General features: G+C 37.5%; 8 protein-coding genes and 2 pseudogenes across 10 annotated transcripts in view; 7 read left to right on the top strand and 3 right to left on the bottom strand.

Moving 5' to 3' along the window:
• LOC131989776 (SLAM family member 5-like) overlaps positions 1–5,064 on the top strand; it is a 9,560-nt gene extending 4,496 nt beyond the window's left edge. The window contains exons 4-7 of the mRNA XM_059355106.1: positions 152–253; positions 348–403; positions 521–595; positions 4,610–5,064. Of these exons, the coding sequence (XP_059211089.1) occupies positions 152–253; positions 348–403; positions 521–595; positions 4,610–4,687 (311 nt within the window). The 3' untranslated portion in view covers positions 4,688–5,064. The remainder of the gene's footprint in view (positions 1–151; positions 254–347; positions 404–520; positions 596–4,609) is intronic.
• Positions 5,065–8,359: 3,295 nt separating this feature from the next.
• On the bottom strand, positions 8,360–17,773 carry si:cabz01074946.1 (uncharacterized). Of its 2 annotated transcripts, XM_059355171.1 has the most exons (7): positions 17,686–17,773; positions 13,576–13,785; positions 13,380–13,490; positions 11,776–12,051; positions 11,547–11,669; positions 8,938–8,981; positions 8,360–8,846 (listed from the first exon to the last, which is right to left on the bottom strand). In XM_059355171.1, exons 1-6 carry the CDS (start codon positions 17,711–17,713, stop codon positions 8,956–8,958), a joined length of 774 nt encoding a protein of 257 aa, XP_059211154.1. In that variant the 5' UTR covers positions 17,714–17,773; the 3' UTR covers positions 8,360–8,846; positions 8,938–8,955. The 2 variants fall into 2 exon arrangements, with proteins under 2 accessions (XP_059211154.1, XP_059211153.1); XM_059355170.1 differs by lacking the exons at positions 8,360–8,846; positions 8,938–8,981 and having other exon boundaries at positions 11,156–11,669.
• A 3,796-nt stretch (positions 17,774–21,569) lies between these two features.
• LOC131990019 (vang-like protein 2) lies at positions 21,570–39,699 on the bottom strand. Its single transcript, XM_059355402.1, has 8 exons — positions 39,340–39,699; positions 33,494–33,738; positions 30,639–30,762; positions 28,986–29,593; positions 26,856–26,992; positions 26,570–26,705; positions 25,398–25,644; positions 21,570–24,448 (listed from the first exon to the last, which is right to left on the bottom strand). The coding sequence occupies exons 2-8, from the start codon at positions 33,562–33,564 to the stop codon at positions 24,191–24,193; spliced, it is 1,581 nt and encodes a 526-aa protein (XP_059211385.1). The 5' UTR covers positions 33,565–33,738; positions 39,340–39,699; the 3' UTR covers positions 21,570–24,190.
• Positions 39,700–42,904: 3,205 nt separating this feature from the next.
• On the bottom strand, positions 42,905–87,377 carry arhgef11 (Rho guanine nucleotide exchange factor (GEF) 11). Of its 2 annotated transcripts, XM_059354850.1 has the most exons (42): positions 85,844–87,377; positions 78,280–78,294; positions 77,907–77,998; positions 76,585–76,689; positions 74,605–74,654; positions 74,458–74,515; positions 74,166–74,365; positions 73,220–73,291; positions 72,967–73,077; positions 72,374–72,422; positions 71,393–71,430; positions 71,157–71,249; positions 69,859–69,927; positions 69,643–69,747; positions 68,652–68,750; positions 68,437–68,479; positions 68,216–68,312; positions 68,021–68,143; positions 66,605–66,628; positions 66,276–66,402; positions 64,931–65,024; positions 64,371–64,400; positions 64,095–64,224; positions 61,711–61,917; positions 61,518–61,565; positions 61,140–61,288; positions 60,221–60,361; positions 58,888–58,964; positions 58,481–58,606; positions 56,421–56,538; positions 56,179–56,327; positions 54,618–54,693; positions 54,337–54,510; positions 52,949–53,030; positions 52,776–52,856; positions 51,894–51,940; positions 51,608–51,760; positions 50,981–51,217; positions 49,962–50,075; positions 49,552–49,847; positions 45,981–46,113; positions 42,905–45,890 (listed from the first exon to the last, which is right to left on the bottom strand). In XM_059354850.1, exons 1-42 carry the CDS (start codon positions 85,876–85,878, stop codon positions 45,841–45,843), a joined length of 4,317 nt encoding a protein of 1,438 aa, XP_059210833.1. In that variant the 5' UTR covers positions 85,879–87,377; the 3' UTR covers positions 42,905–45,840. The 2 variants fall into 2 exon arrangements, with proteins under 2 accessions (XP_059210833.1, XP_059210834.1); XM_059354851.1 differs by lacking the exon at positions 78,280–78,294.
• Positions 87,378–89,478: 2,101 nt separating this feature from the next.
• Positions 89,479–96,170, top strand: myadma (myeloid associated differentiation marker a). The gene is made up of 2 exons (XM_059354935.1): positions 89,479–89,590; positions 94,644–96,170. The coding sequence occupies exon 2, from the start codon at positions 94,759–94,761 to the stop codon at positions 95,602–95,604; it is 846 nt and encodes a 281-aa protein (XP_059210918.1). The 5' UTR covers positions 89,479–89,590; positions 94,644–94,758; the 3' UTR covers positions 95,605–96,170.
• Positions 96,171–98,243: 2,073 nt separating this feature from the next.
• On the top strand, positions 98,244–102,635 carry LOC131990172 (GTPase IMAP family member 7-like). The gene is made up of 4 exons (XM_059355570.1): positions 98,244–98,250; positions 99,658–100,007; positions 101,348–101,842; positions 102,627–102,635. The coding sequence occupies exons 1-4, from the start codon at positions 98,244–98,246 to the stop codon at positions 102,633–102,635; spliced, it is 861 nt and encodes a 286-aa protein (XP_059211553.1).
• Positions 102,636–103,318: 683 nt separating this feature from the next.
• Positions 103,319–105,006, top strand: LOC131990015 (GTPase IMAP family member 4-like). The gene is made up of 2 exons (XM_059355397.1): positions 103,319–103,931; positions 104,465–105,006. Exons 1-2 carry the CDS (start codon positions 103,925–103,927, stop codon positions 104,764–104,766), a joined length of 309 nt encoding a protein of 102 aa, XP_059211380.1. The 5' UTR covers positions 103,319–103,924; the 3' UTR covers positions 104,767–105,006.
• A 13,977-nt stretch (positions 105,007–118,983) lies between these two features.
• Positions 118,984–119,185, top strand: LOC131990248 (U2 spliceosomal RNA; annotated as a pseudogene).
• Positions 119,186–120,617: 1,432 nt separating this feature from the next.
• Positions 120,618–123,754, top strand: LOC131990174 (GTPase IMAP family member 7-like; the record flags this gene model as incomplete). Its single annotated transcript, XM_059355573.1, has 3 exons — positions 120,618–121,437; positions 121,573–121,712; positions 123,635–123,754. Coding segments are annotated over 3 exons (1,080 nt in total), but the record flags the coding sequence as incomplete, so codon positions are not given.
• A 1,314-nt stretch (positions 123,755–125,068) lies between these two features.
• On the top strand, positions 125,069–129,945 carry LOC131990175 (GTPase IMAP family member 7-like; annotated as a pseudogene).
• The last annotated feature ends 14,234 nt before the right edge of the window (positions 129,946–144,179 follow it).

Genomic DNA, 144,179 nt, shown 5'->3' on the forward strand with positions numbered 1-144,179 from the left:
GTATATAATTTATGTGTGTATATGTCTTATTTGTATTCTTGATTCTGTTGTTATATCTTTGTTATCTCCCCTGCCTGTTTCTTGATCTGCTGTGACGACTAAATTCCCCCTGCAGTATAAATAAAGTCTTATCTTGTCAAATAATTTGCAGAACTTATCTTCATTCTGAGTGCGGCCGGAGGTGCTTCACTGTTGATCGTCGTGGTAGTTGGTGTATCGGTGTGGTTCTGCTGCCGCAAAGAAAGTCCAGACGGTAAGAAATGCCACTTTGAATAACAGAGTGTCTTTTTCACTTTAAAATAATCATATAATCTTCTTATGTTTATTTTGCTTTGTGTCTTCACCAGGTATCGACCCGAATGAACTCACCGTGTACGCTGATATCTCTGAGGTTGGACTTGATGTAAGATTTCTCGTGTATTTCCTGTGCACACATTGCTTCACAGTGCAGTTTTAAATATGAATTCAGTGCTGGGTTTTTTTGAGTAATTTGCTTCCTCTTGAACCATTTAAACCTCAGGGGACTTCAGCGACCATGAAGCCCTGCACGCTGTATGAAACCATCGATAACAGAGGCAACGCTATCCCACCCGGGGTAAGAAAAAATGTTGTATCTCTGATATTCTTGCAGATGAGAATCAAGGACTAAAGCACCTGGCTGCATAGTACTTTTCCTTCTTATGCTTTTTTTTTTTTTTTTTTAAAGCTGTGGTAGGCATTTTTTGGTCACTGGCCAAAATTCACATATCATTTCGGAGAGAAAGTGCATCCAATAGCTTTTCTGCAGAGCTGTTCACACATCCCTTTGGTAAAAGTGTGGTTCTCTGGAGAGCTGCTGGTCTGCTTGTGTTAGCCGTTGGCCTAGTATGCATGTATACAGAGGACTGGATACAGTGTTGGAAGCTATCAAAGTTGCTCAGTGGTATATGAAGCTCCCTCACGGCAGGTCTGCCTGCCAAAGCTATCCGACCTCTACAACTCATCCAGAATGCAGCTGCTCGATTGGTTTTCAATCTTCCCAAATTTTCACACACAACACCCCTCCTCCGCTCCCTCCACTGGCGACCGGTGGCTGCATGGATACGCTTCAAGACTCTAGCTCTGGCGTACTCTGCTGCTAACGGTTCAGGTCCTACTTACATCCAGGACCTTGTCAAACTCTACACCCCTGCCCGTCCTCTCCGCTCTGCATCAGCCAAACAGCTGGCGACTCCCACCCTGCGTGGGTCAACTCGCCTCAAAACCTCCTCCAGACTTTTCTCTGTCTTGGCTCCCAAATGTTGGAACGAGCTCCCCACCGACATCAGGATCTCAGACAGCCTAGACATCTTCCGCCACAGGCTGAAGAACTACCAACAATACCTCGGTTAACTCATGGTCACCTAAAAAACCAAAAGAAAAAAAAATGCTCTTCTTCTTTAACGTACAGCACTCCTGTAGCGATAACAGTTGGCTCTTAAAGTTATGTACTTACTTGACTCCTGTGGTCTAAGGCTAGTACCTTCAGGTTGAATGCACTTATTGTAAGTCGCTTTGGACAAAAGCGTCTGCTAAATGACATGTAATGTAATGAAGCCAAAAAGGATGAAATTCCATGCATAAAAATACCTGGATCTTCCGCTGTTCATCTGGGCCAATAGCACTTATTTAGCGGGGGTCGTGACGGTCAAAGAAAATTATCCCTTGTATTACAGACGCCTCTTTACCCATGTTGAGTCTATGGAAAAAGTATTTCTGGGCATCAACGCCAAACGCTCTTCCTGAGGTCTTGGTACTGGATTGTTTGCTGTGTTTTTGTTTCCTCTCATATCATCTTTAGCGTCTCCTCTCTAGGATAACAGGTGTAGCAGGCTAAGACTTTAAACGTAGCTTTAATGTCAGCATTAAATCAACGTATTGCACCGTGTTTATCTGACATGAGTATCTGTTGCATCCAGGCCCACCGCTGGCTTCAGTTCGCTGATATTGAAATGTTTTTTATGTTTGACGGAGTCCTTCAGACTCAGGCAATGAAGACAATAGAGCATTTGTGTTTCAGAGATTGGAGAAAAAAATAGGCTTATATATATTCTGCTAACCGTAGCCAATGGCTGATGGCTGTAGCTGTTTCAAGTTGATGCTTAAGCAGCTAGCGCTTAGCTTGAGCCTTTAGCTCTAGTTAGCTGGCCAGAGCCTCGATCTTCAGCTTCTTAGCACAAGTTTGCAAAGAAAACAAGATGGTCCTCATAGAATTGAGTTACTTAATGGCATGAGAATCACAATTACATTTAGGATGATTTGATAAACTGCCAACCTCAGCTTTAATGCAAAAATGTAGCACTGGAGGAGAACCACCAAGTTAGAAAACTGACTCAAGGCTCCTGACCTTTGCTAACATTAGCAGCCGTAGGCTGCTCATACTGGACCAAGTCAAGGTCTATCAGCAAAGCATTTATTGCTTTTGGGGATCTTTTAATTATTTGAAAGTGAAATATTGGTAACTCTTGATCAACTCTTTATAATAAGGGTGGAATTTATAAAGGATACTTAGGAATTCTTAATTAATGCATGATGATTTAATGCAGGATGTCTCTGGTTGATCGTTTCACCATGACATCACGTGAGTAGATCACACTTAATAGATCATCAGTGAAAGAATGTTAATTCACAGTTACTTCATTCATTTATTCATATGCAACCAAATTCGCTGGGACGCAGTAATGGAAAAGTTAACTTCAGACCATACTGTCATACAAAGCCTAACTGTAGTAACTAAATTTTTGGTTGAAATTGAGTTATAACTAAAAATGAACTCCTTGATGTCTGTTTTATCTTGTGACAGAGTTTAAGATTTCAATTTTGCTTTATTTCAGAGAAATAATGACTGCAGTAACTACAAAATCCAACACAAAACCAAAGCAGAACTTACTGCAGTCTGCTTTGACTGTGAGACAGTGTGGCCTTGTATTTCTTCATTGTGTTGAATAGTGAAGACAAGATTAATAGAAATTATAAATTTATTTGATAGGGACATTATTATCTAGATAGTGATTAAGTAAAAAAAAAAAAAAAGTGATATTCAATTATATTAAGACTAAAATATAGCATTACTCTATAATATTAAGTCTAAAATACACAAATCTTTGAACAGAGTTGTTAAACACTTTTAAATACACAAAATCAATTTGAAAATGTTTATTCACTGAGAAACAAAATATAAAAGCTGGAAGAAGACAACAACATTGTAGTTACTGCACTGTGTTCGTGCATTACTATTAGAACCTTTTACAGCAATGCAAAACCAGAGTGCAGTTACTATATTTTTGGGGTCAAAGGTCAAATAAATCATCATGATTTTTTAACATAAAAATGACATCATCAATACATGTAGAAATAAGTGTCATATCACCTACCTACCTATGATCCTTTTGGCTGGCCAGTTAAAAAACCTTTAAAACCTTTAAAGCAGTTTTCCTCAGTTTTACCCTTTGCATATTTACTGTAGTTAGACTCTGTAGGGCAGAATATACAGCATGTATTCAGCCTCTCTGAACGTACCTGCTCTGTAATATGAAGTCTAGTTTCCTCCAAGTTGTCAATTTGTCCTTTTTCTTTATCTGTCACCACAACAGATATAATAAACAAAAACAGAACACAGAATAACAGGAGCGCTGCTGGTGTCCCTAAATACACTCTCTTTGCTCTTGGGTAGACAGTGAACTCAAAAGAAGAAAATGCAGGCACTCTGGTGGATTGGCAAAAGTTAAAAACCCTTTATATTACATGGGTTGCATATAAAAAAACACCAACGCGTGTCTGCTTGCACCTTCCTCTATATCATTCCTATAATGATTTGATTTTTTTGTTGTACAGTGATTGGACTTTTTCCTTGGGTTTCTATATTTGCTTTGCTATATTTGCATTTATATATAAATATATATATACATACATATAGTTCTTCTGTTCTGTGTCATTACTTTTTAGGCCAGTTTTTTGGTTTATTGTTATGTTTTGTTATGGGGAGGGGAGATTTTTCCTCCATATATTGAGTTGGATTATTATTTGTAGGGTTTCCATTTTGTCACCCATTATTTATGTCATACTGCTACACTTTTTATCTTAATAATAGTCAAGTGGTATTGTCTGATTGTTCAGGAAGCAGAAAATCTTGGTTCTTCTGCCGGGGCCTCCTGTAGGCCTGGAGGAGCACTGCATCCCCCTATAATTGCATGTGTTTTTGTCTCTTGTCTCCATACACCCTGAGGAAGGCGCAAGCCGATACGCGTTGGTGTTTTTTATATACAACCCATGTAAAATAATGGGTTTTCAACTTTTGTCAATCCACCAGAGTGCCTGCATTTTCTTCTTTTGAGATATAATAAACAAGTCATGTTCTGCTGAAAGGGGCAATTTGCATATCAATCAATATATGAAGTAAATGTGAATTAACATTCCTTAATTGATGATGTATTGTTCACATAAAGTCATCGTGACTTAATTTATTAATGGTGAGCAACAGGATATCTTGATACATGCAATAGTTATGTATTATTTGTTGTTTTTTGCATTGAGTCTTGCCTCTTCTTGTGACACTTATGTTGTTTTTTACCTCCTCTTATCACACATGCAGCCCCAGACCGTGTACGACCAGATCCAGTTTAATCGTTTGAGGAAGGAGTCGGTGTCGCCCTACCAAGAAATTTCCTAGAGGGTCACAGCATGATGCATAGCTTGAAATTTCTCTAAGTAAAGCACAAAATTATACTGAAATACTTTACTCTATGTTTAAATATTTAAAGCTAATGTGGTAAAGGAAACATGCAACACTTGGCTTTAAAAACAGTACAAAGAAGGCAGCTTCATACTTTCTTTTTACATTTTCTATCTTACTATTGTACCTGTACTTTACTATTTTGAAAACAAACCATTATCTTTTAAGCTACAAGTGTTGTAAATTCTGTAAATAGAGAGATTATATTTTTATTTGTGCTGTATAATAAAAGTCTTTAGTGCATGTCCCTCCAAGGGCTGCATAGAAGGTTTTCTCCTGTGCAAAAGTGGTCTTAATAAATTTGATTTCATGTATTTACTTACATTGTGTATTTTTTTTAATATTTTTTTTGCAAGCAGTTATTTATAAATATTTATTTATTATTTTATTTTATTTATTTATATATATTATTAATGTGACATCTATGCATACATGGATATAGAAAAGAGTGCTATTGTGATAGAAACATTTATTTAAATATTCTTTTAATGAAAAATCCTTTTACAGCACCTTTATCTTTTCCAACCTTTCCACATAAAAACAACCCTGAATCCAAAAGTTGGGACGCTGTGTGAAATGTAAATTAAATCAGAATGAAGAATGCTGCCTATATTTACAAAAACAAAAGTTTTTTCCTTTAATTGAAAACTGTACAAAGGACAAATTATCACATTGTGTTTAATTTACTTTTTTGACAATGTCTCAACTTTTTTGGAATCAGGTTTGTATGAGCAATACAAAACACAGCAACATCAACAAATCTTTAAAAAAAATAACGATGTGCAAAGTTTGTACAAAGGTGTAAAAAAACAACTAATTACACATAAAAACAGACATGAGACAATTAAAATGAACGCTGAAAAATATATTAAGACCTTTAACACTTTCCAATTTGAAATTATTCTACAATTAAAAGAAATGAAAAGTTCACATGTGACAGGATAAAAAAAGACAGTGAGATATAAAGATATTAAAAAATGGAACAAAGAACCATAGGAAGGTGCATCATGCATTATATTCAATATCATTAACACCTGTACAATAAAATGTTATCACAAGCATGTATGTTATGTATCTTTAAAGCTGCAATTTGCATTATATCATTACAGAACCACTGATCTAATTTTAGGGCAAATAAACTCCTGGTTAGGTGTTATAAAGGAGTTTAAATAGTAAATAAATCTACGTAAATGCCAGAAGTGAAGTAGTTATGAGGGCAACGTGAGCCACGGAAGTTTCGTTAAAAAAAAACTAAGGTACGTAAAAAGTTGTTTACTTTTGTTTTCATATGGGACATGAACCCTGTTCTCCAGTGTGACATCCACCATTTAAACTTTAAAATTAGAATATCGTGAAAAAGTTCAATATTTTTTGTCAGTCATTTCAAAAGGTAAAACTCATACATTATATAGATTCATTACACAGAGTGAAATATTTCAAGCCTGTTTTTCTTCTAATTTTGATGATTCTGGCTTAGAGATAATGAAAACACAAAACTCAGTGTCTCAGAAAATTAGAATATTGTGAAAAAGTTCAATATGTGAGTCCACAGTCAGTGGTGGTTTGGGGCCATGTCCTCTGCTGGTGTTGGTCCACTGTGTTTTCTGAAGTCCACAGTCAACATAGCAGCCATCTAGCAGGACATTTAGAGTCTTCATGCTTCCACAAGCTCTTTGGAGATGCTGGTTTCATTTTCCAGCAGGACTTGGCACCTGCCCACATTGGAAAAGGTACCAAAAGCTGCTTCAATGACCATGGTGTTACTGGGCTGGGCTGACCTGAACCCCATAGGAGTCTATGGGCTGTTGTCAAGAGGAGGTGAGACACCAGATGACCTGAAGGCTGCTATCAGAGCAACATGGTGCCGTAGGCTGATCTCCTCCATGCCACCAAGTATTAATGCAGTAATTCATGATTCAAAAGGAGCCCAACCAAGTATTGATGTATAGAAATGAAGATACTTTTTTCAGAAGCCTGACATTTGTGTTTAAAATATTCTTTTTTTATGTTTCTTATGTAATATTCTTATTTTCTGAGAGACTGAGTTTGGTGTTTTCATTATCTCTAAGCCATAATCATCAAACATATATATATTATAGATATATATATATTCAAATTTTTTGAGATGTGCATGTACATCACAGAGTGAAGTTGTTAAACCAGGGAATCCATGAGCCCAGCACAGAAAAAGGATCCCCATTGACATTGTTTCAATGCATTGAATTCGGTGTTAAGAAGTCATTTTGTGACATCTGGCTGCATTAGATTGTACAGGTGTTCATTATATTGTATTAGATAATCTCTTAAAATACATTCATTCATTTCAGTCATGGGGTCCTGCTTTGACTTTCTATATAAATATACAGAATGCAATTTACTTAACACCGTTTCTTTTTTTCTTTTTTTGAGCTACTAAAGTGTGTTTATAGTCAAACTCCATCCAGGCAACCTGGTCAGCTCAGCACCCCGTCGCTTCCAAACGGCATCAAAACAAACTACTCGTGCGCCCCCCCTGCCTGTGAGCTCTGCCCGAAGAGCCCCAGTCCACCTACTTTATTCATTCATTCATTCATTCATCCATTATCCTTAACCGCTTATACAAACTCGGGTCAGGGGGGGCTGGAGCCGATCCCAGCTGACATTGGACGAGAGGCGGGGTACACCCTGGACAGGTCGTCAGACTATCACAGGGCTGACACATAGAGACAGACAACCACACCAGTTAAACCAGTGCATGTTTTTGGACTGTGGGAGGAAGCCGGAGAACCCAGTGAGAACCCACGCTGACACGGGGAGAACATGCAAACTCCACATAGAAGAGCTGCAGGACGGAGTCGAACCGGCGACCCTGTAGCTGTGAGGCGAGAGTGCTAACCACTACAGTACCTACTCCATACAGAACAGTATTAGACTCACACTATTTAACAGCTGGCCCCTCGACAACAATACCCACATCCTTAATGATCTCATTTTAGAAAATAGATTGGACTTTCTCTGTCTTACTAAAACGTGGCAACAGCCACTGGATTATTACTCACTCAATTTAACCACCTCAAATGGATATCCGTATCTTCTTATGTCTTTCAGTTGCCAGATCTTGTCGTTTCTCCCTGTACAACATCAGGAAAATAAAGACCCTGTATACCTGACCCAGCAATCGACACAACTCCTGGTTCAGGCCCTTGTGTTGTCGCGTTCAGACTACTGCAACTCGCTACTGGCGGGTCTTCCTGCTGCACCACCAAGCCTCTGCAGATGATCCAGACAAGTATTGCACTGACCGCTCTTGGGACCTAAAAGCACTTGTGTCCTACTGGACTCGAACTGAACCCACGGCACTGTTTCTTGACTTCATCCTTGCTTGTGTTGTATTTACTCTCATTTATAGGTCACATTGGATAAAAGTAGAATTGTATAATTTTTTTGGCCATTTTAAGGCTTTATTGACCAAGTCTAAAACCTGGGGAGACAGAGCCTTCTCTGTTGCCACCCCCACCCTCTGAAACCCCCTTCCCAAACACATCCCTGATTCTCCCACCCTCACATATATATATATATATATATATATATATATATATACAAACACATATCAAAAAAGCCTTAAAGGCCCACCTCCTCACTACTACAATTCTCTTGTCTGTCTGTTTTTCTATTTTGTTTTTATATGTTTTTGTAAAACATAAATGGACTGCACTTATATAGCGCTTTTATCCAACACTACGCTCATTCACCCGTTCACACACACATTCATACTGGTGGCCGAGGCTACCAGGGCAAACTGGTGCCACCTCCCATTGGGAATTCATTCACACACCGATGAACACAACATCAGGAGCCATTTGGGGTTCAGTATCTTGCTCAAGGACACTTCAACATGTAGCCATGGTCAGGGATCGAACCACGACCTTGCAATCAGTAGACAACCACTCTACCAATTATTATTATTATTATTATTATTATATCATTATTATTATTATATCATTATTATTATTATTATTATTATAAAGTCCTAAAAGGTCCCACATAATGTTGACATTTTCAGGTACCGTTGATGTTGACTCTGGCTTCTTGAAACGCTGCTTGTATAGTTGTCAAGCTAATTGTAGGAGAGACAAAATTGTTAATTTCTTCATATTGTAACATTGTGTTAACACTTTAACTTGTGGACAATCAAACTAGATGCTTACTTTTAGACCACAGCATTGCTATTTTGGTGATGGACACAGTTTTCCTGGAAGATAAAAAAAAGAAAATACAGATGAATTTATGGTATTATAATACATAATACACATGTTGCGTAGGCCCCCTCAAACTAATAGAGGCCCTATGAAAAAAAAACACAAAAAAAACATGACAACGTGACTGTCCGTCGCGCTGCTCGCACATGTCAGATTCCCAGTGCATGTGCATCAACCTAGCAAGGTGAAGGGGAGTTATCCCTCAGGGAATGAGAAAAGAAAAGAAACAGCATGAACATGAACTGTGGGAACAGCAGTCAGGTAACTGTCTCTCCAGGTGGGAGAGTGGGAGGGACGGGACGAGTCCGGTGAGCCCTGGGGGAAACCCGGTCTCCACATGCGTCTTGCTGGATTCTATCATTTTAGTTGTAGTGTAATTACAACTGCACTTATACAAAATGGAAAGTAATGGATAAAGATTGACTAAGATTGAATTTTGTTTGCTTGGATAGCCCACAGGCAAATAGATGCAGATATCTTAGTGAATAAATAGGTAAATGACGTGACGTGAACATTGCTTTATGAATTATATAGATTACTGTACCTATGGAGTGTTCCCATGCGTCTTTGATTCTGTCTGTTTAAAAAACAGAAAACCATGTCAGTATGTATTGTTTTCATATATATATATGCTTTTTATATACAGTAACAAATGTATAAGACCAACTGTTTGTGCCACAGCAGTCCTCAGTTATCAGCATTATTAATTACCAAAATCATTTTTTATGTTTCTGTAATGGTTAATACACCAGTATGTAGAAGCTCTTAACTGAAATAATATTTTAATGCTAAAATATAATAATAATAATAATAATAATAATTATTATTATTATTATTATTATCCATTAATTTTCAGATTTACTGATTGACAAAAAAACTCTTTAAAAAAACAAAACAAAAAACAACAACAACTAGTAAACAACATTATTATTACAAATTATACTTATTTACTTGCATTCCTGCACAGAAATATGAGTTTCAGTGGATGAATGTTCTGCTTGATTAATTTCGGCTCAAATCTTGCTATAAAAAGTTGAATTCAGTTTGTTATTTGCCAAATAACAATAACATTTTAATTTTAAACAAGCTTTTAAAAGATATCCAAAATAATTATGTTTTCTCATTTTTATGACAGGTGGTCTAATAAATCTGTTAAGCACTGTATATAGTTTGTAATCAGTCGGAACCTCGGGTTAAATGCTGCGTATCGAGTGAGCTGAAGTTAAGTGTGGAAAAAGGAGAGGTTATGAAAGTCACTATGACTGACAGAAGAAAGTGTTGCACGGAAAGATAGAGAAACCGCAATACAGAATTTGTTTTCTTCTTTTCCTTTTCACCTCAACAGTGTTAGAAATGTGTCATCTGAAACCCAGTACCCTACACACTAACACCTGGATCTTTTCTTTTCTATTTTTACCACAAAGAGCATGGCGGTCCCAAGTCTCTTTGGGAGGATCTATGCACTGTTGGCACTAATGTGCCACACAGCAACAGATCCATTTTGCTGTAATGGCCACAATTGTTTCTAATACCCTAATTTGTTACAGCACACACACACCGGAAACTTGGCAATGAGTGTGCACGACACACCCAGAAATGTAACTTTTGTAACATTAATTCCTAAATATTGTATATAGTTTTTTGAATCTTATCCGGAATTTTGTTATAGTGCTCCCAAGTGCCAAAGCTTTATCAAGCTTCGCCAATAATTGTTTTTATTAAATTCTGCAAATGTCTTAAAGTTCCTGTATTTCAAAAATATCTGTTATTATATCTTCTAATCCCATCATTTAAACCCCACAAACAGGCCAGTAGGTTTAAAACAGGCATGTTTTCTTTTTGGTAGCCAGTTGTCAACCAAAAAATGGTCAGTGTCATTTTGCCAAAAAAAATGCCATAGAATAGCAGAAATATATACATTTATAATTTAATTTTTTTATTTTTTGGGACATGCTATAATATCAAATATATATATATATATATATATATATATGTGTGTGTGTGTGTGTGTGTGTATGTATATATATATATATATATATATATATATATATATATATTATATATTTGAAAAATATAATATATATATATATTTTCTGCTATTCTATGGCATTTTTTTGGCATCTTTGAACAAACTACACTATGACCATTTTTTAAACTTTTTTCAACGTACTATTCATATTTTTGGACATGATTTACTATGGTGGAGTTTTATTTATTTATTTAGACATACTATAGTTTTGCCATGTTTAATGTGCTATTCTACAGCCAAATTTGTTCCTAATTTGTTTTTTTATCTCACACCTAGATCCCAGACAGCTCCTACAATATCTTTGTAGAAGGGACTCCACTCCAAAAATGTGGTTTAGCGCCCCACAACATTTTTGTTGTATTTTCTTATTCCTAACATTCTCTTCTGATTGGTAGCCAGTTGTCAGGATGATGCGTCCCATCCACGGTACTACGAGCTAATGTTAAAGAGAAATGGATGAAGAAGAAGACACAACATTTGGAAGCATGGAAACATAAGTGTTATCCTGCAAGGATGTTGTTAGTCTCACCTTTCTGAAAGTACAGTACAGTCATTACTAGTACACCGACCAGTAAGCCTACAAAGAAAGTAATAGCAATATAATTCTTCCTGTGGGTAGAATGATGCTGTGGTGTTGGCTCAGGCTCGTTATCTGTAACATTGGGAGAGACAACAACAATTAACAGAAAAGTTTCCCAGAACCACACTGGCATGAAGTTCATCATACGGCATCATGTTTGAGTCCACTGGGACCTTACCATCACAGGATGGAGTGACATCACTCGAGGCCGTCTCCGAATTCTTGCTGGAGGTGCAGGTGAATTTGACGTGGTTCTGTTTGGTGCTGAGAAACACTTTAACAGCTGTAGAGGCGACATCAGCGTTCAGTGAGTTGAAGACCGTAGCGTTGGTAGTCTTACTCCAAGACAGATCAACACTCTTATCTGTTGAAGAGCAAAGCAGAAACAACTGGAAGCCGCCGCCTTTTACGGATTCACAGGGAAAAGTCTCGATGGTTGGCTTCGGGAGGCGTTCTGCAGAGGGTTTAAATCAGAAATGTTGATGAGCCGTCAGGATATATTCAAGAACATTTGTAAGACCTGACTGGATATTTGTTAAATAAATGGACACAAATGGACAGCAATTCAACATTTTGACTTTTTTCAACATGCTATGGCGTTCTTTAAATACGTTTTTGGACACACTGGAATATATGACACGTTTCTGAAATATATTTTTTGACATACTATACTATTACAATACTGACGTATGGAGATTTGGAGACAAACTTCACTATGACCCTTAATAATATAATTTAATAATATGTTGTTTTCCCCCCTAAATTTTTACATTTTTAAGACATACTATTACCATGATTAACGTTCTATTCTTTTGCCATTTTGATATATTTAACAAAATTGCAAAACCTGATTGGCACCATGAGAGATTGAGTTGCAAAGTATTTGTTAAATAAATGGACATAATTTCTCATATATATATATATATATATATATATGTGTGCTATTTTGGGAAAATTACCATGATCATGCGATGCAATTTTTTTTCTCTCTTTTTTTTTTTTTTTTTTTGCCATTTTGACATATTCAACAAAATTGCAAAAGACTTACATTGAGTTTAAAAATATTTTTTAAATAAATGGAAAGAATTCAGTGGGATAGTAATGATTTTTTTTCCCCGGCATATTGCATTATGGCTTTCTTTCCTAAATTATTGGACTTACTATACTATTTCTATGATCAACATGCTTTTCTATACCGTTTCTTGGCATTTTTGACCGTTTTCTTATTGATTTTTTTTACATACTCAACCATGGCTGTGTTTTTTTCTCCAAATTTCTGACATACTATAATAAGGCACGGCTTTTTGGACATACTATAAAATAGCTCAATCAATAGAAATTTTGTTGGATAAAAACTAAAATCTGACTATTACTTTTTGAAGGAATAACTACAAATTGAGAACAATAAAACTTCTTGGTTAAGTTTGATCATGGTTTGAGTTAAATTAAATATGTTTGTTATGCAAATTAAGTTACGTACATAAGTAGTCAATGTAAAAAACTGTCATTGCTGACTTTTGGGTTCACACAAGACACAAACCGTAGTCTCCTGCGTCTCGTGTGACAGTCATACTGTCCTCCATACTACACGGACTTTGTCACTCTTTATGCTAAGTCATTTGACTTTTTGGGCTAATTTTGACCATTAAATATAGCTTTGGATGGGTTCGAACTGCAGCCCAGTGTGTCTCATACAGATGGTGAGAGGGTGTTTGTCAATATCAGACATTAAAGCATGTTTTGATGCAGTGATGATTTTTATAACAGTCTGGTCAGACTTACGTTTCACTATGAGCTTAGTCTTGCCTCCTTTGTTCTCTCTCTGAGTGTTGATCAGGTCTACAGTGTATTCCATGGCGTCTTCTGGGGTCAGATTACGGATTGTCAAGTCACCTAAAAAAAACATCCAAGAGACATAGTCAGGAGAGAAATAAAAGAACATTTCCTCTGCACTGACAGTTGCAGAGTCGTCTCTCACCTGAGATGATGTTGAGACTGAGCCTCCCTTTGTACCGATCCACCCGTTCAGTGTTTTTCCTCTTGCCACGATAGGTGGCTATCCAGGTGTTGTTTGAGAATATCGACCACTCGATTGAGGTTAGATTCCATGATGGTGGGGCTCCTGAGGCTAGGGTGATGTTATCCCCTAAGAACCCACTGGATACCGTCAGGGATCCAACTAGTGCCACTGGAAAAACAGTTTGAAAATACACACTCAGATTTCATATGGTAAAAATCAGCTGATCTTCTGGTATAACTGTGAGAAAGGCAAAACAACCAAGCAATGAAAAACAAAACTGCAAACACCATGGTGGCGTTATATAAGCCTTTAAAAGTCAAAAGGTCACCAAAGAATACATCAACTTAAATTCATTTTTCCTGTTTTATATCTTTATCTAAATATCTTTGGACATACTATGATCATGATCAACGTGCTATTCTGTTGCGTTTATTGGCATTTTTGGAGAAACTTTACTTTGACTGATTTTGGACTTTTTTTGACATGCTATATTGTGACGTTTTTTTTTTTTGGACCTAGGATGATATGGGGTTTTTATTATATTTTAGGAAAGACTATGACCATGATTGATAAGATTTTCTACAACATATTCAGGCATTTTTGGCCAAACTTCTGTGCTAAAATGTACTTGGACTTACTATATTATTACTATGATCAAAACTTCATGCTTGATACATTCAAGCATAACATTCACTCTGTATAGAAGGTTATTTGTTGTAGTCTGACATCCCTCCAGGACCCCGGGGCGCCTTTGATCCAATCCCCTCTGACAGAAGGCTGTGGCGTATCACAACCAAAACTTCATGCCACAAAAAATTTCTTTCCATCAGCAGCTCGTCAACAAGACCTGGGACCCCACTAACACTGACTGATTTACCGCCTAATAGACACTACATGTTACATTAACAAAGTTTAAATATCTCTATATATCTAAATATCCAAAATAATTACTGAACAAGAAGGCCCATGTTTGGATTATCGCAAATCGCAAATTATTATTATATTATTGCAGAGGTAAATGTTTTTATGTTCTGTTGGTCAAATAAAAAAATAATAAAATTTATGTTTATTTTATGTATTTCATTCATGACTGTTTGCAGTGCTTTCTGTTGTCTTTAATGTTCTCTGCTGTGTCTTTTGTCATGAACCAAACCCCAAAGAATATTCTTTGTGAAAACCCACTTGTCAATCAACTTTATTTCTGGTTGTGATTCTTTCACTTTTCATACGACATGTTTCGATTCATTTTATTGATTAATGTAGATTAATATTTCCTTCTTATTTTAATTTTGGAAATCCTTTTTGTCAGATTATACTTTAATATATATCAACAGACCAAAATATGGCCATTTCTAGCATTTTTAGGCCTTTTAAAATTTGACAATTTTTGACAAAAATCAACATAATATAGTATGATTTCATTTTGAGGGGGTCATTTTTGGACATCCCACAATATGGTATATTATTGTAATTTTTAAAAAAAAGATCATACCATAACATGTATCAACAAGCTGTAATAGGGTCATTTTAAGCATTTTGGGGCCTTTAAAAGAAATAAAACAACTTTTACACATTTTCAATTTTTTGGTTCTTTTTTTGGACATACAACACCATTACATTTTTCTACATGTTTTTTTTTCTGTCATTTGTCATTGTTATGAATTCTGACTTTTTTTATGCCATACAATATTAGCTCAACAGAGAATGTATATCGTGTGGCAGCTAAAGAAGTTTAATGATGATGTCAGTGATGATGGTGAACTATTCCACTGCTATCATCAAATCCATCCTAACCTCCATCACCCTCTGGTATGCTGCTTCAACTGAGACGGAGGAGGACAGACTGCAGCATAACATTCACTCTGTATCGAAGGTGATAGTTTCAGTCTGACATCCCACTCAGAACTGTAAGTCTTCAGGACCCCGAGGCGTGCCAGGACCACATTCACCCCGGAAACTAATTCTTTGAACCACTTCATACCACAAAACAGTTTCTTTCCATTTGCAGCTCATCAAGACCTGGGACCCCACTAACACTGACTGATTTACCGCCCCTAGACACTACATGTTACATTAACAAAGTCTAAATGTCTAAATCAGGCGGCAACCTCCTGGTCTGAGCAAGGAGGCAAACCAGGAGCAAACCCTTTAGCTACATTCTACCAAAAATTCCAGCAGGGGGCGCTAAGTTTGTCTGAAAAAATCTGTCCACTCATTTCAATGCAAAATTTGCTAATTTCTCACTTGATTTATTACCTCAGATTTGTTTTAGGACAACATTATGGTCTCAATCACTAGTAAAAAATCTTCTTCAAGACAATTTGATGTTAACAGTGTAAATAATGGCCCCATTTAGAAGAAAATAGAAGATAAAGAATCGTATGATTTGGGGGGTGGCTACCTTTGATTGACAGGTAACAAGGCGAGCCATCACAACCTGGTCTCACAGGAATCCGTGAAATAGCCACGGATTTCGCTTAACTCAAAATCCGTGGAATAGCCACAGAATCGCTCAAATTTCCGTGAAACTTTTTTTGCTACAATGCAAGTTAATGACAGTCATATCCCGTGGCTATTGGTTTGTTCCAAGTCACGTGACTTTCAAGGTCCCAGCGGTCAGAACAAAAAACTTGGCGGACAGTTCTCTCATTTTTAGTGAAAAATCAATATTTTGACTTAGTTTCTGCATAAAAATGGATTTTGATCACATTTGTAGCGAGAAATATATGTTTTATTTTCTAAATATTCACTCAGTGAATGTACATAATCACTTTGTATGTTGGAAAAGCCACGGGATATGACTGTCATTAACTTGCATTGTAGCGAAATCCGTGGGCCTATGTACAGGACAAATAGGCATAGGGGTTATTTTATTCCTTATTTCTATTCCCTCGGTCATTAATCTTCTAAATTATGGACGATAGGACTGGTAAATGTTGGATTTTAGGTTTTTATTTATTGTTTTTGAATCTTTTTATGTGTGTTATGTGTTTGTACTGCTGACTGTAAAACAAATTGCCCTTTTGGGTAATAATAAAGTTTTCTTTGACCTTTGTCTTTAATCTTCTTTGTCTTCTTTTATTTCTGCTCATTTGGCTTTTTATAGAACATGTTTAGATTAATTTCATTAAGACACAATGCAGATTTTTTTAAGGAAAAACTACTTCATACATACACATATATTCAGACAGTTCTGTCATATAATATAAAAGGATATTTTTGGATAATATTCATAACATGGCATGCATAGTTATGACCTATATTACGGCTTTTGATACTATGACACGGATTAAATTATTTTGGCATATCTGGACGTATTATAGTTTCACATTTAACAGCATACTGTACAGTGGCATTTTTCTTTAATTGACACAATCTTTCACCGACACTACCACAGGGCCACATATAGGACAGTGCACGTAACAAGATATGATGAAACTGCAGTTTTAAATATGTTTACAGTGCAGTAACTTAACATATTTCATGCTCAAATGCATGTAGTTGTACTGAGGGCCACTTCAAGTGAGGGTGCGGGCCATATGCGACCCCCGGGCCTCCAGTTGCCCACCCCTGGGTTAGTCACATTGGATTGCTATTTTTTTTTAACACGATTGTATACGTTTATATTTTTCACGTTTGTTGTATAACTATTGATAAGAATAGGACTCAATCCAGTAAATAATGGTAACTTGGTTGACTGCTTCATTTCCACTTTAAGGTATATTGCAGGCATTTTATATCACATGCACGGGCCGCACAAAATGTGTCTCACTATATTTCCTGCTTTTTTTATTTGCATGAATATTCAAAATAAAAAGTATGCTTTCCTTACCTTTCCTTTCGACATTCAACCACTTAACACCTCAGAAAGACATTTTAACTGAGAAGCCGTTAAAAAGTCTGAGTGAGCGTTAACATGTCAATCTATTCTTATCTGAGCATTTCCGCACAAGCTTCGCACCAGGAAATCAGGAAGTGACTTATTTAGTTCTGAATTGTCATTGTCATTGTTTTTTCAAAGTCACACACACCTCAATAATATATATCACTAATTAAAATTGGACATACCTTGAAGGACCAGAATGAGAAGTTTCATCGTTTCAGAGGTACGACACACAGAGCCAGCACTTGATGTCACTGAAACTAAAAAAACAGAAGTGAGCCACACACACATGAAAACCACGTGTTGCCTGAACAACCCATATTTCATGAGACAAGTTTTTTATGACATTTATCAGCCTCAAAAAAGAAGGAAAAACCCAAATGTACTTTTTGGGTAAATTCTCTGTATCTCTTCTCTTCTGGAGTTTTCCTTGCTAAGTATTTTTTTATTTTTAGTGGGTAGAACATGTTTAATGGATAATATTAAGCAATGGAATGATGTACTAGCTTTACATCCACACATCATTTCACCTTAGTCCTAAAAAAAAAAAAAAAGTGCAAGCAAAAAGTTTTTGGAAATTTCTCCGACATACTATAATATGGTGTCATTTAAAAAAAAAAAAAAAAAGATTCTACAAAAAGATCTCAACAGACTATAATAGGGAAATTCGAAAAAAAAAAAAGACCTTTTTGGCATTTTTCAACTATAGTATGGTATTTATTTTCAAAGAAAGAAAAAAACATTTAAATGTACTTTTTGGGTAAATTCCCATAATATCAGTATGTGTTCCTAAATGAAATAGTGTCTCTTCTATTCTGTAGTGTCCATATGTTGTATTATTTACATTATTTAAGTTATTTATTTAAGTTTAATGGGTCTCACTTCCTCTAGGTAGAACATGAAACTATGAAAATGTTTAATATGTCGTTCTAGCTTCACACACTCCCCCCACAGTCCCACACTTATGTGTCACTTCCTGAACAAAGGGGGATTTTTTACTTGACGTGTGACTCACATGTCACAAAAAAGTTTTGGGTGACATCATGACTTGAGATAACTTGTGTTGGATAAAACTAGAACTGTTATGTATGCAGATGACTGTGCAATATATTCAGCTGAAACGTCCGCAGTAGGATTAAATAATAAGTTACAGCATGATTTAAGGTTAGTGGTAGAATGGGTTACTGAAAACAAATTGATGTAGAATGTGGGAAAAACTAAATCTATTGTTATTGGGTCAAAATATATGCTGAGTGATGTACCTTCGCTGGTATTGGAAATGAATAACATTCCTGTTGAACAAGTTTACGATACTAAACTTTTAGGCATACTTGTTGATCAACATATTGAATCGAAACATATTGATTATATTGTTAACAAAATGGGAAGAAGGGTCATAATGGTAAAAAGAGTGTTAAAAATTATACCCCAAGATATCGTCAAGCAAGTTGCAAATGCATTAGTTTTGTCGCAGCTAGATTATTGTTTTCCGATTTGGTCTAGTGCTTCGATGAAAGATTTAAACAAATTGCAAGTTGCCCAAAATAAAGCAGCACAATGTGTAATACAGCATATATAAATGTGACACATATGATGAGCAACTTGGTTGGTTAACCATCACTGGAAGAAGCTCTTATGTTTTGTTGAACTTGCTCAGGAATATTATTGTAAATAAGTCTCCAAACTTTTTATATTGTCTTTTCTCACGACAGTAGAGTCGACATAATTATCTGACAAAACATGCTACTGAAGACAGGTTTACTTTTCCTAGAGCAACACTTACGTGTTAAAGAAATCTGTCCTGTTCGGACCCGTTCTGGAGTGGAACTCCTTGCCATTTTACATCGTATTAATAGATTCCAAAGAAAGGTATACATTTTTGCTTAAACAGTTTCTTTTAATGTTGCAGCTGCAGTAGTTAAACTGTACTGGTCCACAAGGGTCTTTGTATAAACAATCTTCCTATCCTTTGAGACCGCTTTTTCTGTTCCTTTATCTATTTTTTATTTATTTTTTGGTATCTGTTTGTATGTTATGCTATGGTGTTTGTATGTTGTCTATGGACTCTTTATTTTACTGTACAAGTGTTGCGTCGTGTCTTGTGATTCATGTTTGTCAGTGTCTATGATTGTATATGTGTTGTGACTGTATTGACGGTTGTTGTTGTTGTTGTTGTTTATGTTTTGTTGATGATCCCGGAGAATGGACAATTTGATTTAATGTTTGGACTCCGGGAAGAATAGCTATGCTAATGTGCTGGTGCTAATGGAGATCCAATGAATAAATTAATAAAATCATTTCAACTCTAAAAACACAGTTCAAGAGGTAACAACAGTCTTGTTTTTAAAGATAATGTTCTTCAGGGACAAGTGAGAGGAGTCAAATTCAATAAAGGGATCCGCTGAAAAACAGGAAAAAATACAAATAAACTGCTTTCCAGTGGCTCGCCAATTTCCATCTGTAGTTTAAAGGACATTTCGGAGTGACAAAACACACAATTGTGCTCACAAATAAACCACACTGAAACTCTGAAGAGACACTGTCAGGAGGGAACAATAATTATTTAATTGCACTGACAGGTGACAGATTTGCGTTTTACTTGAGATTTTGTTTTTCCTCCCGTTGTGTTTGGGAATATTGATCACTCTGTTGATTTCAAACCACTCTGTTGATTTCAAACAACTTTGAGTACCTTTAAAAGCGCTATATAAATCAAATGTATTATTATTTTAATGAGTCAGCTGTAAAAATGTATAAAAGACTAAAAATCAATCATCATAGGTTTTATAAAACAGAAGAATAATAATAGCACTTACCTAAATTAACTGCTTTTGAGTGGCTCGCCAATCTCTAGCTGTAGTTAAAAGGACATTTCAGGGTGACAAAACTCTCCATTGTGCTCTCTAATAAACCACACTGAAACTACGAAGAGACACTGTCAAGAGAAAACAATAATTTATTTGCACTGACAGGTGACGGATTTGTCTTTTACTTGAGATTTGAGGTTTTTCCTTCCATTGTGTTTTGTTTAGAAATATTGACCACTCTGTTGACGTCAGAGTCAATGATGAGTCAGCTGTCGGCAACTCTGTCAGTATGAATTAACAAAATAACCAAAACTGATTACCCGTCCTTTTGACAAGAAAACTTGAGAAAGACATTTAAACTTGACAAGTGGTTATAAATTGAGCATTAACATAATGATGCCCCCCAGTCAGAGCATTTCTGCCTCAGGAAGTCAAGACGTGACTTCCTCTGTTCTGAATTGTCATTGTTGCTGTCATGGTGAGCCATCATCAGGATAGAAGCAAAACAATGCGTATCCATGGCACTGTGTACATCTAAACAGCTGTAAACCGACATTGTCTGTTTTCGTCTCAGAACTTTGACCCTTTCACTGTGTGTTTTCAGTTCATGAGAGTTTGTTTAAACATTTTTTTCATTTAAAGAAGTCTTGTTCAGCGTTAAGACACTCCAAGGAGTCGGCTGTTCAATTTTTCCGGTAAGTAATGTACATTTTGTTTCAGAGTTTAGGAGTTTATGTTTTCCCCAGTCCAAATATGGTAACAGCCGTCAAGAGGAACTTGATGCTTCCACAAACCAATAGTTGATGTCACTGTGACTAGTTCCATTATTTATGTACAGTCTATGCTCCAGCTGCTCAATGTGTCAGAGGTTCCTTCTTTTAACCCCTAGTCCACATACAGTTGAGTATTGTGTTATCCCCAATTGGGTAACATTATCACAAACCCGGATTTGGGAAAGAAATACTGAACAAGAACCATTTTGCTTTTGTTTGTTTGTTTTGAAGATTATTAAAAGGCCAGGAATGACTAAAATAAATTGTATTTTGTTGATTAATCAACTATTAATATGGATTACTTGAAAAAGTTTTTCTTTAATGGGTTCGAATTGCTGTAGGTACAAGGTGTTGGATGAATACATATTTATACAGCAGTGAAAAACGTTGATAAGTGTGTGAGCTCAGACAGTGTCCGAGCTTCACACCCACACACTTAAATGTCACTTCCTGAAAAAGAAGAAAAAAAGATACAAGACATCTTGTGACTCTTGTGTGGGCGATTAACTTTGAGGAACATTGTTTATTAAAAACCTTTTACATCAACTCAGTCCTAAAAAAACAAACAAAAAAAAACAACAACAAAGAGTAAAGAGTGTAAAGAGTCAATAACAATCTTGCTTTTTAAGACAACGTTCTTCAGAAACAAGTGTTAGGAGCTTAGATCGAGTACAAGAAAGTGATCCATCGAAAAACAGGAACAATATAACTTTAGAAAAATGCATCAAAATGTACAAGTAAACTGTGCGAGTGGCACGACAATCTATCTGTTGTGTAAAAACTGACATCTCTCAAAAAATGTGCACATGTATCGAGCTATGGCTGGATTAACCTGCTGCGGGGGCCCTGTAGGCCCCCAATATATTACTAGTACTCTAGAAGAGGAATTATTGGTCTATTAATCAGTTAGTTAATCAATAATCTGCTTCAGAGACAACGCCAATTCGCCAAAAAAATGTGCTGCAGAAAGCCAAAACAAAATATAAACACCAGACATGCTGCACATACAGAAGTTGTGCAAAGCCAAAAAATGCACACAAAAAAAATGCAACAGAAAAACGCTGCATATCCAGTCAACAGAGTGGAAGGTGTCCAGGCCTCTAGGGGGAGCTCTAAGGGAACAGCTTGATTTTAGACCAGATGGCGTCATATTCTTGGGGTACAACCAGGCTACAACCTCTAAGCAAATGCAGAAGTGCCTAAAACCTGCATTCTTTCAAAAGTCCAGCAGGGGGCGACACTGTCGGTTGCAAAAGAAGTCCGGTCCTATCTATCTCAATACAAAATGAGATGATTTCTCACTTGATTTATTACCTTAGTAAAAATGCTTGTGGCAACATTATGGTGTCAATCATTAGTTTTTAAATATTCCTCAAGACAATATGATGTTAATTGTGTAAATAATGGTCCTATTTACAAGACAATAGATGATGAAGCAGGGTATGATGGCTACCTTGTGATTGACAGGTTGCTAACACGGCGAGTGCCATGTCCACCCTCTCTTCCGGTTTCAAAGAACAAAGACAAAAGTCACGGTGACGACGTACATTATTTAGAAACATTCTACGAGTTCGACACCAGCAGTTTAACTGGAGCTGTGATGTTGGAGTTATACAGCACACGGCGCCAAAAAATACAAGCATGGTTCCCGCCAAAGTGCCTGACAGAACCAAGGTGTTCTAGGATTGTGATGGATTTTACTACACATGTTGTTCCCCAAGTGTATGACACCATCCTTCGACCCTTCTTGGTTTAAAATGGGAAGAAAAGTGTTGTAAAGAGGCAACAAAATAAGGGATTGATTGCTTGTTACAGGCCTTTTAACTCCACTTTTCTTTCTGAGTGTTGCATTTGTTGTGCTTGTTTCTGACTCTGCATAGTTTCTGTATGCTGCAGAAGCCAAAACACATAAATAAACAGCATTTTTTGTCAATTTTCTGCACAATTTTGGTGTTTATTTAGTGTATTTTTGAATGGGTTTTGTTTCCAAAGCGTCTGAATCAGACAGTGTTATAGTGCAACGCTAAATCAGTGAAGTACATTTTAAAGTTTTAAAAGTAGATCTGTACACAGGGCACTTCAACAACACAGAGCCCCCAGGTTAGGCTGTCTTAATTAAGGCTTTACTGTAATTTAGCTGTAAAAACTCCTTCCACATGGAGGGATCCTGGGGTTTTGGGTCTCTGCTGCACGCACCGGTTGGTGATGCTCAAAAACCACACACACAAAGTCACACAATCACTTTGCAATATATCAAAAGACAGTAATTATAACATCAAGCTGCCAAAAAGAAGCACATTGACGGTACTTGGCTGTAGTGTCATCAAATCCAACCACACTTCATACAAACAAACCAGTGGACACAAACTGGTCAGACAGTGTTCTCAAAAGGTTAGGCCTATACTCTTCTCAGTGCAGGAGTGCATTTCTTCAGAAACGAGAAGTGATTCAACAAACCTGAGGAAATAATACAAACAATGCAATACTCAGTGCATTAAACGTCCATCCAGTGTTTCTTACTTCATAATTTCAGTGAAACGTCCACAGTTCAGTGGAACAGAGATAGAGGAAGCAGCTCGGATGAGTGAATCCAGTGAATGTTGAGAAAAGTCCAAATACGACAGCAAAGAGAAAGTTCAAGTAAAAAATATGAAAGAGAAGTAAGATAAGCTCTGAGAAAGATGCACTCAGAAGACTTCTATATCCAGCACAGGCAGTCGAATAAATGTAGTGTAAATTATAAACATGGCCAATAAAGTGGACTTTTTTTTAACCAAAGTTCAAAGTTGTATCAAAAAGACCTATTTCAATGAATTTGGTTTGAATTGCTACTCAAAATTAGCACTAACATACTCATAAGTATCTTGGGAACTGGGCGCAGTCTGTCATACAATATCAGAAGTCAGCACTTTGAGTGTCTAATTTTATATTTGAGGAACAAAGTCAGTGCTGAGACATTTCTGATAACTTTCCTGTATCTTGAGCCACGTCATTTGGCTGTCTGGCTTAAAAATAAAATAGAAATCATGAACTATGTAATACCAAAAGGTATAAAAAAAAAGATACCCTGAAAGTACTAAGATTAGTATCTTTGATTTTACATCCTCCTCTTACACGGACGTCTCTGACTGCAGCTTCATAACAAACTTGTGTCTTTTGGGGTCGATGAACTCCTCGCCCAGGCGCAGGAAGGGGAGGGGCGCCACCGTGACGACCAGGGAGAAGTCGAGGCGTCTCAGGGAGAAGACTTGGCCCTGACGCAGAGCAGCGGTCACCGGCTCCTCGCTCACTAGAGTCCACTGGCGGGCCCTGTTGGTGTCCAGGTACTGGAGGGTGGGACCTGGGCTGAGGTAACGCTCAAGGAAAGCCTGAGGACAAAAAATATAACAGCAAATCAGTTCATAAACTGTCGCTCTAATGCACTGCAAGTAAAAGTAATGTGGCCGAGAGTAATAATAAAAAATATAGCCAAGCAAATCTTATATTCTCACAGTTTCAAATGACAGTAAACATGGTCAAATTAGACTTTATTACAATTTAAAGTAAATACTTTGGGTAATTGGAATTAAAGGAAAAAAACTGGGGTTAGCGCAAAAAAAAGAACAAAGCTAGAATAAATACAAAACTAAAAAAGTGATGAAATCAGATAAATATAATATTTTTAAAAACGCAAAATACAATAGAATTATTGTAAAATTATGACAATTAAAAATATAAAATAAGGGAACTTTTCATCACAGAAAAAATGTTTTTAAAAATGAATGAAAAATGAATGTACACTTGATTATTAAAATAAATTATTTAAAATAATAAACATAACAATAAAAATGATGTATTAACTGAAACATATAATTCTGTTAAACAATTTAAAAAAATAAAACAATAAAAAATGTTGAATAAAGACAACAAAATAATTTTTAAAAATACCTTGACACTACTCGCCAAGCAGGAAAAAAAAAGCTATTTAACCCATTTTCTTGATTTCCCCAGTTTGACAATGTATGTTTCCTGCTCTAAGAAGACAATGTTCATCGCATTGTTCAGTAAACAGGATCAACTCAGGCAAGATGACAATTTTAATTACTTTAATTTAAAATACTTTGGGTGACTGAAATGGAGGGAAAGTGCAAAAAAAAAGCTTCATAATATGCAGACAATGAACCAGTTTTTGTTGAAGTAAATTATAAATAAAAACACAAGAGAATTTTTTTTAACTATTAATATTAAAACAATAAAATAAATGAAGCATAATTACTGTAAAATTATGACAATATATATAATAAAATTTTAAAAATACCTAGAAACTGCCGTCCTTACCTTGGGGGTCATGTTGTGTGTGATGCAGAACTGCAGGTGGTTGATGATGCTCTCCATGCTGTGGTAGGCCTGCTGCCTGGTGGCACGCAGGTATTTCTGCATGGCCCGCGCCATGGGGGCAAAGATGGCTTGGGCCGCCTCCCGGGGGTCCATCACCTCCCGCGGGTGTTTGGGGGACGATGTGGCTGCATCTTCATCCTGGTGACGCTTAATGTGGGTGAAGGCTTCTTCTACTGCCACCACCAGCCTGACAGGAGAAACAGAGAGAAGCTGAAGTTTGACCCTCTGAAGCCTGAGAAGTTACAGGGTGTGTTTTTGCTCCTTTTACATTTTACTCACTGTGGCCTTGTATTTCACTGCAATATATAAAATAAATATAAAATCTATAAGTCCTGTAGCTATATGGAATCAGGACAATCATGGCTAGAAGAGGGAACAACTCAAAAATGTATTTTTGCAGAATAACACAGTTATAATGACATAAATATTAAAACAAAAACAAAAAAACAGGAAAAGGAAAAAAAAAACATACTGAATTTCTCAGATTTTAAAAAAATTGGAATTTATATATACAACACTGTTCCAAGTGCCCACAAGTGTCATGAATAATGGAAAAAAATTGAGCTTCACACTATTGAACCATTTACATGTTTCCAGCCGCTCCTGTCCTGTCCTCTCCTCTCAGCTCTGTGTAAACAGCCTCTCCTGTCCTCTCCTCTCAGCTCTGTGTAAACAGCCTCTCCTGTCCTCTCCCCTCAGCTCTGTGTAAACAGCCTCTCCTGTCCTCTCCCCTCAGCTCTGTGTAAACAGCCTCTCCTGTCCTCTCCCCTCAGCTCTGTGTAAACAGCCTCTCCTGTCCTCTCCTCTCAGCTCTGTGTAAACATATGTTAAGTGAATATTTGTCACGTGACCGTTGGTCTCAGCAGAATCAATCATGTCTTGACAGTGTCTCTGAGGAGCAGAATTTAATGTTTTTAACATCATCTAGTTATCACAAATGTGAAAAGGACAGTACTCTTGATTAAAACTATATAATTTACGTACTTGGACGTCATTTAATTACATCTACCCTTTGACTTTTTAAGGATAATTTAAATTTACTCCATTATATCCTTAAAATTCACTCTTCACTGTATCTTGTATGTGTTGTATTTATTTGTGTGAGTTCCCACCTGGCCTTGCGTTTGCGGACCCTCCGCTCCACCTCGGCCTCCTCGTAGTAGTAGTCGTTGTGGGAGTTGTCTCTTCTCCGAGCGGCGGCGGCGACCATGGTTCTGGACTGACCTGTAGAGTTGTTGGTGTTGTTCTCTGAAGACAGAAACAGGGAAATTAAAGGCAATCCTCTAGCCATGATTGTACTATTTCCACAGAGCTGCAAGAATTATATATTGCAGTGAAATACAAGGCTACAGAATGTGCTAAACTGCAGATGAAATACTGTGCAGAAGATGATTTTACCTTCCCCCAGGTTGTAGACCTTGAAGGCAGACATCTTCTTGGAGAGGATGGACTTGGGCAGGTTGAGCAGGGCGGGGTTATAAACCGGGAAGTCACTGTAGTACTGGTCCAGGACCCACACTGCTGCACGCTGAATACTGCGGTGCACCAAACAGAAAAAATGTAGTTCCCTTTAACTGCCATTTTGCAACACATAGTGGTGTTATCAGTGATTTTCACACAGCACAGCCTGACAGCTTGATGTTAACATGGAGGAAGTGGTGAACCACTCAGAGGCAGAAACAGGCCGTCTGCTGTACTGCGGAAACAAGAAGTACTTAGGAAGCATAAAATGACCATTTCCAGTTAGAGAAAGCCACTTAGCAGCTATAAAGTGCAGGGAATTATCTGAAAAAGTGTCATTGAGGGCATCACCTTGCTGTATATTTATTTTATTTTTATCTCCTGCTGCCTTTTGATATGCAAGATGCATCAAGTTTTGCAGGTTACAGCATGCATGATTATTTTGTTGTTACTTTGAGTCACCTGAATATTGAATATTGCTATAAGTGCACAGTGCAGGAAAGAGTTGCAGCTGCAGCGTCGGACTACTTTTGGTCTGCAATGTGGTGAAACACAACAGCAGGGGCGGAGTGTGAGCAGCAGCTGCAGCTTCAGTCTGTGTTCATGCATGATGCGTTCAGGCACAGTACTGAGTGCAGGTCACAGAGACTACCACACGTTCACTGAAGCCACAAGAGGAATGAAAAGCCCAGAAATGTGCTTCAGGTCACGTTGACACACATTATGTGACCTATTTAGATTACAATAGGAGCATCTGTTCTGTCAACTGCATGTAAAATGTTTCTCGTTTGTGCTGTTTAGGTTTTGGAAATGTAATTATAGCAGCATGCACATGATCAGGAGACCAAGTTTTAATCATCTTCTGAGTGTTTTGTGCTGAGATGTGACTGGCACAGAGGAGGTGCTTCAGATTAAAGAGTTTGGATTATTAAAAGACAAATTAATACATTTTTATTGGGTCACCTGGAGAGGTTAAGTAACAACTTTGGTCATGTTTAGCTGACATTTAATCCGGAGTAATTAATAAATTCTACATTATTTACATTAGTGAAGGTGGATGTGGCTTCAATTCATCTTGAACCAAAGAATAAAGTTTGTTTTTTCATGAATGTCCACATGGTGGTGCTACCAACAACAACAACAACAAAAACAACAGGTAATCATTTCTTGGTTCGCTCACAGCTCGACTTGCTAAAATCTTTTGTTGAGATGTCTTACTATTAAACAGAACAACAGATGGGACTGCAGAGATAATCATGACTGAGGCAAAGGTGGAAAGCTCTGCTTTAAATAAATAAAATATTTAAAAAATATATAAAATGAAAACAAAACTCAAAATAGGCAAAATATTATATAAAATAAGACAAATATTCATGACATTCCTCATTATTTATTTTTTACAGCTTCTCCTCTCCTGTCCTCTCCTCTCTGCTCTGTGTAAGCAGATTCTGTTTTTAACAGCATCTAGTTATTACAAACACTTTTTTTTGTTTGAGACGTTTTAAATGAGACATGTAGAATAAAGTGATTTTGACACAGATATCACAATTTTAAGCTTAATTTTGATCACTTTTTCTCATGGAAAATTGTGTAACCTATGATCCATTCAAGGACTGTCGTTAAGTTTAAATTCCGACGATAATGCCTTTATTTATTTAGTTTTTTGCAGTGTCTTTCTACGATAAACTATGTATTTTGGGCGATTTTTTTAAGAAAACATACATTTCGATCCCATTGGTGGGTGGTCATGCTGTAGAATAACTGAATCATTAAAAAATGAATGCCTTAAATTTCAAAAAAGTTTGTCCCAGTGCAGTGTTTCCATTTCTGCTCAATGTTTCTGCTGCTTTGTTTTAACAATGTTAGGTATAAAAAAGTGCATGCAGGCTGAAATTCAATGGTGGTTTTCTGTCAGAATTAGATAGTAAACTTCCACGCTGCAGCACCTGGAACTCACATGATCAGACGGACTTTTATCTGCACGTTTGACGATTCACTGTACATTACTACTGAAGCTCTGGAGCCCAGAAAGCGGTATTCATATAAAAGCATTCAGGTGACACTAACCTGAGGTGTCCCACATTGTAGAAGCGACTCTCTCCATCTGCCGTCCTCACAACCTTCAGACAGAAAGCCGGCTGCAGGTGTCGGACCTCCAGCAGCACCAGGGCCAGGTACTGAATGAACAGCAGCGCGTCCACCAGAGACGCTGCGTATCCCACAATCCCCCTGTAGTCCGTCTCTCTGGGCTCCAGCACACGCACGCCGTAGAAGAGCCAATAGGATGCCACGAAGAGAAAGACCAGCGCCAGCAGCAGGCAGCGGAAGATGAAGAAGCGCGGCAGCGTGGCTCTGGGCGGGCGGAGGAACAGCGCCCACGTGGACATGAGCAGGATCAGGAGCTTGAAGGCCAGAGAGATGTAGAGACCCTCACACGGCGTGCCGCAGGGCTCCAGCGTGTCCCGCCAAAGGAGCTGAGGGAGCGCCAAGAAGGCCAGCGGGGTGACCAGAGCGAAGAGCCCCAGGACGGCGCCCAGCGCTGGGCTGAGGTAGCGACGGCACTCCAGCGGCGAAGAATCCTCGAGGTCCTTAGACATCCGCGTCAGGTCCTCGTTAGAGACGCTGTCCACGGAGGTGCCGGTGACCACCGTGGTGGTCTCGCCCCAGTTGTCATCCTGAAGAGAGATCAGCAAAAAAAAATCTATTTAGTTCAAGTTCCAGTGCTGTATTCAGAATAGGCACGTTTCCATTTAGGTAATCTTCCCTCTAGTGAGCCGCTCGGGGTGTGGCTTGGGAGAGAAGATCCGCCGAAGATCACCAGGCAGAAAGTACCTGCTCTTCTGATCCGCTACTCACTAGTCGACACTGATTGGATACGGTTGAGCGGCAATTTTGCATATATACGTGATTCATTTGCAGACTGGACGCTGAGGGGTTAACATCTCCTGCTCTGTCTGAGGACTGGGCCACTTGTGAGTGCTTTGGGACGGCGCTCCGCGTTAAGAAGAGTAGGAACGAGTCTCCAAGAACACCAGGAAAAGTCGCTAGATTTTACACTCGTCTCTTGAGGGTCTGAATAGTTGCTAAATATAGCAACAAAGTCGCTAAGTTGGCAACACTGCTTGACGCGTCGGTCAGTTGTCACATTAAAAAACCGTTGGTTAGCCGCTACTAAAGTACATGTATGGGAACAGAGGCCGAGGGGAACTAACTAGTGGGCGGAGCCAAAACACTCAGCCGCTTTACAAAAAGTACTCAGTGGAAACGCACCTAATATTTTTACCTTGCAACAGCCCTCCAACAGGCAACTGGAGAAGTTATCTTTGCTCTCTTCAAAGCCACCAGACTCCACTGACAAAACCAGTAATTTTACGTCACAGAACACACAGGAGTTCCTGGTCGAGAGCTGCCTCTATCAGCTACTTTGTTTGTGTTAGTGTGGGATTTCTGCTAATCTGAACTAACACTATAAAACACCTAACTTGCACAATTACACAAACAATCTAAACGATCAAGTTGAGCTAGACGAGCGACAACGATGTTCTGCAAGGTAAAATTCATGTTTTTGTCAATGGAGTCTGGTGGCTTTGAAGAGAGCAGAGATAACAGTTCAGTTTCCTGTCAGAAATGGCTGTCTCACCGCAAAATAAAGTAGAGAAAATATTCTTAATGTAGAGTACAGTTAAACTGTAATTGATTTAGTTAAAATCCGACTCTGACCCGGTCGTCTCCTCTGGTGGACTCTGTGTCCTGCAGCGGCTCTCCAGGAGCCTGGATGGTCACAGATTTGTCTCCACGGAGGGTGCTGTCTCGACTCTTGGAGCGATGCCGGTCCCTCCTCTCCCTGGAGGAGAACAAGTCAGGGAAGGTTTGTTATCCAAGGACAGAAAAAACATATAATATATACAGTCATTAAAAAATATTAGACCATTGTTTTCTTCAATTTCTTGTTCATTTAAATGTCTGGTACAACTAAAGGTTCATTTGTTTGGACAAATATAATAACAACAAAAATAGCTGATAAGAGTTTAATTTAAGAGCTGATATCTAGACATTTCCCATGGTTTTCTTGATAATGATTTTGGTTATTATCAAGACAGCAGCGCGTCCACCAGAGACGCTGCGTATCCCACAATCCCCCTGTAGTCCGTCTCTCTGGGCTCCAGCACACGCACGCCGTAGAAGAGCCAATAGGATGCCACGAAGAGAAAGACCAGCGCCAGCAGCAGGCAGCGGAAGATGAAGAAGCGCGGCAGCGTGGCTCTGGGCGGGCGGAGGAACAGCGCCCACGTGGACATGAGCAGGATCAGGAGCTTGAAGGCCAGAGAGATGTAGAGACCCTCACACGGCGTGCCGCAGGGCTCCAGCGTGTCCCGCCAAAGGAGCTGAGGGAGCGCCAAGAAGGCCAGCGGGGTGACCAGAGCGAAGAGCCCCAGGACGGCGCCCAGCGCTGGGCTGAGGTAGCGACGGCACTCCAGCGGCGAAGAATCCTCGAGGTCCTTAGACATCCGCGTCAGGTCCTCGTTAGAGACGCTGTCCACGGAGGTGCCGGTGACCACCGTGGTGGTCTCGCCCCAGAAAACCATGGAAAGTGTCTAGATATCAGCTCTTAAACTAAACTCTTATCAGCTATTTTTGTTGTTATCATTATATTTGTCCAAACAAATTAACCTTAACAATTTTTTCCATGACTGTATATGATGTATTTAATTATCTTGTAAGTAATGATTATTTGATAGCTGTTGGGAATAAAACTGAAATCTGGCACAACAAAAAATAACCATGAAAAGGTCTGATTACAATAAATAAACAAAAATAAAAATATTAAATCATATATATATATTTTCCACCCTCTCTCACTGGTAATTTAATTTGTGCGGTAAAAGCCACTATGGGTCCATTTTTATGTGATTATAATATATTTTAAATTATTCTCTGCATTTTGTGATACTACCACTAGGGGGCTGCAAATTCTACACACAGTATTTACCTTCTTTGTATGTATGGAGTTTTATTCTAGGGCTACTACAACTACAAATATTTTGATTATAATATCTGTTAGACAATTCATCCATCCTATAATATCTGCAGATATATATATATTTTTGTTGTTGATTTCAGCTCTAGTTTGTTCTGTGTATTACTTTTTTTCCCCCATGTTAAAAAAAGATAAGATACAAAAAACAAAAATATCTACAAAGTGCAGTCTGTTTATAATAAATAAACAAACAAAAAAATAGCCAAATTCATATTTCTCATTATGTATTTTCATATTTCCCTCTTCAAATGCTTTTAATGTGTGCATTTAAATGTCAGATTTGGCATCTAACTGGACGATTTTCCAATAATAATAAATATCTAACTTAGTTTCTGCCCTGCTTGCACTGAGATAAGATAAACTTGAAATATAACAGAGTTCACAAAACAGCACAGTAATTATTGGACGTTATTTTCCTAATAAATCAACCAGGAATTTGTGCATTTTTGCATGAAAAATAAACAATTGAATTAATTAATTAAATTCATTTATTAGCAGCAGACTTTTTTGATGTTTATTTAATTATTATTCAAGCTGTAGCTTGTTCTTTGCATCTTTTCTTTTTACTTGTTAAAAAGATAATATTGCAAAAATATCAATAAAGTACATGTAATGGGAAATATATCAGAGACTGAATAATTTCAGTTGATCAAATAAGAATTAGGCAGAAAAATATGTATACATTTGATTTATACTTTTATTTTGCCAAATTCACTGGTTATGACTTCACAAAATATAAACATTTGTTGTTTTTTTAGTCAGTCATGATTGTAAAATTAATATTTTGAGTTTTTGACTGGTATTTGGACAAAACAGGCTTTTTAATGTCAAACTTGGTATTCCAATAATAAAACATATTGTAATAAGTTGCAGCCCAGCTTGCCCTGAGATAAGAGAAACTTTATTGTCCCAAAGGGGAAATGTTGCCTGTGCATCAAAAACATTACATGTGGCAGACCAAAGACTAAGTTATAAACCACATACAAAGATCTTGCAGGTGCTAATGAGATGAAATGTGAACACATTAAGTGCAAATTTTTCTGGACAAATATTAACCATGAAATAAAAGTTGAAATCTGTAAATGTGAATGCTGAATTACAGTGAATTTGATGTAAAGATAGAACAAAATTCACATAATATTGCTAAATTTTAAAATAATACAACTTCCTGTTTTTATTTACAGTCAAATTTTCAATTCAATGTAAAAGAAATCATTAAAAAAAAGTCTGACAAAAACAGTACCCAACACTTAACATCATATTAATGTAAAAAACTACTACTGTATTAATTTTACAAGGTTTTTCTTGTTTTTTTCTTAGTGCAAATGCCGAAAAATGACCTCTTTTTTTCTTTTCTTTTTGAAAAAAATTAACCATAAAGTTGAAATCTGTAAATAATATAATGCGACATTGTGAATGTTGAATTACAGTAGATTCTGTGTAAAGATACAAAAAAAAATACACGTCATAGTGCTGAATTTAAAAATAATGCAGCCGTTTTCCTGGTTTTTTTAACAGTACGTGTGTGGGGTGCTACCTGTGTTTGCGGGAGCTCCGTGAGTGGGACGACTTGTATGAGTAGCCCGAGTACGTCGACTCGTTGTCCATGTCGGACGCCGGCGGTGGGCGGGGCTTCCAGGCCCCTCCTGCCCCCGAGCCGCCGCCGCCTTTCTCCCAGACCACGCCCAGCTGGCTCTTACGGCTGCTGATGGACTTGGTGGAGAGGGCCAGAGGGAGGCGCAGCAAGTCCACTTTACTCCTGAGGGAATCTATCTTGGAGGCCTTTTGAGGGGAAAAACAGAATAAAAGATAAATGAGAGAAGAGACGAGTGTGAGGGAGAGAAAGTGGAGTGAACGGAAGGGAGGCAGGAAGAGAAATGAGGAGCGCGAGGGATAATTTGTCATATCAGACAGGAATAAAAGCATCTCAGAGGGAAACATACCAAGCAACAGCAACAAGAAGGGAGACATTGTTCGACTGTTGGCAGTCGGAGGTGTGTGAAAGTGTCACGCAGGACGTAGCTGGGCCCGTTCTTCCGCTTTGAGGGAGTTTTTATGAGAAACTCAAGTGATTTGGCCCTGAGTGTGTGCTCAGCCAATAAAGGGCAATTACGCCACCTTCTATTCTGGGCGACGAGTCTCCTGTGTGCACGACACGCAGCAGCCGAGGCAGAACGTCAGAGAAAATGCTCCAGTTTCAAACCAAAGCTCAGTTTGCAGAGAGCGAAGAGAACCTGCACGGCCTCATTTATACAGATAAAACGGGGCTGGGTTATTTATTCAGATTCATTTTAAACTATGATTATAAAAAACAAGATAATGGAGGTAAAACCATTATTATGCAGCCTTTGTTTTCACTATGGTGCTCTTGTTCTGTCCTGTGTTATAAATGACCGACTGGAAAATACTGAATTTATTTTTAGCTGTATGAACATTTAAAGATATTTGATCTCATTTAATTTCTTCTATTTTTTAAATTATTATTATATATTGACTATTTATTTTTAGTAGTTCTCTGCAGGTTGTTGAAGAGCTCTAACGTTACAACAGTTTATTTATTCATTTTTAATTTTTATTATTTAATTAAATGTGTATATGAAGAGTTCATTTGAAGAAAAACCAACAGATACCCCCATTTTGATTACATAAATCATATGTTTTTTGGTGGAGTCCATGAAATATCAATTAAATGGCTGTTACTGATTTTTGTGAAGCATTTATTTTTATTTTATTTTTCTAAACAATGTATTTATATTGAGCAATCAAGGAAATACATCTAAATGGTGTTAGTTTATTTATTCAAATTAATTCTAAATCATGGTTTTTGTGCAGTTCATACAATATCAATTAAATGGCTGTTGGGTTGTTTTTATAAGGCAACTTAAATATTTTAAATTTTGCTAAACCATGTATTTTTATTGCACAATCAAGGAAAGAATCAAAATGGTGTTGTTTGTTTTGATTAAATATATATAATACAAACTTAAAAAAATACTTAAATTATGAAGTAAAGTTACGAAATAAAAATAAAATATAAATGTGTAAAATTAAGTTTTTATTAAAAAACAATTAAAAAAATAAGTTAAATTAAATTTAAATATAAAATCAATACACGTGTATTTTACTTATTTATATTATATTATTATTATTATCTATTTTTTAATTATTTTTTGAGTATACATAAATATAAAATTAATAAATAAATTAAATATAATGAATTACAATTTATATATATATATACACACACACACATAAAATATATATAATATAATGAATTTATCTATTTATTTACATTATTTTTTGAGTATATATATATATATATAAATTAATTAATATAATATAATGAATTTATCTATTTTAACATCATTTTTGAGTATATATATACATACATATATATACATATATATACATTTAAATTAATTAATATAATATAATGAATTTATCTATTTTAACATCATTTTTTGAGTATATATGTATATATATATATACATATATATATATTATACATACATATATACACATTTAAATTAATGAATATAATACAATTAATTTATCTATTTTTCACATCATTTTTTGAGTATATATATATATATATATATATATATATATATATATATACATAAATTAATAAATATAATACAATGAATGTATCTATTTAGTTTAATTACATTGAAAAGAAAATCAACTGTTTTATTTAATGTTCCATAAATGCACAATGTCACTAATCGTGATGTCAATATTAACCAAAATAATTCTGATTGTGATTTTTTGCCACAATCGAGCCATTAAAATAAATAAAAACACATTTGGTTTTGTTTCTGCTGGTTTATCTGCGTTCTTGTTGTGTGTCTGTGCGACACACACTCGTCCAGACGCCACATTCCCCAACTGTCCCCTGTGGTCTCCAAGAGCAACAGAGCTTAGCTACGACAAAGGGGATGAATGGACGGAGAGACAGGAGGGGGGGGGGAAGATACCACGGCAACCAGAACATCAACCCCCCACCCCCTCCTCACACTCTGCCTCAAACACACACGTCTGAAGACGAGAACACACACTCACCAAGTCCCAGGCTGAGATTCTCACTCTGCTGTAAACTAGTTCCTCCAAAAAAAGGTACTTTCTGAATTGGACTTAGAACAAACAAACAGACTCTTGATCTAATAACAAAGCTCGCGCTCTCAATTTATGTTGTGACCTCCAGTGTTCGTCCTCCAGATTAGAGACTACAGTCTTCAGTAATGGCTTCCATGTGATTCATTCCTCAGTGGGAACATTTTTAAAAAACAGATACATAACACAGAGACTGGATAGAAAGAGTCGGTGGAGCTGAATTAAAGCTGCATTCACCCTCCAAAAAACATCACGCGGAAAATAATACACAGTTTATCATAGAGAGAAACTGTAAAAACAGGTGTTATGATCAGAAATTGAACTTTACGACAGTCTTTGAATATATCATATGTTACAAAAGTTCAGTTACAAAAAGTGACCAAAACGAAGATTAAAATCGTGATATTTCTGTCAGAATCACTTTATTCTACATGTCTCATTTAAAAAAGTCGTCAAAAAATAACAAGATCCTGTTAGATGCACTCCATGAACAGTCATGTAACAAATATTCAGTGAAAATCTGTTTACACAGAGCTGAGAGGAGAGGACAGGAGAGGCTGGAAACATGCAAATACTTCAACATATCATGTGGAGATAAAATTTTATCTGGAGGAAAATGGATGGATGGATGGAGACATGATTTTATTATTCCAATATAAATGACACTTGTGGGAACTCGGAAAAGTACTGTATATATTAATTCAATTTATTCCAATTTTGTTTTTTAAATATCAGAAAAATGTATCTTTTTTTATGACTAAACATCCTAAACATGCCTTCCACAGCAGCATCTTGCTGCAGGGAAGCTTCTCTGCTGCAGCCGCTGGAAAACTTGTGAGATTAGAGAAGAAATTAATGCAACGAAATATAAAAAACAATTCTTAGAGGAAAACCTGATGCAGCCTGCAAGAAACCCTATCAACTGGCAGATGATTTGTTTACCAGCAAGAAAATGAGCCCAAGCATGAAGACAAAGCTGCCCTGATGTCCTGGAGTGTCTGCAGAGACAATAAAACATTAAAACCCTTTTTATAGCTGCTGTTTATGGAAATAATCTCTCTCTGCAATACAGAGGACCATCTCTTTGTCTCCATGTTCTAATCAACATCTACATTATAGCGGTTTTTGCTCTTTTTACTCACTGTGGCTTTGTATTTCACTGAAACATATAAAATAAATATAAAATCTATAAGTCCTGCAGCTCTATGGAATCAGCACAATCATGGCTAGAAGTGGGAACAACTCAAACATGTCTTTTGTGCAGAATAACACAGTTATAATGATATAAATTGAATTTCTCAGAAAGATTTGTGGTAACGTTTTTTTGCCACCCTGCACGTGGAAGCTGTCACAGCCCAGAGGACGCTGAACGTGGACGCCAGTGTGAATCAATCAGCTGTGGTTTGACTCGTCAGAGCGGTCGATGGGATCGACTCTCACAGACACACAGAGGCTTTTGTTTACATTCATGGAAACATAATGCTGTTTTAACCCCGTGAGAAACAGCACATTCTGACATGTTTAGAGAAAAGTTTACAGGAACTTTACACTGGCGGTTGAAGCTTTTTCTCTTACTGTCACGCTCCGTGTTGTCTGGTCAGAGATCTGATCGATATTCTCTTTAGGCAGCCAGTTCCTGCTGGTGAAAGCTTGTTAAGTCTGAACAATCTGCAGCACAGATACAGTTTTATGCCACTAGAGAACCTGGGCTCTATGGGTGTGATATCCATTCTAAGATGATGTCATATATTCTCCTCTTTTTAGAGTTTAGTTTATTTGCACGTGCATCCATGAATTGTGAACATTGTGCACAGGTATTTAGAAGCCAACATAGCATATAATGATACCTCCTCTATTAAATACACAATACTAATTTTCAGACAGTCCTTGAACGGATCATAGGTGATCATAGTTTCCCTCAGAAAAAGTAACAAAGAAGAAGCTTAAAATTGTGATATTTCTGTCAGAATCACTTTATTCTACATGTCTCATTTAAAACGTCTCCAAAAATAAAGTGTTTGTAATAACTAGATTGGTCACGTGACAAATATTCACTGAAAATCTGTTTACACAGAGCTGAGAGGAGAGGAGAGACTGTGAAAATGCAAATAGTTCAATATGTATAACATGTGGAGACACAATTTTCTTTTTCTAATATTCATGACACTTGTGGTCACTTGGAAAAGTGTTGTTTATAGAAATTCTATTTTATTCCAGTTTTCTAACAATTATTCATCAGAGAAATACAACTTGAGTTATTCTTTTTTTAATGATTAATGTTATTAGAATTTATATTATTGATGTTATTCTGCACAACTGACATCTTTGAGTTGTTCCCACTTCCAGCCATGATTCTGCTGATTCCATAAGGTTGCTGGACTTATAGATTTTACATATATTTTATATATTGCAGTGTAATACAAGGACACAGTGAGTAAAATGTAAAAAAAAAAAAAAAAAACAGCTTGTTGGGGTTCAGAGGGTTAATAAAGTCACTAAACTCTTATTCAGACGGGTTTAAGTGTATTTACAGTGTTGCCAGGTGACCCGTTTGTCTTCAGCTCTCAGTTTTAGATGCATGCAGACTCACTCTGGTTGCGGGTCAAGCAGCCAGCCTGTGTGGGCTCCCGGGGGCCTCCAGGCCTCAGGGTGGCAGTGGGCCAGCGAGGCGTGGCTGCAGCCTCATTTACAGACTCCTTTAAGCAACCCGGGCCCAGGCTTTCGAGGCCTTCATGCAAACACACACTCGGCATGAATGGAAGCGCATGATAGGCTCCGTGTGTGAAGCAGCGGAGGAGGATGAGTGAAACACAGTGAGAGAGACAAAGCAGAACACACCCAGGATGAAGTGATGAGCAACAGAGCGGTGACCGCACAGCACAACTCATGCCGAGAATGTAGCAGACGTGCGGTGCTCCACTTTGGCACAAAGTGCGTAAAAGCGCAAAAACGGAACAAAGTGTGCAAAAACCCACCAATTTAACTCCGCGAACAAGCTGCAAAGTGTCTTGTGTGCGTCCACAATGGTGGTGCAAATAGCTTTACTGATCGATACTGTTATCTGCCAGCTCATCAGTCCTGACACACCACCGACCGTGTACACACACACACACACACACACACTCACACACACGAAATAAAGTGATATTCAGGGTAAAACACGTAGAAAAATGTTAATTTTGTAGAATTTGCATAGAAGCCAGTGTGATCGCGTAAAATACGCACAGACTAAGTGCACTATTACCTATAATGCATGCAGGAATGTCTTACCTTTCTGTCCAAAAGCGAAAATCTGCAGCACAAAGAGCCGAGCAGCAGCAGAAAGTGCCTCCAAATGCTCCAGATTCACTTTCTCCAGACTCTCATCCGTCCACGGTTTCCACGCTCATCTGTGATCGGAGTTCAGCTCGATTCCGTTCCGCTAAAAACGCACTTTTTGTTGTTTTTTCCGGCAGTTATATCGCATCTCAGATCAGAAGCAACAGAAGCCGCTCACACACAAACACAAACACCTCATCCCGGCTCCGCATCTGCTGAGTGGCGGAGCCCCCGCTGCGCTGAGCGGCTCTGAGCGGACATCCAGCACCGGCGGTCAGACACGACGGTCAAGTTAGATAGAGTGATCACTCACTGCTTCCGGGGCGGATTTTCAAAATAAATGAAAGCGTTGCAACGAGACACGTATGGATGGTCAGTAGAGGAAGTGAAATACCACAATGTAAAAACATCCCCAAACACACTCCACTACAATTAAGGAGCCTGTAAAATGCTATTTAACCCTTTGAACCCCAACAAGCTGCTTCAGGGCGTTTTTTGTTGCTCTTTTTACCTTTTACTCACTGTGGCCTTGTATTTTACTGCAATGTATAATATATATATATATAATCTATAGGTCCTGTAGCTCTATGGAATCAGCACAATCATGGCTAGAAGTGGGAACAACTGAAACATTTTTTTGTGCAGAATAACACAGTTATGACATAAATCATAAAAAAAGAAAAAATGCAAGTTGAATTTCTCTGATAAATTATTAAAAAAAATTGGAATAAAATGGAATTTATATAAACAATACTTTTTTCAAGTTCCCACACGTGTCAAGTGTTGTAAAAACTTCTTCTCCACGTTATTCTTATGTTTCCAGCCCCTCCTGTCCTCTCTTCTCAGCTCTGTGTAAACCGATTTTCAGTGAATATTTGTCACGTTCGTCTCAGAAGATTCAATCATGGCTTCAGTGTCTCTGAGGAGCAGAATTTAATGTTTTTAACAGGATCTAGTTATTACAAACGCTTTATTTTTGGAGACGTTTTAAATGAGACCTGTAAAATAAAGTGATTTTGACAGAAATATCACAATTCTGCTCTGAATTCAGAAACACAAAGTAGAATTTTCAAGCAAAAAATCTACTTGTTTGAAGTGAATAGTGACTTTATAATATATTTATCTTTTTCTTAATAAATGGGATTATTGTTGATTTTTTTTCCATGTAAATGCACCACAAACATGCCTTTAAATAACTTAAAATACCTTGATCTGCTCTCAATAAATAGATAAATCATCCTGTAAAATGTTAAATGTATCAGCTCAGTTTGTTTTGTTGTTTTTATGATCCAAAGAACTTAAACTTCCCTTAAATATTTAATTAAGGGGTAAAACCTATGAATAATTAACGTGACAGCAGACTGAAGAGCAAAAACAGCTTGTGAATCCTTTCTCTGCAAAACATTAGATGGAGTTGTTTTTTGTCATTTCAATATAAAAAATGAAAGTTTGACATAAAGAGAATCTGTTTCCAGTACTTTGCTATAACATCATATTATATATTTAAAGAAACAGCTCCTGGAAAAAACTGCTAACTTGCAGCACTGTTGATCCAACCTACAACAACAACAACAACAAAGAAATCAAACAAATTATAACAAGAAATATACAATTTTGTGTAAATGCATCATGCAAACAGATGAAAACAATAGAAACATTCAAATACAGACACTGTGTGACTACAGTCACTTGATTTGATTAACTGATGAAGGCAAGTTTGTAAAGAAACCTGTAAAAAGAGCAAAAAAAGCCCTGAAGCAGCTCATTGGGTTCTTATTAAATGGTGACAATTGAACTGAAAAACACACACTCCACATTTTATTTTCTTTATCCAGTTTTCTTTTTTAATCTCACAAAACACATGAATCTGAGACATGAGCTCTCTTTTCCTTCTGTGCAGCTAAACAATCTCACCAATTTTAAAAACAAGGGAGAAGAAAATAATTTATACATCCTTTTTTTTTAATCATATCTACAAAAATAAAATCAAATACGAGGACTAAAGGCTTTACAAAAAAAAAAATTAACATATATAAAACAAGTGGGTCTGATCTCTCTATATTACATGAGTGAACAAGGTTTTTTTTTGTTTGTTTTTTTAAAAAGACAAAATAAAAAGACAATGAGATGATAGTTAAAGACGTGTGTATGCATACAGTAGTTTGCACCGTGCAGGGAAGTTTGTTTGTGCAACATTTGTTTTTTTAAAATAATAAAAAAAAAAGGAATTAGTTATAGCATTTTTTTTGTTTCTTTTACAGCCGGTTCTGCTGATGTCAATGTACAAGATAAATGTGTGAAGAGAAGAAATCATGGAAGAAACTGAAGTGTAGAGGTAGAAATCGGAGATGAAAAACGTTGTGGAAGAAGAAGAGGAAAGAGATCCTGGCTGATTGGAGCAGCTCAGACCATCTGGCATTTCTGCTGCCAAAATTATGGACAACACATATGTTATGCATGTGACGGGTCCACAGCCTGGCATGAAAAGTGTGAAAACAAAGGAATTAAAAAAATTAAAAAAACGTCTGGTCTGAGATGCTTGAAAACCAGCCAAAAAGTTGAGGAAAAAAGAAGAAAAAAACGTGTTCCCTTCGACACCTCGGAAGAGATATTTCACTTTGGTAGAACATTTTTTACATTTTTAGCACAAATTGCTCGAGCTTCTAGCCACCCGGTGTTTCATATCGCTCACTTTTCCAAGTTCATAGGTGACTTCAGTGTTTGTGTCGGCTAAAGAGTGAAAAAACCTTCCACCAGGAAGTGAAATATCGTTTTTATTTTAGTAGAGTCTGTGGCTGGTAGTGTGTTAATATACTTGGCTGGGTAACTCACTAAAGTGCTCCTCAGTTAGTGTTTGAAACAAATAAAATCCAGTCCAGTCCAGAGAAAAACACATTTAAACTCCTTGTAAAACAGTTTGAAAACACAGTTTCTGTCAGTGTGTTAGAGTTAGTTCAAGAAAGATGGGAAATTAAAAAGCATGTTGCTTTAGTGTCAGTCTTTGCTGGTAACACGAACCTCGACCGAGGCGTACAAAAACCTTTCTGAGTGTCAAGGAAATGTATTTACTCTAACTTAAGGTCCAAAATAAATTAAAGGAATAGTTTGAGATTTTGCTGCATGTTAGACGAGAACGAAAACAATCCTGTGTCTTTGCCTTAAAGGGACAGTTTGGATGTTTTGACGTGAGGCTGTATGAGGCTCTTATCTATTATCAGTGTTTTATCTACAGATTAATACTAAATGTATTTTAGCCACCTAAAAGTTTTAGAGCTGCAATGATAAGTCGTCTAATTGTTTAGTCAACCATCCGAAAAATAATCACCAACTAATAAGATAGTTAATTCATGCTTAAAGTAATTTTTTTAATGCAAAAATGGCAAATAAATGCAAATTTCAGCCTCTCAAATATGCCGATTTAATGCTTATTTATTTATTTATTTAGTATAATTATAAAAAATAAATAAAAATGATAATATGTAAATCATAACTGTATCATCTGCTGTCTTTTGGAATAAGTTATTATGTTAAAATAAACTGTATTTAAAATTACAACAAAAAAAAAAGACATCAACTTTGACTTTGGGAAACCAGGATGGACATTTTTTACAATTGACCAAATAATTAATAAATAAAATAATCCACATATTTATTGATAATGAGAATCATCAGTTCAGGTGGATGTGATATTTGGGATATTTTTGCTGCTTTAACTTGCTGGGGATTTTCACAATAAAATACTATATCAATTCTTTGGACAACAATATGTATCACAAAGTCTGCTACAAGATGATTTGTTTCAATGCGGGTGTTTGTGACTGATATGAGATGATTAGATGGAAAAAATATATATATTATAAATATAACGTGAGAATTTCAAAATAAAGGTGTATCCTGAAGATGATATGTATTTTACTTTGCATTGGTGAAATTATATAGTTCATTCTATAGATTTAACTGACAACCCTTTCTGTTGGTGAACTGAAGTGGTTATGCTCTCTTCAAAGCCACCAGACTTCCTTCACAGAAACAGTAATTTCACCTTGCAGAACGTCTGAGTTGCTGGTCGTCCGTTGCCTCGATTGGTTAGTTTGTTTGAGTCATTGTGTGACTTTGTTTCTGTTATTGTGTGAATCCAAACGGACCCTTTTAAACACCAAACTGACCAACTCAGACGTTCTGCAAGGTGAAATTACTGTTTTTGACAACAGTCTGGTGGCTTTGAAGAGGCGAGGTCAGTCAGTGAAAACATTTTGAAAACAGCGTTCTTTTAAACAGATTTTGACTTATTTTTAGGTGGATAAAATACATTTTGTTGCTCCTGTAGTCAACAACTGACTAAAACTGAACAGTAATGATGTTTATCTATTTATTTTTATTCCTATTTATTCTTTATTTTCTCAGTTATCATTTATAGAATTAGACAATAATGTAACACATTTTATAAAAGTATAATAAGGTGTAACATTGTTAAATACTATCCAATAAAGTTTTTGTTTGAGAAAGTAGCTCTCTGGGTGCAGTTGCAGAGTGGTGCAAAATTCTATTTTATAAGTCTATTTTCATTCCAGCTCACAATATCAGCCTTATTGATGATTTCCCGCCTCTAAAATCAGTCAAAACATCCAATATCTAGCAGGCTTTAATCATAAGCTTGGTATAAAGAGCGGAAAGCTTCATATACAGTCATGGAAAAAATTATTAGACCAACCTTTTTCTTCAATTTCTTGTTCATTGTAATGCCTGGTACAACTAAAGGTACATTTGTTTGGACAAATATAATGAAAACAACAAAAACAGCTCATAAGAGTTTAATTCAATAGCTGATATCTAGACATTTTTCATGGTTTTCTTGATAATGATTTTGGTTATTATCAAGAAAACCATGGAAAATGTCTAAATTTCAGCTCTTGAAAACAAGGGTGGTCTAATAAGTTTTTTCCATGACTGTATGTGTTATTGATGATTTTCCGCCTTTAAAATCAGTATCGGCATCTGTCAAAAGCCCCATATCTATCAGGCTTTAATCGTAGGCTCGGTATAAAGATCCGTAAGCTTCATATACATGTCTGAAAGTGGAATTAATCTCTGCAAATCAGATCAAAATGTCAAACTACTCCTTCAAAAAGTTGCATTTAGCAGTTTTTACTTGGACCGTGTGCTCAAAGCGTTTCATTTCTCCCAATAAATAGAAGTTGTTCTGCTACTTGGTGAAGGATGGATCTAAATGGGTTTAAACAATATGCGTGGTACGACTGCTGGGTGGGAGAAAGTTGCTGGTTCACAGTATTTACCGTGCTATTTACACACACAAAACACCGTAGAGAGGGCGAAAGGACGCACAGTCCAACCTTAAAGTGCAGACAGGCAATGTCGGCGGCGATATTTGGCAGCAGTTTGATTGAGTGACACAGGCTTTCAGTGATAAAATTCAAGTTTTGAATCCGTTTCCTCGCGCTCGTCGTCAACATTGCCCGTCCCCCGAACCCTCGAACATCTCTCAAACTCAAAAAACGACTTTTACATGATCAGAACAGCTGCGTGAATCCACTGAGCTTGTTTTATTTATAATCGCTGAGATCCCTGTACGCCTCTGAAGCAGCGCGGAAAGTAAAAAAAAAAAAAAAACAACAAAAAACCTGCCAGCATTTCAGTAGTAAACAGCGCAGTAGTGTGTTTCCAGAACTTAAAATAAAAATGTCAGTATGAACCATGTAGTGGTTAATATGTTGCACTGATGGAAAGAGGATATGTCAGGTGGATATGAAGGTCTGAGATGAACGTTTGAATGGTGTGTGTGTGTGTGTGTGTGTGTTGGTTTCCTTACCCAGTGCAAATAACCTGAATTATATAGACACAGTCCTTCGGCCATGGTGGCAGGTGAACTCAGTGTGGTGGTGATGGTGGTGGAGGTGATGGAGGCCAACTTGGCTCAAACATTGTCCCTAAATAAAGCCTCCAGTCCCTGATCCGTCCACTGTACACGACAGAGGGATGCATTGTGGGTAAAGTGCAGGGGTGACGGGTCCCTCGGGTTATTTCTAACATTTCAACACTTTTCTGCTCCGTTCCTTCAACCAGCTCTTTACAGCGAAACATCCTTTTCCTTCACAAATATCCTTTTTTATTCCACTTTCTCTTCGTCCAACTTGTTTGTTTTTTCCCCTTCGTTCTCTTCACCGGTCAACTTGTCTTCGCGCCCTTATTTCCTCACGCCGGCCTTGGATCCCTCGTGCCTCAGAAAATCCTGTTGAATCCGACCAAAAAATAAACCACAGCTACGGTCCTTCCTGGGCTCTGCTCCACTGGCCAGTGCATGCAGGGACGAGGGGGTGAGGGGGTGATGGGGGGGGGCAGGGCTGAGGGGCCCCAGTCTGACAGTGGGTACGTATCGGTGCGTCCGTATGCCGACAATCAAGATGAAGTGAGGAGTTAATCCGCTCTGCTGCGCCGTCAGAACCCCGTCGACTGAATCTTCGGCTCTGCTGGACTTCCCTCTTTGCCTGTTCGGGTTCAAGAGGAAGAAAAATTATTACTTTTCGGTAGATAAAATGCATAATCAGCCGTCATGAGTAAAATAATCTCCTCCTCACCGTCTCCGGAGCCGCGGTCCAAAGATGGCGTTCTGGAGACGGTGGCTGAGAGACACGGTTGGTCCTCTGAGTCCTGGTTGATGAAGGGCTCTCTGAGGGTCTTCAGAAGCTTGTGATGGGACATCTCGATCTCCTGTGGGGGGGGGGGACATATGAGGTTAATAGTGACCAAAGTTAACATTGTATTGTTGTTCAAATGTGCTGAAAATGTTCAAAAAGTGCTGATACACACAGTGATACAAAGTTAGCAGCACAATGCACTTATTTTTTTGCATGAACATTAAAATAACGCATGCAATACCTCATGTAAACATACAAAGACGGTATCAAATGAGCATCAACCCTTATGCCCTCTTCGAATTTACTTCCCTCTCGTGACAATGGGAAATGGTTGAATTTGGTGGAATACAATGGAAATGTCAAATATCACTAATTATCTTCACAATAAAAACCTGACATTACAGAATGCATGGTTTTATACCATAATGGCTGTAAGCTTAAAAAATGTGGTTTGAATGGAAGTCTATGAGGCATTTTTGGCCACAAAAGGTCACTAGAGGGAGAATCTGGCACTAAATAAAAATACTAATGCAATCAAATACATTTTGTTGCAAATATGTGACATATCCAAAACTCTAATCTCCACCAAAACCCCAGCTCCCTACTATTTATTATATGGAAAATTTTGGGGAGAAATTATGGAAAACCTCAAATATATAAGCTGGCATTTAAAGGGTTAACATTCTGAAAATGATTTAATGTTTGGTACTTTTGAACAGGTTTCATTGTTTAAGGGATTTATGGGAAAAAAAAAACAGATTTTTTTATTGATGTATTGTGATTTAATAGCAGCTGTTTTTTGTGAACTTTTTTGTCCTTGAAGGTCATGAGAGGGTAGTAAATGCATCAATGGGGTATAAAAGACATGTCAAAAGACATTAATGACAATGGATTTTTTTACTTACTAAAAAGAAAAGTTCCTGCAAAAAATTCATGCCTCAAGCTGTAACACAGCCAAAATGATCAACAAATATACTGAATAGAAAAATGTACAAAAATGCCTGAAGAGGGCATAAGGGTTAACATTAGAGATGACACCTTGTGGCCAAGAGAGGTAACTGCACCCTGATGCACATGGCAATAAAAAGAAAACAGCATTCTCTGGTTTGCAGGACAATTTACCGTACGTTTTCAAAAGCGAGGTAATCAAACACGTTTTTAATGACAATAAAAAGGTTTATCACAGAATCGGTACACGTTTCATCTCTACATCAGTGTAACCATGAGAGATTTATGGACGACATTAAAGCTCAACTGTGCCACACCAGAAAAACAAAAAAAAATTAAATACTATTCATAATAAGTATGACGTTAAATTGAGTGTGTTGAGCGTTTCAACTAGAGTGGAAATAAGAAGTCTGCACACCTCTGTTAAAATTCCAGGTTTAGTGATGTTAAAAAATGAGAAAGAAAAATCATGTCAGAACGTTTTCCACCTTTAATGTGATCTATAACGTGAACAAGTCAATTGAAAAACAAACTTTTCTTTTAGGGTGAAAAATAAAAAACGTGCAATAACCTTGTTACCTGCTTAACATGGGTGTTTAGACTTTTTATATCCACTGTACATAATACAAAATAAGAGAAAAATTGTCGGAATCGAGCCGCAAACCTTATTTTTAATAAAAATAAAATGGACTCCCATGGGACAAATTAGTCTACCAACATGACTAATTGGTCAAAATGAGCATTTATTTATATGATTTTGGAGTTTGGAATTGAAAGCTAGACCTCAAAACTAGACTTAATGTAATTTATAGGTTAAAGCTTTTTAAGATTTTTGTAAGCTACGATGCACATTTTAGTTGACTAATGTGTTTTTAAAAAATGCTTTATTGCCTATATAAGCTTCACATTTTTACAATTGAAGAATACAAATTGCTTTGGGCCTATGCCAATAAATCAAAATGTACATTTTTTTTGTTTTGTTTTTTGTCACAGCCACAGGGAGCCACTGCAGATGGCCTGAAGAGCCACATGTGGCTCCAGAGCCGCAGGTTGCCTACCCCTGGCCTATATGATGAATACTGTCAAAATGACGCAATCTGATGGAAAGTAGTAAAAATGATGAATTCCAAAGCCAAAACCTACATTGAAACCGATATCTAATAAAATGCATGTATTATGCTTTAACATCTACGTCGATGCTTTAACAATAAAAAAACTGCATTTTGAATGGGTGTCAATGGCGCATTTTAAACGCTCAACCTTAAGAGTGTAACTATTGTTTGTACACAGTGTGTTTTAGCTTTACTGCAGGAGCTGAGCTGGAAATAACAAGTTCAAATAAAAATACACAATCTTGCCAAAATTCATGCAAAATGCAAAACTATTAACAAATGAAGAATGAAAAGTGCATAAAATGTGCTCAACCTGCCCTGAGGGTTAAGTAGGCAGTATGCAGTAAATATATGATTATAGTTAAAGCTCGGTGCAGTATGATCCAGTGGGAAAATCTACATTCCAGTGTTAGTAAACAACCAGAAGCTGTACAATATGCTGCATTCATCACACTCCACTATAGGACTGCAGTGTGAGCTCCTGCTCCCTGAAAGCTGATCTTCTCTGTTGGCTACTTTTAAAATATTTGCATAAATAATGTTGAGGTTGTTGAGTAGAGGCCATGGTGGAGAACTTCGGAGACAGACTGCAGGGAGATTTTGAAGTCTTATAAGAGACTTGGAAAGCAAAATTTCCCTCGTCACAACTGATCAGTATGAACCCTGTAAAGGCCGGTCAACACACTACAAGAGGCGGTCTGTTTGTAAACTGTGTGTGTGTCATCTCTCTCTCTGTATAAACATATATGGAAAATAAATAAGTGACAGAAAAAGAGATCACTGTCCAGAAGAAGTTTAAAGTAATTTGAGCTCTCTGTGTGTTACAAAAGGTTGAGAGTTGATGTGAGAAAGCCACCTGAACTCCACCATCCTGAACCATCAACACATATGTTTACTTTAAGAAATCGCCTCATATAATCTGTTTATCTAAGAAAGAAACTATAAAGACAGGCATTATCATAGACATTTGAATGAAGCATTTCATGTCTTAATTTATTTAATTTATTCTATTCATAATGATTATGGTTTACATTTAATGAAGACCTTAAATTCAGTGTCTCAAAAATTTTAATATTACAAAAGACCAATTTTAAAACTTATGTTAAATATGGAAATGTTGGCCTCTGAAAAATATCTCCATCTATATCACTCAATACTTGGTTGGGGCTATTTGACTTGAACTACTGGAAATGGACTTTTCTATTATATTCTAATGTATTGAGATGCACCTGTATATATACACATTTTAATTAATTCCAACTAAAAATAACTGTTATTCTGTAGTTAAAAGACATTTTTTTGCCGATTCCATAGAGCTGCAGGACCTACAGAATGATATATATTTTATTTATTGCAGTGAAACAAGAGGCCACAGTGAGTAAAATGTAAAAAGAGCAAAAAAACACCCTGAAACAGCTCGTCGGGGTTCAGAGAGTTAAACACAAACTCACCTTCAGCTGCCGTAACTTGCTCATCAAGCCCTCGATCGTGTGGAAAATCTCATCTACGTTTTTGATCACGTGGCTCTGGTGCTCTGATTGGCCCGATTCCTCCTCCTGTTCCTGTTGCATAGCCTCTGTTTGATTGGACTCAGGAGCGCAGGCGGGCGTTTCCTCCTCCTGCTGTGACATCACTTCCTCCAGAGGGAAGTGGGTGGCGGTGGGCGTGGGAGGGTCGTTGGGGTCGTTGTGGTCGTCGGTGGCGCTCTCTCCCTGCTCCGTCGGCATTACCAGGTAGAAAGTGTTCCCTGGAGCACAGAGAGTGGTCCAGTGAGTTAAATCACCACCCACATCACGTCATCTTTAATAAAAATCGTTGTTTGATAAAAACTACAGCACTTGACCGATGAGGTCGTCATTACCCTGCGTGGTTTCTTCGCCTCTCGGCTTGGATGATTGGTCGGAGGGGAGGGTGACATCAGCGGTGATGTCATCAGGGACAGAAGAAGAAGAAGAAGAAGGACCCGCAACCACAGCTATTGAGGATAGACGTGTGAAAAGTGTTTGGAATAAGAGTGAAACGGGGGGTGAGGGAAAATGTTGATGGAGGAGCACGTGGAGGATAAAGTGTGTTGTGAGGAGCGAGCAGAGAAAGAAAAAGAAGAAAAAAAAGGAGATTAAGTGTGTAAGAACCAAAATAATTAATCACCGAGTGCAGAGAAAACATGCAGAGGAAAGCAGCCGTTATGGACACAAAGAGTCGTCGGAAAACAGACAGGAAGCAGTCCGCTGAATTCACTTTAATAAAGTTCACCTCAAGAGAAATAATGATTTATCTAAAAATAAAGGTTTTAAATTTGAATCTGCTGATACAATGTAAGTTTCTCGGCAGAGAGTCTTAATCTTTTTATTTATTTATTTATTTTTGCAATTATATTAACCCTCTGAAACATATGTTTTCTTAAAGTAATCACCCAAATGACACTGTTTATCCTAGAAAGTAACTGTAAAAACAGGCATTAGCGTTGGAATTTGGTCTTTCCGCCTTAAAATTGTGATGTTTCTGCTAAAATCACTTCATTCTACAGGTCTCTTTTAAAAAGTCGACAAAATAAAAGTGTTTGTAATAACTAGATCCTGTTAAAAACATTAAATTCTGCTCCTCAGAGACACTGTGAAGCCACGATTGATTCTGCTGAGATGAACGGTCACGTGACAAATATTCACTGAAAAAAAAAATCTGTTTACACAGAGCTGAGAGGAGAGGACAGGAACTGCAGGCTCCTTTTTTTTAATTCCCTTTCAAAAATTCAACTCAAGGGAAATAATAAAGTAAAGAAAAATAAAGGCTTTTTAATTTATATCTGAAAACTGAACGAATTCAGCCGGTCCTGCTGAAGAATATGATTAACAGATGATTATTTGAAAATGTTTCCGTTACCTTTCCGTATGACCTGAACGCTGCTCGGCTGCTCAGCGTCTGGGGGCGGAGCCTCTTCAGGCTCGGCCTCCCACTCGTTGGTGCTGAAGTTGAGGACGGTCTGCAGAGACTCCGGCCGCTGTCTCTCCGTGAACGAGTTCCTCTCGTTGGCCGTCTCGTTGGTGGGCGTGTCGTCTGAGTCGTGGCTCCAGCCGTCCTCCTCCAGATCTCGTAATATGAGCTGCCTCAGTGTTTCCACTGTAGAGGCACAAAGAAAAAAACCAAAAAGAAATGGTTGGGCACTAAAGTGAGGTAAGAGGAAAAATAATCACGTGACGAATATTCACTGAAAATCTGTTTACACAGAGCTGAGGGGAGAGGACAGGAGAATAGTTCAATCTAAATAACATGTGGAGGCAATCAAAAATCAGACAGAACTGCAGGCTGAGAAATTCCCTTTTTTTATGAATTATGTCATTATAATTGTGTTAATCTGCACAAAAGACATGTATGAGTTGTTCCCACTTCTAGCCATGATTGCGCTGATTCCATAGGACTGCAGGACTTTTATATTTAATGTATTTTATATATTGCAGTGAAATACAAGGCCAACAGTTTGTAGAAGTGATCCAGATGTTTGTTTCTCACCGTCTTGTAAAGCGGCCTCTGCCACACCGACTGCTCTTCTCTCGCCACAGATGAAATCTCCTGATTGGTCCGTCGGTGTGTTTTCTGAGAGAACAATGTCGTCGTTGGAGGAATGAGTCTCCATGGGATCCGACTGCTCCGTCATGGAGTTGTCTGAAGATTAAGAAGAAGAGAAATGAATATCAAATCATTATTTCTGTGACTCAGTCAGAAACTCTATTTTGTGTCACAAATATCTTATGGCTGTTCATTTATTTTAGGATGATGGTTATAATGTGCTTATTACCTGCAAAGACATTGCTGCCAGTCGACACTGGGGACGCCGGGGACGCACTGGAGGAAATAAATGTATAAAAAAAAGCATTGAAGCAAATGAGAAAATTAAAACATCAAATAGAAATCAGTGTTTCCCCTGACATTATATTAGGACAGGAGGGACAATTTATTAATTCTTTGTTTTTTAATAATAAATTCATAGAAATTAAGAAATAAACTTAACTTTTACAATTTAAATAAACTTGTATAGTTCAAGTCTTGTGTTTCTGAATATTGTTGTGTCAATAATACATAAATAAATGTGTGTGTGTGTGTGTGTGTATATGTCATTCCATTGTTTTCTATTTGTGTATAAATAGCTCATAAGAGTTTAATTTAAGAGCTGATATCCAGACATTTTCCTTTTTTTTATTGATAATAACCAAAATCATAATCAGGAAAATCATGGAAAATGTCTAAATATCAGCTCCTAAATAAAACTCTTATGAGCTATTTTTGTTGTTTTCATTATATTCGTCCAAACAAATGTACCTTTAGTTGTACCAGGCATTAAAATTAACAAGAAATTGAAGAAAACAAGGGTGGTCTATTAATTTTTTCCATGACTGTATATTTATATAGAAAGAAGATTAATTTATTTTTTATATTATATTATATATTATATTTATTTGATTATATCAGTATAAAACATGTTACTTGTTGCTCTTATTGATTAAGAAATCCCACTTAATTGTGTGGAAATTACTATACTTTGATTTTTGGTTCCTGGATAGAAAATATCCTGACAGTGATTTATCATTTTAAACCTTGATCTTTCTTTTTAGTGTCACCTCAAAAGGAGCCCTGACACATTTCCTTAATCTCTTTTTTCATAGACGTAACATTCACTTACGACATCCTTATGGACCCGTGGTTTATCAGAGGTGACGAGCCGCCAGCTGATGAGATGGTCTTTTCAAGTAACTCTTTCCAGCTGCAAAACAAAAAAAACACAAGTTCCTGAAAGTCTGAAGAAGAACATGGACGCTTTATAAACCTTCTTAGCAGTCACAGAAAACCGCTTACGTGTTTTTCTCCGACGACGTCCCGGCAACCAGCTCGTAGATCTGCCTCTCTGTGGTGCTGATGATGTACAGGGCTCTGTTGTCTGGAGGGAAATCACAAGATTTACACATTACAACGCCAGAAAAAAAACAACTCTGCCCCCTTTTATAGAGAATTGGGGGTTGTGTGCAGCGGATTTTTAGGGGGAGATAGCAGGTCAACTATAAATGCCACATAGAAGTGGTGGACATCATCTGAAAGCTGAAAGTTCTGGTCATTTATTTCATAAAAATGACTTAATTAGTCAATTAATCAATTAGGTAAACCTATTAAGGTCTTTAAGGGCTCAGAACAGGAATGTTTGACTCTATGAAGTTAATTTTCATGTTCAATTATGTCCCATAAGATGATGAAGCAATTTTTTGACTGATACCATTTGTTACGCACATTTGGTGCTGAATTAGCCATTTTTTAAAATTTCAGAATGGATAAAAATGGTCAAACTCCTGCAGAATATTATATCAATACATCCAAGATCTTTGGAACAACACAAAAAAATCCATGCTGTGATTTGGTTTTAAAAACTTTATATACAGTCATGGAAAAAAATATCAGACCATTGTTTTCTTCTATTTCTTGTTCATTTTAATGCCTGGTACAACTAAAGGTACATTTGTTTGGACAAATATAATGATAACAACAAAAATAGCTCATATCATAATATGGTAACCAAAATCATTATCAAGAAAACCAAAGAAAATGTCTAAATATCAGCTCTAAAATTAAACTCTTATGAGCTATTTTTGTTGTTTTCATTATATTAGTCCAAACAAATGTACCTTTAGTTGTACCAGGCATTAAAACTAACAAGAAATTGAAGATAACAAGGGTGGTCTAACATTTTTTTCCATGACTGTATTTTTGTGGATTGCTGTATTTTCAGCGATTGGATGACAAGCACTTAAGTTCTCTAAACTGCTGAGAAACCCCCTTATTGTCAATATATCTATACAAGCTATACATTTCCTGAATTTAGGTCTCTAGTTTGTGGTTGCAAAGTTTCATGAGGCTGTGATTATCCTAGAAGTCACAGCAGCTCATTTTATACAGTGAGGTCAAGAAAAGCTCTCACTGCAATGAAGTGGCTACTACTGATGACTAACATCATTCTACATGAAGAAAACTGGCCTCATTTAATCCAGTAGAGTCTCAGCTTTCCAGTGATACCCAGTTTAGGCAATTCAAAGCCTGTTTAGGGACCCCAGTATGCAGAAATATTCATATGCGATAGGCGAAAATAATGCATGAGAAAAACTGTGTGTTTTTGCTTTAAACTGCATTTAGTGAAGAGGAGACTTGTAGTTACCCACAGAGCCCGTTTTCATTCAGATATCTTGATGCCTTGTTACCTGTAGCTACTGAGCGGACCAGCAGAGAGTCCAGGTTCACCAGAGGGCTGAAGGACGTCTTGCTGTCTCCGCTGCCTCCACCCAGCCAGCGGGTTGGATATCTGAGCTGCAGCCGGTCGTCGGGGCCCCTCTGCAGGAGGACCAGGCAGTCTGACAGCAGCAGCGCTTGAATCTCTGACGGGACGAGAACAAAGACGACAGAGTGATGAAGATGTAAAAAAAAGAAACAAACAAACAAACTGCTGTATAAACACAGAATGTATCCACACAAAGCTACGGACCTATCTGCTTATCTTTGCTGACTTTCCACGTGAGAGGGCCGTCGTGGATCAATCTCTTAGTGGTGAGGTCCAGACTCTGAGAGAGGAAAAAGAAACGTATTTAGGGGAAAAGGAGGAAAAGGTTTTTATCTGTTGTTACAACATGAACAAGAGAAAAAACAGTAAATCAGCACAAACTATTTTTACTTCATCAATCACTACTATGCCTGTCACGATAATTACTATATCGACTTATCGTTTGATATTGTTGTTTACATGCGTGACTTTTTGTGCTTTTTTGTGTTGTATTTAAAGTAATGCTGCAAATGTTTGACATATATTTTCCCCTATATTTCCCAAGCAGCCATTCCTGTTTATATGTTATTTAAATAATTAAATAATATAATACATAATGATTATCTCATTGCAATGTTTTGTTAACAGAGCCTGAAAGTCTATTTTATTAGTTTTGGTAGTAGTTTATTTATTTATGTTTCATTTATCTAGGATATCTTAATATTTCTTTTCCGCATTTCAATTCAAATGTTTAATATTCTCAAGATTTAAAAATTCATTGCTGTGGAAAAGGATGAACTTATTATGCTCTAATATCGTTATAAAACTAAAACAACATCGATACAATAATACTATTTACTACTTTTATCGTGATAGTTTCTGGGAAAATATATCGTCTAAAAAAATGTATTATCGTGACATATTATCGTAATCTCTACTAAAAATTACTTTATTCATCAATTAAGCAAACATAATAAGATATGTAAGGGTTCAGAACATTAATGTTTCTTCTGAAGTTAATTTCCAGCTCAACTGTGGCTCATAAGATGTTGCAGCAATTTTTGGGTTGATACCATTAATTTCACACATTTGGTGCTGAATTAGGAGGGGGTTTTTAAATGGAGAATGGACAAAAATGATCAAAAACCCTGTAGAAACCCTGTTTCAAGCTTTTCCAGCACCTTAAAGCTTTGGTATATTACATATGTCTTTGAATACATACATAGTGAAAATTATTATTTAATTTCAGGCTCTTCGCTTAATTTTATTTCTATTGTATAGGTTTTTGGTTGTGAAATTCAAGCACTTTTCAAACCTTGAAATAACCACATTAAAATTCAATGATTTAAAAAATCCATGCTTTGATTTGGTGAGAAAGTACTTCTGTTCTCTAAACTGCTGAGAAACCAGCATTAACCATTTGATCACCTTAAATAGAGGAGCACTTTTCAAGCACTTTCAAGGTCCATTTTCAAGCTTTTCCAGCACCTAAAAGCTGTGGTAAATTACATATTTCTTCGAATACATACATACTGAAAATTATTATTTTTGTTTTTATTTTAGGCTCTCCAACTAATTTTATTTCTATTCTATAGGTTTTTATTGTGAAAGAAATACAATTGCAAGCATTTTTTCCAAAACTCAAGCACATTTCAAACCTTGTGAACACAACAACATAAAAAAAAAACCTAAAAACATTTTGGAGATTTCTGTATTTTCAGCGATTGGATGACGAGCACTTCTTTTCAATAAACTGCTGAGAAACCAGCATTAACCATGTGATCACCTTAAATAGAGGAGCAGCATCAAGCCTGCGTTGGTATTGGCTGAGGCGTTGCCGGTGTTGTCTTTCCCCAACGACCTGGTTCACAGCCTGCAGGATCCCTCTGCAACAAGCCTGCGAGCGCTGGAGTAAAGGGAGGTCTGACGAACCGGCTGAGTGAAAGAAAAACAACAAAATCAGTGTTAAAAATCTGTATTTTGGCTCATTTTGCTGTGCTGAATGGTTATTATATGATGACTGCTCACCCTCTGTGTGTTTCATGATGTTGTCCAGCAGCAGCGGGTACTTGGTGAGTCTCTGCATCTCAGACACCAGCAGGTCTTTGAGCTGCAGCCTCCGACAGTGAGGACTCGCTTCACACTCCTGCACAGACACAAGGGGAGTCAGGGGAGTTTGCACAAACATGTCGGCTTGGACAAAGAGGTCGATGCTCGACAAATGGATTAGACCAGCGGTTTATGTCACAGCTGTCCTCTATTAACAGCATTAGTAATTACCAAAATCATTTTTCATGTTTCTGTAATGGTTAATACACCAGTATGTAGAAGCTTTTTAACCCAAATGATATTTTAAATGCTAAAATATGAATATTATTGTTATCCAGGAATTTAAAAAATTACCGTTTTACAAATAAAAAAAACTGTAAAAATATCACATTATTATTCCTTGATTACAAATTGTAGTTATTTACTTGCATTCTTGAACAGAAAAATGAGTTTTAGTGGTTGAATGTTCTGCTTCAGGCTCAAATTTGGGTATAAAAAGGTGAATTCAGTTTGTTCTTTAAATAAATAACAATAACATTTGAGTTTTAAACAAGCTATTGAAAGATTTCTAAGATATTTATGTTTCCTCTTTTTTATGACATGTTGTCTAATAGATCTGTTAAGCACTGTTTGCATGTAGAAAAAGTTGTCTTTCAATTTTTATAGTAAATCATAGACAGGGATGCACCCTTGAGTCAGTATTGGGCCGATACTGGCTTCAATAACTCGATCAGATATTAGTTTTATTAAAAGTTTATATACTGTACACATATTAAAGACTCTTACTTTAATTCCTGTTTAAGTTTTGACCAATTCGTTGCTGTATTAAAGCCTCTGGAGATTCCAAGTAACTTGACTTCTTCATGACTTTACAATATAAAAACGAAGCAGCGTGTTTTTCTGCCGTCAGCTTCTCTCTAAAGTACTGACTTCAAACTCCATGCTAGTTTTAGTTTGATGGTGATTGGCCAAGTGAAACCAGAGATAAGGTCAAATCCAGCTCTGGAAAAAATGAAGAGACCACTCTCACAAATGTTTCTTAAAACAGCATCTCTACATCTAAGGCAGCCGGTTCATTCCAGTGTTTGTTCCATTCCAACACAAAATTAATATGAACATGTTTTCTTTACATTATTCAAGGTCTGAAAACACTGCATCTTTTTTTGTTATTTTGACCAGTTGTCATTTTCTGCCAATAAATGCTCTAAATGGCAATATTTTAATTTCAAATTTGAGAGAAATGTTGTCAGCACTTTATAGAATGAAACACAACATGTTCATTTTACTCAAACACATACCTATAAATAGTAAAACCAGCAAAACTGATCATTTTGCAGTGGTCTCTTAATTTTTTCCAGAGCTGAATATTTAGTATAAAAATATAGAACTAGATTTTATCCTCATTTTACCGATTATGTGTTGTATTTGCAACATTTCAAATTCTTTATTGAGCATGATTGTGCTTAGAAAGTAAAAAAACAACATCATCATGAAAATCAGATTTAATCTGGGTTTTTGTGTGTGTTTTTTGGCTCAAAATGTTGATCCAGTAAGTCAAAATATTCTCAGGTCATACAAGCGAGGTTGTGCTGAAAAAATTGTACCTATTATTTTTAAGTTGTATAAACAGGCCGAATAAAAACGATTAAAAAACAGCCAAAATTTGTTAAAATGGTCACACTTAAAATCTCACTTTAAATTGAATGTATTTGTTAAATTTTGCTTTAAAAAGTTAGGAAAACGATATTTAAGTCAACTAAATCAATATTAACTGGAAAAGCACATAATATATGGGGGTTAAGGACTAATAAAAGTGCAACTTTACAGAAGTAGAAATGTTAATCATGACCATTTATAATATACATCTCGGTAAAACTAAAATATTCACATTCCGAATCAAGAACAACTGACTAGAGAACTGCTATTAAAATCATTAAGACGATCTTCTTTTGAGTGATATGTTGTATTAAATGTGAGGAGCATGCACAGAAGTGTGTGTGTGTGTGTGTGTGTGTGTGTGTGTGTGTGTGTGTGTGTACCTGGATCGTGTGCGCAAAACGAGGGTCTTTCCGTTTCTTGTTCTTGATGAGCTCCAGAGCCTGAGACATCTGGCTGCACAGCTGCGACGCTTGCTCCTGAAATTCGTCTCCGGCCGCACCTTCAAACTACAAACACAAACCTCCGTTCATTAACATGCTAGATATATGGATAATATGTGAGTATTATGGCTGTAATGAATGTAGTCATATTGACAATTATCGCTTCTCTTCTATTGATGTTTTTGAATGAAGCTAAATCCTGGAGTTAATGAAAACATTTGGAGTCAGAAACAATCCTACAAATTTATTACAAAATATAATACAATGCAGATACAAAAAAGTTTCAAAATAGAAATGAGCAGATGAAAACAGCATATAGAACTGACGGTGTTGATCGTTTCACTCACCCTGGCCAGCACGACGTCCCCGATGTCCTGAACGACGGGAGTTTCTCTTCTCTTCTTCATCGACTCGCACAGACTTGCTGCGAAAACATACAGAAGACACATAAACCCTCTGAATATGTTAAAAACAGGCATTATCATCGAAATTTCCAACTTCCGACAGTCATAATTTATGAAAGTTTCCGTGAGAAAAGGTAACCGAAACGAAGCTTAGAATTGTGATATTTCTGTCTAAATCACTTTATTCTACATCTCATTTAAAACATCTTCAAAAATAAAGTGTTGGTAATAACTAGATCCTGTTAAAAACATTCAATTCTGTGAAGCCATGATTGATTCTGCTGAGATGAACGGTCATGTGACAAATATTCACTGAAAATCTGTTTACACAGAGCTGAGAGGAGAGGTCAGGAGAAGCTGTAAAAATGTAAAAAGTTCAATATATATAGCATGTGGAGACACAATTTCCTCCCCCAATATTCATGAAACTTGTGTGCACTTGGAAAAGCGTTGTTTATCAAAGTTCACTTTTTATTCCAATTTTTATTTAAATAATTTATCAGAGAAATTCAAGTTGCTTTTTTCTTTTCTTATGATTTCTGTCATTATAAATGTGTTATTCTACACTAAAGACATGTTTGAGTTGTTCCCACTTCTAGCCATGATTGTGCTGATTCCATAGAGCTGCAGGACTTATAGATTTATACATATTTTACATATTGCAGGGAAATACAAGACCACAGTGAGTAAAACGTAAAAAAAAAAAAAAAGAAGCAAAAAATGACTTGTTGGGGTTCAGAGGGTTAAAAAAAGCTTCAACTCATGCGGTCGTCACTTAAATTATTTCAAACACTACCAATAAGATCATTCATAAATGTCGCGCTAAATGCTGGTCTAGTAAGACAATAATATCATACACTTTCATGTTGGCTCTTAATTAAAGCTCAGAGTACATATTGACTCAGTGAAGCTGCGGGCTGAGATTACACTCAACAGTCACTATTTGCTTCACTTATTATTATTTACCTAGCAACATTCAGGCCTGAATACATGTTGACTCAAAGTACAACTCACTATACTGGGCAAACAGAAGAAGCAGAGAGCAGCGACTCTTACAAGAGGACACAGTGGAAAGTTCCTCAATGTTACTCACATTTAAATACTCACACTTATTAAAGATTTCTTAATAGGGAAAAAGTCTAAAACTATGCAAGCAAGGATGCAAAAATATACTTTACACGACAAAATGCAGCTATACTTGTAATTACGGTAAATACTCAAAACATAAATAATGTTATAAATAAGGAAATGTTCCTTTTCACACACACAGACTGACCGTGGAGTTCGTAGACTTGAGGCAGGTTGGGGAAGATGCAGGCCAGCTCATCAGAGTTCAGAACGGACCTCATCTTCTGGAAAAAGACCTGGTCCAGGACCTTCAGGGTCCGCAGGTGGGACGCCTCGGTGGTGTACAGCTCTGATGACGAAGAGAGCAGAGGAGGTCATTAATCAGTGCTAGAGCTGCTGGAATACAGCAATAATAATGAATAATAACATAATAACAGGATTGTTTTGGTCGTTATTGAGATCATAATTATTTAACTTGCCTTTGGAAAAATCATAAAGTGATCGAACTTAAAACAACAAAAAAAACATGTATTTTTTTCATGATGTTTACAATTAATTAATTAATTATTAAACAAATAAAATAAATGCATTTTAGTAATAAAAAATAATCAATAAAAGTATATCAGATATAAATAAATAAGATCAACTTCTACAACCTTTTGAAAGCCATTATATAAATTATATATATATATATATATATATATATATACATACATACACATTCAATATATAAATATATTATTCAATATAAATAATAAATAATAGACCAAAAATGTTTTGGCTCAAACATCGTGCACTACCACAACATACTGAAAACCCTGAAAGATATATTTTATATAAATATATACATATATAAAAAACAGCAAAAAAATTGGCAAAAGTGCAGCACTGTACAGAAAAGGACGCACTGGATTTATAACGCAAAATAAAAGGAGAGCATCTTAGAAACTAAATGCAGCACAATAACCACTTCATCTTGTTATCTTGTTTTTAGAAACATTAGAAGCTAAATCGTAATTGATCATAAAAGATTAACCCCCAGCCCTAATCAGCGCCTTAACATGTTTTTAAAATGTCTTGTGTGTGTCAGTTGTTTGCTGTTAACGCGTGTTGAATGGGACTCGTACCGTAGATGACGGCCTGCCGGTCCACCTCCCTCGGGCTGAGCGTGGCGAGGAGCTGAGGAGGAACCGTGTCCTGCCAGTTCTGACTGTCGCACACCTCGTCCTCCAGCGCCGCGGCGTCCGGCAGCAGGGCCAACGGCGAGTCCACGCTCCTGACGGAGTCACGCACACACACAAACACAGGACACGCAGACAGAAAAACAAACAATTATTACAGTAACACAGCTTCTACCGAACAAATGCAACATTATGGGGAAACTAAAAGCTGATTTCTTCAAGAGTTTTGCATTTGGGGGAGAAGTCAGCCATCTTTATCTCTAATTTCCTGCCAGTTAACGACTTAAACCTATGATCATCTACGGGGATGGCATTGAAACTCACCTGCGTCTAGACCGAGGGGTGTATGGGGGTGTAGGGTTCTCTAGAGACCTGAGTTTGAGAGAGAGAGATTGCATGAGGTGAAAACCTAAACTTCCAGCGGTAACATCTGGGAGTTAAAGTGGGGGAGAGCTTTTAAACACTTCTTTGTGTCATCTTGAGGGAATTTGTGATGAGCGGCTGAGCGGATCTTTACCGTGCAGAGCTGCTGGATGCAGACGACGAGGCGCTGTGCTGCAGAGGCCTGAGCCCCGGCCCCTCCCTCTCCTCCCCGCAGTCCTCCATGTCCACGTCGCTGCGGGAGCGAGGCACAGACTCCGTGCCGGAGACAACGCCCCGTCTGCGTCCTTCGCCCTGAGCCTTCAGCGACTCGCTGCGTGCCAGACGCACTGAGACCGTAGGGCTGCACGAGAGAATGAAACGCTTTCAGTCAGGTGCAATATCGGCCATATGAACCCACAGAGACGGAGCACGAGGCAAATCACTCCATCACTTTCATAGACTTTGTATTGAATGAAGAAGTGTCTGCTTACAGCCTCTCCTGTCCTCTCCCCTCTGCTCTGTGTAAACAGAAGCCGTTCTGTCCAATTTTAAGTGAATATTTGTCTCTTTTTCCCCCATACAGTACTGTGCAAAAGTCTCAGGCAGGTGTGAAAAGATGCCTAGAAGAACGTATGCTAGTATGAAGATAAAGGGAGGTCACACCAAATATTGATTTGATTTAGATTTTTTCTTCTGTTCACTCACTTTGCATCTTGTTAATTGATTAAAATAAACTATTAACATTTCTATTTTTGAGATAGAACAGCATTTTTTCCCCACACCTGCCTAAAATTTTTGCACAGTACTGTACACGTCTACCTTATGTTAATCCCATGCAGTTTGGGGCGATATCTAGCCATTTTCCATGGCTTTCTTGATAATATCCTAAATAATTATCAAGAAGACTGGCTCGATATCAGCTCTTAAATTAAAGTTTTATGAGATATTTTTGTCATTATTTTTGTCCAAACAAATGTACCTTTAGTTGTAGCAGGCATTAAAATGAACAAGAAATTGAAGGAAACAAGGGTGGTCTAATAATTTTTTCCATGACTGTAGTTTTCCTCATGCATTAAAACGTGCTATTTTTTCACCTACTGTATTTGAATATTTCTGCATAATGAGGTCTCTAAACAGTCTGTGAATTACATAAACTATCAATTATTCATGTGGGATGATGTTGGTCCCCATAGGAGCCAATGAGAGCATTTCTTTAAACTTGACCTCACTGTATAAAATGAGCTGCTGTGACCTCTAGAATAATCAAGGCCTCATGAAACTTTACTACCACCAACTAGAGACCAAGAGCATTCAGAGGATGTGCAGCTTTAAGAGGGTTTCTCAGCAGTTTAGAGAACAGAAGTGCTCGCCGTCCAGTGAGCAAAAATACAGAAAACTCCAAAATGTGTGAAGTTTTTGAAAGTTTTTCTCTGTTGTTCCAAGGTCTTGGTGTATTGATGGAATATTATGGAGGGTTTTTGACCATTTTATCCATTCTAGGTATTAAAATAAATTGCCTAATTCAGCACCAAATGTGTGTAACAAATGGTATTAAAACCAAAGATTATGGGACATAGTTGAGCTTGAAATGGAGTTCAGAAAGTCAGACATTAATGTTCTGAACCTTGAAACACCTTAATAGGTTTACTTGATTAAGTCATTTTTATTAAAGATTATATGACCAGAACAGCTGGAGATGAGCTGCATCTCAAGTTAATCTTCACAGCTTTCAGATGATGTCCAACATTTCTATGTGGCATTTATGTTTGACCTGCTATCTCCCCCTAAAAATCCACTGCCCACAACCACCAATCCTCTATAAAAGGAGGCAGGATGATAAGGAGTTAAAATAATGTGCTTATATCCGACTATGTGTACTTTGTCAGTTCATTAAGTCCATTAAACATTTGGTGACAAGTAACAAGCCCTGAAAAATCACTTTTCAAGACGCCTCCTTTTTGTCCTTTCTCCGCCTGTTTTTCACAACATGTGGTCTATTTCCACTCTTATACAGTCATTGAAAAATGATTACACCACCCTCGTTTTCTCTAATTTCTTGTTCATTTTAATGCCTGGTACAGCTAAAGGTACATTTGTTTGGACAAATATAATGATAACAACAAAAATAGCTGATAAGAGTTTGATTTAAGAGCTGATATCTAGACATTTAACATTGTTTTCTTGATAATAACCAAAATCATGATCTTTTAAATTAAACTCTTACGACCTATTTTTGTTGTACCTTTAGTTGTACCAGGCATTAAAATGAACAAGAAATTTAAGAATAATTTTTCCATGACTGTAATACTGTCAGTTATACATTTTGTGACCCCAAAGAACACAAATAAAAATAAATATATACATCAGAAGTTTTCTGTTCCTGCCTTCATCTTTACTCTTCTTGATTTGTTTGTAAAAACTCCGTGTTGACCAGAACTGTGCAGCAATGTACATTTTTCCCCCTTTGTCCAGACCAAATGAACCAAACTAACAGCTATGAAAGCTCCCTAAAGGAGGAAGCAGAACTTGAGGAGGTACCTGTCCATGCTGTCGTCTCCCAGGCTGCTGGTGGAGAGCCTCTGGGGGTCGGCAGCCTCGCCTCCCTCCTCTCCCGTCTCCGTGTGATTCTCAAACTGCTGAATGATGTTTCTCACACTGCCCGGACGGACTAAACACACACACACACATATTGCTTAACTGTACAGTAGGAAAAAATGGTGCAACACTCCCTGAAGAATGACTTTAGTTGGGTATGTTTGTTGCAAAGCAACATTCAACTGAAATAAAGAAAAGTGCGTGACGTGAAATAAATACCTTCGGTGGGTGACAACGGGACATGGAATGCTACAAAACCAAAGTGAACCGAAAAGAGACAATGAAATCAGAAGCACACGACACAATGGACATTCAATAAATCAACAAATAAAAGCAATAAAAGGGCCAACAGAGGACAGAAATAAATCAATGACAAATGGAGCATTGCATGTTTGTGTCAGTGTGTCTCTGAACCAATACTGTCAGCTGCTGATTTTCCATCTCTATAAAATGTTTTTTAAAAAGACGTCTAAAAGCCCATTTAACTTCTGTTGTAAAATTCTAACTGACACACAAATACACTTTTCTATCATGGTCATATTTTAGTTTTTTTATTTCTATTTTTGTTTGTTATTACTTTCTTATAACTATGACATTTTAGGTGGAGGCTTTAAATAAGCCTTTACATTATTTGTTATCTTTGTCATTTTATGTCATTCTAACAATGCAAATAAATAAACCTAAACTTTTCACCGAAAATCTCAGACTCTCATGATTATGCATGAATGTGTGTGTGTGTGTGTGTGTGTGTGTGTGTGTGTGTGTGTGTGTGTATTTACTGGACTGGGATGTGTTCCGAGGTTTGCCGATGTACTTCAGGATGGGATTTCTCTTTTTATCCTCTCCATCTTTCTCTTTCTTGGTACCAGTCAGCTGTGGAGAGAGAGAACCCGTCACGTCATATAATCAATGTTTAAACACATTATTCTTATTATTTGACTGTTATATTTTATTATTAGTACCCTTTCATTTTTGTTTAACCCTCTGAACCCCACTCAATGTTTGTTTTCTTTAAGTAATCACCAAAAATACAGTTTGTTGCAGAAAGGAACTGTAAAAACAGTAGTTTTTGTTGAAGTTTGAACTTTCCAACACTCATTGAATTGACTTTGATCAATTGATCAAAACGAAGCTTAAAATTGTGATATTTCTGTAAGCAAGCAAATTCAAATACTCTGAACCCCACCATGACCTTACGTTTTCTTTCACTGATCGCCAAAGATACAACATTTATCGTAGTAAATTTAAAAAATAGCATATAGTGATACCTCCTCTATTACATATCAATACTTAAAAAAGAAAAATCATAGGATCATAGGAAATGAAAGTTTCTGTTAGAAAAAGTAACCAAAATGAAGCTTAAAATTGTGATATTTTCTGTCAAAATCACTTTAATCTACATGTGTCATTTAAAACGCTTCCAAAATATAAAGCGTTTGTAATAACTAGATCCTGTTAAAAACATTAAATTCTGCTCCTCAGAGACACTGTGAAGTCATGATTGATTCTGCTGAGATGAACGATCACGTGACAAATATTCACTGAAAAACTGTTTACACAGAGCTGAGGGGAGAGGACAGGAGAGGCCATATGAAGAGGTTGTAAAAATGCAAATAGTTCAATATGTACATGTATAGAATAGCACTTTTTCAGAAAAAATTGTCTTTTTTCTTTTTTTATGATTTCTGTCATTATAACTGGGTTATTCTGCACAAAAGCCATTGTTGAGTTGTTCCCACTTCTAGCCATGATTGTGCTGATTCCATAGAGCTGCAGGACTTATAGATTTGATATCAATTTTATATACTGCAGTGAAATACAAGGCCACAGTGGTTAAAATGTAAAAACAGCAAAAAAACACCCTTAACCGTAGTTAAAACACTGCTAAAAAAGAATAATGCTGCATTTCCTTTGCTGACACTGTAATTGCAGTGCTAGTTTCACACAAATTACGCAGCAGAATAAAAACAGATGCCCAAATTTATATTTGCAAGTAAATTTACAACTCGTCTCGTACATAAAAAACCCACAAAGTTAATTTGTACAAGTGTGCTTTCAAGATTAAACAGTAGATTTTAGTAGTATTTATCCTGCGACGTTTCCTCTCGTCCCTGCCACACGTACCTTTTTGGTCTTGAGGAAAGCAAGCCACTTCTCCTTCTCTGTACTCAGACCGGGGAAGACCTTGGAGTCTCTTAGCTTGATACCAGAGTGACGCAGGTACAGGTGCACGGCGGACGCCAGAGGAGAACTGAGGAGCAAGGGGGGCGGAGAGAGAGAGAGAGAGAGAGAGAGAGAGAAACGAGGCAAACATGTAAACGTGAGGAGAAAAGCCCAGAAGAGAAGACAAACACAGAAAAAAAGGTGTGAAGAAAGAAGCAGATCTCTAAAAACATATTGACAGATTGCTGTCAAACTACATTTCACTCCAACAGACAAGAAACTTCCTTTACCTTCGGTCCTCTTCGTGCTTTGATCTGGAGCGGGAGCAGAAGGAAAGAAGAAGTAAATAACAGGCTTTCAAAGAGATATCCAGTTTAATTCCTTCAAGTAAAATCCAGTTGATTCAGGTGCAAACACAGGTGTAAGAAACTGTCGCTGTAGTGCTGCAGTCATGTGATGGGAATCGGCCTGTGGGTGTTTAAAGTCAGAGGAGTAAATGTCATGTGGTTTCACGGTTTAATGACCTTTGTTATGATAGCTTGGATGAGCTCCCGCTGTTGCTTTGTAATAACTATTTTATAGGGATCCTGTTGCTAGGCAAACCTGGTCCGACTGCGAGTGTGTGTGGAGGTTAATATTCACTTCACGGTTAAAGCAATGTGCAGGTGTAATTAGTTAACCCTCTGAATCCCGTTTTGAACTGTCTTGAACTGTTTTCTTTAATAGATCGCCAAAGATGCACCGCTTGATGCATGTAGAAATAAACTGTTATAAGACTGTATATTTCTGTCAAAATCACTTATTCCACATTTAAAATGTTGCAGAAATGATGAATGTTGATTCTGCTGAGACGAACGGTCACATGACAAATATTCATTGAAAATCTGTTTACACAGAGCTGAGAGGAGAGGACAGGAGAGGCTGGAAACATGTAAATAGTTCAATGTGTATAGCATGTGGAGACACATTTTTTCCCAAAATCGTTGACACTTGTAAAAGTGTTTTATATATAAATTCTATTTTATTCCAATTTTTGAAAAAAAATTATGAGGAATTCAACTTGCGTTTTTCCTTTTTTTATGATATACGTCCTTATAACTGTCTTATTCTGCATGTAAAACATTTTTGAGTTTTTCCCACTTTTAGCTATGAGTGTGGCAATTTCATAGAGCTGCAGGACTTACATATTTTATATATATTTTATACATTTCAGTGAAATACAAGGCCACAGTGAGTAAAATGTAAAAAGAGCAAAAAACGCCCTTAAACAGCTTGTTGGGGTTCAGAGGGTTAACAGGTGGATTTAGACGCAGAAAATCAGTTTCGGCCTTTTTATTTGGCTTCAGAGTAAAAATATGTTCACAAAGTCCAAAGTAAAACAACCTCAGCTGTTCAACTTGTCCAGATAATGAACCCATGCCCTCGCCGTGAAACTAAAGTTGTTGCAATTTTTTGTCAAGTCAAGTCATAGTTTATTTATAGAGCACATTTAAGAACAACCTCAGTTGACCAAAGTGCTCTACAGTTATTAAAATAGAATAAAATCATACACAAATATAGTCAGAAATAAAAAACAATGAAAACAATAAAAAAATAAAAATAAAATAATAAAAAACTCAATTTAAAAACAGAGTTAGAGTTAAAAGGGCTTTTTTTTGCAGGAAAAGCATAATGCAGCAGCAGTATTTGAGTAAGAGACGACTCACAGTATTTCCCAGAGGGCAGTGACCTGTCTGTCCACCACCTGTCTCTCCTTCACCGGGTCTCCGTCCAGCTGCAGCAGGTCTCCTTCTCCAAACAGAGAGCCGAGGCCCATCATCTGCTTGTTCCTATGAAACACAACCAGACGGGTTAATAAAAGCTCACAACTGACCTTTAGTGTTGATATTCTGCCTCAGTACCTGTAGTCTTGTATCTGGTCCTGGATATCGGGCAGCACTTGCTGCTGCAGCTCAGACAGAGGTCCCCTGATGTCCTCCTGGGCGTGGAGTCGAGTTTCTGAAGGGACGATGGACACGACTTTATGTCAGCGGGTAGACATAAAAATGCGTCTCTACTTTTGCCAATAAAACTTTAATTGAAAACATAAATATCAAGAGGAAAATGCAAAACACACACTTACCAATATCTGAAAGATACTCCTCTCGCACTTTGATTTTCAGGGGCTGCAAAAAGAAAAGTTCAACATGACATACAGTAAAGATGTTTGTTGTATGAAAAAATATCACTTTCTAATAAAGGATTAGATAAAAGTGTAACATTTAGCTTCTCTGATACCATAAACAATTGCGTTTTATTTTGTTGAATATAAAATCTTGAAGACATTCGGGTACATACTGCATCTGGGTCCAGGTAATGGGAGCAGATCTGAGGTGCAAGTGCGCGGGCGTCTTTAGGGCTGGAGCCCAGGTAGGCCTCCACCGACAGGTAAAACAGCTGTTGTGGACACACATAACCATCAGTGTGAGAGAGCAAACCCAAATCCTCTGAACCAAACCATGAGCTAACTTTTCTTCACTAATCACCAAAATCACACCATATATCGTAGAAAGAAAATGTAAAAACAGGCATTATCGTCGAAATTTTAACTTTCCAACAATCATAGGCTACAAACGTTCCTGTTAGAAAAAGTGACCAAAACAGAGCTTAAAATTGTTATAGTTCTGTCAAAATCACTTTATTTCACATGTCTCATTTAAAAAGCCGCCAAAAATAAAGCATTTGTAATAACTACTTCCTGTTAAAAACATTAAATTCTGCTCCTCAGAGACTCTGTGAAGCCATGATTGATTCTGCTGAGACGAACGGTCACGTGACAAATATTCACTGAAAATCTGTTTACACAGAGCTGAGAGGAGAGGACAGGACCCACCTTCTTTTTTCTCCAATAGTCATGACACTTGTGGGCACTTGGAAAAGTGTTGTATATATAAATTCAATTTTATTCCAATTAAAAAATATATTTATCAGAGAAATTCAACTTGGTTTGTCTTTTTTTAAATGATTTATGTCATTATAACTGTGTTATTCTGCACTAAAGACATGTTTGAGTTGTTCCCACTTCTAGTCATGATTGTGCTGATAACGTAGAGCTGCAGGACTTATAGATACCATATATTGCAGTGAAATACAAGGCCACAGTGAGTAAAATGTATGTCAAAAATTATGTCATTATAACTGTGTTGCTCTGCACAAAAGAAACTTGATTTGCCCCACACACACACTTTTATTTCATGGTTGAAAAGTTAAGTTTCCCTTTATATTTGTAGATTTATTCCAAAAAGAGCAGAACATTTTACTTCCAACATCAGAATGACTGTGGACTGACCAGAGGGTTGGGGTCCAGGAGCTGAGTGAAGACGTATCTCATGAACACCGCCATGTGTGCCGGTCGTGACTTTAACAACTCGATGTCCTGGAATGGGCCGTCCATCTGAGAGAACGACGGAGGAAAAGAGGAGAGAGGTGAATAATTGTACAGGTGGAGGGAACAGGAGGAAAATGTTGAAGGACTGCAGAAAAATCACATCAAACTCTTTTTCACCTCATTAAATGCATAGCCGTCATCTTCTTCATCCTCTTCCTCGGGGCCGATGATCTGGGCCTTCCCGCCCTTTGAACACAGACGCACACACACACACACACACACACACAGAGTTCAGGCCCTCAGTCACACACTCCAGACCACCGACAGTGTGTCCAAGCACATCAGCTTTTTTCATTCATATACTGCGCGTGCAGTGCTCAGCACAAAAACAGTTGAATGACATGAAACTTGAATAGCAGGTTGTGATGATAAATTATTTTCTCAGTCTCACCACTACAATTTAACCCTCTGAACCCCACCAAAATGTATGTTTTCTTATAACAAAAATACACCATTTATCGTAGAAAGGAACTGTAAAAACAGTCGTTATTGTAGAAATTTTAACTTTCCGACAGTCATTTCAGACAGTGATCATAGGTTATGAAAGTTTCTATTAGAAAAAGTAAACAAGAAAGCTTAAAATTGTGATATTTCTGTCAGAATCACTTTATTCTTCTGATTGATTTTGCTGAGACGAAATATTCACTGAAAATCTGTTTACACAGAGCTGAGAGGAGAGGACAGGAGAGGCTGTAAAAATGCAAATAGTTCAATATGTATAACATGTGGAGACACAATTTTTTTTCCCCAATATTTATGACTCTTGTGGGAACTTGGAAAAGTGTTGCATATATAAATTCCATTTTATTTCAATTTAAAAAAATAATTTATCAGAGAAATTCAACTTTAGTTTTTTCTTTTTTTAAAAAAATGATTTATATCTATATATTAAGACAGAGTATTCAGGCCATTTAGAAAAAAACTAACAATTTAATTACGAGATTAAAGTTGTATATATCTAATTAATTACGAGAAAAATGTCGAAAATATTTAATTAATTACGAGAATAAAGTCAAAATGTTTAATTAATTACGAGAATAAAGTCAAAATATTTAATTAATTACGAGAATAAAGTCGAAAATATTTAATTTATTTTGAGAATAAAGTCAGAAATATATAATTAATTAAAGACAAATACAATCCCACAGTGAGTAAAATGTAAAAATAAAAAATAAAACGCCCTGAAGCAGCCTGTTGGGGTTCAGAGGGTTCAACAGCTTTACAAGTCACAGTGACAAAAATGGAAAGGAACAGATGAAAGGAAAGAGCTACAACAAAGTAGGAATCGTTTTTCAATGAATATAAAGTTTTTTTTGTTTTGTCAAGCAGCCGTCGATGGAGGGAGCTGCATGTGAGAATCTTACTGCCAGGGATATCGATCTTAAAGTGAATGAAAGTGTGTGTGTCCTTCTCACCAAATCAGACAGGGTGTGTGTGTCGGAGTTCTGCCGTCGGTGTTGTGGGGTCCTGAAGGAGGATGAAGGGGAGGAGTGGGGACTCTCAAAGGCCTGGGGAGGAGGAGGAGGAGGAGGAGCGAGGGAGGGAAGGAGGGAGGGAGGACGATCGGGACGGGATGAGTGGGACCATCACATACACAAACACACACATACAATCTCACCAGTTTATGACAAGACACGAGTGTGCCGCCTACCTCCACGTCTCCTTCGCTGGAGTCCATCGATAGTCGACCTGCCGGAGCACAGACACGTTTTAAACCACTTACACCACGACAGACGGTTATATTTAGTATCTTTGGCCTCAGAGCTGGACATGAGCAGCCAATTCCACGACAGAAAACCAAATTTGAGCCACTTTGATTAAGCAAGTTCACCTAAAACAGTATGTACAGTAGTGTCAATGCTAGAGCAACAAACATTAACTGACAAACTATTTTTATTATCACCTAAGTCATTTTTTAAGAAAAAGGAGGCCGAAAATCCCTGATTCCAGCCTCCTTTTTGTGACTATATCCTGGTTTCTTTACTCTTCTATGATAGTAAACTGAATATATTTCAGTTGTGGACAAAACAAGACATTTGAGGACTTTTGGAAACACTGATCAACATTTTTCAGCCCTTTTTTTGACTTTATAGAAGAAACTCTAAATCAATTAATCAAGAAAATAACTGACATATTAATTGACAAGAAAAATAACTGTTACTTGCAGCCCTATAACCTGGTAGCGTTAAATCTAATAATAAAGCCCTGATTTTAAAAGAGTAGAGATACTGTGAAAAATGTAATAAAAACAGAAATTACATTAAACTGAATACAGCACCAAGACAAAGAACATATCTCATGCTCAAACTGGGACATTTTGTAAATATACACTTGTAAAAAAAAAAAAATATATATATATATATATATATTTTAAATTGTGATTAAATATGATTTTATCGTGAAAAGTGCTCTATAAATAAACTTTACTTACTTACCTATTTTGTATTTAATGCATTCTGTTTTTTATTGTGTTTTATTTACATTTTGGATTTGTGGTTGTATAAAATCTCACATATATTTGACTAATTTCTCTGTTTTTCTGACTAATTAAGACTAGAAACTGTGCGTGCAAAACATTAGACTCAATCTGAATATCTGCAGAGAGATTTCATGATATAAAAGAGACACAAACCTTCTCCTGCTATGACGTAGCTCGTGGCACTTTCTGGTCTTGTTCCCTCCTGGAGAAGCAAAAGAAAACATTATTATTTAATTAAATAATGCCATAAATCAAACTGCTTCTATTAATTTTTTTTGGACCAATCAGGGGCTGCAGATTTGGATTTAAAACCCTTTAGCAAGTAGTCTAAAGTAAACTTAACCAGTGAATTTAAATATGGCTGCTTCTTTCAGTGTTCAGTGTTAATGCTCTTAACCATTTTTTCCAATCAAAATTTCTATGTTGTTAAAACGAATAATGATAACAACAACATAGCTCATAAGAGTTTAATTTAAGAGCTGATATCTAAACATTTTTCATGTTTTTCTTGATAATAACCAAAATCATTATCAAGAAAACCATGAAAAATGTATTTGTCCAAACAAATGTACCTTTAGTTGTACCAGGCATTAAAAAGAACAAGAAAATGAAGAAAACAAGGGTGGTCTAACAACTTTTTCCATAATTGTATATTTTGAGAAAGGGAGAAATTGGTTTTCAGTTTAATATAGAAAGGCTGTGAAACATAAAAAAGAAATAGAAGTATAAGAGTCATGTTTCCTCACCGGATCTTGCCCCTGAATCTTGACCCTGACTTGGTGAGCTCTTCTCTTGGCACTTTCAATCCGCTCACCCAGAGACGATGACGGGTTCCTCAACTGCTCCTCCATCAGCTCCTGCACATCGTTATCAACAGCAGATTTTAGCGGCAGAACTTCATTGAAACGAATTATGCAGAAAGCACGATGCAACCAGAGGGACATGCAGAACTCTACAGAGCATAATAATGAGAGATATGATTTATTCTTGAGTGTGTACCTGCAGTTCAGCCTCTTCCTGCTCCAGCATTTTCCTGAGTATCTGAGTGGCATGTTTTTGTACTTCTGGGTCCTAAAAAAATACAATTATAGCAGAAAATGTTATTTTAACGATGTATGCCAATATTTTAACCCTCTGAACCCCAACATTTTACTCACTGTGGCCTTGTATTTCACTGCAATATATAAAATATATATACAATCTGCAAGTCCTGCAGCTCTATGGAATCAGCACAATCATGGTGGGAACAACTCAAAAATGTCTATAGTGCTGAATTACACAGTTATAATGACATAAATTATAACAAAAATAATTATTTTAAAAAATTGAATTTTTCCAATATATTTAAATAAAAAAATTTAATAAAATGTAATTTATAGATACAACAATTTTCCAAGTGTCATGAATAATGGGGGAAAAAATTGTGTCTCTGCATGCTTTATATATTGAAATGTTGAAACTTTTACAGCCTCTCCTGTCCTCTCCTCTCAGCTCTGTGTAAAAAGATTTTCAGTGATTTGTCACATGACCATTCGTCTCAGCAGAATCAATTATGTCTTCACAGTGTCTCTGAGGAGCAGAATTTAATGTTTTTAACAGGATCTAGTTATTACAAATGCTTTATTTTGGCCAAATTTGAAAATGAGACATGTAGAAGTGATTTTGACAGAAATATCAAAATTTTAAGCTTCATTTTGTTACTTTTTCTAACAGAAACTTTCATAACCTATGATCCAGTCGAGGATTGTTGGAAAGTTCAAACTCTGGCAATAAAGCCTGCTTTTAAAGTTTCTTTCTACGATAAACTGTGTATTTTTGGCGATCATTTAAAGAAAACATAGCTTCATAGTGAGGTTCAGAGAGTTAAATAGCTTAACATTTGTTTCACTGATGCAAACTGAAAGCAGAAAACAAAAACAGAAATCCTTCATATCATTTCATTCACCTGCAGTGGTTTGGGTCCAGTGATTCTTTGGGATGGGGTGCTGCTCAGTCCAGAGGGCAGGGGTGGAGGCGGAGGGGGCGGGGCCTCCCCACCCAGAGACGTTCTTTGATTGGGTGTGAGGTCAGTGGGGAGGGGCTCTAAGGGCAGGGAGGCGGCTGAAGGAGGCGGCCCTTGTAGTGTCAGCGCTACATATGTTCCAGCTGTGGGCGGAAAAAACACAATCAGAAAACACAATCAGATAAAAGCAGCCAAATGGACAGAAAAATACTAAATATATAAAACACACACTCACATTTGATGAGCTTGACCACCTCCTGATGGGACATGGAGGACACCAGAGAGCCGTTCACCTGACAGACCAAGAAGAAGGAGGAAATCAGCAACACTAAACACAGAAGAGACCAATAATTCAGTGTCTGTGATGGAGAGAAGTAAAAACCTTTATGATTCGGTCCCCTTCTTGGACGCCGGCCTTGACCGCTGCTCCACCTGTAGAGATGAATACAGGAGCACTGTTTAGGAATACTTAAACAATGTTGGCAGGGACCTGGCGATATGATTTGCATCATGATGCAAATGATCGGGGCACAGTAACGTGCTGCCTAGTGCTCCAAAGTACGGTGTGTTTACTGGTGTGACAAAAAGGATGGGTTTAATGTAGAGGTTGAATTTCCCCATAGTGGGACTTTTAATCTTAATGATACAGGGGATATTTTCCAATATATTGAGATTAGGGCTGGGCGATATGGTCAATATTGGTAACTTATCCATGACAATAATGATATATATCACAATATAGCATGTTTTCTGTTAATAAATTGTCTTTACATTTAGTCATTTAGCAGACGCTTTTATCCAAATCGTCTTACAGAAAAAGGGAAACAATCAAGATATAGATAGATAGATAGATAGATAGATAGATAGATAGATAGATAGATAGATAGATAGATAGATAGATAGATAGATAGACGGATAGATGGATAGATAGATAGACAGATGGACAGATGGACAGATGGACAGACGGACAGACGGACAGATGGATAGATGGATAGATAGATAGATAGATAGATAGATAGATAGATAGATAGATAGATAGATAGATAGATAGATAGATGGCAATTCCAGCAGCAGCAGTACAACACTAATAGAATAAAATAGAATAAATAGAATAAAGTTAGTTACTAGTCATAATGTGCAAAATAAGAGAGTTCAAGACACAATAAAAATGCAATATGAAATATCAAAACAAGGAGATATTATAAATTATATTATAAATACAAGGAAATATATACTATAACTATAACAACAGTACTTGGTTAGTGCAAGTGTATGTGTATACAGCAGCCATGTAGTGGTTGGTGTTGTGTAGTGGGTCAGGCCTGGTGCTCCTCTCCGACCTCTGCCCTCCTTTGCCGCCGCCTGCCTCCAAGTGTGGTGTTATACAGTTTAATGGCTCGGGGGACAAAGGAGTTTTTCAGTCTGTTTGTGTTGCAATAAGAGTCCTTAGTGCAGCAATAAGTGCTTGTGGCGATTCTTTAAGGAGTAGAGTTGTGGTGTGGCGCTGGGAGAGAAGGTGGGTCTTCAAGAGTCTGCTCTGGTAGGAACTGGTAGCAAGTTCCACAAACGGGGAACAACAAATAACTACTTGGTTAAGCCTATTTTTTATGCTCTATACTCAGTTTTAGCAAAACAACACCTCTATGGTTCTCTCCTGTTTTGCCACCTGCAACGATCAGAGCGTAAAGCGTAATCTAAATGACGTAAACATTGTCGTAACACAATTCGGCAGTTGGTTTTTGACATTGCGATACAAACATTATAGAAAAATATATACAACAAGCATTTTTATATTGTTTAGGTGATGTATATCGTCATATCACACAGCACTAGCTCTTGTTATTATCAAATTGGACAACGTAATTTTGTATCTGTATATTTGTTTTTATCACAATATGATGCCAATGAAAGACAACAAATTATTGTGCCCTAATTGAGTTTTTTTTTTAAATCTTGTTTCACAGAAAACTGTCATAGTATTTAAAACACTAAATCTGAGTTTAAAAAAAGTTAATTTCTGTTATGCAATCAGGACAGTGAGATCTGCATTTGCATTCATCAGTTTCTGTAATATTTAACATTATCGCAAGTTTTTGTACAGATTTCTGCATGCAAACTTTACACTTATAATGCATAGTTTTTCAGAATCCATTCAGTATCACAGAATCATTTTCTTACACCCCTAGCATGCAGTAAAGTGAAGTTAACTGTGTTAGATTTTTGTCAATTTCCATTCAAGTCTTCAAATTAAACTATATAAGCTTGTGAAAACAGAACCTTTTATGTCGGTTTGTTTTGAGCATCAGTGTGCAAAATATCAGAACTAGCACTACGACGACATCAGCCGTGCACATTTTCTCACCTGGTCGGACGTTCTGCACCAGCTTGACTCTCTCTCCACACACTGTGAAGCCGAAGCCGAGCTGGTCCTTCTGCACGACCACACATCTCTGGACCAGGCCGGTACCTGCAGGAGAGTCAGACGGATGTAAAGGGTGCTCCGCTCGGGAGATAGAAAATCACGTGAGATGTTGAAAAATTATGAGGCGATCCTGAAACCAGGGCTCATTAACATACATTCTTTTTCTTTTTTAATTACACATGTCATTATAACTGGATTATACAGCACAAAAGACATTTTTGAGTTGTTCCTCAGGCTGTGACCAAGGTGACCATATTATATTCTGAATAACATACATATATTTATATCTTATCTATCAATATTTTCATATTTTTTGATTGAAATCATAAAGAATAAGAGTTAGAAGAAGTTTAAGAAAGAGAGAGAGACAGATCGAGAGAGAAAGAGAGAGAGAGAGAGAGAGAGAGACTCACCAGCCAAAGCAAACAGCTCTCCCTGACTGTAAGTAGCCTACATTTTGACTTATGTTACAAATTAACCCATTGAGGCCTAAAACGCCTGTAAAACCTCTGGCCGATTTTAAAATCAGCCCCTAAAACCGGAAGTTTTTCTTGAAATTCAACAGAAGTGTCAACGCTTCTACTAAATAATAGATTTTTCAGCCTCTGTAGCAGATAAAAATGAAATTCAAAAGGTATTTGAGAGCTTATACAAATACTACAAAACGACGTATCTGCTTTCCAGGCTTCAATGGGTTAAGTAAAACACTGCAAGGAATAACTAGATCGCATAAACAAAACACATGATCGCCAGCAAAAACTATGCTAATACACTCAGCTTCAACCACAGCCTTTACCCAGCCATTAGGCACAAACCACAACCATTTTACTGCATTAGCTGCAAAAATCATATTTTTGTGGGACTTTATTCATTCAGAATGGAATAACATGATACGGACACTTGCAAGAGATAGAGACGAAAGAGAGGGAACGCTCATGTGTGGACTGACAGCGAAAAATATTCATATTATATGGTATTTCGGTGATGCGGTTATCGTCACAGCCCTACTTGTTCCCACTTCTAGCCATGATTGTGCTGATTCCATAGAGCTGCAGGACTTAGATGTGTTATATATTGCACTGAAATACAAGGCTACAGTGCAAAAATGCAAAAAAAAATGCCTGAAACAGCACGGTGTTAAATACTTTTCCTTCTTTTTACATTTTCAAGCACTGACCAAAAGATCTCCGTCCATGGGACGTCATTAGTGCATTGACTGAAAAATATAAAAAACATAAACAAGAGTGGGAAGTCGCAATTACCCGTACTCTCAGCAGCGATGTCCACCGTCGGCTCCCTCTGCTGGGCCGCAGAGGATTTGCGCTCCGAGTCCCCGATGGTCAGACTGCTGAGCCTGGGTTAGAGAGATGAGATGAAGAGAGGCCGAGCATGAAATCATACTAGAACAGGGTGATTTAGAAAATGCTGTGAGAGGGCGGGTTGAACTGGGACAGGGAGAGGAATAAATGAAGGGAGGAGGAATCAAGAAATAAAAAAAAAGGGATGGACCAGGCCAAAGAGAAAGAGGGGGAGCTCACAGAGCAACAAGAGAGGAAAGAGGTCAGGTGTGTCGGGGAGAGAATATGAGAAAATGCACGAGAGGCAACAAGAAAAGCGGTCGAAGGGAAAACTCACCAAGCAGCAAAAGGGCTGAAAGCGAAGCATGACAGAAAAAGAAGGAAGGCAGATAAAGGGAAAAACAGACAGAGAAAAAGAGAGAAATTCAACATGGAGACCAACCTTGAAGTCAAAGGACACAGAGAAAGTGACCAAAGGTTCACATCATCCCCACGCCCCTTATACAGTCCCTGACAAAAGTCTTGTCGCTTATCCATTTTTTAGAAACAACAGTTTATAACCTGACTTTTAATTAATCCATTGGTTTTAGAAATGGCTCATATGAAAGCTAAAACTCTCCCAAATTATGTTTAATATACTAAAATAAATTTGCTTCACCGAAGAAAGATTGATCATTTAATGAACACAGAAAGGTCAGATTTTGGCAAGACAAAAGTTTTGTCGCCTACAGACAGTAATGTCAAAATTGAACAAAAAATGTACTTCAAATACAAAAATATGTTGCATAACATCAGTGAATTAAGTAGTGGTGCTGTGAGATCCATGTTTAATATCTTGTATGACTTCCATGAGCTTGAAGGACTGCATCCATGCGGTTCGACAATGATTCATACAATTTATTGATGAAGTTATCAGGAATTGCAAAGAAAGCAGTCTTACATGCCTCCCAGAGTTCATCAAGATTCTTGGGTTTTGTCTTCTATGCTTCCTCTTTCATTCTACCCCAGACATGCTCAATGATGTTCCTGTCTGGTGACTGGGCTGGCCAGTCTTGGAGCACCTTGATCTTCTTTGCCTTGAGGAACTTTGATGTAGAGATGGAAGTATGCGATGGAGCACCATCCTGCTGCAAAATTTGACCCCTTTTATGGTTGGGAATGTAAGAGGTAGATAATACTTCTTGATATTTTAGGCTATTGATATTCAAATCTCTCGCACACCCCCATACTGGATGTAACCCCAGACCGTGATTTTTCCGCCACCAAACTTAACTGTTTTCTGGGTGAATCTCGGATCCATGCTGGCTCCAGTAGGTCTCCTGCAATATTTGCTACAGCTGTGATGTAATTCAACCGAAGATTCATCTGAGAAATCCACCTTCTTCCACTTTTCCAGCGTCCATCCTTTAAGCAGGCTGTGGGCCTTGGCAAATGCCACACGTTTTTTTATTGGCTTTTGTTTAGTGCTGGTTTCTGGGCACTGATTCGACCATGGAGGCCATTTCGAGACAGAATTCTAGAAACTGTTTTGGTTGACACAGGGACTTGAGGTGACCAGGCCTGGTGGAGCTCTGCTGCAGTGGGAAAGGGGCTGGCCTTGGATTTTCGAGCAGTTGTCTTGCGGGGTCTGCCGGACCTGGGCTTGTCAAAAACATCTCCAGTCTCTTCAAATCTTTTTCTTATTCTTTGCACTTGACGCTAAGACACATTGAAGGTGTCAGCCACCTCAGCAGTGGATCTGGTCTTCAGCGTCTTGATAATCAACGCTTTGGTCTCAGGGTGAATCTTAGGCATATTGTCAGAGGTCAAGGTGCAGTTGATGTGAAGGTCTGGTGTGCTGGGGTTCTTTTTATACACACCCACTAATTGACTGATTAATTATTGATCACAGTTGAGGCTGTAATCTAGGTTTGGGTGCATCATATGACAAGGCGACAAGACTTTTGTCTTTGCAAAAACTGACGCAGTGGGCTTTACCAAGCTGTGAATGTTAGAATGCTTTTCAGCAGTTTTGTTTGGCACCAAAATATTATTTTAAAAGCTGTTGGGATTAAAATGAGCCATTTCTTGTAAAAAACAAATGATTACAAATATATTTGAGGGGCACTAAAGGTCAACTTGTACCCAAGCGACAAGACTTTTGTCAGGGACTGTACTCATACAGATTGTAAACACTGAGAGCAGCCGCGGCTTACAGCAAGATATTTATTTAAGAGTGCGTGACGCAAGGAGACACAGTGTAAACACTGCAGTGATTTGGTGTTTTTCCATGTTTGACAAGGGACAATTTACCACAAAAACACAGTTAAAGCAGGACTGGGCTGTGTTTTATGATATTATATCAATATCTTGCAATGGAAATAGATATTTTCTTTTATTTTGGAGGTGGAAATATGGTATTCGTGTTGTCTTATACTGGTTTTAAAGGCTGCATTTCAGTAAAATTATGTACATTTTCTTCACCAGACAATTCTAGATGTTCTATTATTTGCTATACAACATTTTTCTAAGTGCCCAAAAGTGCCATTAATATTGAAAATTGTGTCTCCACATGCCATACATATTGAATAATTTGCATTTTTACAACCTCTCCTGTCCTCTCCTCTCTGGTCTGTGTAAACAGCCTGCAGTTCTCTCTGATTTTCTAGTTATTCCAAACGGTTTATTTTTGGCAACTTTCTAAATGAGACATGTACAATAAAGTGATTTTGACAGAAATATTGCAATCTTCAAAACTTTCATAACCTATGATCTGTTCAAGGACTGTTGGAAAGTTTCAATTGCGGCTTCTTTCTACAATAAATGGTGTATTTTTGGCAATTACTTAAAGAAAACATACGTGGGGTTTGGAGGGTTAATCCAATTTGTCATTATATCCACATTACTGATGATTATTTATCTAAAATCTCATGTCATCTCAATGAAAATATTTGGTAAAAGCACCAATAGACAACCTACAATATTTTCACAAGATCAATATTAAGGTAAAAAATATCACATTATTTACGTTTTCTATTTAGCCCAGCCCAAAATTAATGTTAGGATCCCACCCAGATAGATTTGTTGTATCTAACTTTTAAAAGCGGTTGCTGAATCATAAAGACACTATGCACTTAAACGTCATCTAATTAATGACAATGTGACATAAAAGAAAAAACTTTCTGACAGCAAGTATTAAAATGTGCTGCCTAGGCCTGTGTCAATAACACATTTTTTTAGGACGATATATTTTCCCAGAAACTATCACAATAAACGACAGTATCGTTGTATTAATGTCGTTTTTAATTTTCTAACGATATTAGAGCATAATAAGTACATCCTTTTCCACAGCAATGAATTCTTAAATCTCGAGAATATTAAACATTGGAATTGAAATGTGGAAAAGAAATATTAAAATATCCTAGATAAATAAAACATAAATAAATAAACTACAACCAAAACAAATAAAATAGACTTTCAGGCTCTGTTAACAAAACATTGCACTGAGGTGAATACTATGTATTATCTTATTTTATTATTTAAGTCCAGAAAAAAAACTATTGTGTCCATTTTTATATGTCCAATGATAAGTCGATATAGTATTAATGGTGACAGGCCTAGTGCTGCCTTCTTAGTCTTTACACCTTCTTCTTTTGTTTTTCATTCAGGTTCATCTGGTTCTTCAAATCAATTTGCACATTTGTTTGTGATGTTGGCAGGTTTGTTCAACTATTAACCCCACAGTCAAACTATTTCATTTGTTTCGCTATTGTCTCTAAATGTCCATGTACGTGCAGCATGGCCTGGTTCCAGTTCTGACTGCAAAAGCAATATTAAAATTTTCCTACTGTAGCAAATATTCTGTGTTATGTTCGGGGTGCATGTTTTGCTGCATAGTGTCATTATTAGGGATGGGCGTTTGGAAGAAACCTGCCAACTCCATTATCTATAATGTTAACGATCAATTAATCGATTAATCGCTGCATGCATACATGTGCAAAATTTAAATATATAAATAAATATATACACAGTGCCATGCAAAAGACTGTTTTTATAAACGCTTTTAATTTGAAAGGACGAAAAGAGACTTGATCCTGTCGATGGTAAAACTAACTCAAAATATTATAAAATTATAAATATAAATTTTATGTTTTAGCCCCCAAAGAGGCATGAGGTTAGTTTTCATAGTAATCTTGCATATTTAAGTTTGTTTTGTGTTTGAATAAGTTTTGAATAAAATTAAACCTAGTAATTCATACTAGCAAGGTTTGATACAGGAAGCTAGTTTTGCGCAAATTAAAACTCTTGTATCTGTGTGTTTTATAATTGTTATTGCAACTAACACTTTGCAAACTGTAGCTTTATCCAACTTAATTCTCAGCTCATTGGCTTATTGACGTACGGCCACAGAACTGAACACTCGGCTGTGTTTCAGTTCAGTGATACTGATACACAGTCAGAGATAAAATTAAAATTAAAAAATACACAGATCGATTAAAAATTCCACGTTAAATCGATCAAATTCTTAACGACCAATTCATTGATCATCGATTCATTACTCCCATTTTTTTTTTTAAAGGTTAAAAAGTGATTGCAATAAAAGGCCATGAGCCCCGTTAAGGTCTGGGGATATTAAGCTGCTGCACCTCTGGAGCTCAATTGTGCTGAAACAAAAAGTCAAATTATGGCTATGTAAGAAAACAGCTAATTTGATTCTTGAGTATGTCAACTGTCATAGAAAATCTTTTGCTGGTTCTTGATTTTCCTCTTTTTTGTTTACCTGTTTGGTCTGATAACAAGCATGATAAAGACTTGAACAGACTCTGGGAAACTAAGATTAATCTAAAACTTAATGGAGGCATTAAATGATCATGCAGAGGACAATTAGATGCATCCTCTAAAGTATGGCTGGGCGATTTATCGATATAAAAAATAAATTGATATATTTTTAAATGTGATGTGGAATTAGACCATATCGCATATATCGATATAGTTCAATTTTTTATATATATATATATATATATATATATATATATAAATATATATAAATGCCCTTACTAGGGTCATTTCATATAAATATATTTATTTCAAAAGATTTGCCTATTTTATTTCATGGGATATTTTTATTTAAGATGTTTTTTATTTAAATGTGCACTTTATGGAGCTTTGATTTTATAAAAAAGGTACTCCTGTTGTTAAACGGTATTTATGTTCACTTACATAAACGGTTTAAATAAAACTACTTGTGACATGTCATATTTGGCTCTGACTTTGACTGAACATTTGCTCTCACTTTGCAATAAAAATATCAACATACATATCGTATATCGATATTCAGCCTAAATAATTGGGGATATGACTTTTGGTCCATATCGCCCAGCCCTACTCTGCAGCCAGTCTGAAGCCCTGAAACAACAAGAGCAGCCTGGCTGAGAAATCTGCTGCCACAGCTGTACAATCTGTAGGTGTCATTAACCCCAAAACCCTGACGTAAGCTCTCACTGGACAGCTGTCCTACCTGAACGGGTGGGCGTTTTTCTTATTGGCTGCCCTGCTGTCACATGACACACACACACAGACACAGTGGAAGGAACGTGCACGAGAACAGACACACACACACACACACACACACGAACACACAGGGGGAAAAGGGTTGACAGCAGGAGAAACAGGAAAGACACATGATCAAGACAAGGATGCATCTCACAGTAACAGGAACACAGTGGTGATGTGGTGATGACGGACAGTAACACACAGGGTGAAGTACAGAGCGCTGAGTTTTAGCCAGAGCAGGTGAAGAGTCACAACACGACACTCAAGCTACGAATGGACACTGAAACGTACTATAAGCAAAAGAGGTGGAAATCTTTCGGAATCCTGATGAATTTCTTGGTATCAGGATTAACAAATTATCAGTTTTTGTGCAAAAAATGCCATTTCAAATATGTCGATTTCCTGCTTGTCTGTTTTATATCATATTGAACTGAGCGGAGAAACTTGAATGGACATTCTTCCACTATTTTCTGATTTTTTTCTACCAAATAATTAAGTGATAAAGTGAAGATTAATCAATAATGACATTGTGAGTTGCATTCAATACCACTATTCAATTTAGAAACTATCCTAGATTGAATAAATAGAAATGGGGGATTTTCAGGCTCTCACGCCAGTGAAATGCAACATGAAACATATCTGGCAGTTAAACGAACTAGTCACGATGAAGGTCACTTTCTGACCGAACAGGAAAATAAAAAAGGGAAGTGTGACCGTGCATCTTTAAAGTTGCAGTTGTTTGCATCTATGAAAATAACAGCATGAAAGTGCAATTTACTGCAAAAGGAGAAGTTGATGTGTGTTTTTGAGTTTCGTATCGTTTGTGATGTGCTGGAGTTAGCTGACAAACTAACAGAGCATTAACAAACAAGATCATGCAAAGCTAATTATCAAGCTATTAAATCCAAAATATGCCAAAACGCTTTACTTTCTTGGTGTGCATTCACATATCCATACTATCATATTCTCAAGTAGTAGTATACCAGGATATCCTACTGCATGAGGTCACATTTAGCTATATGCAAGCCAGCATGCTTTTCTGGCTATTCTGAACCCCCAATGCTTTAAGCACCATACAGTATACAGTTATGGGGAAAAAAATTATACCATTTCCCATGGTTGTCTTAATAATGATTTTAGTTATTATCAAGAAAACCATGGAAATGTCTAGATATCAGCTCTTAAATAAACTCTTATCAGCTATTTTTGTTATCATTATATTTGTCCAGACAAATGTACCTTTAGTTATACCAGGCATTAAAATGAACAAGAAATTGAAGAAAACAAGGGTGGTCTAATATTTTTTTCAAAGACTGTATGAGCAAAGATGGCAAGGTGCAATATAGAGGTTAATGCAAGAGAAGATTTTTGAGCCTGGAAGTTGTCCATGAGGGAATGAGTACAATGTATAGAATTAGGTATCATATAAATGCAAAATGCTCTATGCTTGAAATTAGGCATTGTGTCTGAGAGCTTTATGCCCAAGTTTATTGTATGCAAACTGCATGCAACCGTATATACTTGCACTAAAAGTAAAACTTCCACACTTTTTCTTTTTACTTTAAGCTCGTACTGTAGCTGCCCTTGCAAAGTATGCCGTGTTGCATGCAAATGTTTTTTGGGATAAACTATGCCATCGTGCCATGACCCTCTGGCTCAAATACTGTATGCTGGTTAGAGAATTGTGGGTCAGAATTGCCATAATAGCATGCTGGCTTGCATGTTACGAAATGTGACCAGATGTAGGACATCCTTGTATTTTTGGCATAGTGCATTTGACATACTAGGTATTGGGACATACTAAATCTTTTTCTGGCATACTAAATAGTACAGTAGTGTGTTGCACTGTGTTATTGCTGCCTGGTTCCCTTTTGTTCCCTCAACAAACTTTGTAAACAACCTTTTTCTTATTTTTACTATTATTGTCAAGTGTGTTGTATTTTCCAACAACTTTTGCATAAATGTTGGCATCCAGTTGCTGTTCTTATGTTAATTCCACATCGAATTGTGTCATGTAATTTGCTTACATTTAAGGTGCTATACAAGTAGTTTTTCATCATATTGTTATATATGGTATCACTATGCTTATAAGAAGAAAAGGTTAGTTTGTAGTAACAATTCTAAGGCTGCTTTTGTAGTCATGTATACTGTATTTTGCCCTCTTTTTCCTTCTTCCTGAGAGCAGTTCATCACCTCCCAGTAAACACCCTGTCTGACTAGTTTTTCCAGAGGCCAGACTGGACCTCAGTCAGATAAAGACGTGTCAATAGGCTGATCTGGGAGCACTACATTTTTGAGTAAGGCGTTGAGATGTATCCTTAACCACATAAAGAGAAACTGTTTGGGTGTAGTGGATGTGAGGCTTGTACCTGTCCAGTGTGGAGGTGGGTTGGCGGAGACTCATGTCTGCAGCCTTGTGACACTCCTCTGCTTCCTGGTGCGGAGATCAACACTGTCACTGGGCCTCTTTTATCATCATCCCCATCATCATCATCATCTCTTCAGTTTTTCAGTCCACACAATGGGGCTCTCTGTTGTGCTTTGATCAGATCTTCAAGCTACCGGGAAGCGGGTTCAGATCAGACAGAGTGCTCCTCATGTTCCCATCCACCACAGTGGTTCCAGTTGGGTGCAAGTAGTACTTTAAAAGAAAATGCTACACTCAAATCACCTCAGAATCCCTCTTGACTAGGTTACATTAGTGGTTAAAAATAAATACTACAAGTGAGACTGTTAGTGGCTTTGATGCAGTGGCTCAGCTGTAGTGGAAAATGGATAAAGGACAGTCTGCTTCCACAAAGATCATCAATCATGAATGAATGGCTGATATGTCTCGGTCAACAACTCCCATGCCTTTTCAGTGTCTGTGTGAAGCTAATTCTTGGCTCATAACTTTAAAGTGGCTGTTTCAACGCGCATAACTGACGTCCAGATAACAACACATTACCTTGATTGATATGTAGTGACACCGTGCATTAAAATAATTAGCGTTAACCAAAACCCCACACGCAGTCAGACTTGTTTACATGTGTGGCTTTTAAACCATGTGTGCCAACCCCAATAATCCCATCAGCACTGCTTTAACGTCTCTCAATCTGCTTGGATAATGTTTAGATGGAGTTTAATTTTGATGTTAACTGCACTGATGTGTATGTGGCTAGCTAATAAAAAAATTACTCCGTGCAAAAATAATAATAAACGTACCTCAGTTTGATGAGGTAAAAGATAATTACCACCCTACCTGTAACCTGTAATTTACCTGTTAGCCCAATGTAAACAAAATAATGAAAGCAGAATAAAAGTAAAAGGTGCTTCTCTGATCTGAGTTGCTACTTGTGTAATTATTCAGCTGACTAGGGGTGATAACGACCATCTGAAGCGGCCTGCTGTGTCCAGCTAGCGTTAGCTTCCTGAAGTTAGCTCTACGGATGGGCCGAGCTCGAGCCGCGGCATGGCGTTGGTCCTGAGGCCGACCGAAAGCGCCGTTGGTTCGGCTTACAGCTGCGTCAACGAGTCGGTCCTTTTGGAGGTATAGCTCGCTAACCAGCGGGTTGAAAAGCCAGCATGACTTTAACTGCGAGATGTGTGTTGAAGTGGTCGAGGTGGTGCAAGTCCATACAAATCCCAGCAGCTCGATATAATCCCGTTTTGGTGCAAATTCAAACACTAAAGCTGCATGTTAGCCAGCTAGCTGTGAAGCATCCAGTAAAGCTCCACCTCAGCTCCTTTTCCCCCAAAAAACAAGCCACAGTGGTAAAACCCGGACAGGCTCCTCTCTCCCGTGGTCTGCCACAACACTCACAAGTTACAGTTGCATGTGTCTATTGTCTTTTTTTTTTTAAATCCCAGTTCTTTAATTAATGATCTCTGCTGTGTTGTTATCCTGCTGTCTTGACTGGCTGCTGATCCACCACCATGTTAGATCAAACAGAGCACAACAGCGCCCCCACGGCGCATGGACCTGGTACTGCAGCCAGTTTGCCCCATCATAATGCTAATGCTGCTGTCCTCCATGAATCAATGAAAGCTGCAGTGAATTAGCAAGAAATCGACCTACAATATCGTGACCCTGTTAAAATAATCGCCTAACTCATTTTTCAAGTTTAGCAGGAAACACAAAAAACTTCACCACAAGTGTAACATATGACATTTATTGATCATTTCACTCAAAAAGGATGTAACAAAGGATGGCTATTGGTATAGTAATAAAATAAATAAAGAGAAATAAATGACCAATGGCAATTTTTTGTCTTTGTGACTTAAGCAAGATATGGTAACACTTTATTTTGAAGGTGTCTACATAAGAGTCACACAAGCCTGTCAGAAACATGACATGACAAGTACCATGAGCATTAATGTTACTTCAAAGTGTCATTAATGTTCATGACACATCCCATGTCATGTTTATGACACGCTCATGTCACTCTTATGTAGACACCTTCAAAATAAAGTGTTACCATATCTTGCTTAAGTCACAAAGGCATGTTCAAAAAATTGCCTAAGTCACATTTTATTTTGATTTAGGCATAATAAATCCCCTTAAGTCACACACTTGACATAGGCCATTATCTTAAAGGGGTAAAATCACATGATCTGATCAACTGAGGATGTAGGAGATTTTACCATAGGTGGCCGGCGTCATGAGGAGATGATTTAGGAAAAAAAAAACCAATTTTGACAAAAAATGACTTAGGCGATTATTTTAACAGTGTGACGATATGCAAAATATAAACACCAGGAGTGAAAAGTGACATTGGAAAAGTCTTAAACAAAAATACTAGTATTATAAAAAGGAAAGAGAAACTTCTAACCAGTCTGCTTTTAAATGTCCAAAGATATCCCAGTACCCCAAATTTTTCTTTAAGGACTGACTTCTTTTCAGCATAATGCACGTTCAAAGAGGAGAATATGATACACATAAACTGACTGATTACAGTGTTTAAGCATTACTTTCCTGCATCTAACTCTTTGCAATATACTTTATTATGCATTTAAAATCAGGGTTTATAATGTTTTAAACTACTTCACTTTTCACATTTTCATAGAGATATAACAATGTATTATTTAAAAATTTTCCCCCTGCAATAGTGCTTTATATGTAATGTAATGAATATAAGGGTATTGGCCTACTGTTGTTTGCAAAATGATTACATACATGCATCAAATTTTTACTGTTATTAATTCACAACTAGGAAGAAAAAACATATATGCCCCGTAAAAAGAAATAAAAAATGATAATCATAATAATAAGTTATTTTACAGATGATTTTTAAAATGTAATAATAATGATAATACTTTTAAATATATGTATCTAAAAAATATATATCTGTAGAATAACTGAAGTTTTTTTTAATTTTATCTAATATTTGGCAACTTTTCCTGCCAGATTTTTTAGTTAAAAAAAAAGATTTTCTTTTATATTCAATTTAAAGTTTTACTGTAAGAAAACAGAAAGTTCCCTTTAAATTCAGCAATTTGATATCTATTTTTTGTTATAGTAGTTTTACATAGAATTCACTGTAATCCAACATGCAAGACCAAGAAGCAATTGAAAAAATATAATGTCCCATTATAATAAAAAAAAAAAAACATTTAATGGTTCATATTTGTATTAAAAGTAATTTACCCCTTTATTGCACTTAATGTAAAAAAAAACAACAACATCCCTGTAAAATAATACAGTCCTTTTTTTTTTCTTTTCCTGTTTTACAGTGTGCATACAGTCAGCTTCTTCTGATGCACAATTACATGCAGATGTGCGGACACCAGATCTGTTAACTTTTTTTTTTTTTTTTTTTTTTTTTTTTCATCAAAGCGATACATCCTTATGGCGCTCCCACGAGTAATGGGGGTAGTGCCTGAGAATCATGGGTATTTATTTTTATCTGGCGCATGATGAAACACTTGAATAGAGGAATTGCGATGACCATAGCGAGGCTCGGAGAGGGTTTCAACACTTTACCAAATATGGCCAGTGCGGGGCGTGGGATCATGCATTCTGCTGTGAGGTATTGGGTGGATGAGAGCCGGGGATGCGTCTCCAAGTACGCACGGTGTGAGGGGAACTTCAAGCTTATGGCAAAAACGTGGAAGACCAGCTCCGAGCCAAGAAATCGGTAAGATCAACCCCAAAAACATGTGTTTCTTTTGTTGTCGAAGAGTTAAGGAAGTTAGCAGGGTTTTTATTAGTCTATTTTTGGACAAAGAGCTGGTTCCCATAGCACAGGGTGGGCGCGGTATGTCCGCTATCTGAGACGACAAAAACTCACTTCATGTTCCAGGTATTAACGCGTCGATTTTACCCTGAAACGTTCATGCAACTTTCATTATAAAGCTGCTGTGTCTGCCTGCCACCTGGCTGATTTTGGGTAAAATAATGCATACGTACTGGTGTGTGGTAACGCTGTAAAAAAAAATTAAAAAATTAAAAAACCTACAAAAAAAAAAAAAAAAAAAATACGGTCAAAGTCTGGTGTCCACAAATCTGCTTGTACTTGTAGACGACTCTATGCTGTAAAAAAAGTTTTTAAAAAAGTTTAAAAATAAATAAAAAAATAATATATATATATATAGAAACCTCAACAAAAACCGTAAAAATTCTGTCAGCAAAAGTTGCCAAACACTTACCATCAAATAATAGTAACAACCGTAAGTTATTTTACAGAAAGTTTCTTTAAAAGTACGGATAATATACAGTAAATGTCTGAATTAATATGTATGTTCATATTTAATATGATGGTAGAGACTATAACGTTTTTTTTTACTATTTATTTTTACATTAAATTCAAAGTTTCACTGTCAAAACTGAAAACTGCCTTAATTTAAATTTTTCTTTTTTACATTTTTTTGCAATATGTGTATTTTTTGTATTTTTTAAACATAGAATTCACTGCAATTTAACATTCAAGACCATTAAGCAATTAAAAAAAATATTGTTCAATTATATTAATTTACAGATTTCAACATCCATTTATGGTTAATATTTGTAATAAAAATATTTTACCCTCTTCATTGCATTTTGACTTAATTAAGTAATAAAATCATGTAAAATAATACAGTTAATTTGTGGAAAATAACTTTTTTTTTTGTACAGTGTAGTCATATGAAGCTTTCTCTGTTCATATTCTCTCATTTCAAGCCAGTGCACATTTTCAATTATGAAATATAAGATTTATACAGCAGCACCCATGAAACCAAAGTCTGGTTTCCTGTCAGCCGCCACACAACCACATCTTACTCAGAACATCTCTCGGTAGTAAGCCTGGCTGACCAAGTATGAGCCGTGTGTTTAAACATAAAGATAACCGATTAAACTTATCTTGACCTTAACTTTGTTGTATTATCAGCTGGGATCTGATCTGAAAAAGAGCTGATTTTTAAATCTTCATGCTCGATTCTCAAAGTCATTAAGTGCTTTGTGTTGCTACCAGTTCATGCAGGCGTGCCATTTGCTTCCTTCCTGTGTACGAGGCTCGTTGCACAGAACAGGAAGCGGGGCACTGGAGTTAATGGCTAAATAGCAAATTAAGTTATCAATCTTCAGGTTGCATTAGCAGAACGAGGGAGCCAAGAACAATGCACAGTTGTTGGACCTGTGGAGTGACGCTCGTGGCTTTTGTACCTTAAAAGCTGCACTGCTTTACTTATACAGTCTGTGCATGCAAACATAATTAGTACCATGTGCAAGAAAGACACCTCCTCCACCCAGAGTTAAGTGCATTAAACTTATAGAAACAGCAGGATCGCTCCCTCTGTTTCTCTTCATGAGCTTTCTCCCTCTTTTTCCCACCCATAGTTTTTTTAATGGAATTTTTCCTTATCTCACTTTATCTTATAAATACCTAGGAACACACTGGTAGACAGCACATGGAGCAACTGGCAGGAACTAAAGCTAAAAATAGGTTACTTTATGGAAACAAAGCACGTTATGAGGACAGAAAAACGACTGTAGCCATCATGACTGTGCATATATCTGAAGACTATCTTAAAACAATGGAGGCAGTTTAATGTTGTGCTCCGTGCATTAAAACATATCTAAAAAAGAGCAGGCTGGTGCTCACTAACAACAAGAAGAAAACTGGATGCATATTTTTTAAAGGTCTCCTGCAAGAGCTGGTTCAGTGTATCACTTGAAACCAATCCAGATCTGAGGCCTGTTTAGCTGCAGATTGTGAAGGGTTTGCACACCAGAGAGCACCAAACGGTTAAGTGCATCCTGGAGTCACAAACGTGCAACACCTACTTCCGTTTTAACGGAGGGACTTTCCAACTCCTTTAAGTTTAAGCAGACAAACTTCCACTTCCTGTAATCTGCAGGTCACAGCTCGTACACGTTCCTCACACATTCCTCAGTTCTTTACACAACTTAAACTGAGCCGAGGCATGTCTATCAGTGATGAAACAACTCATTAATAATCACATTTATCACTTTGATGTTTTAGTTCACCATTTGACATCACAGTTTGTTTTTTATGTCAAGATATTCAGCATTTTAGGGTTTAATTATCCTGGAGGCCGAAAAGGCTGTTGATAAAATAAAAGTGATGGTTCAGATGTTTTGAAGTGGTTTGAGGTTGTAAATGTTCATGTTCGTTGATTGGAAGCTCAAGAGTAAACACAACCAGAGAAAAAAGACTGGTCTCAATGCAGGCCTTTATTTAGGTGACAGGTAAAGTTTTTTCAGCGCTGGACTCAGACTGACATGCTCTCTCAGGATCCCAGTCAGAATGAGCCCCGATTTCTGTAATAATTCACATTTAATCTTTTTTGGGCTGGACCTGCCCTGTACAGATTGGACTTACATGCAACCGAGTTCTACTGGCCAGTTACCAGTGACATGAACAGACCAACAGCTGTGTCATGCCCGTATGATGTTTGTTAAACACAATGGCCCTCATTTATCAAACAAGTGTACGACAGAAAGTGAGCGTAAAGTGGGCGTACGATCTTTCTAACACAAGGCTCGGCATTTATCAATTTGGACGTGAGCGGAGGGTACGATCAGATCTCACGTCTGCTCTCAGCTCGTGTACGCAAATTGGAGTCAGCGTGAAGTCCACACGTCTGAGTGTTCTTTAAACAGAATACTAGCCGAGGCTATTAAATGTTGTTGTCTTCTGCTATTTACCGTTATCGGGCTCAGACACCGGAGCGTCAGCGTCTCCTTCACCAGCGGTTCTGCCCGAATAGAAACATTCCCAAACAGCGCTGCCACACAGTCCTCTGAAAAATATAACAACCTCACGGGGGGTTGAATGGTCCACTGCTACTCTGCTGATTTCCTTCCTTCACTTCTTATGCTGCAAAACAAAATCAGTTTGTTGTGTTGCAGCTGTTGAACGTCAGTATTTCACTGTTTACCTTTGAGAAATTCCTCTTCTTTTGGGATTAAAACTTACTTTAAAACATTGTTTACCTCCTTCAACCAAAAAGCTTTAAAAAAAAAAAACTTACCAAACTTGTTTGAGTATATACGTAACTATAAATACTTTTATTTCAAAAACCTCCGTCACTACGTATTTCTGTAATATGTCTATATCGCCAAAATGGTGCAGTTTGCTAATATAGCTGGGGGGGGGGGGGTGATCCTCTTTTTGGCCGTATTGCGTCCTTCGGTGTCGTAAACTCTCAGGGCGAGCCATCTGCATCGGGTATATATTATATATATATTATATATAATAGGGCGTGGTATTTAAATGACGCTTGTTTCGAGCCGCCACATTTATCAACAGCTGACCATTCTTACGCTGTGATTGGTGAGATACGCTCGTTTGATAAATCACACGTGAACCCTGACGTAAGACAAAATATACACTCAGATCTCTCGTTTGATAAATGAGGGCCAGTGTGTGTGAGAGTGTTGTTCTTACAGGCGTGTTTCTATGAGTTACAAAACCTAAACATGATAATTCAAGTAAAACATTTTGACCCTTTTGACATGATTTTGCTTATCCATAGTCTGTGTATTACCAACAGCTGATCTTAGTCGGCACGTCCCCAGTTTGGAGAAGCATGCAGGAGTACTGGCCTGAAAGCTAAGCTGCTGTATATGGAGGCAATATCAATGGAAGTGAACACTATATTTAGAATAATTCCACTGCATTACCTTGCTGTCACAGCCTGGGGTCAGTGTAGTAAATCCAGCAACTCACTTGCCCGACTAAAAAGAAAACACTTTGTTTTTTCTGGAGCTGATGATGGAAGTGCATTTGGAGTGAGCGGTCTCACTTCCCTCTCATCTCTGTTGAATGTTGCACATGTGAGAAACTGGCAGGGGGTAAAGACAATATTTATAAGCTAAATTGCAAGCTAGCATTTAAATTATCCTGGAAACAGGAGTATAGTTGGGTGGTGTTAAAGAATGTGGGTAAAACTGAAACCATGTATTGTGCAGTTTGCCCCAAGTTTGTGAACCATGTAGATGAAACGTCATTTCTCAAAGCGACTGAGTGGCATAAGAAGAAACAATCAACTTTAATCTTTAGTGTTATTTAATAACCACAAATAAATAAAATAATTTGTACACAAAATGTAAGCAAAAATTGACTTTAGGCAAGTAGATTTCTGACCCACCGGCCCTGTTAATGTTGAGCCCCACAGCTCTTTCTAACAGGGAACTGAAGCTGTTATGAATGCTCTCTTCAAAGCCCCCAGACTCCATTGGTAAAAACAGTAATTTCAAACCCTAATTAAACCCTTAAAACACCAAAGTCTCTAAATGAACACAAAAACAAACAAACAAGACAGTAGTAGACTAACAACTCCTGTGTTTTGTGAGCTAAAATGACTGTTTTTGTCAATGGAGACTGGTGGTTTTTACGAGAGCGCAGAATTCTTACCTACAGAAGGTAATACACTGATTATGGATAAGAACCTCATACAACCCCACTCCAAAAAACCCAAACTATCCCTTTAAGCAAAATATGTGACACCATATATCAATTGTTTGCCAGTAAATAAAACTAAAATTAAGTTGGCAAAACTGAACATTTCTTCATTATGGGCTGTTGAGGCTTTTAGGATGCATCTTGAAGTTAGGTCTAAGGCATTAATAGGAGAGGAAAGTTAAAAGCTCCATAGGATGTTTGGATTTCACTGATAAACTCAACAGGTTTTCCATCTATAAATTTCAAAAGCATCTGATTACTCTCTCCTTTTGTCTTCCTACAGAATATGTGACAAACATCGACAGAGTGTGTGACAAGCGACCAACACAAGACCTCACGTTCAGTATTAAAGACTCATCTGAAGTATCACTTTGAACCTGACTGACTGTGATCCCATAATGCCACTGATTGTATTCCCCACCTCCCAGCTGCTATGGGTGCGAGTAGCCGCCCTGCTGTTCACCTGCGTGGCGTTCAGCGTGGCGGCGCACGGAGCCTATCTGCCACACGGCGGCATGGCGGACTGGTGCATCTTCTGCTGGGCGTTCAGCTTCGCCTGCACCCTGCTGGTCCTGCTGGTGGAGCAGTTCGGCCTCCAGGCGAGAGCCCCAGTGTCCTGGACCAACTTCCCCATCACTATCGCCTGCTACGCCGCCCTCCTCTGCCTCTCTGCCTCCATCATCTTCCCAGTTTTTTTCCTCAAGGACCAGCGGTATGGCGACGCTCGCGACTACCGCATTGTCTCCACCGTCTTCTCCTGCCTGGCAGCCGTAGCCTACATGGGCGAGGTGAGCCTGACCAAAGCCAGGCCAGGAGAGGTGGCGGGCTACATGGCTACGGCTCCGGGCCTGTTGAAGGTTTGCCAGACCTTTGTCGCTTGTGTTATCTTCATCCTGGTCAGCGACCCCATTGAGTACGACCGCCATCCAGCTCTCAAGTGGTGCATGGCGGTGTACTGCATCTGCTTCATCCTCTCCATGGCCGTGGTGGTGCTGTGCGTGGGCGAGTGCACCGGCTGCCTCCCCATCCCCTTCTCTAAGTTCCTGTCATTTTACGGGCTCCTGGCGGTTATCATGTACTTGACAGCTACCATTATCTGGCCCGTGTTCCAGTTTGATAAACAGTACCGCAGAGGCCAAGCGCCGCCAAAACTGATCGCTGCCACGGTGCTCACTGCCCTCAACTTCCTGCTTTACCTCGCTGACCTGGCCTACACTGCCAGACTCGTGTTTGTCACTGCCTGACAAGGGAAGAGACACGAGAAACACGAGGAAGAAAAAACATAAAGATGCTAAAAGCTTAAGTGGATTGGTGTAGCTGCTGCTGAATTTCTGACAAAAAAATCTTCCTTTTTGGTGTAAAAATGTCCTGTTAATAGTAGGAAAGCCCCCGAAAATAAAAGAAAACGAATTTACAGATTGTACATGTTTGAATATTACCAGATATCTACAATGACAGTATTTAACCTTTAATGTGAAATGACCCGTGCTAAATGTGCAACACAAGATGTAAAAGTGGGATTTTACATGATAAAATGACAAAAACAAATGAATCTGTTAATCTGTTGAAATCCAATGAAGTCAACACACTGGAGCAGCAGAAGTGAAGGGAGAAGAAAATGTGTTTACTGTATCTGAGACATACGGGCACTCTGAGCCCGCTGAGGAAGCCTCTAGTGCTCATTACAACCTCACTAAGCTTTGTTCCATATCCGTCTCATTATCTGTTGTTAATAAGGGTTTGTCTTTATCAAAAGTATCAGTACTGGCACGTTTGAAAGAATGTCATTTGAGCAAATAAAGAGTATACTTAAACCAATGAATATTGTATTTGTTTTAAAGCATGAGATGGAATCTGATATGTATTTTTCATGACAGAAGACTTTTTTATATTCTCATATTGTAGACCTTTTTATCATTAACAAAAAAACAGACATGGCAGACTGGTCTCCCATCAAAAACAACAATATAGGGTTTTTTTACGGACAGCAAAATATGACTCAAATTTACTTTTTAAACGTTCCTCTGATGTTGTAGTAGTGATTGAGACTGACGCAGAGGTTAAATGGCAGATTTCACACTCGGGGCTGATGGGTCCAACAAACTGGATTTCACCCAGGAGAACAAGGTTTGTGTCCTGTGTTAAAACAAAAGTAAACTAATTTTTACGTAACTTCTGTGGCTCACGTCGCACTCGTTACTATTTGACTTCCGGCATTTTAGTACATTTATTTACCTGTTAACTTTTTTATAACACCTAACCAGGACATTTTTTGCCCTAAACCTAGGTCAGTGCTTTTGTAGCCTAAATTCACCAAAACGGCAGCCTTCTTTACAACCACGGACCGTACATGTATAGATATGTATAACAAGGTGTGTGCTATTTTTCAGCTCCGTACCACGAACCAAAAACTAGAGTTATTATGGCTGGTATTGACAAATCATTTAGGTTGGAGATCTTGTTGCACATGGAGATGAGAGAGGAGACATTTTAAGCCAGTTTTATTTAAAGGGAACTACGCCCACTTTTTTAATTCATACGTGTTATTTCTATGATGTCAGACAGCCAAAAGATATTGGTAAACATGAACAAAAACTCAATCCAAAAACTAGAGGGCTCAAGATCAAGTATAAAGTATGAAACAGACAAGAACACTGGCAGCACCCATGTTCTTGGTATATGAATAAAAAATGTTGTTTCATAACTAAAAGGCACCACAATAGAAAAATACTGTTTTTGTGGATCCACATAATCAGTCTCCCAGCCACAGACTTTCCTCTCTAGTTTCTGGCTTTGAGAAAGACGAGCTCATGTTCACAAGTATTGACTGACCTTTTCTCACCCATTTACATCACATATTGGAACTTTTAAATTAAGTGTTGTTCCCCTTGAAGATGAATGCAAAGACATTTTAATGACCAATCATATTTTTTTACTCAAAACTCTTATCTAAAGTATCCAGAATGCTGCAGCTGCTGCTGTGCGGTGGTGCATGACATCATATTTTCTTGGGAAGCCAGATTCATGAACATGTGGGACACCTTTTTTTTCCCCAAGTAGCAACTAGCTAGTTGAAAAGTCAAAAAGTTCTCACTTACCAGAAATGTCCTCACTATGCGAGAGAAAAACAACAAAACACACACACACACACACACACACACACACACACACATCCTTGTACTTCTATCTTTGTGAGGACACATAATTCATTCCCATGCCCTTTACCCTAACAGTTACCATCACAACTACATGCCTAACCCCAACCTTTACCTTAACCAAGTCTTAGCCCTCAAACAGGTGTTAGAAAAATTGCATGAGTAAACCTTGAAAATTGAATAATATGACACCAACAGGAAAATACCTCACCAATTATTTCTGCGCAGTCTTTGATGGGGAAATGATGAGCTGGAGACGTCCAAGTTCTCAGTTTAACAAAAGTTTTATTACAATACGTCAAAAAATGTGCATTTTACAGAGATCTCCGGGTTCAAAAACTAATGTCCCTGAATACAAACAGACGTGTTTCAGTTCGTGAAGTCTGAACCACGACTCTCTCCCTGAACCCATTAAAATACTAACATTTGTTTACAAAACATGCTGGTCGATTTCTTGCAGGAAGTTCCACCTTCTTGATCCGCTGATTCGCCAGTTTTAATCAATACAAAACGGCACGTCATGCCACCTGGGCATACGATCTTGCTGCCCCGGAAATGTCCTCTCTTCCCATAAATATCCTCACTATGTAAGAACTACAGATAAACCCCCTCCCCCAACACAGATTTACAGGAAGTGAAAGGGAAGCTAGAATTAAAGTTGCATCAGAGCAGGAAAACAGACACACAGGACAGTCGTCTGGTAGATACAAATGATTTCTTCTAACAACATGGACGGTGAGTTAACGTTACTTCTCTCATTTATTCTCCAAAACTCCAACACTATTTGTTAGCACTGCTCTACGTACATTACAATATGACATAGCATTTTGAAAACTCATACTTTGGCTTATTTATCATAAATCAGTACTGGTTAATGTAAAATGCAGCATTCACCTGGTTGGTAACATTTCAGCTGAATAGTCCCTGTCATCTGTATGTAAAACATTTATTGAGAAATAAAAGCAAAGGAAGGGAGGAAAGTTTCACTTCAACCACCAAAAAGTATCAAGCGGTGCACTAGACAGAGGTCATTGTGTTTGGGCGTCATAAACATTACAGCGACTGTGCTGATGCTCTGCCCCCCTCACTGGGTTCAAAAAACTGCTCTATCATGAGGAGCCTTGGTGTCACTTTCGACAGTGATTTTAAACTTGACAAGCAAATCGGCTATGTGGTCAAAAGTGCCTTTTTCCAGCTGCGACTTCTGGCCAGGGTAAAACCGTACCTCTCTCCTAGTGACCTGGAGAAGGTTATTCATGCTTTTATCTCAACAAAGCTGGATTTTTGCAACTCGCTGTATGTAGGTCTAGACCAGCGCTCATTGTGACGCCTGCAACTCGTACAGAATGCTGCAGCGCGTCTTTTAACAGGCACAAAGAAACGGGAACACATAACCCCAGTTCTGGCCTCTCTACACTGGCTTCCTGTCCGTTTCAGAATAGATTTTAAAATCCTGATGTTTGTTTTTAAAATTTTAAACAGATTGGCTCCAGCATATTTGACCGAACTGATACAGGTTCACAGACCGACTAGAGCTCTGAGGTCTGCAAATGAGTCCTACCTGGATGTGCCTAAATGCAGGCTAAAAACTAAAGGCGATCGCTCTTTTGCAGTGGCTGCCCCGAAGCTGTGGAACAGTTTACCGCTGCATATCTGGTCGTCAAAGACATTGGACAATTTTAAATCTTCTCTTAAGAGTCATTTTTTCTCCCAGGCTTTTGAACCTGCGTGAGAAGAAAGTTATTTCTTTGTGTTGTATTGTACATCTCATCTCAAATATTATTAGATTAAATTGTCTTTTATTTTTATTTTGTGAGTTTATTGTTATTCAATTATGTATCTTGTATTGTATTGGATTTGTTGTGATTCAGTTATGTAAAGCACTTTGGTCAACCTTGGTTGTATATAAAGTGCTCTATAAATAAACGTGACCTTGACCTTGACTACATTCCAGTAACCTGTAGATGGCAGCACAGATCTGCATTAGTTTAAAAGAGAAATAAATATGGAGTGAAATGTGAAGTTTTATGAAAAGTTTACAAACATGGCAGTGATTTTTGTAATCATATTTAGGTGTATCTTCTTGTATGAAAAAAGTACAAAAAATGCACAGTATTAATGATGGACTTTATTTTCTTTCAGTGCCCCACACAAAGAGAATTGTCATCTTGGGAAAAACTGGAGCTGGGAAAAGCAGCCTGGCTAACACCATATTTGGAGAGAAACTGTTCATGATCGGTGACACTGCCATCTCTGAAACAAGAGAATGTCAAGCAGAAACAAAATCTGTCAACGGAAGAAGCATCACTTTGGTCGACACTCCTGGTTTCTTTGACACAGACAGACCTGAGGAGGAGCTGAAGGCTGATATAGTGAGGTGTATCACAGAGTGCTCTCCTGGGCCTCATGCTGTTCTCATTGTGCTTAAAGTGGAGAGATACACAGAGCAAGAAGAGGCTGTCATCAACAAAATAAAAGAATACTTTTCTGAAGTATTCTTCAGAACGCCTAAACAACTTTTGTATAGTTTGTCTTGCTTTGAATACACATAAAAACATGCATTCAATATTCATTCTCTTATGCTTATCCATTACACACACACACACACACACACACACACACACACACACACACACACACACACACAAATACGCACGCACGCACACACACACACAAAAATGTTGTTTCATGACTAAAAGGCACCACAATAAAAAAAAATACTGTTTTTGTGGATCCATCAGTCTCCCAGCCACAGACTTCTTCTCTGGTTTCTGGCTTTGAGAAAGAGGAGCTCATGTTCACAAATATTGACTGACCTTTTCTCACCCATTTACATCACATATAAGTGTTGTTCCCCTTTAAGATGGATGCAAAGACATTTTAATGACCAATTATATTTTTGACTCTAAACTGTGATAAGTACATGACATACTTTCTAGGAAGCCCAGCCCAGATTCATGTACATGTGGGACACTTTTTTTTAAAAAGTTGAAAATAAATAGAAAAAAGTGAATATATTTTTTAAGTTAAAATTGAATTGAAACTGAAGTTAGGAATAGTGCAGCAACTTACATCCCCCCATTTAACAGTATTTCGTACTGAATTAGTGTGCAAGAAAACAAAAAGTCGTACCACATCATCCCAGTCCCAAATCTGTCCATCTTGGAACATCACTTCCTTCTTATCTTTTCTCTTTTTCTCTTGCTGCGTGTCTTTCTCTCTCGCTCTCTTTCTGGGGGGCGTGGTTGGAGCTGCACAGTCACGTCGGTTCCGCTTAACTTCTTTTTTTTAATATATATATTTTAGGTGCAACCATATGATACAGTGCCCTATCATTACAACTGTTCGCAATAGTATTTCTTGTAATTTTCTTTTATATAAAGCTGCGCCCCCCTGTAGTTCCCCTGCACGCCCCCCAGTTTGGGAACCACTTCCCTAAACTAAACCTGAACCTTAAAACCAAGTCTTCTTCTTCTATGAAGAAGTGAAAACTGGCTGAAATGTCCTCTCTTCCCATAAATCTCCTCGATATACATATTGAGGAGATTTATGGGAAGAGAGGACATTTCAGCCGCCGGGCTCCACCAGGTGTGCCGCCGGTCCCGGTGGCACACCAAGGGAATGTCAAGCAGAAACCAAATCTGTCAATGGAAGAAGCATCACCTTGATCGACACTCCTGGTTTCTTTGACACAGACAGATCTGAAGAGGAGATGAAGGCTGAGATAGTGAAGTGTATCACAGAGTGCTCTCCTGGGCCTCATGCTTTTCTCATTGTGCTTAAAGTGGAGAAATTCACAGAGCAAGAAGAGGCTGTCATCACAAAAATGAAGCAACTCTTTTCTGAAGAAGTCTTTAAATACACAACAGTTCTCTTTACTCATGGTGACCAGCTCGATGAAGGACAGACAATTGAGCAGTATTTCTGCAATAATAAGGCTGTGAGTGATCTTGTTAAGAAGTGTGGAGGACGCTGTCATGTCATTGATAATAAATACTGGAATAATGACCAGCAGGATGAATACAGAAGCAACAAGTTCCAGGTGGAGGAGCTCCTCAAGACAATAGATGAGATAACTGAGGCAAACAGAGGAGGCTGCTACACCAATGAGATGCTACAAGCAGCAGAGGAAATTATCCAACAAGAGGAGGAGCGCATTAGAAAGTCATCACCAAACATGTCAGAGGAAGAGATCAGAGAGCAGGCTAAAGTCAGCACATTCAAGAAGCTTATGATCAAACTAGCAGGTATTGCAACAGGTGCATTGTTAGGAGCTTTGCTTGGTGTGGGAGTTAGTGTTGGAGTAGTGATACTAGCTTTAAAGAAGGTAGCAATACCATTAATAGAAACAATCAAAGACGTGGTAGAGGCAAGTGCAGCATTAAAAATAGCAACAGGAGGAGCAGCAGCAGGAGGAGGAGCAGCAGGAGCAGCAGCAGGAGGAGGAGCAGCAGGAGGAGGAGCAGCAGGAGCAGCAGCAGGAGGAGGAGCAGCAGGAGGAGGAGCAGCAGGAGGAGCAGCAGGAGGAGGAGTTGGTTCTGTGTTACCCAAAGTTAAAGTGGCAGTTGTAGGGTCAGCTGCAGTGGGAGCTGTGATTGGAGGTTTTACAGGATATTATGCAGCTGAGGATGCAGAGACAGTACTGGAAGGAGGACAGAAGGCAGCAGAGGCTGTCTGGGATGGAGCCAAATCTGTTTCAGATAAAGCAAAAGATTTCATGGGCTGGCTATCACACCCCAAAAAAGAATAGAGCCAAAACATGCTGTCACTCTTGAAGACAGGGAAGATAATTTATCATTAAAAAGTCACATCTTCCTGTAGATGAAAATCCTATCTGATCTGATCTGATCCTTCCTGTTTATCATTTGTATTTTATTTTATAATCCATGAACTACTGCTCACCTGTGTTGGTTTGTTTCTCACAGAAGTAGAATTTATTTGTGGTACAACTCTACTAAACATGTTCCTTCAGTTATTTTACACTTTATTACTTAAAAATGTAACTCTCATTATATTTCTGATGCAATTTAACGATTCAATAATCCAGTAAGCCCCTTATGTTTTAAGGGCCTTAAACTTCTATTACAGATATTTGGGCCTGTCCTGTGTAGGTTTTTTGAGACTGATATAAAAAATAAAAAAAACACTTCAGACATTTGTGAGCAGGAATAAAAACAGACCATGTTTTAATATGCACAGGTAATCAGAAGGATGCTTTCTTAAACAATATTTAACATTATTATACATCCACAATTCCAAAAGAAAATATAACAATGGGATGCTATACTGATATATATTTAATGGAAAATTGTAATAAGACAGTATATTTTATGTTTAAACTGAAATGTTTGTTTTTGTCAATATTCTGAATTTGATGCATGTTTTAATTTACGAATTTACCAGCCACTATTCTTTTTTATTTTTAACCAGCCTGGCACCATTTAGTAATCACACTTTTATGTGTACGCCTAAACAACTTTTGTATAGTTTGTCTTGCTTTGAATACACATAAAAACATGCATTCAATATTCATTCACTTATGCATATCCATTTTACACACACACACAAACACACACATACATACACACACACACACACACACACGCACACACACACACACACACACACACACACACACAAACAAACAAATACGCACCCATCCTTGTACTTCTATTTTTGTGAGGACACATAATTAATTCCCATGCCCTTTACCCTAACAGTTACCATCACAACTACATGCCTAACCCCAACCTTTACCTGAACGAAGTCTTAACCCTCAAACAGGCCTTTGAAGTTGTGAGGAGCAGATGAAATGTCTTCTCTTCCCATAAAATCCTCACTATGTAAGAACTACAATTAACCCCCTCCCCCAACACAGACTAACAGGAAGTGAAAGTTAAACCAGAATAAAAACTGCGTCAGAGCAGAGGGGAAAAGACACACAGGACTGTCGTTGTCATGGAATTAATTTGAAGATGTATTAAAATATCTGACATATAGCAGTTTAAATATGCATCAAACATGTTTTGATAAACACACAGAAATCTGACCAACAGTCACAGTCTCTTTACAGGAAACTTCTGCTTGATTAAGATCAGAGCAGCTCTGATTCAAGAAATCCCAAGTGTGCACGGATATCAAAAGTGGAACATAACAGGAAATAACAGGACATTAAAACCTTAGTTACACAGAAACATTGACGCACGAACCTGCAAGATAAAAAAGAGACACAGAGTGTTGTCTCGCTCAGTGTTGTTCTGACTTTTGGATTTGTCTATCATATGTTTTTGATACTTGCAAAATAAATCCCGCACAAGGCTGCTATTCGAATCTACCTGGTCGTCAGTTGTTTTTCTTTAAACATTTTCTACAACATCGTCTGGTGAATCAAATTATTTCTTCTAACAACATGGCTGGTGAGTTAATGTTACTTCTTTCAGTTATTACACTACGTACATTACAATATGACGTGGCACTTTGAAAATTCATACTTCGACTACTTTATCATTATAGTGATCACACTTGAAACCTAACTAATGTAGTTAAATCAGTACTGGTCAATGTAAAATGTAGCATTCACCTGGTTGGTAACATTTCAGCTGAATAGTCCCTGTCATCTGGATGTAAAACATTTATTGAGAAATAAAAGCAAAGGAAGGGAGGAAAGTTTCACAAAAACCACCAAAAAGTACCAAACTGTTCACTACATCCCAGTAACCTGTAGATGGCAGCACAGATCTGCATTAGTTTGAAAAGGAGCCACAAGTTTGAGTCTAATATTCTCTCCACTTCACCATCTGATGGGAGTAGAGAGAGATAAATATGGAGTGGAAATGTGGAGTTTTATTAAAGGTTTACAAACACAGATACTCCAAATATGGTACTGATTTTTGCTTGTATGAAAAAAAAAATAGGCATTGTATTTATGATGGACTTTATTTTCTTTCAGTGTCTGACACAAAGAGGATTGTCATCTTGGGAAAAACTGGAGCTGGGAAAAGCAGCGTGGCTAACACCATATTTGGAGAGAAACTGTTCAAGATTGGTGACACTGCCAAATCTGAAACGAGTGTTTGTCAAGCAAAAACCAAATCCGTCAACGGAAGAAGCATCTCTCTGATCGACACTCCTGGTTTCTTTGACACAGACAGACCTGAGGAGGAGCTGAAGGCTGAGATAGTGAGGTGTATCACAGAGTGCTCTCCTGGGCCTCATGCTGTTCTCATTGTGCTTAAACTGGAGAGGTTCTAAAATCCTCCAAGAACACAAATTTAAATTTCCAAGTATTTCAATGAGTTCTCTATAAAGGGCTACAGCATGTAACGAGGCGTGACTATTTCACTGTAGCCTGAGATGTAAATTTACCGTAGAACCTGAACACTATTCAACTGTATTGATGTCGTAAACTTTAAAACGTTTAAGCGTAAATCTTAATTAATTAACTGCACTCAAAAAATTGTCATGTTTTTTTAAAAATACAGATAAAATTCAGTAAATTTTTCAGCAAATTTTTCAGCAAATTCAGCAAAAACAAGTTTTGCTGCCAGACTTTTTCTCTTCTTTTTTCCCCCTTTATTTTTACAATAAGTACTGTAAACAAACAAAAAGTTACCTTAATTTTTTATTCAGTAATGTGATATCTATTTTGGGAATTACTAAATTCACTGTAATTTAACATCCAAAACCATTAAGCAATTGAATAATATTGTACAAAAAATGTCCCATTATATTATTGTACAGATTTTAACTTCCATTTACTGTAATGGTAAATATTTGTACTGAAAGTACAAAAATGACCTTCCTTGTGTTATTTGCACTCAATGTAAAAACAAGAAAAACCCTGTTAAATAATATAGTAAATAAAGAGTACATTTCTGGAAAATAACTTTTGTTTTTGTTTTACAGTGTGTCAGCATTTTGCCTGTAAAGTATTGTATTTTACTGTATTTTCCTACTGTCTTTTAGAAATACAGTTTATATCTATAAATAAATATGTACCATATAACTGTATTATGTACACTTTTATTACAATACAGTTCACAGTTTTGTTTTAATGGCATTATCATAAAGTGCTTATAATAATAATAATAATAATAATAATAATAAGTGCACACCGAACTATAAAAAAAAAAAGCTGCCAGTAAATTACTAAAAAGTATTTCAGTGAAGAAGAGGGAGAAAATGTATTTTAATAATTAATTAATTAATTAATTAATTAATTTAATATCTGCCTGTAGACTGCAAGAAACTCTTGTTCTAAACAATCAATTATGTTGATTCATGTGTAATATGTAATTAGTCTTTCAGCTTCAACTTGTTTCTGATTTTTGAGCAAACCACTGTCTTATTTTATATGTTGTTAAGTGAATAACCTGTAAACTGTAGTCAAGATTTTTTTTTTTTTTTAGAGATTTTATAGATTTAAATCTTAAGATTCAGATTGTTGCTAAAGATAATCAGAAATTGTCATAATATATGCACAAAATAATTTGTTCTTGTGTTTTTGTTTGTGTGTACTACAATGTATCACCAATACAATTATAAATAATGAATAAAAACTTGTGAAAAATATTATTCGACAAATAAAGTTTTTCTTAGTAAAGTTACTCTCAATTCTGATTGGTTCAAAGTTCAAATGAAGTCTGGTCCAGGCTTGGGTTCATGTAGCTGTCACTCAGATTATTAATCTGCTTTAGAAAATATAGTTATTTAATAGTTAATATTTATTCAGTCAGATAACTATCCTGTGCCCTGATGGAACATTTTATTTAAATTAAATTAGTGCTGTCAAGAAAACTGGATGTCAGATATTTCCTGTCAGTGAAAGAGACTCAAATAGACTTCTTCCAGTACATCATGTATGTAAAGGAGGGCAGAATAGTTTAACGGTTCGGTGGAACTGGACTCATTCGCTGGACACGGATTATAAGGGTAGAAGCAAAAAATAATTTATTTTAAACAGTGAAAAATACAAACGAAAATACTCAGGCCACAAAGGCAGAAATGTAGAGAGCCGGATACAACGGGAGGTCCTGAACGGCTGAAAAACAGGGCGGTTAGAAACAGGCATCAAAAACACGACAACTTAAAAACAGAGTTATGACGTAGAACTAACTGGCACTGGATCACAGGAACCACAGGGTTTAAGTAGGCAGGTAATCAGGGGGAGCGGAGACAGCTGTGCTACTGGTTTAGACACACACATACACACACAAACACACACACACACACACACACACACACACACACACACACACACGCGAGGGTAGAGGGACTAACAGGAGGGAGATCACCAGACAGACTGGGATCTAAAGGAATGTGTTCAAGCTGCCATTGAACCTGTTTAAGTTAATAATAAAGAAGTTATCTGCCTAAAAAATAAAAACTCACTTACAGTACATATATGTTTGAATATTACCAGATATCTGCAATGACAGTATTTAACCTTTAATGTGAAACGACCCGTGATAAATGTGCAACACAAGATGTAAAAGTGGGATTTTACATGATAATATGACAAAAATTCATCTGTTAATCTGTTGAAATCCAATGAAGTCAACACACTGGAGCAGCAGAAGTGAAGGGAGAAGAAAATGTGTTTACTGTATCTGAGACATACGGGCACTCTGAGCCCGCTGAGGAAGCCTCTAGTGCTCATTACAACCTCACTAAGCTTTGTTCTATATCTGTATCAGTACTGGTACATTTGAAATAAGGTAATGTTGTAATTATGCACCGGGGCGTCAACTATGTTGGGGTATCTGGTTACAGATACCAGTTGCCTTCATCAAGGATCACCAAAAATGTTGGGAATTAAGGATGGTTCTTTTATGAATAAATGATGACCTTGCACAGGGCGTCAAATATATTAATAAAAGGGCGTTATCATAAATGCTATCCCTTTCATAAGGATACCAAATATGCAGAATGAACCTGAGCAACACTTGTGTGGATCTCACGGTTCAAAAGTGTGGTTGGATGGCTATAAGAATTATTAATAATTATCATAAACAACTATTAATTACAAGAAATTATATGACTTGATTTACTCTAAGTCAGCTCGTAAAAAGGGGCACCACTCTGTAAACAGAGAAAATATAGCCAATTCACCTAAATCAGTCTCATAAAGTTATTAAATTATCAATTTGGAACACTGATTATTAATTATGAATATAATTATAATCAAATTACCATATTAATATTTAGTAATGGTTGAAGGAATCGTGAGTTCTTGACACAGCAGAGGCCAGCATATCATTCATAATATACAACATTAAATAGACAGCATTCGTAATCAAAAGGTATTTATTCTAAACAAGTAAAGCAAATAAAAGCACACATCTATAAAATAGAGAATACATTACAAAAGAGAGGAAAACGTGTGTGTGTGTGAGGGGGTTTATCACTCCTCACACAATGAGCTGTGTTCAGCTCCAGTTAATTTAATCAGTGTGTGAGCAGGTCAAAGGTTAGTATAGTTAGTTGCATATAACACTGACTGTCTGTATAAAGCAAGATTAACATACAACTTTGATCGTAACACGAATATCACATAAATATACTTAAAACACACATATAAACCAAATCATTAATCACAGGTCAAATCCTAGTTGCTAAAGTCCTTGCTGATTTCTTATCTAAGCCCAGTTACATTACTCACGAGTCCGGTGAAAAAGGGGGGGGAAGCCTTTTCAGCAGAAGGGTGGAAGAAGGAAGTTGAGTCAAGTTGCTGGTTGCTGGTTGTCCTTTTTGTTGAATTCGAGGTTTCTCTGACAGATGCAATGAACTTTGTGTTCATTAATGCAGCCTTGGTGTGCAGAGAAGGTCAGAGTTGCAGTTGTTCAGGATCCTTGTGGACAAGGAGATTCTTGAAGCTGGAGGCCTCACCTCAGCTGCAGAGGATCTCAGCAGGGAGTGAGGGAAGAGGGGGGCTGGTGGATCCAGGCCTCTGGATCCCCTCCTGGAGATGCTTCCAAGCAGGAACGGTGGAGAGAGAGCCGATGGAGAGAGAGCTGTCTGCTTTATAGCAGGCCAGTGGACCTCCTGTGGGGTCAAAGGTGCCTTGACCAATGACATGACACCTGGAAGGTGTCATAAATGCAGTGCATTCTGGGAACTGAAGTTCTTGAGAGGGGACAAAATGGAGGTTCTGCCATTTTGTTGAGTTGACTGAAATGTCTCATTTAGTCCACAAATGTTAAAGTCCACAAATGAACCCAAAATTCACCTGTGGTAGAATCCCAACAGTAATTTGAACAAATTAAGACTTAAACCAATTAATATTTATATTAAAGCATGAGATGGAATGAGACATGACCAACTGTCTCTCAAATCCAAAAACTAGAGCGCTAAAGATCAAGTATAGAGTATGAAACAGACAAGAACAGAGACACTGACAGCACCCATGTTAAGGGTATATGTATAAAAATGTTGTTTCATAACTAAAAGGCATCACAATAGAAAAATACTGTTTTTGTGGATCCACATAAGATAGAGAAAGAGGAGCTCATGTTCACAAATATTGACCTTTTAAATTAAGCGTTGTTCCCCTTTAAGATGGATGGAAAGACATTTTAATGACCAATTCTATTTCTCTAAACTGTGATAAGTGGTACATGACATACTTTCTAGGAAGCCCAGCCCAGATTCATGTACATGTGGGATACTTTTTTAAAAGTAGCAATAAGCTAGTTGAAAATAAATAGCAAAAAGTGAATATATTTTTTTTAAGTTAAAATTGAATTGAAATTGAAGTTAGGAACAGTGTAACAACTTGCATCTCCCTCTTTAACAGTATTTCAAACTGAATTAGTGTGCAAGAAAACAACAAGTCCTCCAGTGACTGACTGCTTCGTACCACATCATCCCAGTCCCAAATCTGTCCATCTTGGAACATCACTTCCTTCTTATCTTTTCTCTTTTTCTCTTGCTGCGTGTCTTTCTCTCTCGCTCTCTTTCTGGGGGGCGTGGTTGGAGCTGCACAGTCACGTCGGTTCCGCTTAACTTCTTTTTGTTTTATTTTTATATATTAGGTGCAACCATATGATATAGTGCCCTATCTTTACAATTGTTCGCAATTGTATTTCTTGTAATTTTCTTTTATATTGTTTCACCAGTGTGTGTGTGTGTGTGTGTGGGGTGGGGGGGTGGGGGGTGGGGGTTGGTGATAAAGCTGCGCCCCCCAGTTTGGGAACCACTGCCCTAAACTAAGCCTGAACCTTAAAACCAAGTATTAGCCCTTAAACAGGCCTATGAAGAAGTGAGGACCGGCTGAAATGTCCTCTCTTCCCATAAATGTCCTCACTATGTAAGAAGATTTACAAATGAATCCCCGCCCCCCACACAGACAAACAGGTAACGGAAGTCAAACCAGAATAAAAACTGCGTCAGAGCAGAGGGGAACAGACACAAAGAACATTCGTTTGGCAGATCCATTTTTTCCCCATCAACATGGACGGTGAGTTAACGTTACTTCTTTCAGTTATTCTCCAACACTTCAATTTTTACTTGTTAGCACTGCTCTCTGTATATAACTATGACGTGGCATTTTGAAAATTGATACTTTGACTTATTTATCATTATAATGATCACACTTGAAACCTAACTAATGTAGTTAAATCAGTACTGGTTAATGTAAAATGCAGCATTCACCTGTTTGGTAACATTTCAGCTGATTAGTCCCTGTCATCTGTATGTAAAACATTTATTGAGAAATAAAAGCAAAGGAAGGGAGGAAAGTTTCACATCAACCACCAAAAAGTACCAAGCTGTTCACTACATTCCAGTAACCTGTTGATAGCAGCACAGATCTGCATTAGTTTGAAAAGAAGTTTGAGTCTAATATTCTCTCCACTTCACTATCTGATGAGAGTAGAGAGAAATACATTTGGAGTGGTAATGTGGAGTTTTATGAAAGGTTTACAAACACAGATACTCCAAATATAGAGATGATTTTTGTAATTGAATTTATGTGTATCTTCTTGTATGAAAAACAAAAAACAAATAAACAAACAAATGCACACTATGAGTGATAGCAGCCTGGCTAACACCATAGCTGGAGAAAAAGTGTTCATGACTAGTGACACTCCCAACTCTGAAACAAATATATGTAAAGCAGAAACCAAATCTGTCAACAGACAAAGAATCACTTTGATCGACACTCCTGGTTTCTTTGACACAGACAGATCTGATGAGGATCTGAAGGCTGAGATAGTGAGGTGTGGAGTGGAATAATAATAATAATAATAATAATAATAATAATAATAATAATAATAATAATAAGGAGTGGAACAATAATAATAATAATAACTTTATTTATATAGCACCTTTCAAAAGAGAGTTACAAGGTGCTGTACAACAGAAATAAAACATATCAAATACAATTTACTGACAACACAAAATAAAACCACAAAACGAAATGACATTGGATTAAAACATTTTTTAATTCTCAACAAGGTAATTATACAACGATAATAAAAGGAAATTAAGAGAAGGCCAATCGATGAAAGTGAGTCTGCTTGAGATTGCCGAGCAGGGACTTCCACAGCTGTGGAGCACGGATAGCGAAGGCCCGGTCACCTTTAGTAATGAGACGGGACCTCGGGACCAGAAGCAAAGCTGTGCTGGCGGATCTCAGGCAGCGTTCAGGCTCGTAGGGTAAAAGCATGTCAGGGATATAGGCAGGAGCCTGACCATTCAGGGCTTTAAAAACAAGTAATAAAATCTTCAAATCTATTCTAAAACTCACAGGCAGCCAGTGGAGGGCAGCAAGGGTTGGAGAGATGTGGTCACTCCCTGTACTGGTTAAAAGCCTGGCAGCAGCATTTTTATAAGTTGTAGTCTACGGATGTTTCCCTTGCTGATCCCAGAGTACAGGGCATTACACTAGTCTCGTCGTTGGACATCCATGCTTTTATATCAGTCAGGCATGATATGGGAAATATCTGGAGAACCAGGTTTCAACGGTATATATATACCTGGGTGTCATCTGCATATAAATGAAAATGAATGCTGTGCCTTTGATATAGGAGGTAGTAGGTAGTAGGTGCTGTAATGGGAGGTCTTACAGGATATTTAGCAGCTGAGGGAGCAGACGAACCACTGGAAGCAGCAGAGAGGGCAGAATGTCATGTACGACTCTCCATCTAGTAGTGAAGAAAAGGATGCTTTGGACAGATTCAATTGATTTAAGCCAAAACAGAATTAACCGTTTATTGGGTAAAGAACCATATTTGGTAACTTCAGCGGACATCCAAATGGGGTCCTCATGACTCTCAGTGAGGTCGTAGAACCACATGGATTTCTACCAGCCAATCAGTGAAGATCAGGTCACAGATAGTGACACCATGGCATCTGACCAATCAATATAATAAAATAATAATAATAAACAATAATAATAACATTAATAATAATAATAATAATAATAATAATAATAACAACAACAACAACAACTCAATTGACCTTGATTTGCTAAATAAAAATGAAACATTTTGAAAAAAGTCACAAAAGTAAAAGTATTGTAATATCCTCCAATAAAACTTGGTCGGGTTGATATTTTAAGTATATATTTGAGTTCCCTATAAAGGGCTACAGCATGCAATGAGACGTGACTATTTCACTGTAGCCTGAGATGTAAATTTACAGTAGAACCTGAACAATATCCCACTGTATTGATATCATACACTACATTTTTTAAGTGTACATTTAAAGTAATTAACTGAACTAAAAAAGTTTAAATACAGATAATATTCAGTAAACATCTGTATTTATATATATATATATATATCCATATACTGTAGAATAACTTTCTTTTTAACTTTAATATGATGCAATGAAGTGTTAAGCAAGTATTGCCGCACAGACTTTTTCTCTTCTTTTTCCCCCTTTATTTTTTACAATAAATTTAAAGTTTTACTGTAAACAAACAAAGAGTTGCCTTAATTTTTCATTCAGTAATGTGATATATTTTTGTGTTTTTTCCCACACAGAATTCACTGTAATTTAACATCCAAGACCATTAAGCAATTGAATAACATTGTACAAAATTGTCACAAAATGTGCCCTTTAACCTGTGCCAGGCAACATGGTCTCACAGGAATCCGTGAAATAGTCACAGATTTGCTTAACTCAAAATCCGTGGAATAGCCATGGAATCACTCAAATTTCTGTGAAACTGACACGGATTTCGCTACAATGCAAGTTAATGACAGTCATATCCCGTGGCTATTCCAACATACAAAGTGATTACGTACATTCACTGTGTGAATATTTAGAAAATAAAACATATATTTCTCGCTAGAAATGTGATCAAAATCCATTTTTATGCAGAAACTAAGTCAAAATATTGATTTTTTTTCACTAAAAACGAGAGAACTGTCCGCCATGTTTTTTGTTCTGACCACCGGGACCTTGAAAGTCATGTGACTTGGAACAAACCAATAGCCACGGGATATGATCATGATCATTAACTTGCATTGTAGCGAAATCCGTGTCAGTTTCACGGAAATTTGAGTTATTCCGTGGCTATTCCACGGATTTTGAGTTAAGCGAATCCGTGGCTATTTCACGGATTCCTGTGAGACCAGGTTCCAGGAGGAGGACACAATTGTTTATGAGGTTTCTGAAGAATGTAGTCAGTCACTGCTGAGTGTCAAGGTACAAAAAAAACAACGGGTGATACAGGAAATCTATTCACAAAGTCTCTGGCAGTCGTGTCACTCAGACTATTTGTTGCTACAAAGTTACTTCACTGTTGACAACATGAACGGTAAATTAATTTCTTTCAGTTATTTCTGTCAGGGTTGCTCATTAAGTTATTTAAATAATAGTTTTTACAGTGCAGGGAATAAACTTCAACTTCTCATTTTGATTTAGCTGGACAGTGATTGGTACTGTTAGGAAAGTTTAGATATTCTTGATGATTAATGTGCTTGTTGGTGCCTTTTTATGTATTCAATCATTCTTCCCTTTCTGCTAATGCAGTTTAACTGCTTTCTGACCAATGAGGATTTTTTTTGTAATTGTTGTGTATGTTTTTTATACACGAAGGAAGACAATACCTGTGGGGATGAAGAGGGTAACAAATGGGCATTTCAGAGGAAAGGAGAAAGACATTTTTCAGTCCAAAACAGATTTTAGGAATAATGCTGTTGTCAATGCAGCAGAATATAGGAATACAAAACTGCCAAGAGCAACAGGCAGAGTCACTCATTTCTGTTGCTCTGTAATTCAAAGAGCATAAACCGGTTGGCTAAACTGCAGCTGCACTAGATTCATGTTTATGTAAGAGTGAAAATGGGATATATTAATAATACTGTGATAGAAACATTATGTTCTTTCCTGGTGTTTACAGTAAGGTTAAAATACTGTTATAATGTTATTGACCTGGGGGGCGCTGTTCAGCCGGGCAGTAGTGGTTATGTGGGGAAGAGAGAGAGAGAAGAGAGAGTTGTATTGAGACGGGCTTGAAATGTACTGTGCGTTGGAAAAGGCTGACTAAAAAGTTATGAAACAGACCCGGACTGTGTTGTACTGATTTCTTCCTTCATATCTACCCATGTCGCTTACATTTAACTTAAATCCTTTATAGGAATGATTACATTGTTTTGCCCATGATCTGATTAATCTAACATTAATTACCCGACTATACCACGTCCATATCAAAACGTTCATTTTTATAAATAATAAAAACATTTAAGTTATTAAAATCAATCTAATGTGACATTAAATTTGCCCTGTAGGTGTCACCAGTGTTACATGGTGGTCAGACATACACAGACTATATTATTTACGAAGCACTCCCACCTCGTCTTTTTTAATAGTAGAAATAATTCTGTATCAGCACTTAATTGCATCAAATAAAAAATAAAAACATCTACAACTACAGTAATAAAATCAGTTCTTGTAAAATGCAGCATTCACCTGGCCAGTAACATTTCTGCGGAATAGTTTCAGTCAGCTGTATCTGAGAAGACTGTTGCTGACAGTTATGTGAGGTGCTAAAAAATATTTATTATAGGGGTGCACCCAATTTTCTGGCCGATCACCGATCACCGATTTTTAAAAAGCCTGACCTGCCAGATTTTATAACTCACAGCATATACCTTCAATGTTTGAATCTTATTTTATTGAAAAACAATAACACAGCAGTATTTTTCTTTAACAAATAAAGGAAATCATAATGTCTGGGGTAGTTAATAAAATATTGAACTTAAGTTTTTGGTTTCGTTATAGTACAACATACATACAACTAGGGAGGGCATCGATTTTCGAATATACAAATAGTCATTAAATCATAAAAAATCGAATAGTTCATCATATCTGGAAGAAAAAAAAGTTGTATTACTGGTGCCTTCCACACGGGGGCAGCGTAGCATTTGATGATACAGTGTGGCGGCTAGATGCCAAGCTGTAGAAGAAGAAACAAACAGAGGAGAGGGTAGCTGTATCCCAAAGTCAAGGATCCTTCCTTGGTAGGATCTTTCCTTCGGAGTCGGGTCCTCCGGAGGCGAGGCAAGAGGCTGCGTCTCATTGCCCCTATTTCGCATCCATGCGTCCCTCACTTGCGCCGTTCACTTGCGTCTTAGTCCCACTCACCAGGGATGCATGGAGAGACGCAAGTGAGGGAAGCGAGGAGAGAGGAAACGATTTAAGAGGCATGAGACGTCCTTCCCTCCGAAGCGTCACGTGAAGCGACGTATGACGGCGGCAGCAGATCACAGCTGGATCAGCTGTCAGTCACTTTAACAGCTGGAGACATGCACTAATAATAATAATAATAATAATAATAAATGTTTTCTCTGTTTAACAAACACCTGCACATGAATAACAACCTCCATTGTGTATTTATACTGTGAACTGTGTCCAGCTCAGGGGCACGGGACTGCCTTTATATTATTTATTATTATTTGCTTCTGTATATATTAGGACGATACGGAGCCCCTAAAGGGACATGGAGAAAATAAAAAAAAACTTTGGTATACTTTCTCGTGAGCACGAGATACTTTTCTCGTGAGCACGAGATACTTTTCTCGTGAGCACGAGATAGTTTCTCGTCAGCACGAGATACTTTTCTCGTGAGCACGAGATGCATATTGTATGCGTGCATGGTGTCTGTAAGAACACCCTCTGCATTTCAGCTTGTTTCTGTATGAAAATGACATTACAGGAGTTAGTTCGGCTATATTTTGACCTGGGGCTTCATTATAAGGACATTGCTGCTTTACTTGAAAAAAAAAATGGCAGTTGTTTTCCCAAGATAACGATATAATTAATTCGAGATCTTGAGAAAACAAAACAATAGTGTAGTCCAGACACGTAGCAAGTAATGTAATGTATTTGTAACCCGGCCCGTGTGGGCTGAGCCTCTCCACACCCTGGGACACGGGTGGTCGTTATATTGCGGCTTGGACCGCGTCGTGCTTTATTTCTCACAACTGCAGGCAGCTCAACCTTAAACAGTACCAGTAAACACTGGCGTGAGACAACAGAAAGATTTAAGGCCGGTGTTGTGTCCTTACTGGTTTCTACACTAACTGGTTGCCGTAGGCTATGATCTGCGCAGTTTCTGTTACGCGTGAGCTGTCCGTGGTACTGAAACAACAATCGCCGTTAATGTGATAATTTTCTGTCTGATGCAGGTCTATGTTATGCTGTACGTTAACATTTTATCGAGCCTCCTGATTGGGTTCATCTGTAGTCGGCACTTTGTGCAATAAAATGATTTATTGTGCCGTGCGATAGAGCCGATATGCATGTTTTGTCTTTACTGTTGTATTGTGTACAGCCTTAATAGAGCTCTGTTGGGAGAGCTTGTGTTAGAGGCAGTGTTTTGCTGTCATTTCCTTTGTAATGCATAATGTTGCAAAGTAAAATAGTCACTATTTTTCCAGTTTGTCTATATTTGTCATTTTTATAGTTCTACATTTTTACGAGTCCTTTTTCTGGGAAAAGATTGCCCATCCACTTTTGTACCGGCCCACCCGAAATATTATTTCTGCCTTCGCCACCGGGTGTCTCCATGGATACCGGATGATGACTGAGAGATGCAGATCAGCAGGATTGCTGGTCACTCGAAACTTTGTGTATGTAGTGCAATCCGTTTTGGACCCAGAGGGTATACTACCAGTGGCGAAGGCAGAAATAATATTTCACACAAGCTCTCCCAACAGAGCTCTATAAAGGCTGCACACAATACAACAGTAAAGACAAAACATGCGTATCGGCTCTATCGCACGGCACAATAAATCATTTTATTGCACAAAGAGCCGACTACAGATGAACCCAATCAGTAGGCTCGATAAAGTGTTAACGTACAGCATAACATAGACCTGCATCAGACAGAAAATTATCACATTAACGGCGATTGCTGTTTCAGTACCACGGACAGCTCATGCGTAACAGAAACTGCGCAGATCATAGCCTACGGCAACCAGTTACTGTGGAAACCAGTAAGGACACAACACAAGCCTTTAATCTTTCTGTTGTCTCACGCCAGTGTTTACTTGTACTGTTTAAGGTTGAGCTGCCAGCCGTTGTGAGAAATAAAGCACGACGCGGTCCGAGCCGCAATATAACGACCACCCGTGTCCGACTGGTCCCTCCTCCGCCCTCCATCATCATAAACAACACAACGCAGAGTCCCAGGGTGTGGAGAGGCTCAGCCCACACGGGCCGGGTTACAAATACATTATTTTACTGGCTATGCGTCTGGACTACACTATTGTTTTGTTTTCTCAAGATCTCGAATTAATTATATCGTTATCTTGGGAAAACAACTGTCGTTTTTTTTTCAAGTAAAGCAGCAATGTCCTTATAATGAAGCCCCAGGTCAAAATATAGCCGCACTAACTCCTGTAATGTCATTTTCATACAGAAACAAGCTGAAATGCAGAGGGTGTTCTTACAGACACCATGCACGCATACAATATGCATCTCGTGCTCACGAGAAAAGTATCTCGTGCTCACGAGAAAAGTATCTCGTGCTCACGAGAAAAGTATCTCGTGCTCACGAGAAAGTATACCAAAGTTTTTTTTTATTTTCACCATGTCCCTTTAGGGGCTCCGTAGGACGACTATTAGGGCCAAGTATGAAAAAAAAAACGGACCCAGGGGAGGGGAGTAATACTGGTCCATGCGTCACTGGGTCCGTCCGGTGCCACAAATGCAAGCACACACACACACAAACACACACATACACACACACACACACACACACACACTTCAAAAGGGACACGCTCCATGGCAGCGTAAAGACGCATCACATAAGGATGACCGTGAGGAATGAAGGCTGGGAACAATAAACCTGCTGCTGTGAAATAAGTTTAGACGAACGTTACACACTGTAACTGAAAACAAGGAGCAGAGGAGGTCTGAAAGAGAGCGCTCCGTGTGAACGCGAGGAGGAGGGAGCGTCAGTCGGATCACTCTGATAAAACACCTTAAACAGAGCGAGTGATGGAGAAGAAGAGACATCCCGCAGGTAGAAAGGAAAGAAATGTGGTGATGTAGTTCCATCACCTCATGTTATAGGTTTTTTACGCATGCCATGGTGGCTGGGCCCCTCTCCCCTCGGTCCCTATTTATTTATTTTTTCATACATGGCCCTAATACGCCGTCGTAGTAGACGATCCTGGTGATAAATTAATTATTTAATATCCCAGAACATGATTGTGTCCGCTGAACACCGGCCAATATTTTATTAGGTTAGATGATGAAGGTAAAATGTAAATTATGTCACTCAGTAATGATCAGCCTCGCGTGGTACTGATGAAAATGACAAACAATGTAAAAGTGTTTCTTGATGACGGACAGACTCTCAGACTCTCTACTGTTTTATTTTTACTTTAATAATATCCATAATAAATCTGTATGGTGGGAAAAAAAAACAGATCACAAAAAGGAAAAAAAAAACTTCTAGAGCGAGCTTTCTCTTAATTTATTATAAATGTAGAAATATGTTTGTGGTGTTTTTGTTGTTCAGAGTCACAATAAAACAGATTTTAACTACATGGTGAATCATATAAATAAAATATAAAAACTTGTGGTGACACACTTTAGTTTAATCCGTGATCTGTCTTCACTCCGGTATCAAACTACAGCGATGTTGATGTATAACATCAGTCCGATCAGCTGCTGCGTCTATTCAACGAGTCAGGGGGCGGGGCCACCGCTAAAAGACTTCCGCATAGGATTCTCTCGTGTATCCTCGCTTGTGGCTCCTCCGATATGCCTCCTCTATCCTCTATCCTCTATCCTCCGATCACAAATAAGAGCTTTGGGACGGTCTTAAAGATGGCGCCCGCGAAATAACTTCCGGCTCAAGCGAGGATAGAGGATAGAGGAGGCGAAAATTAAGAGCAATGGGATGCAGCCAGAGTTCTTCCTTTGACTGGTGTAACGCACAAATGGGACAGCCTTCGGAGTGTGCAGCTGTGCGTCATTGCGTAATTGGACGTCCTGCTTAAATTCAGCGCCGCTCTCTGCCTTTTGGCTAAGATCAAGTGTAGTATCTGTTCTTATCAGTTTAATAAAAATAGATAGATAGATAGATAGATAAATAAATTCAGTGCCGCAATTTCAAAATCAGTTCACGACATGGATGTGTCTCTGGCATCAGCACTCTGACACATATTTGTAAAAATGGAAGAAGATGCTTTAAGGTTGAATCTCCACGATTTAGCAAGTAAAAGCCACAAAGTGGATTAAACCTGAATATTTAACTGATCCTGGATGAATTTGGCCGCTACTTGGTTTCATAAAAGCAGCGGAGCATAATTCATCATGGAAATATGTTCTGTGATTTTAAATTTTTTATTTTACAGTACAGTACAATAACAGTTATTTATAAATAACAGTAACGGATAATAGCGGACTTTCGTTCCCTGTAAACACAATAAAGAAATGTATAACTTTCTGAATGGCATAGTTGCACATAGTACATCATCATCTGACGCATATAAATTAATTAACAATAACTTTAGCGACTGAGACGGCATTAATTAACTTAACCGGCAATGTATCAATATGACGTTTATTATCTTTAGCTTAATATTCTGGCATTTGTTTATGTATATGTTTTTGCTTGACTTTGAACACACGTTTTGTAAGTTATGTGACAACATTCAGTTTAAACTGAAAATACTTTACGGAGGATACACACATGCATCCTTGGAATTTGGGCAAAAGAAGCACATTGGGACAGTCCTTCAGCGGATTTCAATGACGTAGTGTCCTTCAAATCCAGCCGTTTGAGCATCCTTCCTTGACATTGGGACACAGCCGGTGTTTTCCACGGCAGTCTATGGGCGGGACAAGTTAGGCCCCAGAGGGATTAGAGACTCTGGAGGTGACGTTTGGTTTTCGCTGTCGTTAACTGTGTACAACGTCAGCAGCAGCAACTGTGTCCGGTGCTTGTTGTAAACAAACAGAGATCGCTAAGTGAACACCTGCTGCAGTAGCAGCACATACACACTGTACTGCTACAGAGCTAACTGTAGCTAACTGCCGCTAGCGGCAGCTCTCTCTTCTCGCTTTCTTGAAAAATAGTTGCTAAGGGGGTCTGAAAAGTTGCTAAATTTAGCAACAAAGTTGGGAGCACTGCTTCTCCGGTGGTGGGTTATTATCGAGGTAGATAAGATCGGTTTGACATAAAGGAATCGGCCGATCGACGATCCCGCAAAATTAAGGAAATCGGTGCCGATCGATCGGTGCACCCCTAATTTATTATTTAAAAAGTACCAAGCTGTGCACTACATTACTGCAACGTCTAGATGGCAGCACAGATCTAGTTAGTTTGAAAAGAGATTTTGGCCACTAGACAAGTTTAAATCTAATATTCTCTTCATTTCACCACCTGATGAGAGCAGAGAGAAAAAATGCTGCTGCAGAGATGTCTGAAGGTGGGAAATCTATGATGAGGTTGAAATATAATAGTTTTATTTGTATATTCTATTCTAATTCTCATGGAAATATAGAGTTTTATGAAAAGTTTGGCAACACAAATACTCTACAATCATGGAAGTGATTTTATTGTAATTGAGTGTGTGTGTCAAAAAAGTTTTTTAAAAATTGCACAGTGTGAGTGATGGACTTTTTTTTTTCTTTCAGTGTCTGACACAAAGAGGATTGTGATCTTGGGAAAAACTGGAGCTGGGAAAAGCAGCCTGGCTAACACCATATTTGGAGAAGAACTGTTCATGATCGGCGACAGTGCCAACTCTGAAACAAATAAATGTCAAGCAAAAACCAGATCTGTCAACGGAAGAAGCATCACTCTGATTGACACTCCTGGTTTGTTTGACACAGACAGACCTGAAGAGGAGCTGAAGGCTGAGATAGTGAGGTGTATCACAGAGTGCTCTCCTGGGCCTCATGCTTTTCTCATTGTGCTTAAAGTGGAGAGATACACAGAGCAAGAAGAGGCTGTCATCAACAAAATAAAAGAATACTTTTCTGAAGAAGTCTTCAAATATGCAACAGTTCTCTTCACTCATGGAGACCAGCTCAAAGGACAGACAATTATAGATTTTGTCCAAAAGAATAAGTCATTGAGTGATCTTGTTGAGAAGTGTGGAGGACGCTGTCATGTCATTGATAATAAATACTGGAAGAACGACCAGCAGGATGAATACAGAAGCAACAAGTTCCAGGTGGAGGAGCTCCTCAAGACAATAGATGAGATAACTGAGGCAAACAGAGGAGGCTGCTACACCAATGAGATGCTACAAGCAGCAGAGGAAATGATCCAACAAGAGGAGGAGCGCATTAGAGAGTCATCACCAAACATGTCAGAGGAAGAGATCAGAGGACAGGCTAGACTCAACACATCAAGATTAATCAAGATTTTGATCAGACTGGCAGGTATCACAACAGGTGCATTGTTAGGAGCTTTGTTTGGTGTGGGAGTGAGTGTTGTAGTTGTGGGCACACTTTTAAAGGAGCTAGCAATACCATTATTAAAAATATGCAAAAGTGTGGTAGTGGCAGAAACAGCACTAGCAGCAGTAGCAGCAGGAGGAGGAGCTGGTTGGTCTCTTTTACCCAATCTTAAAGTGGCAGCTGCAGTGGCAGCTGCAGCGGGAGCGGTGACTGGAGGTGTTAAAGGATATCATGCAGCTGAGGATGCAGAGACAGTAAAGGAAGGAGCAGAGAAGGCAGCAAAGGCTGTCTTGGATGGAGCCAAATCTGTTTTAGATCAAGTAAAAGCTTTCATGAAAACATACAATCAACAAACTATGAGTAAAACTGACACTTGCCACTCATGAGTGTGGGTCAGTGATCACCTCAGTGCAGGTCAGATGTGTCTGTCCCCTGATTTGGACCAGCTGTGGGAGGCTTATATATGCAGTTGGGTTCCAGCGCTCTGTGCTGACTTCATTTCCTGCATTTAGTATCATTGTTATTGTTTCCCAGTGTGATGGTTCTTTGCCTTGGGTCATTGTTGAACCCAGCTCTTTGTGTTAATTAAAGGCTTCATTGACAGCCATTTTTGTTTATTCAGGCTATATTATGCTCCTTGAGTCAGTTATTTTCAGTCAGCTGCTCAGCAGTGGTGGTTTAGTTTCCATGCATTGTATTTAAAAGAGCATGTATTGTTGTTTCTTTTCATTTTGCCTTATTAAGACATTTCCCTCACTCCCTTGTTGGTTTTTTCTCACAGAAGTTGAATTTATTTGTGGTATAACCCTACAATACATGTTGCTTCAGAGTTATTTTACACTTTTACTTAAAAATGTAACTACATCTTATATATCTGATGCACTTTAACAATTCAATAATCTTGCTCCTTATGTTTTTAAGACCTTACACTTCAATTGGAGATATTAGGGCCTTACCTGCATGGGTTTTTGGATACTGATATTAAAAAGACTTCAGAGAGCGCTGAAATGAAAACAGAGCAACTTTTTATGTTGATGTACATCAATATGACTATGCACAGGCAATCAGAAGGATGCTTTCTTCAACAAACAATGAGATACTATACTGATGTATTCTTAATTGAAAACTGTACTAAGATAGTATGTTTTATGTTAAAAATGTTTGTTTTTGTCAATATTCTGAATTTGATGCATGTCTTTATTTTTCTTTTACATATTAACCAGCCACTTTTCACAAGATCAGTGAAGAAGAGTGAGAGAATTTATTAAAAGTCATATCTGTCTGTAGATGGGAGAAAATCTTGTTGTGAACAATCCAATTATGTTGAATCACATGTAATATGTAATTATTCTTTCAGCTTCAACTTATTTCTGTTTTATGAGCTAACCAGAGTGTCTCATTTCATATGCTGTCAAGTGCATAACTTGTAAACTGTAATCAATGAGATAAACATTTTTAACACAATTTATAGATTCAAATCTTAAGAATTGTTTAAATCGAACCAGTGTACACTGTTTCCTGTTGCCAAAGATGTTCTATGTCATTTTTTTATTCTGTATTTTGTGTCTGTAATATTATGAACTATGAATAAAAAGAAACTTGTGAAAAATATTATTTGAGCAAATTAAGTTTTTTTTCCCGTAACGTAACACTCAATTCTGGTTGATTTCACAGTTCAAATGAAGTCTTGTCCATATTTGGTATCTAGTATAAATATGCTTTAAAAAATATAGTTATTTAATAGTTAAAGTTTATTCAATCAGATAACCGTCTTGTGCCCTGAAGGTAGGGCTGGACTGGCCATCTGACATACTGAGCAAATGCCCGGTGGGCCGGCAGGTCTTTTGGGCTAAACGACTTGAAACAACAATAAAATAAATGTAATTTTTTAATTTTTAATTAATTTTTTGGTTTACTGATTGCCCAATGACCAATAAAACAGGTCGAGGGAGGGCCGAAGGCCAAGGCCCCCTCCTCCTTGGCCCCTTCTGCTGTTAATCATCCAGTGACGTTACGGCCTGACAGGTCTTTTTGGCCAAACAACCTTGGTTTTTGTAGACTCATTGGCCAATGGTCTATAAAATAAACAGGTAGAGCGAGGGCCCAGAGCCATCCTCCTTTGGCCCATTGGCTGTCAATTAATCAGTTAGTCACGGCACAGCCAGAAAATAAAAATGTAAAAGAAATGCATAGAAGTAGCAGAGAAATTATGAGAAAAACAAACGACAATCCCTTCAGGCAGATGCTGCAAAATGCACTAAACTACCTGAAATGTTTAGTGCTGCAGCAGCTGGAGCTGACTCAGCACGGCACCAGGGCGCAACACCGGCAAGTGATGATGGAGGTGCCTTCAGGGAATTAAGCGAGAGAGGTGGATGGCAGCAACCGGCAAACATGCGGTTAGAAGCGATAAATGGTTCACTGCCTGGCTCAAATATCATGAAGTCAGGTTAATAATTAATTAACTTAATTATTAACTTAATTTGACAACATCAATGTATCATGTATAGAAAGAGGGGTGTCTTGTGTACAAACAGTGTACAAGACACAAGCCGATTTTTTGTCCCAGTCCAGCCCTGCCTGAAGTAACATTTTTGTTTTGCATAACATTCCCTTCTTGTCAACACAGCGACAACCCCCAAGGTTGTTTGGAATAGGTTTCTTTTAAATGTACAGCTGAAATATTTCTTGTGTAAGGAGTGGAATATAATATTATGTATTTTTTAGGGCCGGGACTCGATTAAAAAAATTAGTCAAATTAATTAAAGGCTTTGTAATTAATTAATCGAAATTAATCGCATTTTAATCGCATATAAATATTTGACCTGAGAACAGTGAGAAGTAATTTTTTTCACATGGATTTTAAGTATACCATTGAATAATGACTGAATATAATGTTGTTTATTTTTGTTCAAGTCCAACAGAACAGTGCAATTTTTGCCATTAAGTGTAGCAATAGGATATTTAGAAATATAGTACATTTCAGAAATTCAGGTAGCCTATAGGTACATAGACCTTCTGTAAACTATAATACTTTGGTTTTTTAAGTAAAACACAATACTTTCAAGTACATTCAGAACATTGGAAACCCTGACTATTAGAAAACATCTCTCTGTTGCTTCATAGGCCAGAACAGACTTTGTTGATTTACCAACAGCTGGTTTAAAAAAATCAAATTAATTTCAGTCCAACTCTCTTAATAACCTTGGCCAAAACAATAAAGAGTTCAACATAAAGTGCCAGTTGCACCAACAACATAATACATAGTTCAACATAAAGTGTACCATTGAAAATAAAATTTCAAAAAAATGCCAGTGATTGACCTCAATCCCTTCTATTCATCCACGGGGCCAACCAAATCGGTCTCATCAGCTTCTTCGTTCATGTTCACTGTGGTTTGTTGATGTCTGAACTCATGAACGCTAGTTGGTGCTCCAGTATAATCGGTCCGCCTGAAACTCATCCAGTGAGAAACGTTCCGAGGTGCAAAAATAAGTGCGATTAAAATGCGTCAACTTTAAAGTCCCGGCCCTAGTATTTTTAAATGGACGGTTTAAGGTTACAATACTTGTGATGACATAAATGAAATAACTAACACAGTGTCTGCTTATATTTCTTATTGTGTTGATAAAGTCATCCCAACAAAAAAAGTCATCATTTACCCAAACAACAAGCCATGGGTAACTAAGGAACTCAAAAGTGTTATTAACAAAAAGAAAAAGACATTTTACAGTGTGGACCTCTTGGAGAAGAAAGCAGTATCCAGAGAAGTAAAAAAATGAAATCAGGAAGGCAAAAACAGAAGGAAAACTGAAAATCAATACAACGGTGGGGACCTTAAGGCAGCCTGGCAAGGAATAAAATCTATGGCAGCTATTAATAAGCCCACCAGTGAAACCAGACAACTCACCAGGGTGACTGGTGTGGACGATGCTGACTTGCCAGATGCTTTTAACCTGTTCTTCTCCAGATTTGAAAGGCCCGTGTCAGACGATGTCTCTAACTTAGGAGAGTCACTGACACCCCAAAATGACATGGAAATATTGAAGAAACAGGTCACAAACCTTTTTAAAAACACAAAAATAGCAAAGGCTGCTGGCCGTGATTCTATATGTGGACGCACACTGCGCTGTTGCGCCAATCAGAAATTTTCATAACTCTTTTTCAAATGTGTGCAGACAGTGGTCAGATACCATCTGTATGGAAACAATCCACCATCATACCAATCCCCAAATCAAAACACCCCAAAGAACTTAATGATGACAGACCGATTGATATCACCTCCCTGGTAATGAAAAGCTTTGAAAAAATCCTGAAGGAGGAAGTCATCACACTAACTGCAGTCAAACTGGATCCACTCCAGTTTGCATACCAAGCGGGTAAGGGTGTGGAGGACGCTAATCTCTTTATTTTAGAACAACCCAAATCCCATGCAGGACTTTTATTTGCCGATTTTAGCTATGCTTTTAATAAGATGCAGCCACATATTTTAATTGAAAGGCTAGCCTCTTATTTTATGCTTCTCAAATGCACTCAAAGAGACTCAAATAGACTTCCAGTAAATCATGTACGTGAAGGAATCTGGTCAAGCTGCTGCTGAACATGTTTAGATGAAAAATAAAGATGTTATCTGCCCACAGCGTCATCACAATTGTTTTCAGTCTGTAAACTTGTACATGTGACTCCCTGCAGTGGATGCTGCCAATAAAAACAGATTAAAACAATTCCTCTTGACTAGTTCTGTTTCAGAGACACTCCACCCTCAAAAGGTATGAAAATGAGCAGCTCTTTGACACAAAATGCATAAAGACTTCTTCCATGTATTCTGTATGATATTCTGAAACCTGTAGTTTAAAAAGACACCTCATGCTACTGTAGTGGGAAATATGCAGCTTCTAAAATGTTGAAATTAGATGTCCTGTTGATATGAAGAAATCCTGCATAATTAACAAAAACTCATTCACAGAATGCCTGTATATGTTTGTATTTATTTGTAACAGGGGCAATTCAAGGATTTAAAAAAAAATGAATCTCTGCAGTCTGAGGCCATGGTTCTCTGCCGGAAAACGGTGGACTGCCCCCTCTGGGTGGGGAGAGAGGTACTGCCTCAAGCGAAGGAGTTCAAGTAGCTCGGGGTCTTGTTCACGAGTGAGGGTAGAACGGAGCGTGAGATGGACAGGCGGTTTGGTGCGGCGTCAGCAGTGATGCGGGCGTTGTACCGGACCGTCGTGAAGAAGGAGCTGAGCCTGAAGACAAAGCTCTCGATTTACCGGTCCATCTACGTTCCAACCCTCACCTATGGTCATGAGCTTTGGGTAGTGACCGAAAGAACAAGATCGCGGATACAAGCGGCTGAAATGAGCTTCCTCCGTAGGGTGGCTGGGCTCAGCCTTAGAGATAGGGTGAGGAGCTCAGACATCCGGAGGGAGCTCGGAGTAGACCCGCTGCTCCTTCACGTTGAAAGGAGCCAGTTGAGGTGGTTTGGGTATCTGGTAAGGATGCCTCCCGGGCGCCTCCCGTTAGAGGTGTTCCGGGCACGTCCAACTGGTAGGAGGCCCCGGGGAAGACCCAGAACACGGTGGAGGGATTATATCTCTCTCCTGGCCTGGGAACGCCTCGGGGTCCCCCAGGAGGAGCTGGACGTTGTGGCTGGGGAGAGGGGCACCTGGAATGCCCTGCTTAGCCTGCTGCCCCCGCGACCCGGCCCCGGATAAGCGGACGAGAATGGATGGATGGATGGATGGATGGAATCTCTGCAGCAGCATCAGCTGGTTTGTGTCATCAGCTAAATTGTGATTGGAGCAGTAGGACATGACATCACACTGTTCCCATGAAGCCCCACTAAGATGGAATATTTGTGTAAAATAAAGTGAATATTTGTTCATATTTACAGTTTGAATTAACAATTTATGGAACAGATTTAGTAAGAGAGACATAAACATCCCGTGCCAGGAGGAGGGCACAGTTTTCTGAGGAATGTCATCGAGCCAGAAACAGGAAATATATTCACAAAGTCTCTGGCTGTCGTGTCACTCGGACTATTTGTCGCTCCAGAGTTAGTTGACTGTTGACATCATGGACGGTAAATTAATTTCTTTCAGTTATTTCTGTCAGGAAAGCAGTCTGTTTTCTTCTTCTCATTTTGATTTGCTGATCATTGATTGGTACTGTTTAAATACAAATGTTCATGATCATTAATGTGCTAGTTGACGCCTTTTTAGGAATTGACACCACTCTTACCTAACCTACCTTACCTTGTTGATCATTAATGAGCTTGTTGGTGCCTTTTTATGTATTCAACCATTCTTCACTGTATGCTAATACAGTTTCAAGTGTTAACTGATTTTTGACCAATGAGGGTTTTTTTTGTAATTGATCTCTTGTGTATGTTTTTATACATGAAGGAAGACAAAACCTGTGGGGATACAGAGGGGTAACAAATGGGCACTTCAGAGAAAAAGAGAAAGACATTTTTCTGTCCAAAACAGATTTTTAGGAATAATAATGTTGTCAATGCTGGTATTCTGCAGAAACATATAAAGTAATACAAAACTGCCATGAGCAATGGGCAGTCATTCATTTTTGTTGCTCTGTAATCAAAAGAGCATAAACTGGTTGGCAAAACTGCCGATGCACTAGATTCATGTTTAACTTGTTAAATGCTTTATATGGATGATTACGTTTCTGATCCGATTAATCTAATATTGATTACCCGGCTATACCACGTCCAGAGCAAATACTTTATTTTTATCAATAATAAAAACATTGAAGTTATTAAAATCAATCTGATTTGATATTCTTTCTTTTCAAGAGTAGAAACAATTCTGTATCAGCACTTAAGTTCATCAAATATAAATAAACTCAAATTTAAAATACATCTACAAACACTGTAATCAAATCAGTTCTTGTAAACTGCAGCATTTATCTGGCAGGTTACATTTCTGCAGAATATTCCCAGTCAGCTGTATCTGAGAAGACTGTTGCTGACAGTAATGTCAGTTGCTATAAAATATTAAGCAAGATAGTAAATAAATAAACACAAACAGAAAAATGAATTACCCAACTGCACTACATTTCTCCAAAGTCTAGATGGCAGCACAGATCTGGTTTGAAAGAGATTTTGGCCACCAGACAAGTTTAATTTAATATTCTCTTCATTTCACCTGATGAGAGCAGAGAGAATGACATGCTGCTGCAGGGATGTCTGAAGGTGGTAAATCTATGATGAGAGGTTAAATATAAAAGTTTTATTTTTTATTTTATTCTAATTCTCATGGAAATATGGAGTTTTATGAAAAGTTTGGCAACACAAATACTCTACAACCATGGAAGTGATTTTATTGCAATTGAGTGTATGTGTAAAAAAAAGTACAAAAAAAAGGCTCAATATTAATGATTGATTTTATTTTCGTTAGTGTCCATCACAAAGAGGATTGTAGTCTTGGGAAAAACTGGAGCTGGGAAAAGCAGCCTGGCTAACACCATATTCGGAGAGAAACTGTTCATGATCGGCGACACTGCTAACTCTGAAACAAATAAATGTAAAGCAGGAACCAAATCTGTCAACAGACAAATAATCACTTTGATTGACACTCCTGGTTTCTTTGACACAAAGAGACCCGAGGAGGAGATGAAGGCTGAGATAGTGAAGTGTATCACAGAGTGCTCTCCTGGGCCTCATGCTTTTCTCATTGTGCTTAAAGTGGAGAGATACACAGAGCAAGAAGAGGCCGTCATTGACAAAATAAAGGCTTACTTTTCTGAAGAAGTCTTCAAATACACAACAGTTCTCTTCACTCATGGTGACCAGCTCCCTGAAGAACAGACAATTGAGCAGTTTTGCCGCGACAATAAATCATTGAGTGATCTTGTTGAGAAGTGTGGAGGACGCTGTCATGTCATTGATAATAAATACTGGAAGAACGACCAGCAGGATGAATACAGAAGCAACAAGTTCCAGGTGAAGGAGCTCCTCAAGTCAATAGACAAGATAACTGAGGCAAACAGAGGAGGCTGCTACACCAATGAGATGCTACAAGCAGCAGAGAAAAAGATACAACAAGAGGAGGAGCGCATTAGAGAGTCATCACCAAACATGTCAGAGGAAGAGATCAGAGAGCAGGCTAAAGTCAGCACAGCCAAGGAGATTTTGATCAAATATGCAGGTGTTGCAGCAGGTGTATTGTTGACAGCTTTGCTTGGTAGTTTAGCTAGACGACTGTTTTAAGATTTGAGGAGTGGAGTTCTAGGAGCAGCAGCAGCTGCTGTAGTGTGAGTGGTATCAGGAGGTATTTAAGGATATTTAGCAGCTGAGGGAGCAGACGAACCACTGGAAGCAGCAGAGAGAGCAGCAAAGGCTGTCATGTACGATTCTCCATCTAGTGGTGAAAAAAGTATGCTTTGGACAGATTCAATAGATTTAAGCCAAAACAGAGTTAAGCCTTTATTGGGCAAATAACCATATTTGGTTCCTTCAGCGGACATCCAAATGGGGTCCTCATGACTCTCAGTGAGGTAGTAGAACCACATGGATTTCTACCAGCCAATCAGTGAAGATCAGGTCAAAGAATAATAATAATAATAATAATAATAATAATAACAACGACAACAACAACTCAATTGACATTGATTTGCAAAATAAAAATGAAACATTTTGAAAAAAGTCACAAAAGTAAAAGTCTTGTAATATCCTCCAATAACACTTGGTCGGGTTGACATTTTAAGTATATATTTGAGTTCTCTATTAAGGGCTACAGCATGTAATGAAGTGTGACTATTTCACTGTAGCCTGAGATGTAAATTTACAGTGGAACCTGAACATGTTATCATACACTTTAAAACTTTTAAGTGTAAATTTAAAGTAATTACCTGCACTCAAAAAGTTGTTTTTCAGATTTTTTTAAATACAGATAATATTCAGTAAATATCTGGATTTTAAAATATATATACATATAGTGTAGAATAACTTTTTTTAAGACTTTAATACGATGCTAAGTGTTAACCAAGTTTTACTGCCAGACTTTTTACCTTCTTTTTTTCCAATGATGTGATATTTTTTTCGTGATTTTTTTTACATTTTTTATGAGAATTCACTGTAATTTAACATCCAAGACCATTAAGCAATTGAATAATATTGTACAAAAATGCCCCATTATATCATTGTACAGATTTCAATTTCCATTTAATGGTAAATATTTGTACTGAAAGTATAAAAATGACCTTCCTTATGTTATTTGCACTCAATGTAAAAACAAGAAAAACCCTGTTAAATAATAGTAATAGTAATGGAGTACATTGCTGGAAAAAAACTTTTTATTTTGTTTGTCTACAGTGTCAGCAGCTTTGCCTGTAAATTACTGTATAGTGTATATCTAGAAATAAATATGTACCATATAACTGTATTATGTACATTTTTATTAAGATACAGTTCACAGTTTTGATTTAATGGCATTATGGTAAAGTGCTAATAATAATAATACACTATATTTCTAAAATACACACAGAAACTGTATTAAAAAAATACAGTCCTTTGCAGGTGAGCTGCTGCCAGTTAATAACTAAAAAGTCTTTCAGTGAAGAAGAGGGAGAAAATGTATTTTAAAACATTTAATATCTGCCTGTAGACTGCAAGAAAGTCTTGTTCGAAACAATCCAATTATGTTGATTCATGTGTAATATGTAATTAGTCCTTCAGCTTCATCTTATTTCTGATTTTTGAGCTAGTTAAGTGAATAATCTGTTTTAAACATAATTTTTAGATTGAAATCTTAAGAATTGTTTTAAACAAACCAGTGTACATTGTTTCCTGTTTCTAAAGATAATCAGAAAATGTCAAAAATGCATTATGTATGCAAAAAAGAATTTGTTCTTGTTCTTTTGTTTGTGTGAAATACAATGTATCACCAAGACAATTATGAATTATGAATAAAAAGAAACTTGTGATAATAATATTTGAGCAAATATAGTTTTTCTTAGTAACGTCACACTCAATTCTGATTGGTTTCACAGTTCAAATGAAGTCGGATCCAAATTTGGATTCATGTAGCCGTCACTCAGAGTATTAATCTGCTTTAGAAAATATAGTTATTTAAAAGTTAAAGTTTATTCAATCAGTTAATCACCCTGCCAAGAAAACTGGATGTCAGCTATTTCCTCTTACTGAAGGAGAACAGAACAGATTCTAAAGGAATGTGTTCAAACTGTGTCGAACCTATTTAGATGAAAAATAAAGATGTAATCTGCCCACACTGTTATCACACTTGTTATCAGTCTGTGAACTTGTTCAGGTGACTCCCTGCAGTGGATGCTGCCAATAAAAACAGATAAAAACAATTCCTTTTTGACCAGTTCTGTCTCAGAGACACTCCACCCTCAAAAGGTATGAAAAGGAGCAGCTTTTTAACAAAAAATGCATAAAGATTAAGATTAAGATTCCCTTAATAGTCCCACAATGGGTAAACCAGGGAACACACCCTGCTTAGGAGCAGTGGGTAGCTGCATTACTGCACACCTTAGGGAGCTGTGTGGGGGTAAGATGCTTTGCTCAAGGGCACTCTGGTCCTTGGCCGGTCAGTCCTGGGATTCGAACCGGCGACCCTCCGGTAACAAGCCCGATTCCACATACATGGTCAATGGACATGGACATCAAATATTTTGATTTCCATGAAATGAGTGTGACAATGTGATTTATTCTTGACAGATAAATTATATAAGTTCTCAAAATGTTTTAATCAATCTCTTCCAAACACGTCACAATGAAAATTAAACCACAATCAACAGAGGATTGTGTCTGAAAACATAATTATCAATAAACTTCATGGACGACTGTGTATTATATTTGATATTCGGACACCTGCAGTTTAACAAGAAACTTCATGCTACTGTGATTTTCACTTTACATTATGAATGTAAAATCCACTCATAACACTTTATGAAGCATTATTAATCATATTTAGTGGTTGGAAATATGGAGCTTGCAAAATATTGAAGTGAGATGAAAACCCACAAAATAATAATGAACAAAAACTCACTAATGGTATGCATGTAGCGTCACTGAATCCCACATCGGACAGCTTTTGGCTAACATTCTATCAAAATTTCACATTAACTCCGGATATAAATTATCATGTTATGTTTCTTATAAATTAAGTGATGTGAAACTAGAGTCTTATCTTTCAAACCGTATATCGTTTAACCGTGTACGTTAGCCTTGGGTTTACCAGACCTTAACAGCAGTGAATTAGCCTTGTGCTTAGCTTAACTTGTTTACCAAACGTAAATCATAGTAGAAATAAAATAAATTTACTTTTGTGTTTTAGAAATAATACTGTAATTTATTACTGATTACCTGCCACATTATTTACCAAGGACTCAAACCTGGTCTTTTTTTAATTGTAGAAAAACAGATTTAATTCACTTTTGCGTATCAACACTCAAGTTCATCAAATATAACTTTGGAAGTGTTTTTGTGCATCTTCTGTGTAAAAAAGAAAAAAAAAAAAAAAAAGTACAAGAGAATTGCTCAGTATTAATGATGGCCTTATTTTCTTTCAGTGTCTGACACAAAGAGGATTGTGATCGTGGGAAAAACTGGAGTTGGGAAAAGCAGCCTGGCTAACACCATATTAGGAGAGAAACGGTTCCTGATCGGTGACACTGCCAGCTCTAAATCAAATAATTGTCAAGCAGAAACAAAATCTGTTAACGGAAGAAGCATCACTTTGATCGACACTCCTGGTTACTTTGACACAGACAGACCTGAGGAGGAGCTGAAGCCTGAGATAGTGAGGTGTATCACAGAGTGCGCTCCTGGGCCTCATGCTTTTGTCATGGTGCTTAAAGTGGACAGATTCACAGATCAAGAACAGGCTGTTATCAACAAAATAAAGCAATACTTCTCAGAAGAAGTCTTCAAATATGCAACTGTCGTCTTCACTCATGGTGACCAGCTCCGTGATGGACAGACAATTATGGATTTTGTCCACCAGAATCAGCTTTTAAGTGATGTAGTGAAGAAGTGTGGAGGCCGCTGCCACGTAGTCGATAATAAATACTGGAAGAACGACCAGCAGGATGAATACAGAACCAACAAGTTCCAGGTGAAGAAGCTTCTCAAGACAATAGATGAGATAACTGAGGCAAACAGAGGAGGCTGCTACACCAATGAGATGCTACAAGCAGCAGAGGAAGAGAGCAGAGAGCAGGGCAAGGGCAGCACATCCAAGAAGCTTTTGAGCAAACTGGCACGCATAACAATATGGGCACTGGTTGCAGCTGTTTGTGGTTTCACATTGAATGGATCAGTGCCAGGTGTAGCAATATTTGCTGCTGTTGGAGCTGTAATCAGAGGTTTGATAGACTATGTTCAAAGTAAGTAAGCAGGCGCACCACAGCGAACAGCAGAAATGGTAGAAGAGGCTGTTATGAATGAAGCACCATCTGTCTCAGATGAAGCTTTATGATTTGGACTAATTATCACACCTTAAGTTAAGAAAGTCAAGCGCCATGAGGTGGAGGAGAATTTACCATGAAACAGTCACATTTCCCTGTAGAGTGTATGAAAATCTTGTTCTAAACTATCTTTAACCATTGAGCTGATTGTGTTTATTCATATGTAATTTGTGTTACTATGTAGTTTGTGTAAACTAACCATGTCTCATGAGTGTAAACTACAACTACTGACCGCAAACTTTTTCATAAACTGGATGTTGATTAAGTTTTAGTGTACGCCTTACGCTTTAGTGTATTTCTGCCTTCTACAGGCCTTCTGATGCAAAAAAATTGTTTGTTTTTTTTGGATCACAATGTATCACCAACGCAAATATGAACAATGAATAAACTGGAAAGAAAAAAAAAGAAGCTATTTCAGCAAATATCTGTTTTTTTACTTTGCAACGCAATCTATTAATGAATGTTGCATTATATAATTATAATGACACAATTACAGAAGAGTCCAACAAATGTTTTTTTTAAAGATGACTATAATAATGAAACAAGACCAAGGGGGGTTTTCACATCCGGGACCTCAAAGTCCAGTTTGTTTTGTGAATATGATGTACTGTATCCAGGCATGGTTCTTCAATCTGTGCCAGAGTCCACTTGAAAAGGTGGTTCCGAGCTGGTTTAACTGTACTTGGGAACAGTTCGCATCAGATGTAAAAAACAACATTTACAAAATACGGCAGCAGACTGTTATCTAGATTGTGTGTGTGTTGCTGTCACTCTCACTAGACTTCGGTTCGATAGGTTGTAGTACACAATAATTACTATATCGACTTATTGTTCAAGACATAAAAATGGACACGATAGTTTTTTTCTGGACTCAATATGTTGTCGTTTACATGCGTGACTTTTTGTGATTTTTTTGTGTTGTGTTTAAAGTAAAGCTGCAAATATTTGACAGGCAGTACGAATAGCCCAAAAAAAAAAAAACAATTTCAGCCATTCTTGCTGTTTATATGTTATTTTAATAATAAAATGATATAATACATAATAATTATCTCATTGCAATGTTTTGTTAACAGAGCCTGAAAGTCTATTTTATTTGTTTTGGTTGTAGTTTATTTATTTATGTTTCATTTATCTAGGATATTTTAATATTTCTTTTCCACATTTCAATTCCTGTTTAATAATCTCGAGATTTAAAAATTCATTGTTGTGGAAAAGGATGAACTTATTATGCTCTGATATAGTTATAAAACTAAAACTACATAGATACAACGATACCATCATTTATCGTGATAGTTTCTGGGAAAACATATTGTCCTAAAAAATGGAGAGAAATTGAAGTAAATGTAGGCAGTTATCCAAAAGTGCTGAGTCATGAAGAACCCAGATATTTACCGGTGATAAAACACAATAGTAGTATGTAGACAGAGGTCCCCAAAACAGTTTAAGAAAGTTTAAAAAAACAACTTTTTTTACTAGGTTTCATAAGGATTATTATTGCTAAAAAAATTGAATGGGATTTGAAAGTTAAATAAGAATGTATAATGTCGGAAATCTGGGATTAACGGTTTAGATGGAGTTTCTAGTTGAAAGAATGAATGAGTAATTAATGCATGAAAAATTATAATTTATGTCACATTCCTCATCCATTTGAATGGAGAAAAAATGTTGGAATATGTGGAATATATGGAATACTTCTGAAATGAAAGATGCATGCACAAATGTCTTAATGGAGCTAAGGATTTTGATGTTTGAATTAAGTTTATACGATGAAAAATGTGGAAGGAGATACTAATTAAAAATGTGAGGGAAAAATAATAATATGAAATAGATTTTAGTATAATAACAAGAGGTAGCCTGCAGCATTCCCACCAATAAGGAGCAAGCTGGTGAGTTGAAGATCCCAAGACAGTCCTGTCACTTTGACTAAATGTTGTTCTACAGTGACTTAATTTATCACAATGGACAGAAAGTAAATTTCTTTCAGTTATTTCTGTCAGGACGGAACCCTACATATTAAAAGCTGTTTTGTTTTAGTTTTACAGTGTGCAGGTGCAAAGTTTTGCTGGCTGCCATACATCATTAGTGACACTACATCCTATGATTTACAGTATATATATATATATATATATATATATAATTGCCTTTTTTCCTACAGTGTCTGACACAAAGAGAATTGTCATCTTGGGAAGAACTGGAGTTGGGAAAAACAACACAGTTAAGAAGATTTTGATCAAACTGGCAAGTACTCCAACAGGTGCCTTATTAGGAGCTTTAATTGGTGTGGTAGTTGCTGTTGTCGTTGTGGTCATGGCTTTAAAGAGTGGAGCAGGAGAAGCAGCAGGAGGAACAGCAGGAACAGCAGCATCAGGAGGAGTTGGCTCTTCTGTGGCAGTTGCAGTGCCTGCTGGAGTGGGAGCTGTGATTGGAGGTGTTAAAGGATATAATGCAGACAGAACATATAAGTGTTGTTCCCCTTTAAGATGGATGCAAAGACGTTTTAATTACCAATTACATTTTTGACTCAAAACTCTTATCTAAAGTATCCAGAATGCTGCAGCTGCTGCTGTGCGGTGGTGCATGACATCATATTTTCCTGGGAAGCCAGATTCATGTACATGTGGGACAAGGAGCAACAAGCTAGTTGGAAGGCAAAAAGTTGCAGTCCTCACTATGCAAGAAACATACACATACACACGCACACACACACACACACACACACACACACACAAACACACAAACAAACAAATACGCACGCATCCTTGTACTTCTATCTTTGTGAGGACACATAATTAATTCCCATGCCCTTTACCCTAACAGTTACCATCACAACTACATGCCTAACCCCAACCTTTACCTGAACCAAGTCTTAACCCTCAAACAGGCCTTTGAAGTAGTGAGGAGCAGATGAAATGTCTTCTCTTCCCATAAAATCCTCACTATGTAAGAACTACAATTAACCCCCTCCCCCAACACAGACTAACAGGAAGTGAAAGTTAAACCAGAATAAAAACTGCGTCAGAGCAGAGGGGAAAAGACACACAGGACTGTCGTTGTCATGGAATTAATTTGAAGATGTATTAAAATATCTGACATATAGCAGTTTAAATATGCATCAAACATGTTTTGATAAACACACAGAAATCTGACCAACAGTCACAGTCTCTTTACAGGAAACTTCTGCTTGATTAAGATCAGAGCAGCTCTGATTCAAGAAATCCCAAGTGTGCACGGATATCAAAAGTGGAACATAACAGGAAATAACAGGACATTAAAACCTTAGTTACACAGAAACATTGACGCACGAACCTGCAAGATAAAAAAGAGACACAGAGTGTTGTCTCGCTCAGTGTTGTTCTGACTTTTGGATTTGTCTATCATCTGTTTTTGATACTTGCAAAATAAATCACGCACAAGGCTGCTATTCGAATCTACCTGGTCGTCAGTTGTTTTTCTTTAAAGATTTTCTACAACATCGTCTGGTGAATCAAATTATTTCTTCTAACAACATGGCTGGTGAGTTAATGTTACTTCTTTCAGTTATTACACTACGTACATTACAATATGACGTGGCACTTTGAAAATTCATACTTCGACTACTTTATCATTATAGTGATCACACTTGAAACCTAACTAATGTAGTTAAATCAGTACTGGTCAATGTAAAATGCAGCATTCACCTGGTTGGTAACATTTCAGCTGAATAGTCCCTGTCATCTGTATGTAAAACATTTATTGAGAAATAAAAGCAAAGGAAGGGAGGAAAGTTTCACATAAACCACCAAAAAGTACCAAGCTGTTCACTACATCCCAGTAACCTGTAGATGGCAGCACAGATCTGCATTAGTTTGAAAAGGAGCCACAAGTTTGAGTCTAATATTCTCTCCACTTCACCATCTGATGGGAGTAGAGAGAGATAAATATGGAGTGGAAATGTGGAGTTTTATTAAAGGTTTACAAACACAGATACTCCAAATATGGTACTGATTTTTGCTTGTATGAAAAAAAATAAATAGGCATTGTATTTATGATGGACTTTATTTTCTTTCAGTGTCTGACACAAAGAGGATTGTCATCTTGGGAAAAACTGGAGCTGGGAAAAGCAGCGTGGCTAACACCATATTTGGAGAGAAACTGTTCTCAACTCAACTCAACTCAACTCAACTCAACTTTATTTGTAAAGCACTTTAAAACAACCACAGCCGCAACAAAGTGCTGTACATAAACAAACAGAACAAGAGACAAGAAAATAAATAAAACAGGAATAAACACTAAAATACATAGATTCATTGCTTTTTAAAACAATATAAAAAACAATAAATAAAAGCAGACCATAAAAACACTAAAACAAGAGTCTCATGCGTGGTTAAAAGCCAAGGAATAAAAATAGGTTTTAAGATGAGTTTTAAAAATGGACAGTGAGGAGGCTTGTCTGATGTGCAAAGGCAGCTCATTCCATAGTTTGGGGGCTGCAACAGAAAAAGCTCTGTCCCCTCTGAGCTTCCGTTTTGACCTCGGTACCTCCAGGAGCAGCAGATCACCTGACCTGAGGCACCGAGCAGGAGCGTAGGGGTGGAGGAGCTCAGAGAGGTACAGTGGGGCGAGACCATTTAAAGATTTAAAAACAAATAAAAGAATCTTAAAATGGACTCTAAAATGCACAGGCAGCCAGTGGAGGGAGGCCAGGATGGGAGTTATGTGCTCCTTCTTACGAACTCCAGTTAAGAGGCGAGCGGCCGCGTTTTGCACTAACTGGAGCCGTGCGAGGGAGGACTGGCTGACTCCAAGGTAAAGTGAGTTACAGTAATCCAGCCGAGATGTAACGAAGGCATGGATTACTGTTTCAAAGTGCTTGTGTGTGAGAAAAGGCTTCACCTTAGCCAGCTGCCTGATGTGGAAAAAGATTGACCTCACAACAGCGCTAATCTGACGATCTAATTTAAAATCACTGTCCATCTTAAAACCTAAATTTAACACAGTCGGCCTTAAAAAATCTGCCAGAGGGCCCAAGTCAAAAGGAGGGGTCACACAAGAGCCACTAGGGCCAAACACCATCACTTCTGTTTTCTGCTCATTAAAATGTAAAAAGTTCAAGGCCATCCAGGCCTTGATGTCTTTGAGACAAGACAGGAGCGGTGTGAGGGAGAAAACATCTTTTTTCTTCAGCGGCACGTATATATCTGACTGTCATCAGCGTAGCAGTGAAAAGGGATGCTGTGCTTTCTCAAAATGGAGCCCAGAGGCAGTAAATACAAAGAAAAAAGCAGGGGCCCTAAAATTGACCCCTGTGGAACCCCATACAGCAGTGGAGCAGGGATGGACTCTGAGGTACCAAGGCTTACACTTAAACTTCTGTCAGTCAGGTAGGACTTGAACCACTGCAACGCAGTACCACTGATGCCAACTAGGTGGCGTAACCGAGCCACTAGGGTGCTATTGTCCACAGTGTCAAACGCTGCAGTCAGGTCCAACAGAACAAGTACTACATAGTCACCAGAGTCATTTGCCAGGAGGATGTCGTTAAAAACTCTGAGTAGAGCTGACTCTGTGCTATGAATAGTTTTAAAACCAGATTGGAACACCTCCAGGACACCATGTACATCAAGAAAAGACTGTAGCTGACCATATACAACCTTCTCCAAGACCTTAGAGATAAAGGGCAGCTTGGAGATAGGCCTAAAATTGGCAAGTACACTGCGATCTAGGCCAGGTTTCTTCAGTAGGGGCTGCACCACTGCATGCTTAAAACTTTGAGGAATGCGACCAGTAGACAGACTACTGTTAATGATATGTAATACAGACTGCCCTATACTGGGGAAAACCTCTTTAAAGAAACGAGGGGAGACAGCATCACAAGGAGAACCTGATGGCTTAATATGGCCAACCAGGTCCTCTAAAAAAGACAGAGACACTGGCTCAAAACCATCAAAAGCTGCAGAACAAGGAGCAGTGACTGAGGGGTCAGATGCAGGAGCAGAGATGAGGGCCCTAGCAGTAGCAACCTTGTCAATAAAAAAGTGCAGGAAGTTATCACACATTTGAGGAGATACCTCCAAGCTGACAGGCTGTGGAGCATTAAGAACAGAGTCAATGGTTTTGAATAACACACGTGGGTTGTGACGGTTAGACTCAATGATGTTTACCAGGTATTGTCTTTTTGTTTCTTTAACGGTGCGCCAACAGTCTTTAAGGATTTGGAAGGAAACCTGCAGCTTGTCCTTCTTCCACTTCCGTTCAGCTCTGCGGCACTCCCGCCTAGCTTCACGGGTTCTGCCGTTAAACCAGGGCTTAGGTTTAGCTTTGGGCTGCACAGTTTTTAATGGAGCCACAGAGTCCAGTATGGTCTGGCAGGAGGAGTGAAACCAGGAGCTGAGCTCCTCAGTGTCAGCAGAGACAGGAGGCACACAGAGCTGGTCAAAATCCACAGAGAAATTACCAGCAGTGCAAGAGTTAAAAATCCAACGTCTCTGAACAGGAGCGCCAGATTTAAATTCAGCACAGGAGAAAGCAACTTCAAACAGTACAGGCATATGGTCAGAGAACACATCGTCACAGATCTCCAAGTTAGACACAGATAAACCATGAGAGAGGACGAGGTCTAAAGTGTGTCCATGTTCATGTGTGGGACCAGACACACACTGCACCAAATTAAAAGAGTCAATAAGGCTCAGAAAGTCCTTCACCAACGCCTATTCACAGTAGAACCTGAAAACTATTCAACTGTATTGATGTCAAAGTGTAATTCTTAATTAATTAACTGCACTCAAAAAAATGTCGTGTTTTTTTAAAAATACAGATAATATTCAGTAAATATCTGTATTTATATATATATATATATATATATATATATATATATATACTGTGGAATAACTTTCTTTTTTTAACTTTAATATGATGCTAAGTGTTAAACAAGTTTTGCTGCCAGACTTTTTCTCTTCTTTTTTCCCCCTTTATTTTTACAATAAGGACTGTAAACAAACAAAAAGTTACCTTAATTTTTTATTCAGTAATGTGATATCTATTTTGGGAATTACTAAATTCACTGTAATTTAACATCCAAAACCATTAAGCAATTGAATAATATTGTACAAAAAATGTCCCATTATATTATTGTACAGATTTTAACTTCCATTTACTGTAATGGTAAATATTTGTACTGAAAGTACAAAAATGACCTTCCTTGTGTTATTTGCACTCAATGTAAAAACAAGAAAAACCCTGTTAAATAATATAGTAAATAAAGAGTACATTTCTGGAAAATAACTTTTGTTTTTGTTTTACAGTGTGTCAGCATTTTGCCTGTAAAGTACTGTATTTTACTGTATTTTCCTACTGTCTTTTAGAAATACAGTATCTAGAAATAAATATGTACCATATAACTGTATTATATGTATTTTTAAACATTTAATATCTGCCTGTAGACTGCAAGAAACTCTTGTACTAATTTAAACAATCAATTATGTTGATTCATATGTAATATGTAATTAGTCTTTCAGCTTCAGCTTGTTTCTGATTTTTGAGCAAACCACTGTCTTATTTCATATGTTGTTAGTGAATAATCTGTAAACTGTAGTCAAGATTTTTTAAGAGAATTTATAGATTTAAATCTTAAGATTCAGATTGTTGCTAAAGATAATCAGAAAATGTCATAATATATGCACAAAATAATTTGTTCTTGTGTTTTTGTTTGTGTGTAATACAATGTATCACCAATACAATTATAAATAATGAATAAAAACTTGTGAAAAATATTATTCGACAAAAAACGTATCAATTCTGATTAGTTTCACAGTTCAGATTAAGTCTGGTCCAGATTTGGGTTCGTGTAGCCGTCACTCAGAGTATTAATCTGCTTTAGAAAATATAGTTATTTAATAGTTAATGTTTATTCAATCAGATAATCACCTGTGCCCTTATGAGACTTTTTTTCGCCAACATTCCCTTCTTGTCAACACAACTACAAGCCCAGGTTTTTGGAATAAATTGTCATTTTCTGCTGTAAGGTTAACCCTGCCAAGAAAAGTAGATGTCAGCTATTTCCTGTCACTCAATGAGACTCAAATAAACTTCTTCCAGTACATCATCTATGTGAAGGAATCTGGTCAAGCTGCCATCAAATTTATTTAGATTAAAAATAAAGATGTAATCTGCCCACACTGTTATCACACTTGTTATCAGTCTGTGGACTTGTACAGGTGACTCCCTGCAGTGGATGCTGCCAACAAAAACAGATAAAAACAATTTATTTTGACTAGTTCTGTCTCAGAGACACTCCATCCTCAAAAGGTATGAAAAGGAGCAGCTCTTTGACACAAAATACATAAAGGCTACTTCTTCCATGGATCCCTTTGCCTCACTCAATGCTGCTTGGACACTAGCAATGCTAGCATCTAGCTAATTTGCAAACTTAAGTAAAATAAAACAAGTTAATACTTAATGCACACATTCTTTTCACATTGTTGGAGCTCTTATTGATATCACAAGAAGAGTGACAACTTTTTCGCCTACGTTCGGCTCATTTTGTTTAACCAGTGTAGCATGAAGCATGGAGCTAGCCAGCTAACTAGCCACTGGTTAAATTAATACAGCAATGCTATAAGTACTCTTGTTAACAACTTTGTTGAGGAAAATGGACATGTTTAAAAAAATGTATGTTTAAAAAAATGATCTACAATTACAAACAACCACAGCAGGGAGAAGAAATCTTAAATCTTAAAAATAAATAAGTAACAGAAAATGTTAAATATAAATAATTTAGACTTTACAGTGGTGAGGCAATGAGCTTTCAATCATGGCACTCTAGAATGTTCTCATACGGAAGTTGGCAGGGATGGAAAAACCCTGGTACTGTGAACAATGTAAAACTGATACTTTATATGATAATACAACAAAAATAAAATTATCTGTTCATCTGTTCAACCAATGACGTCTACACACTGGAACAACAGAAGAGAGAGAGAATGTATTTACTGTATGTGAGAGAGAAAAACATCCTGTGCCAGGAGGAGGGCACAATTGTTTTCGAGGAATGTGGTCGAGCCACTCAAAGTACAGACAAACAAACAAACAAAACCCCCAAAAAACAGGTGATTCAGGAAATATATTCACAAAGTCTCTGGCAGTCATGTCACTCGGACTACTTGTCGCTCCAGAATTACTTGACTGTTGGCAACATGGACGGTAAAATAATATCTTTCAGTTATTTCGGGTTGCCCACAAGGTGCATGACAATTATTAAAATAATATTTTTTGTTTGTTTGTTTTTTCCTTTTCTTCCATTTTTGCTTATTTTGCTGAACAGTGATTGATCCTGTGAGAAAAGATTAGATACAAATGTTGTTGATCATTAAAGTTTTTGTTGGTACTTTTTATGCATTGACACCATTCTTTCCTTTACTATTATGCTAATAAAGTTTAAAGTCTAAACTGCTTTCTGACCAATGAGGATTTATTTAGTAATAGATCTCTTGTGTATGTTTTTATACATGTTGAAAGACGATACCCGTGGGACCAAGAGGGTAACAAATTGGCATTTCAGAGGAAAGGAAGACATTTTTCTGTCCAAAACTGAGTTTTAGAAATAATGCTGTTATGATCCGATTAAACTAATATTGATTACTACTAAAACCAAGTCCTGATCAAATACTTTTATCATCATAGATAATAAATTACATGAAAGTTATTAAAATCAATCTAATGTGATATTCTTGACATTAAGTTTGCCCTGTTGTTTGTGTCACCAGAGTTACATGGTGGTCAGATATACACAGACTATATTATTTATCCACTGCTCCCACCATCTCCTTTCTTTTTAATAGTAGAAAAACAAATTTGATTTACTTTCGTGTATCAGCGCTCCAGTTCATCAAATATAAATGAACTCAAATTTAAAATACATCTACAACTACTGTAATAAATCAGTACTTGTAAAATGCAGCATTCATCTGACCAGCAATATTTCTGCAGAATAGTCCCAGTCAGCTGTATCTGACAAGACTGTTGCTGACAGTTGTGTCAGGTGCTACAAAATATTCATCAAGGAAGTTTTGCTTTTTGTTGAGAAACTAAACACAAACAGAAACATCAACCACCCAAAAGTACCAGCTGTGCACTACATTTCTGCAATGCCTAGATGGCAGCACAGATCTACAATGTTTGAAAAGAGATGACAGCCACATAAGTGTAAGTAAGTTTAAATCTAAGATTCTCTCCATTTCACCATCTGATGAGAGTAGAGAGGAAGAAATACTGCTGCAGGGATGTCTGAAGGTGGGAAATCTATGATGAGAGATTTAAATATAAAAGTTTACAAGTTTATTTATATATTTTATTCTAATTCT

This window comes from Centropristis striata, chromosome 17 (assembly GCF_030273125.1).
Source record: "Centropristis striata isolate RG_2023a ecotype Rhode Island chromosome 17, C.striata_1.0, whole genome shotgun sequence".
Lineage (NCBI taxonomy): Eukaryota > Metazoa > Chordata > Actinopteri > Perciformes > Serranidae > Centropristis > Centropristis striata.

Coding starts and splice junctions, on each gene's coding strand:
- si:cabz01074946.1 (XM_059355170.1), bottom strand. CDS start 17,713: ATGAAACTTCTCATTCTGGTCCTTCAAG. Junction 13,491..13,575: donor CAGTCTCAACATCATCTCAG/GTGAGAGACGAC, acceptor TGTTTTTTTTAG/GTGACTTGACAATCCGTAAT. Junction 12,052..13,379: donor GACTAAGCTCATAGTGAAAC/GTAAGTCTGACC, acceptor AACCCTCTGCAG/AACGCCTCCCGAAGCCAACC.
- LOC131990019 (XM_059355402.1), bottom strand. CDS start 33,564: ATGGACAACGAGTCGACGTACTCGGGCTACTCATACAAGTCGTCCCAC. Junction 26,993..28,985: donor TACAATGTGGGACACCTCAG/GTTAGTGTCACC, acceptor GGTGCACCGCAG/TATTCAGCGTGCAGCAGTGT. Junction 24,449..25,397: donor CACACAACATGACCCCCAAG/GTAAGGACGGCA, acceptor TTTTGTCCTCAG/GCTTTCCTTGAGCGTTACCT.
- arhgef11 (XM_059354850.1), bottom strand. CDS start 85,878: ATGAGTCTCCGCCAACCCACCTCCACACTGGACAG. Junction 66,629..68,020: donor ACTGCCCTCTGGGAAATACT/GTGAGTCGTCTC, acceptor CTCCCGCTCCAG/ATCAAAGCACGAAGAGGACC. Junction 56,539..58,480: donor GTTTTGCGCACACGATCCAG/GTACACACACAC, acceptor GTGTCTGTGCAG/GAGTGTGAAGCGAGTCCTCA.
- myadma (XM_059354935.1), top strand. CDS start 94,759: ATGCCACTGATTGTATTCCCCACCTCCCAGCTGCTATGGGTGCGAGTA.
- LOC131990172 (XM_059355570.1), top strand. Junction 100,008..101,347: donor TAAAAGAATACTTTTCTGAA/GTATTCTTCAGA, acceptor ACAAAAATGAAG/CAACTCTTTTCTGAAGAAGT.